Source organism: Anomalospiza imberbis, chromosome 10 (genome assembly GCF_031753505.1).
Source record: "Anomalospiza imberbis isolate Cuckoo-Finch-1a 21T00152 chromosome 10, ASM3175350v1, whole genome shotgun sequence".
In the NCBI taxonomy this organism is placed as follows: domain Eukaryota; kingdom Metazoa; phylum Chordata; class Aves; order Passeriformes; family Viduidae; genus Anomalospiza; species Anomalospiza imberbis.
In genome coordinates, this window is record NC_089690.1 from 13,792,538 (window position 1) to 13,936,716 (window position 144,179).

At 39.8% G+C, this 144,179-nt stretch overlaps 3 protein-coding genes across 5 annotated transcripts in view; all 3 read left to right on the forward strand.

Moving 5' to 3' along the window:
- LOC137479992 (phospholipid scramblase family member 5-like) overlaps window positions 1-9,170 on the forward strand; it is a 13,137-nt gene extending 3,967 nt beyond the window's left edge. Inside the window, exons 3-9 of one of the 3 annotated variants that reach the window (XR_011002635.1) lie at window positions 2,265-2,310; window positions 3,183-3,403; window positions 4,334-4,495; window positions 5,137-5,298; window positions 6,171-6,253; window positions 7,535-7,635; window positions 8,634-9,170. Coding sequence is in view for 2 of the 3 variants with exons in the window: in XM_068200773.1 (XP_068056874.1) it covers window positions 2,265-2,310; window positions 3,183-3,403; window positions 4,334-4,495; window positions 5,137-5,298; window positions 6,171-6,209 (630 nt within the window). In the remaining variant the exon portion in view is untranslated. Of the gene's footprint in view, window positions 1-2,264; window positions 2,311-3,182; window positions 3,404-4,333; window positions 4,496-5,136; window positions 5,299-6,170; window positions 6,254-7,534 lie in introns of all 3 variants that reach the window. The other 2 variants (XM_068200773.1, XM_068200774.1) reach the window with 2 other exon arrangements.
- Window positions 9,171-21,221: 12,051 nt separating this feature from the next.
- Window positions 21,222-29,663, forward strand: LOC137479994 (phospholipid scramblase 1-like). The gene is given in 10 exon segments (XM_068200776.1): window positions 21,222-21,285; window positions 21,918-21,946; window positions 22,710-22,778; window positions 23,515-23,666; window positions 24,682-24,724; window positions 25,653-25,873; window positions 26,686-26,847; window positions 27,874-28,035; window positions 29,230-29,255; window positions 29,257-29,663. Coding segments are annotated over 9 exon segments (876 nt in total). The 5' UTR covers window positions 21,222-21,285; window positions 21,918-21,933; the 3' UTR covers window positions 29,285-29,663.
- Window positions 29,664-48,889: 19,226 nt separating this feature from the next.
- On the forward strand, window positions 48,890-98,568 carry PLOD2 (procollagen-lysine,2-oxoglutarate 5-dioxygenase 2). The gene is made up of 20 exons (XM_068200777.1): window positions 48,890-49,125; window positions 63,710-63,801; window positions 65,251-65,387; window positions 70,977-71,140; window positions 72,226-72,338; window positions 74,210-74,273; window positions 75,099-75,196; window positions 76,945-77,046; window positions 80,760-80,885; window positions 82,497-82,618; window positions 89,691-89,795; window positions 90,058-90,183; window positions 91,361-91,502; window positions 92,709-92,771; window positions 94,110-94,223; window positions 94,627-94,692; window positions 95,119-95,223; window positions 96,555-96,701; window positions 96,930-97,055; window positions 98,096-98,568. Exons 1-20 carry the CDS (start codon window positions 49,029-49,031, stop codon window positions 98,249-98,251), a joined length of 2,265 nt encoding a protein of 754 aa, XP_068056878.1. The 5' UTR covers window positions 48,890-49,028; the 3' UTR covers window positions 98,252-98,568.
- Window positions 98,569-144,179: the final 45,611 nt, after the last annotated feature.

Here is a 144,179-nt window from a genome sequence, read left to right on the forward strand (position 1 = left end):
ACAACTGGAACTGAAGAGCTCATTCATGTTTATTCTTGGCCTGTGCTGCAGTCCTTGCTAACGATTCTCAGTTTTCTCTGCAGTCTGAAAAGTGGGAAGCATGTGTGCAGTGCTGATGGTTGACATGGTCCCACAGCTCGAGTTTCTGTGCGGTGCAGAATGTTCTAGTGTGTGATGCTGAAGCCATACTGGCCGTGTGGCTAATGAAAGGGGCTCATTCAGGGTAGATGGGAGCATAAAGGAGGTCCCACCAGCAGGGAGATGGCTGCCTGCAGGATGCATGTGGGATTCACAGCTGCTAAGGTAATCCCTTGGGATTTATCCTCATGGACTAAGAGATTTTCACATAATTAAATGCTTGAATGAAGATGTTTCTAGCAGAACTTGGAAATTATTTATGCCACTGGGAAGATTTCTTAAAGATCGTGTTTCATTCTGTGTTTCATTCAAATGAACCTTTTCCCACAGCAGAAAAAGGTGAAATCTTGGAGAAGAATTTTCTGAGTACTTCAACTGCACGTTGTGCCACCACTCAGGTTTAACTACTTTTGTAAAAAGCTTCTTTGTTTAGACTTGATAGTAATAATACATCTTGTTTAGACATAGATGTAAATTTGATGCCCACAGAACTGAATACTGAGAATTAGCTGTGTATAAGGAATTTTAACATATCTGAGCTCAAGGGGACCAGGCCCTCGTTAAGCCAAAGGGCTTTGGGTGCTTTCAAATGCAAGTGCAGGATTCTCTCAATCCAGAAGTACCCCAATAAAAAAGCATCAGAATAACTGCCCTGCAGAAACCAGTGAAAGGCAAAACAAGGATAACAAGTGGTACTGCTGTGTTGTCTCAACATTGTTTATACATTGTGCACAGTAAACCAATAGACCAAAATCACTCAAAGCTTTTAACAATTCAGGGTCATTAATTTTCTTTTCCCTGTGAAAGTATACATGGGAAAAAGAAATCAATTTCAAAATAAATACTAAAATATTAAAATAGCTCTACCATCTTTAACTTTTTTATTCTCTTTCCATCAGCAGAGCCCTTCCCATGGGCTCCAAGAGCTCTCTCATGAGACCCAAACAACAAGCAGCAAAGATTCTTGGGAGAATATTTTTATGTCTCAGTATTTTTTATTATTTCAATTACTGGCATGCACATTTCTGAGATTAATGAAAGGGATGAAGAAGTTCCTCTTTTTACCAGCTTGTCTTTGCAGTCTGAACTAGCTGCAGGAGCTGACTAGAAGTGACAAATGTCTGCAACAGTTTGAACACGTACCAGGCATGATTTATCAATTTTAAAATATCCAGGCTCTGGAGAGCTGTGACACGGTGGTCTCAGAAGGTTGCTGTGTGCTTTGTGCCTGCAGCTGTGAGTAATGGCAAAACCCTGTGCAAAGCGTTTGCTCATCAGGAATTTACAGAAAAATTACAGAAAAGAGATTGGTAAAGCCTAAAACTGTCACATAAAGCAGGCATAAAAAGTCACATAAAACTGAAAGGTAGACGCAAATTAAGTCTTGTTGGTTTTATAATGCTAACAAGTGTTCTCCAAGAAAGAATAATTTGGAGGGACAATAAGCACAGCAAAGCTAGGTATCATGGCAAGCAGTTTTTCTCCTGCATACCAGCTTGTGGGGAAAGACATTTTCAGCAAGCTGAGTGTTTCATTGTTGTTTTGCTCATTCTGGTACCCTGGCATGACCATTTGCCAGATTCAGGGTGAAGGGCTTGTGTTCCTGAGATCAGACCGTTAAAGCTGGTGTGTGCCATCGTTGGCATCCCCTGACTGCCTTGCTGGGCTGCTCCAGCAAGGTCCTTTGGGATGTGGCCACTGCACATTATGAGCTTGAGCCCAGGCTCATTCACTCCTGTACTGCCATAGTGGCCAGCACCAACCTTGGATTTGGGGTAAGGAGCTTCCCTTCTGACAAAGAGAGCAACAGGAGCAAGAGTGGATTCTCCTTTCTGTTGCTGTTGTCTTCCTTATTCCCCCAGTGAAGATTATTTTTCTCCAAGCGTGTGGGTGAATTGCATGGCTAAGCACCTAATGTCACATTTCTCTAGCCATAATTTCAGAGAGAAATTGTAGAGATGGGTATAATTTGAGACATAATGAGATATCCTTCAGGCACCCAACCTGTGCACCTCTGTAAGGAAAGAAATCTTAATTACAGGGAGATGAGCAATAAAAATAGACATGTGACCACTGGCAGCCCCTGACTTATCCAAGACCCACCATCTTGTTTATTTTTTTTTGAGCAGCTGGACCAGATAATTATTCATCAGCAAGTGGAGCTTCTGGAAGGTATGGTGCAATCCTTATCACCTTTTAGCAGTGCTGGTACATGGGTGTCTCCAAAAGGCATCCAAGTCTTGTCCCCAGCTCACTGAAGTCACTGTGAACCCTCCTGCTGCCCTTGTGTCAGTCTGTTATGCTGTGATAGGGTGGGGAAGGCTCACTTTATTGTTTGCCTGTTCTGCAGCAAACCACTGAGGGGTGAGTTGTCTCTACAACAGTCCTAAATTCTCTCCCTCAGACACCTCCCACTCAGTGTTATTAAAGCTTAACCATCTTTCCATGGAAAAATTTATCTAACAATCATTAGCATACTATGAGAAATAAAGCAAATAGAGAAACGAAGGTCAGAAAACTTAAGAAGCAAAATATTTTCTAATTATAAAGTTTCTCAGAATTTCAAAGTAATGAACAAGTATTAAATACTGTAAAATTTCACTACCAGTAAAATACTGTAGAATGTATTTCTCCCATTCAAAATGGTTTTGGCCTGATTCTCAAATAACCTGCTGGGTGAAAGCTTTGTCACTGAGGTGGGGTAGTCTCAGGATGTTACTTTTCACAGATGATAAAGCCAGAAAAAGCCCAAACCAAAAACTCCAGAATCTGAATTCTCTGTTGTGATACATACTTTAGTGTACGGCAAATCAAAGTCTGAATTAATTCCTTCAACATACAGACCTGGCACTATTATTTCCTTACACTTGTATATTTTCTTTGTGTTGCTACTTCAGAACAGTTTTTTAAACAATCGTTGTCATAGTCTTCTAGAAAAAATGCTCATATATATATACACATACATGCACTAACATTATGCTAAAGTAATAACAAAGATTATATTATTATATTAAGTTAGCGTTCTACTTGTTTTGATTTATTAGCCATACTTGGCACAGAGACCTCCAGCAAATACGAGATAAAAAACCCCTTGGGACAAAGAGTTTACTTTGCGGTGGAAGAGAATGGCTGCTTTGACCGCAAGCTGTGCTCGCCCATCAGGGCGTTCACCATCAGGATTGCGGATAACGCGGGCCGCGAGGTGATCCGAGTCATCAGACCCCTGAGGTGCAACAGCTGCTGCTTCCCCTGCTTCCTGCAGCAGGTGAGGGACCCCCAAACCCCCTTTGTCCCAGCATCTCGCTGTGCAGCTCCTCCAGGGTGGCAGGGAGGAATTCAGGAATTCACGGCCCCCCCAACCCAGGACCTGCGGGCGGCCCTTTGGGTAGATACAACTGCTGATAAACGAGTTCTGTTCCCAGTGTGCCTCCTCCTTTCCATGGGACCTGGCTTTGCTGACCTCCCTCACAAAGCTTTGGTGTCTCTCGATGTCTCTCCAATCAAGTGACACCCCAAAACTACTTGCATTGACACAGGCAGAGATCACCCACTGAACTCCTGTAGGGTGAAGGATGGAAACTCTCTGAAGGCCACTGGGGTCTGTGGGTGGGACTTGGAAGCAGATCTCTGAGGAGGCTGAGCCTTCACTCCATGGATCTGCCTCTTCAGGGCCATATATCTCTGGGAAATGGCAGAACATGGAAGTAAGCTGCTTGGAGTGAAAAATGTGGATCCCGTAGAGCATCAGATCTTTCCTCCTTATTTTTTGACTCTCCTTTATTCAGATTTCTTTCTTGTGTTATGAAAACGTTTTAAAGGTTAGCTCATCCACTTACCTTCTTAGCACTTACCCTTGTCAGGATTTTTAAAGAAAAGGTCCTTTGGTAGTACAGCTACTTAAAATAAGCGTGTAGGATACTCCCTGAATACAATACATTTTTTCCCCAGTTCATAGCTTTTATAAAGTCTTTTATTGTATGTAAGGTGTTGGCTTCTGGTGCAGCTTTTGAGTTTGTCCACTATAACAACACCGTTGGACAGTTCTACAATATCTAGTTCCATGTTTGGTAAAGTGATATGTTGCTGTATTCAGTGGATAAATATCTTGTCATTATATAAACAATACACTCTCATGGAAAAATATATTAATATAAAATCAGCTAAAACATTTTTGTTGTTTTCTTTTATTTGCTAGCTAGAAGTACAGTCCCCACCAGGTACAGTAGCTGGGTACGTTGTACAGAACTGGGACCCTTTTCTGCCAAAGTTTACTATACAGAATGAAAGTAGAGAAGATGTGCTAAAAATAATTGGCCCATATGCAACCTGTGGCTGTTTTGAAGATGTTGACTTTGAGGTATGTTTTGTACAAGTGTTAACAATTTAAAAGTTTTACTACTTTGAATAAATTTCTGAGGTGAGAGGGAGAATGGGTGATACTTGAAGAAACCCTGAACAGTTTTCTGATGTGAACAAAGTGCTTTGACTTAGTTAAGAATCATAAAGGAATTTTTGGGCTTATCAACTTATCAACTCACTAGCCAAATTAGAAGACTCCAGTGGGTATTGTCTGAAATTTCAGTATGCTGTAAGAAACATGCAGATAGATGGCTGCTTAGTTGAGAACATGCCTGTCCCCTGAGGGGACAGTGGTCCACAGCAGTGGGGCTAGGGGAATATAAAAAACAAGAGAGGAGAAAAACCCACAACTTTGTGAAAGAAAGGCAAAACTGGAAAAAACTTTCAAGATTGCTTTCTTCCACTTTTTGTCCTCTCTAAAGATGCTGATGTTTCCAAACTTGAGACCCTTTCTTGCGTGCCACTCATAAAGGGAAATTTGACACTAATAGAACATTGCAGCAATAAGAATAAAAGGAGAACCTGACAACTATAGCATACTCAGCATGTCAGGACACAGTCATTAATTCTGTGGAGATGTCATCAGCGTGCACTTGATTTGTTTACATTTATGTCTGTTGCTGTTTTTCCTTTGTGCAGGTAAAAGCTCTCAATGAGATGACAACGATCGGCAAAATTTCCAAGTATTGGTCTGGATTTGTCAACAACGTCTTCACCAACACCGCCAACTTTGGAATCCAGGTCCCTGTAGATCTCGATGTGAGGATCAAGGCAGTCATGATTGGGGCTTGTTTCCTCATTGTAAGTGTGCAAGGTGGAGAGGCAGACCTATAGAGATGTGCAGGCTGGGGCCAAAGGGGCCCTTGCTGTCAGCTGAGAGCTGCAAAAGTGCAAACACAATACCTAAAAGATAAATTAACTAAAACATTTTAGTTTTTATAACTACTTTTTTTTAATGTTCCTAAATTTTTGTTTATTAAACTGTTTAAATAGCATTACACATCCAGTTCAATATTTTGTATGGCAGAATCAAATCTCAACATACATGTCAAACCTGCCAAACTTCTCCAAACCCCTTATTGTGTTTGAAGAAGTGTATGGACCAAAAAAAAAGTTATGTTGTTTCTAATGGTAATTTCAAACCAATTCAACAATTCTGTTGAGTGTTGTATGTAAGACCTTCAGGTCATATGAAAATTCCTACAAAAATTCCCCCGTGGAGATAACCATAACAACTATATGAGAAGGAGAATACTTAGTAGTAGGGGTAAAGAGAAGTGAAGATGCATGTTTTCTAGAATTAGAAATTGATATTTGCTGTGTAGCTCTTTTGCCAACATAATTGTGTTAACATGAAATGGTTTCAAAATCATCTGCGATACTTACATCAGAGACTATAAACCAAAATTATAATACTATTTGAATTATTCGCTGAAAAGTGTTTCCTTTAAAATTCCAACAAGAATTTAGAAATTTTGCTTTTAGTAGGATAGAAATGACAGTTAAGATTTTCGGATTGTCCCCTCCAAACTCCTGTTTCTCAGTGGCAGTGATAAAAAGTGATTGGCTAATATAAATACTTTATGTAACAAAAGCCTACAAGTAAGACTTTTGATAGTAATTTTTGCATATTTGTGCCTTCCATACCTAATTCACAGTTTGTTTATTTGTAGGACTTAATGTTCTTTGAAAATTCTTTGGATGGATTATAACAAGATGACAGAAACAATGAAATATGCAGAATGTGTTTCAGTAGGTAAAAATGAACATAAATTGATCTTCTTGCTTTGAAGGCTTATACATTTCTAATTCTTTTTCATTTTCTTCCCAAAATCGCTTGAGCTTTGGACATGATTTTGAACTGCAAAATTCCTTGTTCCTTATATGAAAAGACAGGGAGCTAATGATGATGTTTATTAAAATATGTCTCATGTAAATAATAGTTTTCCACTTATATTTTATATGTGCTGTAGCTAAACACATACTTTTCACACAGAGCACTGTTGCTTTGGAACACTGCTATTCTCTTCTTTCTCTTTTGATGTTCCTGCATGGGAAATCATGAAAGATTAGATGAAGGCTTACAGCATCACTGATGAAAGTCTATGTTTAGAGAAGCCTTTGAGGTTTTGCAAGTGCTGGTACCAGTCACTAACCACATGAGCGTGTGTTCTGCGGGTTTTGCTTTTTTATAATTTTAGAAGTAATTTTCTGATTTGTTATTTAATTAATAGTAGCAAACTGATTTGAAAGTAACAAATACAAAGACATACCCGATGGGAAGTTCAAGATGTTATCTGTTTCAGTGAGTTGGAAGAATGGAAGTTATGTTTGCTAGTAAGTTAATTTTGTGACAAAGATTGTTTTAATGAGTGACAGCCAGAAATTAGGCTTCCAGCCCTGGACTTGGGAATGTAAGTTCTATTCTGAAAATCTGGTCTTCCACTATTTGCAGTGAAGGCAGGCCATAGATAAAGTTTGAGCAATGGTCCTCTGTGTGCTAGTGGCTCTCAAATCACTTCCCTTTGTACCAGACAGTGTTAAAGATCCTTGCTGCCATCTACTCAAGGCTTTCCTGAAAAGGTTTGTTCCTCTTTGTAATATCTGGTGGCTGATAATTTTTCATTCAGACTTGCCTGAGGCCATCCTAGAACAGAATTATTCTTTTCCTTTGGCAAGCTCAGGTATTTTCCATTATGACTGTGCAGAAGGAGCTTTTTGCAGTTCAGCAGTTTCACATGGTTGTTCATTCCTGCAGCCACACCTCATCATACTGTTCCCAAACATTTCCACCAACTTTTGCTTAATACAAACTTCCTTTGTAGGAATGACATATATGCAAGACATAAACAGATTTTTTGCTGTTGTTGCAAATTATTTGCTGAATGAACTTGCTTATGCCTCTGAAAAACTCCCTTCAAGAAGCAAACCAGTACCATAAAATATTGGTGGCGAACCCGGTTGCTCTCATAGTCACAGTCAAGTTTCTAAGGGGAACATTTTACAAATCACTAGAAATGCTGGAATTTTTTTTTAGTGTCAACCAGTAATTCAATTCTTGAAAACAACCAACACATCAACGGAAAGAGAGGAGATAATGAATAATTCATAAAAATGAAAAAGAGCTAAATTTATCAGGTGATTACTTCTCAACAAATATTTAGACTAATTTTAAATTAATGTTCATGGATATGAATTCAAACACAGTGAAGTCAGGAAGTTGTAACTAACGTTCCCATAGTGAAATTAACTCAGGAATGCTTATAGATTTAAACAGTATGTTTTAGATTATATACCACACTTAGGTATTTATACAGATTTACATATGTCTTGAAAATAATTGTGGTTAACAAGCTCTGACAATCATCATTATCTGTTAACCATTTCACTTCTGCCTCTCGCTGTGACTCGTAGCAGTGCAATCAGGCTGCACGAGTTGGGAGCTCACAGGGAAAACCACTGCTGCCACCTTTCCCAGGAGGAAGCGCCCTGTCAGCTTCGTGGGCAAGAAGCTCCCTCGTGTGGAAATTCCGGAATTTGCAGAGGAATACAGAATTTGCACAGGAATACAGGATGCTTTTTGCTGTTCTTGCTAATCTTACACTGGTGTCGTTCTGTCAAATGCAGCTCCCGCATGCCTCACTGTAGACTGAGAAAAAGAACCAGCTTATTTTTTTCTCTTTAAATCCCTTTGGCATCTTAGACAGAAGTCACTGCTCTTGTAGCCCATAATCTTGGCTCTCGTTCACTGTTACTGAGCTGTGTGTGTCTGAACACTCGACTGTATTCAGTGCCTTAAGATCAGCAGGATCCCCACCTATATTCCACTTTTCCCTTGCAATTTCCAGTCTTCTTGTGGCCCTCAGCATTTCTCTAAGCAAATGTGTCCAACCTCATTGAAGTCAACACAAAATAAGGTTTTATTTACCCGCAGGGCTGAGTTTGGCTGTGTCTATGTATATACCTTGTAGATAAGCAATATGTGCATATAATTTTCAGTTAATTTCAACCAGATGATAACACTGGATTTCTTGCACTTAGTGACTTTGCTGCTGTTTTTTGTATTAATAGAAAGGTTTTTTTGCTGTTAATGTGTATGTATATGAGTATGTTTGAATGCCTCTGTTTACACTCAGAGGCAGCTTCTGGGACATACAAGGGCCGGCTCATCCCCTGGATAAAACAAGCAGTGGGGCTGGGATAGCTCTTGGTGCTTACAGCCCCCTCAGCAGCCTGCTTGACCTCTGTGCCACCCTTCCACCAGCATCCTGGTGGAAATTCAGTGCCAATGCCAGTTCTTTTCCAGCTGGGAGGTCACTCAGCTAAACCACAGCTGCCACACAGGGCAGATATCCATCCTCAGCAGAGTTTATGGATTCTGCATGATATTGCTAAAGAAGAGCTGATGTGTTCTAAGATATTAATAACCTACAGCTCTAACTAATTACTCTTTCTTATTAATGGCAATGTGTTTCATGTTATGGGAGCTACATATGCTCACTTTTCACAGTTCCTCCATGGGCTAGGAGTGGCTCCCAAAGGAGAATTCAGACTCTCCCAAAGGGTCACAATGTTTTTCTAAAGTAAATTCATGTCCTGGATATCATCTAGAAAGAAACGAGATAGCTCTAAAGAAACAGAAATTTTTGTTAATCCAGCCAAGCAAATATTTCTGATCAGTAGCCAAACTGTAAATCTGTGTAGCTCACACTCCTTGTGTTCAGTAGATGGCAGCAGCAGTTCATTATGACAGTATTTAGCTTTTCACACATCATAAGCTGTACCCAGGATGCTGATGGAAGTTCAACATACCTTTAACCTCTAATTAAATTCTACTCTTAACTGAAGGATTTTATTTTCTCTGTCTGATATTAAACCTTTGCCACACAATACTGGATTATCTTTATTGCCTGCAATTTACAGCTGAACTATTGGTTATTTTGTGAGATCTGGTCAGGGCATGGGGAGAATACAGTCTACCACAAAGTGAGCTCCTCTGGTCAGTACCTAACCTAGTTTTTGCACCTGGAGCATCTCTCCAGCTTCTGCAGGTGGACAGAGGACACTCCCCACCTTCTGTAGAAACAGAAGGTGCCATGTGTAAAGGAGAATGCTGTGTGGTGCTGTACCTAGATAGGTAGAAGGTTTCCATGGTAAAAGGTCATGTCATGATGGTCTGTCGCTGTGTGCTGGGGCAGAGGGGGGAAATCCCCTGTAGTGCCACAAACCCAGGTGGCACCAACACGTGGGGAGGAGCTGGTTTGCCTGTGGGAAGATCAGACACTTCCTGTAAGAGAGTGAAGACACAGAGTCGCTGTAAGTTATGAGATTCTTTGGTTGTCTGATAATTTTGTGGATGCAAAAGCGGCACAAAAGTACTTCTCTTCATAGACTTTGCTGTCTGTATTTAAAAAAAAAAACAACAACTTTTTGTGTCAATTTGGTTATTTGTTGGATTAGATAAACCTTGAAATGATCCAAAATGCACCTTTTTTAATAGAGTTGTCTAAGTGAAGCTGTTTGGAAAAACAAACAAACAAAAACCCCAAAAGAAATGTCCTTCTTCTGACCCTCAGTTGTATTGGTTCTTTTTTAGAATGGTATGTTCTATGTTAGAATCAAAAATCCTAGTTTAATTCAATTCAAGGTGAGTATTGAACAAAAAATTACCTGCAAGTCATTTCATCAGGACTCATTAACTTGATGTGCTTTTCCACTTTAAGATACTCACTTGTTTTTCTCTGTTCCAGTAACATTAGGTAAGTGCTCTATTTACACTTCTGATGTTTTGTATTAGAAAAACCCATACACAGCAACAACCAAACCATGAAACATCCTGCAGACTTTTGTTACAGACATTGCTCTGTGAGAAATACCTGTTTCTGTCTAGAAATAACCATGGGCATTTTCTCTTTCTGCTCCCTCCCTTATCCCCCCAGATCATAGAATCACAGAATGGTTTGGATTGGAAGAAACCTTAAAGACCATTTAGTTCCACCTCCCTGCCATGGGAGGTTTCACTACACCACGTTGCCCAAGGCCCTAAAGGAAATATCATAGTGCATGTGTTAAGGTCCAGTCTTGCTTCAAAAGTCTTTTCTTAGTCATATATGGATTGCTTAGAGAATCTTGGGTGAATTTTGGAGAAGGCTAATGATTGTATTAGTTTTCTATCTGTGTGTCTTTTCTGGACCCTTGAAAAACTATTTTTGGCCATCAGGAATCATTTTAAGCAGCTGTCACAATAATGCCCATTTATAGCAACAAGAACTGAGAAAAAAAATGCAGCCTGGGATCAGAACAAGGATTACTACTACAAATACCTTGTGTGTTTCAAACTTTCCTAGAATTCAAGAGAAAGTTTTGAACATTTTTTTTTTTAATATTTCTTCTGGGCTTCCTGAAGAACCTGAAGTGTCAAAATAAAACTATTTAAAAAAGAAAAAATCCTATTTACTTTGCAAATCTGGGGGAGATATTTTGGCTATTATGTATAGGATACTGTGCTGAGTGTATAGGATAAGAGTAAGAAAAGGTTTTAAAAAATAATTTGTTAATAATTAATAATCCACAGGACTTTCTGTTATAAGTTGAGAGAGTTGGGGTTGTTCAATCTGCAGAAGAGAAGGGCCCAGTGAGATCTTATAGCACCTTTTGGTACCTAAAGTTGCTGCATGAAAGTTGAAGAGGGACTTTTGACAAGGGCATGTAGTGACAAGACAAGGAGGGAGGGTTTTAAATGGAAAAAGAGTAGGTTTACATTAGATACAAGGAAGAAATTCTTTATTGTGAGGGTGGTAAAGCCCTGTGACAAGTGGCCCAGAGAAGCTGTGGCTGCCCCATCTGTGGAAGTGTTGAAGGCCAAGCTGGACAGGGTTCTGATCAGCCTCATGTAGTGGAAGGTGTCCCTGCCCATGGCAGGGGATTGGAACAAGATGAGTTTTAAGTCCATTCCAAACCAAATAATTGTAGAATTTGTTTATTTAATCTTCTCTTCTATCTCTACTTCCACATAATTGTAGATTAAGGCTCAGAACACCTGGGTGAAGACCCACAAGTGGTTCGTTCTTTAGCCAGGACTGGGTCAGAAACACTGCACTTGGAACCCTTGAAAAGACTAATTTACAAATGTTATGGTTTGAAATTCAAAGTATTTTAAAAAATGTTAGTATTTAAACCAAGAACTGTGTGCACTTGAAACTCCTTAGAGTTTGGAACAGTTTTAAATATTTCATTCTGGAATGTTTTAACTTAAGTAAGCCTACCCTATGACAGCAGCATCACTTCAATGCTCTGAAAATGCAACATCTGAGATAAAAACAAGTTTAGCAGAAGCCAGGACAAGTGGGTCATTACTTAAATGAACAATTTGGTAAATAAATTAAATGGTTCCCTGTCAGGAAGAGTTTTATCTCTGGTTTTATTGCTTTCAGACTCTTGAGGGCCTGGTATAAAATGAAATAAAAACTTGCAGAAGAGTGAAATACCACCAAGAATTAGGGTGTACAGTGTATTTTATCCTCTTCGACATGGTGGATATTGCCCTTGCAAAGTCAGTGCAGTCACACAGTTTGATCACTTCCCTTTCCTAATTAAGTCTAATAGAAGATCAAAGAGATTTTTTCCCTTTTGCTGATCTGCAAGATGGGTCATTAAATGTCTTTTGTCTACTGTGGATGCCCATACAGTATTCACCATTGTGATACCAAACCAGTACTTGCACTGTTACAAACACAAGGTGTGTGGTGGTTCTGTCCTTGCTGCTGAGGAAAAATGTTAACGGATGCATTTTCTGTGCTTTGCTCAATAATGGCAAACAGTGAAGAAGGAGATGACATGAATGTTTCGGGGCAATAAAATAAAGTCAAGAGACACTAAACCTAGGCAGGGCTGTAGAGAGAAGCCCTTGTGCAAACAGGCAGGTGTGTCTTTGGCAAGTACTTTGTTCAATAAGGGCACAGAAACAGCAACTGATATGCCAAGATCATCTGTGTCAGCAGGCGTGGCACCTATAAAGCACATGCATGTGATCCACAAAAACTTCTGTAAGGTGAAACTGTTTGCTTTTATCTGCAGTGATTGGAACCAGTGCGACTAGGTGTTCTGTTCAAGATCTGTGTTTTATCAACAATTGTACTCACTTCCTCCAATAAGTTTATGCTTTGGACTTCCATACAACCTGTTGTATGGAAGACGTGTGGTTTTATGGCTGGGGCATAAAAAAGATATATGCATGACCCAACTAATTTGAAAAAGATATATGCATGACCCCCTCATTTGGAACAGCCCCACAAAATGGTTTATCTCAACTCTTGTGGTCTTTTGCAGTTCTCTCCTGCCAGTACTGTGTTTGAGAGGTTTTAGCTGAACTATCACCACCCTGGGTAAGACCCTTGGCCCTGTCAAATGGGAAGGGTAAATGATTTTGGAGCTTGGGTAAAGGAGAAGTCTGATGGAAACACGGTAACATTAGCTAAGGAAAGAGTATGGGAACAAAAATTAGCAGGACATGGAGGAGGACACAAGGACAATAAGATATTTCTAAGAGTAAATTAATGTTTTCAATCAGAAATGAAGTCTAATATGGTCTTCACAAATACATTCTCAGTGGAAAAGAATTATGGATCTTTGTTAAAAATAAGCTTGGTGAAGTCACAATTCTTTACTGCATTGCTGATATGTTCAAGCTAAAATGTTCTTTTATCTTGTACTTCAGGAATATAACTGATAAGAGATGATTAAGAGAGAAAAAATGTTTAAGAAAATCTGCAGAGATGCAAAATGCCTCATGCAGCATTTATGTGCTCAGCACCATATTTATTTATTACTACAAATATGTGTTAGCTTTCTTGGTGAACTTTTTAATGAAAAAACATTATAATAAACTAAAATAAAAGCCATTCCTGAAGCAGATATATCATTGCAGAGGTAGTAAAAAACCCCAAAACCAAAAACAAACAAACAAAAAAACAACAAAAACAAACAACAAGAAAACGCTCAGATTCTCTTTTTTCCCATGATGTCCCAGAAAGTAAAATTTTTAAATACCTTTGTTCAGTGTCTAATTTATAAAGCAAAATGTCATCTTAACTGCAGTCATGGTTGATGTAGTAGAGTTTAGGGTTCCAGCATCTCAGTGGAGCATTAAAACCACAGGGTTTTGATGAAAGCCTGATAAAACAAATGTTAGAGTTTGGATCAGATCATAAGGCCTTCTGTCAGATGAGTCCAGTGCAACTGTAGGCAGCTCCAACAGGAAGTATTTTATATTATTAGTTCAGAGAGAATAACTAAAAATGGTGTAAAACATTTGTTGTAAAGCCATAGAGAATGCTGATTAATGCTAATATAGATCTAATTGGACAGAAATCAATGCTCTGAAATTCTGGGAAAGATCACTGAAAGAGAACCATATAGAATAATTGTAAATACCACTGTGAAAAAGACTTCAATTTTGAAAACCTGCTTCAGGAGCATACTGGTTCCAGAAACTCGCAGAGCCTGCCTGCATAGACTTTGTAGGCCACCTTATCCCATCCAGCTGGCAGGAGCTGCACGTGCAGGGTGTTGGACCTCTCAGAATCAGGGGGACAGTGGGTCACAAGACCTGGTCCTGCAGCAGTGCAGGAGCATCTGGGCAGGGCTGGCTGGTGCTGTGTCCGTGGCACGGTGTCCTCTGGCAGCACACAGCACACCTGTCACAGCTGGAAGGGGGGTGCCAGCCTGGCCAGGAGTTCCCTCCCATCAGCACAGGCAGCGTGGATGCCTCCTGCATCCACGTCCTTGCCATGCATGCGTCCTTGCCAGCAGAGACATGGTTAAAGGGAGAGGAGAGGAGAGGGCATCTGTAACAACCTGATCAGTAACAACCAGAGGCTCAATTACACTAAAAAATTGAATCAGAGATTGGATGGCAAATACAATTTATAATACCGCATGATACAGCAACCAGGGAGAAAAACCTTCTGGGCTGGGAGTAACAAATCTGGCAAACTTGATTTGGGAAATAATAGGACTAAATGTGAACCTCCTGAAAGTTGTGCTCAGGATTTCTGGGAAATGGCTCTGGCCTGAGCATGGGGCCCACTGCTTTGATGAGCAATTTCTTCATGTGTGATTATTCCTCAGACCAGGTAATCAGTGTGAGGAAAGAGTTTATAGTACTTTACATGGGTGACTAAGTCTTAATAGTGAACAGGATTTATATCTGATGTAAATATTTTCCCTTTTCCTATGTTTTCTCCTCTCCAGCTTCCAAACCTCCCGAAATCCCCCAGCTCTCTGTGTAAGAAGCAGTGCCTGGTGTTGGGCTTCCTCAATTTTCATTCTTAATTGAGCTGTAAATTCACCTCATAAACTCTTGCAGATCTAGTGGTCCTACATTTACAACTTTTTAATTATCTTCTTAATTAACAGAAGCCTCAAGGTCCCAGTACATTTTTGTCAGATGAGTCTGTTATGAAACACATTAACTTGGACTTCACTGGTTTTAATAACATCCTCCCCTCAGCCTGGTTCTGTGTATCAGCATTGCTCTATTTGTCTTCATGTTGATAAAAGTGCCAGTGTATATCACAGCACAACAAACCCACATTCTCCTTTATCAGCAGCTCCTGAACAAGCCAAGGGTGCCTAATCAAGAGCATAAGGTTAAAAGGCATTATTTTTTTCATAATGCTGAATTCAAATGCAGTGCTAGTGTCCAGAAGATTAAGATACTATAAATGAAAGCAGACGTGGGCCTGGGTGCTGCATTACATTCTTTGCAGAGAGGTGTGACTGGTGAGCAGGGGCTCCAGAGGATGGGCAAAGGGAGCAGAGGGACTCCTGCCCTCGAGCCAGAGGTACCCTGTGCACCATGGCAAAGGGCTGCTCCTTACAGGCTTCCTTGTTTAATGTTCATTTTCAAAGGGGAGTGTCCTGACATAACTGTTTTATATGATTCCAGTTCCACAGTGGTGCAGCAGTGCTGGGTCTAGAGCAGTTTGGCCAGTGAATCCCACCCACACATGGTGTGTGCTTGTGAGAAAAGGCATTGGAGGGAGGCAGGGAGGGAGAGTTCAAGGACCATTAACACATCACTGCTGCTGTATGACTCAACATACAGCAACAGTGTTAAATGAAAGAACTTGGCTTGCCTTCTCCCCCCAAAAACACAAAGATAACTGAACAGCCTGGGAGTTCAGTGCCAGCTTTGACATACAGAGCTGGATGTCTGTCCAGGATGGGGTTGTCCTGACTTGAATTTTTGGTGTATTTCATTAATTAGGCTGGTATTATTTTTAGTTTTTAGGAACAAAACCATGCCTAGGAAAATGTTCCCTGTAAGTACTTATTTGCAGTAGCAATATCCCTTTAGCAGAAAATAGGATTTACACAAGCTGCATTTTAAACTGTTGGTACCACAGTTAATCCTAAATGCTGTAAACTGTAATGGCCTATTTCTTTATGTCGAGTTGCTCTTTTCCTCCCAATATCCCATTTTCTGACTGCAAAGCAGCTTATGCTGCTTCATCTACAGCGCTGACATTCAAAACCTTGCATGACTGGCAGCAGTGAAACTTTATTTAGCTCCCTTCTCAGTCTGAGAAACAAATTGCTGTGGCACAAAAACATTGAGTAGCAAAACCAAATGTGTGGTATTGCTTCCATTGTTGTTCAATTGTTGTTTTCTCCTTGTGTTCGAGTATCTTGAGGAAGGACTGATGGCGATGGATGACAGCTCTCTGCGGGAATTGCTTTTCCTCTGTGAGTGATTATTTCGATTGTTAGTGACAGCACAGGGGGACATGTTGCTCCTCAGGATACATAAAAATATAAGGGATGCTACTTTATGTGGTTTGGAACTCATAACTGTCCTCTGATGTTATCTGGATGCTGAATTAACTAAGACATTACAACACTAAACCCATTTTCACCCAGTTTCCCTCTCAAAGGAAAACATAGCCCTCATTTGTTAGACTGCAGGCTTGATGACTGACTTGACATTGTTAAATGAAATCAAATAAGTGAACAGGCCTGTTTACAATTTCACATTTACAAATCTTTAATACAGAGATGATGTGTTAGCTGCTTCTTCTGGCTTCATGAATGCATATTCTATTAAAGGCCTAACTACCAAGACAAAAGGAGAGCTACACTGAGATTCAGGGGGTGTCAGATGCCTATCAAATGTTAGCAGGATGGAATCCATTTCCCCAGTTCCATGTCAAAGAAATAGTAATAGTAATACCAATACCAAGAATAGCAATTTGTGTACTTTTTTAAATGCTTGGATTTAAACTGCCTTTTACTGCATGTACATCATGTCTGTCACACTGGTGGTGTGCTCATGCTAGACTCATCATGCTGTATTAAAATGTAGATTTCAACTATTGGAATTGTTTGCCTACCTGATTTCAAAACTACTACTAGTTTGGATGTAACATGTACTATAAATGGAAAAAAGGAAAATAACTTACTGATTCTGGAGAAGATTCCTTAAATGTGAATAGCTAGGTTGGAGGCAGTCTTTTAAATCTAAACTTTCCAAGCAAGTTCTAAATATTGTGAAAATTGTATCAGGTCCTTATCATTTTGTCATCAAAAGTCAGGAATAAAACTAACACTGTAATTTCAGTATTAGAAAGTGGAATCATTTTTATTTTCAGCACAGGGCATGAGGGGGAATCTCTCTTCATAGCCCCTGCACTGTAGCAGGGGAGAACAGATGATTTTAAATCTATGTAACTGATTCAGACTTATTACATCTCCCCAAACTCATACAGACATGCTAAATGTTCCTGCCAATTCTTCTGCATATCTAAATCACCTTCCAGCAGCATTGCTGAGGCCCACAGTTTCTAAGGCTAAGATAACCATTTGCACACAAGAATACAGGCCTAAGCACTGTAAGCTGAAGGAATTATCATTGTTTGTTACAATTAAAGGTTTTCCCAAAATGTGCACAAGTGGGGGATGGCAAACAGCAGGAAAAAAATTGTACCCCATGGCTGGTGCTCCAACCAGTGCATCTCAGGAGCTTTTCCTGGCCTGCCACTGAGAGGAATCTTCTTTTTCTTTGTTCCCTCTTTCTTTCTCCTCTCTTACTTCTTTTTCTTTTGTTCTTTCTTTTAATTTATTTCCTGGTAGCCCCCTCAAGTTTGTGCCTCAAACCTCACATCCTATGTCCTTTACACAAAGACAACAACTAATCTCAACTAATCTCATTTTATCTTTCTCTTAATCTCCCATATCTCTTGCTGTTCCAGGTTTGCTTTCCAGATTATAAACACTGGAGAAGGGAGTCTTCTGTGGGATTGTGTCCACAGGCACAGAAGGCAAACCCCCTGGTAACCACTTTTATTTCCGTTAGCAGTGCAAACAATGCCATGCCTAAGGTTAAATGAGGTTAAACAGAGTTTGAGCTGCACAAAGGCTGTTTGCTCTCATGTACAGCCCTGAGTGAACTTCCTCCTGTGTCCCCTCACACAGGTAGAAAAGAAGAGAGAAGAGAGAAAAGAAGCTGGTTAGGGGATATTAGCAAGAAAGATGAGAGCTGCTTTCATCAACCCATCTCCAGGTTACGGGAGACGTCTGCATGAGAAGCAGGTGGAGGAACTGGTCCCACTTCTGGTGTTGGGCACCCCAGGATCAGATGAGGAGCCAGCATCAGGAACATCAGAACTTAAAGCAGTAGAAAGTAATGTTCTGAATATCCAGACCATAAGCAACATAGAAATCCTAGAAATTGGGATCAAGAACCTACAAAGAATGTTTATTGTTAGGTAAACATGCTTAAACCTAGAAGACTGAATTACTAGGAGCATGGTCATTTTCTTATTTCTCTTGAAACAATTCCTTTCTTAATGTTTTAGGCATTCCCCTGCTGATAAAATCTGCTCACTGGACAAAATAAAAAGGTATTGACCGTTTCAACCCCCTGATTTAACAGAAAAGCACTGACTGTCAGTTACAGCAATGATCCTAGCTAGATAAGAAAAGACATTATTTGATATGGGAAAGACTGATAAATTACTTTGTATTTTGTGAATCGTGGCATCTTTTTTTCTGCCACTGTAGGTGGATAGGTTTTTTCCCTACTTATAGACGTGTGAAAGGAAGAGATATGCTGCTGTCTTTGTTCTTTCTGATAGTCTCGTCTAAGAAATAGTGCTCATCTCTATGTCAAAAAGTCATGTTTGCTCAGCAATACAATTTGAATTTCAGTGTATAAGTCTGAACCAAGCTAAATATAACTATGCTATATTCCTGTAAAGAAGGGTAGTATCAAAAAGTACCATGTATTTCTAATTTCCCAACTATGTCAAAATAATTCTATACCTATTTCTTAAGAGATGTTTAAAACCTATTTCTTGGTGTCTGCTATTAATCCTCTTAGTGGACTCAGTGCAGATGTGTGGGAAAATGCTAGTCAGCTTTAGATTAGATTCTTCTGTACCTGAGGAAAAAAGCAAAATAAAATCCCCAAATCCCTGTCAAATCTGGTGTTTAGGTGAAATCCAGTGCAGGGCTAGAACAATAGTTTTTTTTTTTTTTTTTTTTTTTTTTTTTAATGGAAGGCTCAATATTGAAATGGAGGCCTTATTTTGGGAGGTAGAATACAAAGACTACAGAGGATGTAGAAGGTGACCTGCACTTACTGAATCCCCAGTCTTGGGTTTTATGCATGCACCAGTTACTGTGATCAGATTTATGTGGTTTACATGAATTACAGTTTTCTTTGAAGAAACTTTCCTTTGGCATATGTGGACACCAGCAGCTCCAATCTGGTGTGCATGAATGTACAAAAGAGGATGCAGGAGATCTGTTCATCAGAGCTGGTAATCAGGGCGTGAGGCAACTTTCTCTGAGTCCTTTGTTTCCCAAACAATTCAGTATTGTACATTCTTCTTCCTGTAACTATGAAGTCCACATAAATATATTTTTCCTCCTGAGCTCCTGCCTTGTAAGCAAGGTAAAATTGTTCTAAATACATTTGCTCTCTTTCCAGGGTGGACATAGAATTTGGCGTTATCACCTGTATGCAACCTGTTGTCCTCTGACTAAAAGGCAGAAATTAAGTTAATTAATTAATTTAAAAAGGACTGAATCGGCATTGTTGCTGGTAGAAATGGAAAAAGTAAATGTCACGAATAGCGAAGCTGTTCAAATACCGGAGTTTCTCGTCAGAGCTGGCAGCAATTTCCTGCCCCGAGCCCAGCCCTGCCCTGCCCTCGCTCTCCTCCCCGCAGCGGTGGGAGTTCCCCAGCGGCGCAGGACGGACACGGGGACAGCGGGACACGGGGACAGCGGGACACGGGGACAGCGGGACACGGGCGCACCGGAGCGTCCGTTCCGAGAGGGGTTCCTTGCGGGCGCTCCTGTCAGGTATCCCGGGGTTTTCCTCACAGGGACGCGCAGTGATCCGCAGGGCTGGGGCAGGGGTCTGACGAGGAGAAGCCCCGCGTTCGTCCGGCTGGGCAGGGCGGGTTACGTTGGAATTTATCCCTTTAGAGGAGGATCTCGCTTGCAAGGACTGCGCCAAGGGCCGTGCAGCTGCCCGGGCTGTCCCGGAGCCCCCTCGGGGCGAGGCAGCGGCGGGGGCCGGTCCCGGCAGCCGCGGTCCCTGCCCCGGGCCGTGACCTGCCTGGCGCTCCCAGGTGCTGCCGCTCCCAGCTCTCAGGGGAGAAGTCACTGTAAGGGGAGAGGGCACCCAACGGCATCAGAGGCAAAACAAGAGTAATTCCTTCTCTGAATAATATTTTGTTAACATTGGACAAAACCAACTCGTTTAATTCGATCGCCGAGATGCTTTTAAAGCATACTGTTTCTCCAGCAGTCAAGGTTCAAATCCAGGGGCTGAACAGTCTAATATAATGCAACAACAACCAAAAAAAAAAAAAAAAAGCCTGAAGGGACATGTAGCTGTGTTATGTAGTTCTGAAAATGAGAAAGTGACCGAAAAGAAATATGGACATTCATAAAAAAGGACCCAGGGATGAAATGAGCGCTGAGCTTTGTAAAATCTTTATTGCTTCCTACTACAGAGCATATCAACCTTTTCTAAATCCTAGATTGTACAGTGGCTTGTGTGTGTGGTTGTAGGGACAATGAAAGATTCTGGACGACTACAAAGCCTTTCTTTTAAATACATCATCTGATTGTGTCTCTGTTCTCACTCGACCAAAGGATTTAGTTGTAATTCTCAGTATTTCACTGAAGTTCATGTAGCTGGAATATCTCACAGCATAAATTGATCTTTTGCTAGTTTTATTCTTCTATAATTTGTGATAGTCCTACATTCATACAGTGACTACATTCCAATCTACCCTATGACCAGAACCCAATTAAAGTATGTGTAAGAGGACGGTGGTTTTTTTAGTAAAGAAGAGTAAGTGAAGAAAAAGTATATTAAAAAGGAATGTTTTAAAAGCAACTGGATCTGCATTAGATATCACCCTGTGAGATCTGCATTAAAAGTGGAGTGAAGAACAGGAAGGAATTGCTTTCATTTTCATTTCCCAGCTTTAAACAACCATCTACACTGAAATGAAGTAGTTAGAAGAATCATATCAGACAAATTATATTCATGGTTTCACTTGAACTGGATTATTTTTAGAGAACTAGACTGATTTTTATTTTAAAGCTTTCAATCCTATTAAAAATGAGTGCCTTGTACCATTCTTTTTTACAGTTCCATGTTTGGACCTCCTGACTGTTTTGGATCTGTCTGTAATAGCAGTTGCTGCTGTTGTCTTGCTTCACTCATTACCCCAGAGAAAGAGATAACTCTCAAGGTTTAAGCTGGTATCAATAAGTGGGATTTTTTTGTGTGTGGTTTTATTTTTTATTTTGTTTTGGGTTAGGTTGTTTTGTGTGTGTTTTTTTTCCTGTGGGCTGTGGTTTTTTTTTTTTTTAATTCCTTTTGGCAGCCACACTTTGTTATCCTGTGAAGGCAAATACTGGATATGTGTTATTTAGTAGTACCACTGGAGAAATGGAATAGCTTAAAGAACTGAGTAGGTGGTAGCATGGCTGCTGCAGGGTTTACCTGAGCAAGTTTTGTGGTCAACCTCAATACACTGAGCCAGGTGCCTTAAATTACTGCAGTAAATTGTTAATATGAATTACAGAATATTTCTGAATGGCTGCACAGTGGAGTCTTGCACATCCCAATGCTTTTCTGAGTTGAGGATGATTTCAGGATACTCAAAGCATGACTGACTGTAGGCACAGAAAACTCAGACTTAAGTAGTAGCTGAGACATAGCTTAGAAGGAAGCTGAGATATTGAAGTTTGTTTTTGCTTGTATTTGTAATTTTGCTTTCCCATACAGTTTAGAGAGGCAAATATATTTTATCAATAATAGAGAACTCTGAATAGCTCTTGTGTGAAATTATATATTTAAAAAATCATGAGACAAAAATGTTCTTTTGCAGAACTACAAGCAGATCTATGACAATGCAAGGTGAGTAAAATATAACCAAAATGTCAACTTTTGCTAACATCAAAGACAGCACATTCAATCAATATTTGCTTAGCTATTAGCTTACATTCTAATTATATGAAATATGTATGAATGTTTTAACCTGAAATTATTTACATTTTAAAATGGAATATTTTACAAAATGTAGAGCTTACATTTCAGATCTTGATTTCTGAAGTTAAGTAAAAATAATAAATAATTTAGTAGTCTTGAAATTCAAGTTATTTCTGCTTACAAACTAAAGCTGGTAAATGTTTTTAAATCCATACAACTCTCCATCTGCTGGTGAGGCATTCGTGTAGTCTGAACTTGAAGAAGTTGGGAGAAAAGGTTTTTCCCAGAGGGGAATGGCTCGCTGCCATTCTACTGGAGGGCTTCCTGTCAGTTCCTGGCAATGCTTTGAATTCAAGCCTCTTTCTAAATATCAGTGAGCAAAGGCATCTTTGCTCCAGGCACAGTGAACTGACCCTGCTTGAGCAGGGCTTGGACTAGATGATCTCAGGAAGTCCCTTCCAAGCTGAACGATTCTGTGACATCTTCATGACATTCTGTGCAAAACTCCATTAAATTTTGCTGATGCATACATTGTTCATAAATACGATCTTGATGTATAATTCTGCTATACAGGAAACAGCTGCCTAGATTTTCTTCTATGTTTACTCGGGAAAAGGAGTCAGTGCTGGGGATCTTTCACCCAGGGTAGAAGGAAATGATCCATACTCAGAGCATATTTTCATTCTTCCAGGACCTCAACCTGCCACAGCACCTGGAATGCCCTATGGCTCCCCTCAGCAGGTCCCTGGGACTTATCAAGGTGGGTGGCTTGGTTACAGATCTGTGAGACCATTAGGAAATAAGCATGGGGAATATGGGGTTGCAAAAGGGTGATCGTCTCCAATTTACTTTTCTGTTATTAATTCTACAGAGTTTCTTTTAATTTCTGTTTTGTTGAAAAGACATTTCTTTCCTTTGTGGCTCATGTGCACTGGTCCATGTGTTGTAATGTAATGTGAAATTTGGTGCTGAGCTGGTGTGGGCTGAAGTTCTACAAGTCATCTGGTTTGAAATCTGTAGATGAACTTTGCTAAAAAGGACATTTCCTTTCACAAAAGTAGAAGGTATAGTTCCAGGAAAACTTTGTCTTAAAATTCTTCGTTTGCTCAACTGACAGCATAAAAATGCCAATGCTTTTCATGTAATTTAAAGTATTCTTTCTTCTCTACTTAGAAATAACCTTAATTTATTTATTCCTGTTTTTTTTATTGAATTGACTGTTTCTATGTTAATGAAATTTCTTCTGTATTCAAGAATGATGCATTTTTAAAATTTATTTGGTTTGGTTTCGTGTGAGGCATCAGAACGTCCCACAGCAGTGTAACTCCCTTCATGAGCATCATTGTATTCATAACTGAAATAAATAAGGTATAAGGATCTCCATAGTTCCAAATAGTGAATAAATTACTCTTTTGAAGATGGACAGGGCAATTATTTTCCAACATTTAACTTTCATAACCGTATCTCTCCTACCATGCCAAATGTCACAGGTGCAGGGAACTACGGATTCCAGGCACAGTCCATGGGGCTCCCAGGTGGATTTGTCCCTCCACCTGTGCAGAACCAGCCCACCATGGATGGGACAGTCTGGATGCCTATCCCTCCTTCTATTCCCAACTGCCCTCCTGGACTGGAGTACCTCACACAGGTACCTGCACCCTTCCTCCTTCCCCAGAGATGAGGCATTCTGCTCTGGGAGGCAGCCTGCATCCATGAAATAGCTAAATAAAGCATCTGGCTGTGTTGCAGCTGCAAGGGTTGCTGCTTGTGGGTTGCTAAGTGAAGCCTTTTGTAATGTGTGACTGCAGAGACACCTGTTAGAGAGGTAGCACTTGTTCCTGGAGTACCTTCCTGCCAAGTATGTGCTAAAGGATGAGGGACAGAGGGCTGGCATACATCCTTCCCATTTCTGAAGTTACTCTTTGTGAGATGTAATGTCCTTTGTCCTTTGGAAAGGTGTATAGAATAAATACCTATAATATGGGCAACTCTAGCACATTAGAAGCACTTAATTTTCTATATGATGCTTTCTTCACACCTCTTAATAGTGTTGGTAGAGCTGCCAGTCAGATTTCACAGCATAGAGAATGCTAATAGCAAAATAAGAATTGTTTCCACATCACTGAATATGTCTTTGTACTGTAAAATGCAGTTCATCTCAGCGCTGAAAATATTAATATTGATGCATTGTTTCCAGTTCTGCAAAGTGCTTAAAAAATGGCAAAAAAAAAGCACTGGTGAGGAGAGGCTGATTTCCCCCTGAATTTTCCTTAGAACTGAGCAGTAGCTGAGCTTCTGCTCTAAAATACCCCCATTTCCTGCTTTTGTCTGTATGGAGTCTGTGGGACATGACATCAGAACTCAGGCTCTGAGTCCTGAAAGGATCACAGGTGTGTTAGTCCTGTGTGCTTGTCACCAGACCAGTTTGGGTTCAGCTCCCCCCATCAGCTCCAGTGCCCTGGAACACTCTTCTGCTGAACTGGCAGGCCAAGGAGCGGAGTGAGCTATTCCCATGGTTTAACTGGGAGGTAATCTGCCTCTACAGAGTGTATTGATCCATACACTTTTATTCTAAAATGAAACAGCAGCAGTTCTTAAAATTAGTTTTTCTTAGTTGCAACTTGTTAACTGTTTATTCTGTTTAATTTTTCAACCATGAGCAGATTGACCAGATATTAATTCATCAGCAACTTGAACTTCTTGAGAGTAAGTACAAAGTATTTAAATCTAATAATCCCAAAACAGTGAGGTTTAGGCTTTCTTGATACTCTTGCCATAGTTAATATAGTTGATATACGGCTAGTTATATGTGAAGTCACACATTTCCAATGTTACTTGTTAACAATTATTTCTACTCTTCTCTCTTCCTTACTTATAGATCTTGTTTTCTGTCTTGTCATATCCCACCTACTTCCATGGACTGGCATGTGGCTTTGATCCCTTTTACAGGCAACCTTGATGTTTTAGCAAACTGAATGGCTTTTTTTCTGCTCCCCTCATACTGTGCTTTAAGAATATCCAATTTGTATCTTCAATGTCTTTTAAATAGAAGGAATAAAGTGGACCATAGATCTCAGCTGACCCCTAACATTGCTGCTGCATTTTTCTTTCCGGTACTTTCTAAAACTTTTAAAGAGTGCTCTCATTTGTTATAGAAATTAATTAAAATTTCTGTCCTGGCTCTTGTTTCTTTTGATGTGTGCTGCTGTAAATCTTGACTGAGAGGGTTTTTTGTGGCTTTCTTACTGTATTTGTGTTCTTTTCTGGCTTCACCCCTAAATTCACAACTCTCTTTAACTCTTAGCCATTCAATTCTCCCCTGAGAGCCTTCCCTGCTGTTACTGGTAATGGTGGTGCTTATTCAGGCAGCAGGTGCCTACAGCCAGGGAGGACACATGGGACAGATGGGAATCTCAGTTTCTTTCCACATGTCCTTGCTCATGGTGGCTTCTTCCCTTGAACTTCTCTATTAGGCTTTGCTGTTTGAGGGTCTTTCCTATCATTTCCCTTTGCCAGGGGGTGCCTCTGACAGACTGAGTGTGGCTTTGCCTTCCCAAAGAGCAGCTGCAGAGTGAGCAGGGAGTGTCTGACCAGACTCTCCTAGGAATTTAGCAGGTTTTTTCCCATTTTCCAGTTGTGACTGGCTTTGAAGAAAACAACAAATACGAACTGAAGAACGCGCTGGGACAAAGGGTGTACTTTGCAGCAGAGGACACTGACTGCCTGACCAGGAACTGCTGTGGGCCATCACGGCCCTTCACCATAAAGATTATTGACAACCTGGGCCGTGAGGTGATAACGCTGCACAGACCTCTCCGATGTAGCTCCTGCTGCTGCCCCTGCTGTTTGCAGGAGGTGAGTTCTGCCTCTCACTGCCTTCCTTCTCCTGGGACAGGCACCTCCTGTGCAGCTTTAAGGTGGCGTTGTGTTGAATCAGGAGGTGAGGTGAAATGAGTCAGGGTTTGCCAGTAAGGCGTGGGAAGAGAGATCTGTGGGATTTGTACGTGGGGTTCTTGGTCTGGGAAGAAGCAAATGTGCTGCAACGGACTCACTGGGCAGTTCTGATTGTGGTAATGAAGAACCTGATTGAGCAGCATGCCGGGGAACTTGTGGCTGGTGCTGAAATCTGCACTGGGGATGGACTTGGAATGGAAGAGTAAGGCAACAGCTTTCATAAAATAACAGCTAGAGTTTTCATTTTACAGCTCTGAAAGCTATAGTGGCATTCAACATAGGAGATCATGAGGTTTTTAAAATTTTAACATAATTCTGGAATGATGCAACTTCTGAAACTCTAAATCTAAGCCTACTCAGAGCTCCTGCTGAGGCATTTGTAGCAGCTGTACCCTATAATGCCTTCACTGAATGCCACTGGGATATTCACTGCCTTTCTTTCACTGGACTTTGGTCTTTATATTGTAGATGCATAGTTTGTGTGCTCCAGAGACTGAAGAGTCTCGTACTGTTTTCTTGAAGGCAAAAGCTGAACAAACTTCTTATTCTGCAATCTGAGTGGTCTTCTGGAAACACTCACAGCAAAATGCTTTCTAAGGCCAGACTGTTGTGGAAAAATAGGTTGTTTTTCATTTGTTTGCTGGTGTGGGTTTTGTCTCACTAGCATATGAAAGCATGATCATTCACTTGGACATTTTCTCTTCCCTGTGAAGCTGGAAGTCCAGGCGCCTCCAGGAACAACAGTTGGTTATGTTGTCCAGAACTGGCATGTCTGCCTGCCAAAGTTTACCATTCAAGATGAGAAAAGAAGGGATATTCTGAAAATTACTGGCCCATGTGTTGTGTGTCGGTGTTGTGAGGACATTCATTTTGAGGTATGCAATGTAAAAATTGTTTGCATGGATCTGTTTTCAGATAGTAGTTTGGTATTAATTTGTTGCTTGACTTACTACCTATCAATTGAACTATAGTATATATTAAGTAATTTCTACATCATCTTTTAATGCTGCTATAATCAAATGACTTCTCTAGATACCTAAATTACTCTAGATAAACCAGACAACCTTCCAGAAATGACATCTTAAAGCCACTCATCAGTGATCACTGCGAATTCCCTGTGGCTGCACACAAATCACTTAATTGATATATCTAGCAGCAAAATCTTTTTGAATCTGTTATGTCAGGCTCTAAGAAGAATATAGTCAGCTGTATCAGGTATTTATTAAAATTACTTCCTTCAACCACTTATTTAATCACCTAATAATCATTCAGTGAACCAGTATGTTAATTTAGACTTGAAATATAGAGTTGAATGACTGAAGAGTTATAACTTTCCTTTTAAAATAATATTGATTAATGCAACATTGTTTTTGTGGACATTATGTAAAAGATATACAAGGCTACAATTTAATGTTTGAAATGATACTGCAAATAGTTACTACAGCAAATTTATATAATTTTATTTTGGAAACTAATCTTTCACGTGACCCAGAAGACTGGCTCTAACTTTAGAAAACATAATGTTGCCAGAGGGCTAGTCTCTGCCTTTGAACAGAAGAATGTAATTTGTTTAATTTTCACTTGAGCGGTTCCTGATGCATGGCAGGAGAGACTAATTCACTGTCTTGGCTAAAAGACACCACTTCAGGAGTGTGTGTATCCCAGCACCATCAAGGATTTGAACTTCCCAGTCAGATTCAGAATCTAGTTCATGCCTCTAATGCTTTAGACCAACTTTCTGATAGTCTGATTGCCTTTTGGTACAAACCCTTGCACTGAATAACTGCATTAATTAAAATGACAGTCTGAAGCTTTTCAATGGATCTATTCCAAAATGAATTTGGGAATATTATGAATGACAGGTTTGATGATGCTTTTTTAAATTTTATATTAAACTATAGGTGAAGTCTCTGGATGAGACTTGTCCTGTTGGGAAGATTTCTAAGCAGTGGACTGGTCTTGTGCGGGAATTGTTTACAGATACAGATAACTTTGGAATCTCATTCCCAATGGACCTTGATGTGAAAATGAAAGCTGTCATGATTGGTGCTTGCTTCCTTATCGTAAGTTATTCACTAATACATGACCATAAACTAACTTTTTCATCTCCATGTTTAAATTGTGACTGTAAAGGAGTCAATTTTGAGCTCCTTCAATTGGGCTACAGCTTGCCAACTTCTGTGTGTAAAACTGACCACAAAAGGCAACACAGAATTGGAAAATAAGCTTATTATAGACTACATGCAGTGCAAATTGTATTTAAGAAGTGTTTCATATTTGGTGGGACTGAAAAAAGGAAAAGGGAAGACTTCTTACAGACTCGTTAGAAGAGGAAAGCAAGTTTATGGATGGTGAAACCAGAAAAATACAGATTAGCAATAGCCAAGAGACCCATCCAAAGCCTGAGCAGCCCACTGGGCTGGTGGACAGCTGAATGCTGCAGCCACTGCCTCCCAACTCTCTTTGGAAGCACGTAAAGCACTGAATTGAGCAGGATTAATGCTGTCAGAGCAGTAATTTCCAAATGGAGGGACTACTGTGGAGAATAAGCTCATTGAACTTGTCAGAGCGCTTCTCAGCTGCACTGTCAATAGTGCAGTGCAGCTCACTGTCCTCTTTGAAAACAGTGTGGATCACACTCCTGTTCCCACCCAACAGTACAATTCTGCATCACGGTTCCACTTCAGAACATGCACTGCTTCTGTGCTGGCTGGGCTGCTGAGGGGCAGGAAAGGGGCATGTGAAGCACCTTGAGTTTGGAAAGGTCTCTCCAACATCTGACAGCCCTGTGCATGAACAGGGCTTTGTTTAGCTGTGTGTGTTGTGTGCTACCAAGTGCATCAAGGGCAGCATTATCAAGTAGGAGCAACCTGGGCTTTCAGGCACAGGAATGGGGGTCCCACCAGTAAACTAAAGATAGCCATTATTGGAAGGACTCCAGTCTGAGGTAGAATGAGAGGGAATAAATCAGGTTGAACAAATTCAGGGCAGAAATCTCGAGTAAAGGAAGCATAGCTTTGGCTAGTGATAAATTAAAAGTCCCCATGTTGGTCTTTCACCATCTTTCTGTGTCTGTGGATGTCCCATTCTGAGAGACCCAGGTGGTGAGGGCATGGCAAATGTGCCTCCATCTTCTTCTCACCCTTTCAGGTTTCTTAGAGGAAGGTGTACATCAGGTGCAATGCAGCCAGGAGATTTCGGAACTAAGAACCACATTTAAAAACTGTAATTATTTGTTTTGTTTGCTTTGTCCTTAGGACTTCATGTTTTTTGAGCATACTAATTAAGCATCAACGAGCAGGAGTTTGGTAATGAAATCCAGATATTCTCTATGGAAGGAAGAAGAACATGGATCTTCCAACTTTCCAATGAATTGCAGACCTCCAGTAAGAATATGAGAAATGTAAATATTATAGTTACATTTCTGTAAGCTAAAAGCTTTATGGTTTTTTCTATTATTTGTTTAATCTGGTGAAATAATTTGTAGTATTCAAATAAGTACTCTTTATCTGTACTGATCAATAATACCATTTTGAGAAATTTTTAGCAACCTTTTTTTTTTTCCAAGAACTCTGTAATTTTAAAGTAACTAGTTATAGTAGTTATAAATAACAACTATAATAATACTTTGATTCCTAAGAAAGAGGACTACTTCTGTATTCAATATTAATAATAACCTATGCCTAATAAGGAGACACTGATGTTTTCCTGGGTATTCTTCTTCGGTAGCTTTGCCTTGTTGTTCACAGTCTGTTGTTTCCATCTTCCTATCAAATTCGTCAAATATATACATTCAGAGCAAAGTAATGCATTTGAACAGAACAATCTGAAATGAGTGTAAAATGTTGTTACTGTGGTGTGCTGGGTCTGTGTGAGCTGGAGTTCATTTCCCTCTCACAGAGCTGTGCTTTGCACTGGGAGCAGAAGGTGCTGATAAGCCAGCAGTGTTGGTGCAGCTGAGCAGTGTTGGCCCAGCAGCAGCGCTGTCTCTCCAGCATTCCCACCTGCTTGATTTGGCTGGGGGGGGCAGGGTCCTGGCAGGGGACACAACCAGGCCAGCTGACCCAAAGGGACATCCATACCATGTGACATCAGCTGGGATATCTAGATAAGAAAAGGAGGAGGAAGGTGTTGCATTCAGTTTTTACAGTGTTTACCTTCCCAAACAATGACTTCCATGCTGAAGCCCTGCTTCCCAGGAAGTGGCTGGGCATTGCCTGCCGATGGGAAATGCAGAATGAAATTTCTCTTTTTTTTTTTTACTTTGTGCACACACAGACTTTTGCTTTTTGTTTTAGTAAACTGCTTTATCTTAACCTACAAGTTGTTTTGTGTCTTATTTTATTTCCCCTGTCCCTCTAGGAAGGGGAGGCATAGAGTGGTTTGGTGGGCACCTGGCACCCAGCTAAGGTCAACCCACCACATCTAGTGATGAATATATTCTCAAATGTGACTCCTCCTGAGCATGACCTAATTTTCTTATTTGGGTTGTTCTGAAACTTAAGGCTTGCATGTTTGTCAACAGAAGTGTAGGAGGTGACAGGAAATAAAACTGTCTGTGCCTGCTTCTGTTTAATAATCCTTTAGTACTTTGTGCATGAGTGTGACCTGAGGCAAGGAAAAAACTGTTAGTTACTTCTCAGTTTCTCCAGTCCTCTTTGCTCCTCATTCAGTCCATGGTTTTCACAGATTGTGAGTCTGTCTGTTGTTTGGAGAGCACAGAGTAAACAGAACAAGTGTTCTGCATAAACAGAACAGTTTCACTTCAAAAACAGACACATGAAATGGCAGGTCAACTTCTTAGCATTTATAGCTTTATTTAAATTATTTAAATATTTTATTTAAACGTCCAAGCAATGGATAAGTTGCAATTTCTTACCCCAGCAGACAAGCACATGCACAGAATGGTTCTTGGGATCCAGCTATGGGGAGAAGTCCTTACCAGTATTTTCAGTTGCATTCTTGTCCTGCAGAAGAGTCCTTTTGTTCAGTATTTTCAATTTATTGGTTGCTTCTGGTCAGTCAAAAAGCAAAAGAAAAGAGAAATGTCATTGCTGCTGTGTACCTGGATTCTTTTTGATGTTGGAATAATTGTGCAAATTTAGGACAACAGTCCAGATTGTTCTGAAAGTCTTTAAATTGTGTATTATTCCTTTTAAATTAGCTTCTGCTGCTAAATTTCCTTGTTTATGGACTTGCTGGAGGTGCATTTTTGATTCATCAGCACTATTAGTGCCTTAATATTATAACTTTAAAAATATTTTGTGCTTTATTGACCATATCTTAATGAGATACCAGAAATCCAATCTTGCTAAAAACTGCTAAAAGTTTCTGGTTACTTGAGTTAGGAGTAGAAGTTGCATGTATTAGAAACCAGACCTGTCTTCTAGGGATTCACGTGACTAGGTCCATCATTTTTATTTTTCCTGCAAGGGGTGGCACACAGCTTCATTTCTGTCTATAGCTCTGACGTCCCAGGCTCAAGCATATTTGATCCATGCACTTCAGCAGTTCTTCAAATATTTCATAAACATTCTTTGGGAGGTATTTGAAATTACCTATTTACTTCCTTGGCAGGTGCTGCATAGAATTTAAATTAACAATTTGCATTAGACTGACGTCCATGGCTATTTGAGGAATGGATGGAATCGTATTTTGCAAGTAGACAAAACAGGGATACCTTTGCCTTTGGTGAAAAGGATCTTGTATCATAAATTCATCTGCTGACAATAAACTGGGGAGGGTATGCAAATTTAAGTGAGGTGTTAGGAGGTTGGGCTAATAAGACATGACCAGGAGACTTTGTTTTCATTCTTCCAAGTAATTAAAATTTTTTCATTCAATTTTTTTTCTTAGTTATTCATCCTAAGTCCTGGAAGCGCCATTGTTCCAATAACTTTGCGTACAAAATTGCATAGAAAAATTAATCTCTGTAGGGCAGAAAGGGAAGAATGGGAGAATACAAATCATTAAAAATTCTCAACTTCACATCAAGATGTGTAGGAAAACAATGTTACAATCCTTGTATCATAAGGAGAATTTCAGTTGCAAGCAGTAACAATTGAGTGAAGCCTAATCAAAGCAATCTGTGCTTACACACAGTTTTCTCAAATACAGTGAAATCCAACAGTGAAGTTGCGTAAGTTTTGCTGTTGCCCATTTAGATTTTTTGATTTTGTGCTGCTCAAGTTTAGTGGTCAGATTGCTGCAGTTTATTCCTTCACCATGTATTTAGCAAAATTAGTAAATAAGGTGAAAATTTAGATAACCTGAGAGAATAAGTGAATCCAGCTAAAGAGTAAGAAGTGGCAGCTAAGCATCTTAGATTTGCCAGAATTGTGGTAAGAACTGGAAAGAAGTTCTACAACCTCAGATCATAAAACAACAGAGAGAATTTTGGACTTGGAGGAACTTTCCATCAGCTGGGGAACTGGATAACTCTGACACTGGTTACACACCTCATAAACTTTTTTCTTGTGAAACAGTTCACACTCTCTCATGAAGGTAAAAATATTGCATAGGAAGTCCTAACTAAAGCTGTCCAGGGCTAACTCTCTAGTTACCCAAACAATATCTTATTGCCTTTGTCATCTCACTTTTTTTTTCTGTTGCTATTTAATTGAAAAATGGTTAGTCCTTAAGTTTTTCAAGACCTTCTAGAGACTTGCTCATTTCTGAAACAGTGTTAAGTGAAGAATAAACCATTATTTGAGCTATCTTTTTTTTTCATTTTGAAAGAATCATAACAGCATCCATATTTAATAAATCACCAGTCTAGAACTCTCCACTCTTCATCCTTCAGACAATAAGCAATACAACAATTTAACCCCCTGTCCATAAACCCAGGCTGTGTAAAGCATTAGAAGATTTCCAGCCTGCCTCCTGTTATTTAATAGCATCTCAGTGAGATTGAGCTGTTACATAAAACCCTTTACAGAGTGAGATTTGCAGATGGATTTCTCTACTTCTGTTAATGACCTTTCCATCTGTGCTGTCCTGCTAAGTTTTTCATCTCCAGTTGCACAGGAGATAGAGTCACTTAATAAAACCCTGGCATCCATATAGCACACAAAAATGTAATTTATATGATGGTTCTCAATAGAAAAGCGTAATTAATTCCACTTTCCATAAAACAAAGTTATAAGTGTTAAAAAAAAGTGATTTACTACTTTAGTCATGAGCAAGATGGGGTTTTGCTAATAACCTTGCTAATTGGAAAAGAGAGCATTGTTTTAAAGGATTAAAATATAAGAGTTTGCCTTTTAAAAACATTTCAGATCATATTTACAAAGTTCATAAAAAGGTCTCCTTGGGTCTTTTTGTTGACCCAAGGACATCCTTTGCATCCCTCATGTACCTCGTGCTGGCTTTACTAACAAGAATGACCAAAAGCTGAGTGGGAGCAGGACTGCACAGCAAAAGGTGAGTTAGGGAAGGACAGAGCAGCTGGTTTCCTGAGCTAAATTAACTCCTTCTAATGTAGGTGCAGGGGTAACTCTTGGGAAATGCAAGAGATAATAAAGAAAATCAAATCTTTGTGCAAGGGAATTTATGGTAAAATTGCATGGTTCAAGGGTTTCACTGCTGATAGCCATTTTATGATATGGATGTTAATAATTTGTGAGAGGAAATGGTAAAAACATGATTCAGGGAAGAAGTTGTGAAATCAGAGACCCTTGAAGGTAAGGGAACCTCCCACAATCAGGGCAAGGAAACAGCTATGGCTTGCATCGAGATTGCTTCTTCACCACAGGTAAAGAAGCCATGTTAAGCAAAAAGCAATCATGTGGTTTGATCTTAACATTAGTGAGGCAGGAGATAAAAAAGGTATAAGAACCTCAGAGAAAATGGCAAGAGGTCAGAGGGACATTCTCCCTCTAACAAGGGAAAAGTGCAGCTCTCCCAGGGTGGAGAGAAGAGCCCAGCTGGTGGAATTCTGTTGGATCGGGGCTCTACATGTACTTTCATGATGTATGTGTTTATACATGCCATGTTTTTGTGCTGGGGGCTTAGTCCCTATCACCATTCACAGGGAGACTTCCATATGTTACTGATTTTGTTCTGGAGAGAATTTCTCATCTGGTTTATAGCTATATTTGACCTACCACTTAAGTTTAGTTTATTTACAATTTTTACCTGATAACATTACATTATTAATGACAGCAATGAGGAGAAAATATCCAATAAGGAGGAAACACTGCAGCATACCAAAGGGGGAAACAGGGACATACAATGACTGTGCCTCTTATTTTCCGATGGGTGGCAGTGTTAGCACAGAAATTATCTTTCCACTGCTTAAACCTGGCTCTGAGATCTACAGGCAGTTTCCTCAGATGTCATTCTGCTTTTCTAAGTGGAGGAATTTCACATTACACGATCTCCAAAGTATGTATTCCCTACATGAGTGTGGAAAGCTAGATGTGTCTTTCCCACCAAAGCAGCAAAATCCTATGCTTCAAATGCAATTACACACCACTAGGAAAATTAAAAAATGTGCGTGTGCATGTTAAACCATGATTGATTTAAAATACTTAGACAAAATACTGTGTAATGTCCTTAAAGTTGCATTAGGCTTGGTAAATGGTATAATTTGGAATTGGACTATGATCTCTGACAGAATTTATTACAGAAAGCAAAAAGTTATTAATATATCACAGCAGGGTACATCAAAAAAGCAGGCTGATTTCATTGCTGGTTTAATGTCATTGATCTATGTCTTAGGTGCATTTAGACATGAGATGGCTCAGTGTGAATGGCTGTGACATGGACTGCTGCCACCACCCACTCTCCCGGCTTTGGTTTTGTTTTTCTCTCTCTCTTTTTTTTTTTTTTTTTTTTTTTTTTTTTTTGTTAAATTTAAACTTGCTGCTTGTGCCTCAGCTGGTTTAACCTTTAGTGACCTAGTTATTGAACCAGGGCAGCTGGTAGCATCGGAGGCAGTCGATATTTCTCCTTCGTTGCTTGCCTTTTCCAAGGAGCAGGCAGACAGTGGTGGGAGGCTGAGCAGCAAGCACAGAGCTGTGTGTGTGCCAGGACCTCGCAGCTCCCCCTGCCCCTGATGCACAACCACCGTTACTCCCTGAGGGCAAATGCATGCCAAAAAAACCGTGGGGCAGTGGGCTAGTGCAGCGCAGGTACCACTGGTCAGGAGCCTCCAGTTCCTTGTGCTGCAGAGAGGGAGTGCTGTGGAGATGTTCAGCTACAGGAAAATTCCCATGCAACTGCGCATCACCGCATGGACGAAGGTGCAGCTCAAAGGTAAGTGTGCTGCCATGGCACTGCCTGTGAGGCTGCGAGGCAGGGCTGGCACCGTGGTGCTTCACCCAGGAGCGAGCTGTGGGCAGCAAATGCTGCGGGGAAACTCCCAGGCTAACTGAGGCTTGTGCTGAAGGCTATAATTAAAGCTATTCATAAGAGGAGAAGGATAAACAACAGGTAACTTGCTAATTTAAATGACCCAGTGATATGTTTTGACCCTGAAGACACTCAAGACTTTGGAGCTGCCTTGACCTTGGGGTTTACAGCAGCGTTTTCCTGGTGTTGTGTATGACCAGCACATGGGTACAACAGTGTTCTCTAATTGAGGTCCTGGCTGCATGTTCCTGCTCTGAAGTGTAGTCCTGCTCTTGTGAAAGTGTACTATTTCTCCTGAATGTGGGGATTGTTTTTTGGCACAATTTGAACAGCACAATCTCCCAGGGTACCTGACCTTGCACAAGCATTTCTTTGTGCTGGTCTGCTTTCTGTTTAGTTATACCTTGCTGTACAACTGAGCTGTCATGTACTTCATTGAGGAGCTCCCTCCAGCAGTCTTTACATGCTGCGAGTTGTTCCTTCGGTTCTTTATGATCTTTCCCAAGCTCAGGCAATATTTCAGCTCAAGTTCAGTCTCCTACTCTTACTGTGGCTCTCTCCAGCCACACATAACCACGAGGAGCAGCATTTGCTCTGGGGAATTTGAACAAAATGAATCCTAATACTGCAAGAGTGTGTATGTTTGGCAAAGACCTGCACATTAACACCTAAATCCTGCCTGCCTTTGCTCCTGCAGCCAATCTTGCTTTTTAACTGGTATAAAACATTTTTTTTTTTTTGATCCCCTTGCATATACTTTATGAAGGGACTGAGGCACACTGTTTTTTATCTAGTTTTTCTGAGAGCAGAATTTGTGGCTCGTGGAAAATATAGGTCTTTCAGCAGACTGAGGCTGAGCTTGCTGACACTGTTTATGCCTGTATTCTGCTTGGGGCCAGATTGGGACGGAAAAGAAATACAAGCAAAGTTGTTCAACACAGACAAGGGCTCACTGTGCCTTGTCCTTTCCACTGAGCAAACTTTCGAAGGGCTATTAGAGGTGGTAAGCTAATATTAAATTGCACCAAGAATTAAAGGCAGCCATTGAAATGAACAATAACTTACCTATGTATTGCAGAACATTAAAAAAAGGGGGAAAAAAAAAGGAAAAGAGAATTAGTTGATATGGTAGTGGTAGAGAAGAGAGCAAGAAAGAAGAAAGCAAAATCTGTTGAATAAATCAACTAAATTTTTGTACATTGTTTATGCTCCATTTATGGTGTTCAACTTTTTAAGCAATATGCCTGACTGAAGGAAATATTTGTGCAAAATTGCATATTAATGAAAAGGAATGAAAAATAAATTTCAAGAAATAAATGGTTATGCATGCTCTATGGAGGATATCACGATTTGATGCCAAAGTAAAACACCACCTAATCAGCATCTCTAAGGTGCAAATATGAAATCTCTTCAGCAAATTGTTTTACCTAGGGGTTTGCACTTCAGTAATTATGTGGCGATATTTAGCAAAAGCTCTCACTATCAGAGGATCTCAAACCAAATGTGCAGAGAGAAGTGTGCACAAGTGAAGTTTTTATCTTTTCAGAACGAGGTAATGAGGTGTAAACATCTACAAAACACATTTTACTTCAAAATCCTTAGAGCCAAGATGGGCAAGGTCAAAGGCAAGGAGTTCCCTGGTCCAGAGGGCACCTAACACCACTGATAAATCTGTGCATCCCAGCTCAGATCCAGATAGGGCAGTATTTATATCTAGGTATAGATTGGGGGATTTTTCAGTAATCTACATTTACGATTAGAATTTGACTATTTAAAAATGCAAATATACCTGCTGACAAAGGCAAAAGCAAGAGAATGATGCTAAAAATATCAGAGCTTGAAATCTCAGCTGAATAATCAAGCTGCAGTCTGGAGTGACTGGATAAAAGAGCAGGTGTGCTGCCTGATTACAGGTAAAAATTGGAAAACTATTGCAATTCCTGAAGCTTCATTCCTTCCCTGAGATTGTTAGCTTCCACCCCAGACAGCTCCTGAGCTGTCTCCCTGCAATTCATTTTGATTCAGGTGCTTTTTCTTTGGCTAGGAGGAAGAGTAAGGCATTTTCCACTGCTGCAACAAGTGATGCTGTCTGTCCTTTTGCTGCTGAGGTAAATCTGTATTGATAAAGCATTTGCAAATGCCTTCCTCCAAACTCCCACAGCAATTCTAGTAATAGCTGATGGCTGTTAACAGAGTGTCAGCATGGCATCAACAGTTTACTCTGCTGAGGACCAAAATGTTTTAATCTAACACATGTTCTTTTTTGGCTGTAATATGAGTGTGTGAAAGAGAAATGCAGTGAGTGTGACATTCTGGTCAGAACACCTGATCAAGTGTCTCTTCTTATGTCAAAATATAAGAACTATATTTTTTTTTTCTCCCAAAAGAAAGAAAAAAAGCAGCCAGGTAGAACAATGAGGATGCTCCTGTTAATCTAGCAATTTTGTGTTTAAAGGTTTTGTATATGATGAAATTCTCTAAATAATGATCCTTGAATTAATTATTATATTAGATTTAGTTAGACAGTGCCCTGTTGGAGATTTCTGTGACAATGGAGCAGTAACTGAGTTTCTTCCAAGTCCCATCAGTTCCATGCTAATAATGGAGTAGATCACAAGTGCAAAAGATTACTTTGGTTTAAAAGTTTACATATACAACTCCCAAAGGAGTTTTGGTGCAAAATTAAGAATTTATTCAATAAATTTAAAATCTGTAGAAGCGTTCACATCCTTAAGAGTAGCATTCTTTTCCTCATCACCACTGGAAAGGCACAGGGTCCCCTAGAACACTGCTCTAGGGCAGTGCAAGAGGACCCAGGTGCTGTGCAGGGGGGCTGAGGTCCCATTGCCGGTGACACCTGCTGTCCCCCAGGGACCTGCCATGAACAGGCACCTCAGGCACAGCACACATGGAGAAACAAAGCATATTTGCTAGTACCTGCTTTCTGCATCTTTGCTAACTGCTAAATATTTTCCAGTGGGTTGTGGGGAGACCACGTCACAGACAAGTGTTGCTTCCTTGCTCTCATCCACCCACTGTCTAAATTAGGTGTTTTATAAATATTTAATCACCAAAGTATCCAAGTCTTTGCCCAGTCATGCTCTCTGGTTATGGAGCCCCAAAATGATGGGAATCACAGGCTGAAGTTTGCGTGGAGTTAGAAGTGAATGGACAATTTCAGAATGAAGCCTCCACCATAATGACAGAGTGATAAATCACGTCTGTTTTCCTCTACAATACAAGGAGGCAAAAAGCAAAAGAATGACCTAATTTAGTCATGGAGATGAATGGTGTGACAGGAGAGTGTTCCTAAAAACACACATGAAATGTAAATCCTCCTTTCCTGTGAGTGCCTGGGCAGCAGTTGACTTCTGTGACTCACTGAACAGAAATTCCATGGGAAAAGGTTAGGCTTTCTCTGGGATGAAAAGAACAAGAGTAAATGATATAAACGGTGATTTTAAAGAAAATTCCTGCCTAATATCCCCTGTCTGCACTATATGAAAAGCAAACACAGCCAGTAAAGTTTTGATTGCTGCAGCAAGTTCCTTGTCTTTGGAGAGGTGAAGAGGACAGGCTCCACAAACAGAGCTGCAAGGCTTTGAAGGTTGCCTGGAGAGTGCAGATCCCTTTCAGATGAGAAAAGGAGTGCATCTCACCTGAGATTCTTGGTGTGCTGACTGAGAACTGTGGACATTTAACCAGTAGCTTTTTCCTCACTCCAGCTGGTCATTGGTGTGACGTGGAATAAGCCACAGGGGAGTCACAGCCAAAACATCTTCCCCCACTGGATGCAGGGAGAAAGAGTCAGAGTGGAAAAAGTGTGTGGATGGTCTACGTGCAGCTGAGTTCCAACTCACAGTGTCTGTTTATGGAAGTTTATATTCAGCTACATACATCATCAGCTGTCTCAATTACAGTCCTACAGCATAGAGGGAATAAAAAGCTAGAATTATGTTTGAGAACTGGAGAATTATTTGTAATAACTCAACAGAACAAATGCATATTGATAAACAGCAATCTGGGCTGCTCATGAACAGCAGAAGGAAGAGATGAAGAGCAGGATTAAATGGCCTGGTCTTACTAAAACAACAAGAATCTTCATTCTCTCTGATACTCATTTGGAAAAAGACACATGAGGTATCAGGAACAGAAAGAGGCTGCCACTGAGATTTTGTAGAAGCTTGACTTTAGCAGTGCATAAATTTTCTTGAATATCTGTGATTTAGATGGGATTTTTTTCTGCTTTTATATTGTCTTTGATAGGTGTTGGAAATTGTGTCATAGTGCTCTCTCTGGCTTTGGTAGCTATTTGAGCAGGGTCCAATTTAAAGATTACATTTTTTTTGGAAGCAAGTGATTTCTATTCTTTACACTGGAATGCTGGGGAGGTTATCACTATTACCTCTTGGGGGGTGGACCTTTAAATTGGGTAATATGAATAGCCTGTGGCAATAATAATAGCTCACAATGGCTTTATACAGTGATTTGGGGAGTCCTGATGGCTCAGTAAATATTTAGTAACAGTTTCAACATCATCACTCAAACTGCTAGCCCCCTGCTGGCCCAGGTGGTGCTCAATAGGCTTTTCAGGCTGTCACTACAGTACTGTGCACAATGTGTCTGACCCCTCCCTGGAGTCAAACAATACCATATTTACCAAGCTGATACCCATAGTAAAATCTAATTAATAATAATCTGCTAAGATTAATTAATGTTCCTGCTGAGGAAAGATGTGTACTAAAAAACTTTTTATCTTCGAAAAACTTCTGTCAAGAAGCATCTTGAAAAGGAGGATACATGAAAGGGAAATAATATGACAATAACTGATATAAAGGTAATTTTTTTGGTTTCTAGTTTATATCACATATCTCTGATTAGGAAGAATTTAGTAGGTTAACACAAATGTTTATGTAGCTTCCAAGCAGAGTAACAAAAGTAGTATTACTGACCTCAGTATTATTTCCTGAATCACCTGTACAAATCCCACTCTAGGAACCTGAATGCAAGTAATAACCAGTATTCTCACTACACGTGGGGAGCATTATAGCTGAGCCACAGTGAGTTCTGCAGTCATATTTTCAACTAAATTCTCAATTGTAGCAGGCAGAATGTAAGCACAATGGGACAGCCACATTAACAAGACTTTACTGTATGTAAGGGTTTTGCAGAGGTGATAACTTGCTAGATAGCTGCCTGCCAGAGTTAGATACAGGGGCTAGGGGTTTTTCCTTATTTCATTCTGGCTATATCAAAGAACACTGTTAATGTGTAAATGTCTCAAAGGCAAATATAGCCTTACATTGGTACAGGGATACAAGGAAAATGAACTTGTGTCAACCCCTTTTCTTTGCCATGACAAGAATTTGGCTTTTTCCTGGCCATTTAATAGGAGCCTCCTGGGGATGTGTGCTCTGTGCCTATCAAGTGTCTCTCCTCCTTGAGGTACCCTGGAACAGAGGCTGCCTGCACAGTTTGTCTGAGGGTACTGTTAGGTTGAGTACTGTAATTTTCAATCTTCTAAACGCTACAAAAGTGATTTTGGCTACAGTATTTTATACTACACATATTCTCCTGAGGGAGTGCAAAAAGACTGAGGAAGAGGGAAAAGCAGAAGAAGACAAAGACCCAGGTTCATCAGCACCTGACATTCAGTTTATGTGCCATTTTGACCACTTTCTTAATTCTGCCTTGAACTTTATGAGCAGCCATTCAGAGTGCTGGGGTATTGCAGGCCTACCTGGGACTTCTGCTGTCTATCCATCACAATTTTCTCCCCACTCTGGAGGATATTGCTGCCTTCCAATACACAAAGTTTGTTTAGTTTTCTTTAAATAGAAAGGAATTTCTTTTCATCATATTCCCTAATGCAGAATCAATCTGTATGTTGCCTTGAACACCAGAGGCTTAGGATTGTCTGGATGTGAAGAGCCAAATCACCCCTGAAACTAACCTCCTAAAGCCAGAACCAAATGTTCTCCCAGTGTCAGGTTTTGCCAACCTTGACAAGTCATCAGAATTATTTTAGTTAGAGACTTCATCTTCTTGAGTATCCAAACTAAATAAGCACAAATTGTAGACTCTGAATTCAAAGTAGCCATCCTCCTGGCTTCTGTTGAGTGATGTGCTAACAAATAATTTAATGTCAAAATCTTTTGAAAAGAGTTCTCTTGAGGTTCTGTTGGAAGTTCTCCATTTATTTCAGTCTCTCTATGAACAGTAGACAGGTGAGTTATCTTGAACACAGAGTGGATAACATTCATCAAAACTGTGCTGCTATTCAAAGTTTGCCTCCTCTGTGCCCCTTTCCGTGTAAGCTGAGAACAGTCAAGCTCCCAGCCTTAAAAAAAAAGGATGTGTGCTTTTGCTCACTGGCCTAAAAAATACAATTGAGAAGAACCATTCAGAGTGGATGCATTTCCCTTTCACAGTACACAGCCTGTAACCTAACACTTTTTTTCATCCCTTCAGTAACTCCTGGCCATTTCAGTGTTAAAGCTCTGAATCTGTTTTGCTCTCACACTTGCCCTAGCAGCCACTGAGTGAAGTGATTGAGTACACAAGTGTGAGCTGACAGTTGTGATGCCTGCTCTGCAGAGAGAGTTTTCTAGTAGTGATCTGAACCTAACATCCCTGCATATCCCCTGTTATCAAATAAAGCTGTGTACACACACAGTGCAAGATGGGAGAAGAGGATGAGGAAAAAAACCTCAAGACCTCCTAAATGTGTCTAAGTTTGAAAGCACACTCCCCTACAGATTGAGTCATGAGATTTTCTTGCTTCCTTGCTTGTGCCAGGGACACTGCTCACAACCTCAGCTTTCCTGGTAACTGTATTTAACTGTTGGTTTAAATATGCTATTTTTACTCTCCTTGTTTTTATTGGCTGCCACCTTTTTTTCCCTGTAAAAGGTTTTTTTGTCAAGAGGCAAAATAGTTGGGTATTGAAAAGCCATATAATATTTTGACCAGCCACTAAATTTTAAAAAATCTGTGGTTCTTAGCTTTCCTTCACCTTTCCTGAGGCTGCTCTTTCAGACACTGCCTGCTGAAAAGTGGAAGCTGAAAGGCTCTGTGGAAAGGGACTTTGCAGCAGCAAAATAATGTCCAGTCCATCTCCTTTCTTTTCTCTCTTGAATCTAGTGCTCCAGAAATGCTGCCAGAAGTTGTTTTCAGGCCATCTGGGATTCCTTATTTGCATCATACAGGAAGTAGGAATAAGACTAATTTTGTTATAAATCAAACTAAATTGCTAAAAAATAACAACCTACCTGTCAAAATTAGGACAGCAGTTTCTATTTACCTCAAACAAGTCAGCTGGAGAGAATGAGATCATTGTGGATAGACAGAACAGATATAAAACTCCCAGAGCAGGGGAAGGAGGAAAAGAAATTTTGACCAAAACTATTTCACTAACAGAGGGTATGAAATCTGATGTCTTACCATAGGAGAATACTTGTGGGGCATGGTTCTCTGCTCCAGTGGTTTTCCCAAACTGCCACTCTAGAACTCTCCTCTGGTCTTCTGAAATCACAAAAATAGTCAGCTTTAGGGGAACTATTGTAAAAGACACTGTGAGCTCCCCTCCCCTATTGATCACACACATGTGACACCCTTCAGCCTGCTCAATTCCACAGGCTCACTTCAGTGGAACATTTCTACAGTGATGGGGTTTTGACAGACACAAAACTCCAGTAGATTCCCAGCTCCAGAAAATTTCTTAAAGGCATTTTTTCTACTAGTTTCTATTAATTCCATGCAGCAAATGTTTAAAATTATTTTTCTTTTTGCCAGTTTTCTTGGATGCTGCTTCCTTTTCTATTATATTCTTTTCTGCATCCCCAAACTATAACAAAAACAACACTTTAGTCATGTTGATTAATTGTGCATTTCAACACCTCTCATTTGAGGCTCTGGGAAGCATTTTATGGTTTATTGGGTGATGGGAGCGAAATCTTTACAAGATCAACCATGATCAGCAGGGATTACTCTGCAGGATTTAATTCTAAGTTCCTTTCACATAAAAATGAATGTAATGGAAGTGAAAAATGAGGATCAGACCTTTGTGTCCACCAGAAGCAATACCAGAGGTCTAATGCATCTGGTTTAAGGCCAGATCAGCAGGATTAATACTCTTATGGTGCTCAGTGACTTCTGTATCACAGGATAGGCCCTTGAGGCTGGAGCAACCGTGTCCTAAATGCTAAAGGATGGACCACAGACAAAAACTTAGCAGGGCTTTTCATGGGTATTCATGTCTTGCTGCTCCCATCTCAGTAAAAGAATGCAACTCTCCTTGTAATTTCAAAGCCACTCGTTCAATCTCTTTGAGTAATTATGGGATGACAGCCGATTATACCCTGGAAATGCTTGCTAGCCCTATTAATCTTTTGCTCATATGGGCTGTTTATAGCTAAAATTATAAACGAGTGAATGAAATGAAGCAATTTCTGATTGGGTGGTTTGGGAAAGAAGCCCTGACTCCAGCCCAAAAGGTTCCCCCAGTGCTCCATAGTGAAAGGTGCTGAGCACCCATGGAAATCAGCGGGGGCTTAACATCCCTGAGGAGCACTTGGCAGCTCTTGGCCATGGTTGGATCACAGCCATAATCACACCACTGGGGCAGCAGCTCAGAGAAATATTCTGGTTGAAACTCAGGATAAATTAAAGGGAGGCAACCAAAGAGAAACTATTTTCAGAGAGCGAGACTAGAATTTCAGTGCCATTTAGCCTGATTCTTTGGAAATAATTTGTCTGTGGAAGAGTTCTTATTAGGGTTGAAGTACTGAAGAGGTCTTATTAAAGGCTTGCACACACATACAGACAGTGTGGTGCACAGTTTAATGCCATGTTATTGCCAGATGGACTTTCATGTCCCTATTGATATTTTTTTGAAAAAGAAGAAAAATTAATTATAATTTAATGCTAGTGTTTCATTGGCTTGTGGCAAATTTAAACAACTTCAGGCATCTAAACTAAATATATATGAAGAAGGTTTTTTCCTATGACTGACAAGGGATTTTTATTTTTTAAAATTAATTTGGAATATCAATTCCTATTAGTATTATTCTATAATTGCAAACAGATATTTTGAGCTACCCCCGACTCATGTAAAATACTGATATGTGTTGAATTTATAATTCAAAACTAGTATTTTTTTTTAAGAAATTACACTAGGTAAATAATTTAACTGGAAAAATTTGTATTACTTACTATCTCAAAGGTCTTTTACTAATCTGTTCTCAAAAACAAACTTATGTAACTACTTTGATTAAAAAATTAGATCCATGATATAAGCAAAAAGCCAAAACCTTTTATTTCATTTTGTAGTTTATATCTACTTGACCCAGGCAGTGAAATCGCTGCTATGGAATTACTGCTGTAACACAAAAAGAGGACAAAATTTATACAACAAAAAAGACATTTGAGAGGAAAATCTGGAATAGGAGACGAATCAATTTGTTCTTTATAACAAATAACTAATGACTGCTGCTATTGAAAATACATGGGGAATATCTGATTTTGCCCAGACAAAACTTTATTATCTGTTAGAAAACTATGATCTTCATTGAGGCTAGGGACTTGGGATCCTTGCATGATGATTTTATTTTATTCTTGGAATGCTGCTGATGGGGAACTGCTGAAAATATCTTCTGTCTGTGGCTTTCCACTCATCAATCTTGTTATTTTTCTTTTGTTTTAATTAATGTATGATGAATAATTTCAGTATTACAAGGTTAGGAAAGGAAGTTCAAGTGAGCAATGCTTCTCCACTTTAGCATTTGTGGAAAAGGTAATCTAGTGGGGCTCCAGGATAAAAGAATGGTTTTTGAGGCCTAGATGAAAAGTGAGGTAAATTCAAGGAGAGGAAAAGCACTGCAACTGCACAGACTGGTTTTTGTTTCACGGACAGTAAGATGAAGAGTAATTAGAGGATGTGAAAAAGGTATCATAAGAAGTTCCTGTGGTTTAGAAGTCTTTCTGCAACAGGACCTCTCTCCCTTTGACTGCAGTGGTGGGCTGGAACTGCAGTGAACTGTCTTTGTTTCCATTCCACGTGGCATTGGCTACATGCATTTTGAAATATAGAATTGGTGGTGGTTTGGGTAAGATGGATTTCTAACCTCATGATAATTTCCTACAGGCAATTAGGAGACAGGGAAAAGGAGGTACAGATGGGCAGATACAGACAGGGAGTTACTGAGACTGAAAAAGAACTCTCTAAATATTGAAGAAGAGCTACCAAAGGAATTAGGGTTAGAAACAATTCAGGAAGCTGTTGTCTTCTGCAGAGGTCCTCTAAAATTTTGCCCAAATACTTGCCAGCTTAATTTCTTATTATTCATTCAAATATTATTGCTGAGTTGCTGAAATGCACAGGGTCTGAAAAATAAATAAATTTGGTAACTGGTTGTGAGGTTAGAAAATAACTTTACACATTTACTTTTGGAAGTGAGGACTGCTTGCAGTTGCTCTTATTCTTGTTTTCCCCACTACTGCTGTAGTTTTAGGACAAAAAAACTCCTTGGGCTCCCACGTTCAAGGCCTCACAACTAAAACTCTGCTGTCCTCCATGCCTACTTAACAAAACATATTCATTTCTTATGAAGAAATTGCCTTCTTGCAGAGGAAAGGGAAAAAGGCTCAATAAAGTCAAAAATCAAAGGAACAAATAGTGAGAATAGCAAGAATGTGAGCCTGTTTCTCAGAACATCAATAGGAATTGCTTCAGGAATTAACCTCGTAGCTTAGCAGGCATACTTGGACATTTCACTCAATACTGCCTATGTTATTATTTAAAATTGTTTTGGTTTGAGGGTAAGTCTCAGCTTAGGAGCTCTGATATTGCAGTGTTTTAAGTGTTGCAGCTGCTACACCAGTAATACAGTCCTGAAGCAGCCAGCAAAAGCATCAGGAGAGCTGAAGAGTCTGCCAGCCACCAGCTGTCAATTCAGGCCTTGAAGTTGGTATTTGTGCACAAAAGCAGCATTTCCAACCCAAGTGTCTGTGAGAGCAGGGCAAGACAGAGCCCCTGGGCACTGCACAGCTGGTGCAGCTCTGTTCTGGAGTTTCACAAGCATTTTCCTTTCCATCAGCCAACGTCCGAGTGAAGCCTCTGGGGGTAGGAGAAGTCATGACCACATCTGTCACTTTGAAAGCAGTATTTTGGGTAGCTTTCAGCTCTGTTTTCTCTCTGGGGACAAAGCTTGCATTTTCTAAGAACAGTCTAAAATTGAAACTATCCCTCAAGAGACCATGGAAAATAACTAGAAAATGTATAAATTTCTAGTCCAAGTCTGGGCTTGCACTTACAGGTATGGGCTGTGTAAGCTGTGTTTATATGACAGTTCCCTCAACCCCTTTTCCTCCTACTTTAGAAATCCGTCTTTACCAGCTATTTCCTTTCCTTTCACTGTTGCATATTTACAGAGTTCTCTCACCAATTCTTTTCATTCTTCCCTGCTACTGTTTACTTGTACATTTTGATAACAAAATGCCTCTTAGGATTCCTCTTGGACACTCTCTCCTCTTTATGCCCATTGGTTTCCACCTAACTCTTTCAGGACCTGTGTGTTTTCTCTGGCGAAAGCAGCTGCTTATGGTTGTGCTTTCTCAAAGCACTGGGTATGTACATGACCATCAGCCACTGATTTTACTCTCAATTCTAGGGGCTGAAGCTTTGTCTGATTTCCATTCCATCCCTGGGAGCCATGACATCATCTCCATGGTATTCTGAAATTATACCCAGTGGTCCTGTTTTTTCCTCTCAGACTTTATTGAAGAAATCTGTGATTTCCTTCAGGGTTGATGGTACTAAGTGTGTTCTACATGCCTTTAGTGATTTATTCTGAATGAGTTTTTTTTTTTTTTCCAGCTTTGCAATTACACTTTCTATCTCTCAGTACAAGTGTTACCATGAAGCTGTTCTGGATCTGAGGTGAGATTTGATCTGTTGAGGACCTCTTTTGAAATGCTTGTTTAAACTGTTTTCTACTTTAAAACTACAGCTGTGATATTTTTTCTATCTTCATTTTCCATTAGCCAAATTTCTTGAACTTGTTTATTGAAAAACCAAACCTGAAGATGGATGTACTTGCAGGATCATCCCAGTCATGGTATTTGCTTGCTTTCAGCTCCTGTGCTGAGGTGATCAGCAGCAGTGGTGCTGCTTCTTGGAGGAGTGAGCAGAGGCTGGATGTGAGCAGTGATGTGGTCATATTGTCTGCATTCAAAACATACTTGTTCTCTGGTGAATTTCTGTGTGCCTGGAAGAGGTGGGAGGAAAAAGTACATAATGAATTTCCCAAGAACTGGAGGATCATTTTTGTTTCTCCATCAATTGCATGATTACATTTTTAGTTCCCAGCAGCTGCTGTCATGAGCGCCTATGCTGCAGAAGCTCCTCCAGACCAAAGACCCAGTCTTTTTATTTGGTTTGCTCTCCATCCCTGCTGTTTGTGCAGCCTGATCCAGAAAGAATGAGCTCTTCCAATTAACCATAAAGGTATCTGGGAGAATAATGCAGGCTCTGATTTCTGCCCTGGGTTCCAAATAACAGCACACACTTCTTAGAGCTATAGTAGCCCAGGTCAAGGTCAAGTTTTCCCTTTCTTTCCCCTTTTTTTTTTTTTTTTTCCTTTCTCTATAGGTCCAAAAAGGAACATCTGTTAAGCCCATAGAGACATTTAGGATAAAAAAATGAGGTGTCTATTTGATGGTTATATATGTGGAACTCAAATACATGAATCTTACTTTCACCACTAATTTTTGTTTTGGATTATGCCTTTGGTCTTCAAATAGTATTTCCAAGGTGTAAATCTTCACTGATTCCAATAAGTTGACATCTGCTTTTCTAATTTTTTGTCACTTTTAAACATTTATGGTATTTTTTTGAATATGCTTTGTATCACAATAAGAAAAAGAGTGAAAGTGGGCCAGTACACTTCCTTTATCATCACCGAGCTTGCCTGCAGTGAATTTTTGGCTATTATTTAATGGTAACAATGTGGCAGTCTTGTGTGTTTTGATTAGACAAACGAACCAAGTCAGCTGAATACTGAGGCGATGGAGGTTTTGACAGACATGTTCTTCTCAAGCGGAGCGGAGGGGCAGAGCGCTCCCGATGCCATCAGGGCACACAGGCGGAAGGGTCGCATCGTTTCTATGGGCTCACGGCATAGCGGCCTCAGGTACTCACAAAATCGTGTGTTGGGGAATACGTTTATCGGGACATAATGGCCAATGAAAGCGCTGAGCAAGTGTCTGGCGGGGCGGGCGAGCGTAACTGCTGGCACAGCAAGCGCGGGAGCGCTCGCCGCAGCCGGCTGGCACGGCCGATGCCCGGCGGCTCCCGGCCCACCGGCCCCATCCCCGCGGCCGCGCCTGTGCAGCGCCGCACCCGCGGCGGGGCCGAGGCGGGGCTTGGCCGCTCGCCCCTCCCCGGCGGCGGCGGCGGCGGCACCGTGCGCCCGCGGCGGCTCCTGTTGCGCCGCCGGTGCCCTCGCTGCGCCGGCCCTCCCACCGCCGTATAAAGCCCGGCGCGGGGGGAGCGCCCGTGGCTCCTGCCCGCCGCGGAGGAGGAGCGCTGTCTGCCCGCCGCGGTCCCCAGGCGCCTTCTCCCCTCTCGTTTTCCACGCCCGCCCCTTTCCCCCGCTGTTGGGGGCTGGTGGTGCGGGCAGGCCGGCGGGTGCGGAGGGCGAAGATGGCGAGGAGCGGCGCCCGGTGGCCGCGGCTCCTGCTGCTGGCGCTGCTGGCCCTGGCGCTGCCGGCGGCGGCGGAGCGGCGCCCCGGCCCCGCAGGTGAGCGCGGTGCGGGGGCCGCGGTGCGGTGCGGGGGCCGCGGTGCGGTGCGGGGGCTGCGGTGCGGTGCGGGGGCTGCGGTGCGGTGGCCGTGCCCGCGGGAGGTGTGTGCGGGTGGCGGGGATGCGCTGCTGGCCGGGCGGCATCGGCCGCTTTGTGCCTGGCGGCTCGGCAACATCCGCCAGGAAGGGAACGCTGGGACCCGCCGCTTCGCCGGGTTATTTAATTATTTTTATTTATTTATTTATTTATTTCCCACCGGCCCGTCCCTGCCCCGCACGGTAACGCGGAGCAGCTCGGCGCTGGGGGAAGGGGCCGCCGGGGCAGCGCTCCCCGGGTTGTTGTCGAGACGAACCGCTCGGCTGAAACAGTCTTAACCCGCCCAGGAGTTCATAGATGCCTAATTCCACTTAAGGGCAAAAAAAAAAAAAAAAAAAAAAAAAAAAAAACAAAAAAAAAAACCAAAAAAAGTTTTCCTTAAGGGGAATTGAGACTCCTAAAGTTTCTCGTTGCCTGCTCCCCCGCCCTTTTTCTCCCGTCTCCACGAGACAAGGTGTTGATGAACATATTTTTCCAGTGCTCGGAGGAGCAATAGCATCAGTCACTGCTTCTCTGAGCTTGAGCAACCGCTGATGAGGTTTCCTACTTAAGTGCAAAAGTCGGCTGGAGACTCCAGTGCCCCTTCCCGTCCTGCAGAGCCTTCCCTGCCTTTCACTCGTGTAGTGGTGTTTGCTTCAAGGAGCCGGGATGTAGAAAGAAATTTTATCTTCAGCATGTAAAATAAATAAATGTATACAGTAAAGTCTCTCAGAGAGAGGTGTCCAAGCACATGTATGTCCAACAATATGCCAAAACCTATTTTTTGCTATAATGCTGTTTAGAGTCTGTACTTCTGATTTATTTTCTACGCATACAAAGGTATTTCGTCCCACTACATTATTATCACATGAAATCCAAAATAGTTTCATTTCTTGTCTTGTTTTCTCAAGAGTTATCAAGTTATTCTTAGTATCTAACTTAATTTCTTCTGGGGGGAACAAGGAGGCTTCTTTATTTGAGCAGCAAGTTCTAACTTTGATATTAAGACTACTGATTTAGTTGAAAAGTAGTATAGAAAGTTTAAATGATTTAAAAAAAAAAGCTGTTGAAGAATACCAGACCACTCAATGAAGTTCTATTTTCCAGTTTTCATAATACTTTGCTGCTTTTGGTCATTCAGAGTACTTCTCTGAAGGCTATGGTCTGGTTTCTGTGCGCTGGGGAGGGTGTGGGCATTACCCTTCAGCCTTTGCTGACCCTCGGAATGCACCCTCCAGGGACAGGTTCGAGCAGAAAGTTGACCTCCTATCCCTGTTTTCAGGGCAGTGAGATTGTAAGTTGAACTTCTTTGGAAATTAGTTATGGCAAGCAGTTATTCTCGCAAGTATAACTGTTCAAATAATGTTTTAACTGTGCACTTGAAATGTGGGCTCTCAGGCTGGTGTAAACTAATAGCTGACATGGTAAGGATTCTTCTTTAATCTTTGTGCTTTTCAAATGTGTGCAGAGTCCCTATTCCAGACAGCAATGTATGATTCAGCAACCCAAAAATAGACTACTTTGTCTATATCAATAATAAAAATGACTCTACGCAAGTTACAGTGCAAGAAAGCACTGGTAGGTGCACTGGTAAGGTGTTCATGAAGCAAGACCTTAATTCTTTTTAATTTAGACATGAGTAGCCTGAATTGTAGCAATCTCTGCTGAACTGAATCCACTCTGAGAGTAGTTTCTTGACCTCAGACACTGCCTGCTGTGTTGTTTTTATTCCAGTTTTAACCCTTAAATGTTTTCCCCAAGTCTGTGCTGTATTACTTGAAGAAGTACAGACCTTATGGTGCCTCTATTTCTAGAAATCTGTTTTTCAGTTTCTAGTTTCTTGATACTTCGTACAAATCAATGTAAAAACAGCAGGTGAAGGCACACTTTACATGTCCGTTTTTACTGCAGTCCGTTAGCGTTGCTTGTTTGCTACAAAAGTTCTAACAAGACTATCTGGAACCAGCTGCCAAGCTGCATCTTTATTTTTTAATAAGACCTTACTCAGAAAGTCTTGGAAAAGTGATTTCAGGAGAGCTGCCTGTTGCACAGCACTGCTTTCAGGGAGCAATCAGTGCGGCCCTATGGCAAACTGGGTTTGCAGAAATCCCTCTGCGCTCCTTCCTTGGCCACAGGATTATGTTTCAGGCAGTCACAGAGAAGAGCACTGTTGAGCTCTGAAACACTGGCTCCTGTGTGGTGGAGATGCAAAAGTTTGTGTTAAAACATCAGCGCTGAAATATTTTCATTGCACCACGCTTGCTGCTTGCAGATTGCTTATTGTGACACACAAAGTCAGTGGAAATGACATTTGTGATTGTGTGAGAGGCAGACACTCTCTTGGCAGCAGATGTAGATGTTCTCACCTAGGATGTTTTATCAATCAGCTGTTTGCATGGAAAATGACTTTGCAGCCTTTGAGTCTGTTCCCCAGAGCGGCTGTGGAGGCTTGGCTGGAGCCACGCTGAGGCGTTGGGGCCCAGGTTGTGATGGTGGCCATCAGGCCGCATGGTTTGAAGTGGGCCCCATGGTTTGTTGCTGTCTGTGTGCCCTCCCAAAGCAGGAGGGGTGGCTTGAGGGGCTCCAGCAGCGTGGGTGGCTTCCCAGAGCAGCTGGACTGGGAAGTGTGGTGGCTCAGCTGGCTCTGGAGCGCTCTGAGCCTCTGGGCTCTCCTCCACCCCAGTGTCCCTCAATTGCTGGTCACAAGGGATTCAAGCAGTAATTGCTGGCTGGTCTAACTCTGGGAGGACTCGCTTTGAGTTACAGCATGTACTGCTGCCATTTCGGTTAATTTGGGCTCAGCCTAAGTGGTCTGAGTGACAGCGATCGATAGGCCTTTCCTTCTGGGTTACCTGTGGTGCCCAAACAAGAAAATTTAGCCATTCAACCATCCTGACATACTTATTAGAAGTACTGACAGACTCGGCATGCTTGGGGAAGGAGAGGCCATAAGCACAGCACTCTGCCTGCCTCTGTCTCTGCCCAGTTTTCTGTCTCTTGCCTCTTTACTGGTGTGGAGTCTGTCTCCTCTTGTCACCACTGTACCTAAAGCTGCTACATAAACCTGTGTTGTGGAAAAACCTCCTCCAGATCTCTTGGGAGTTTTGTACTTTTTTTGTGAGGAATGTATGAAAAAGCTGCCCCTTCGAGGAGAAGGGGAAAAGCAGAGGCTGATGAACCCAGAACTGACTGTGCAGTAGGCAGTGCTTGGGTTACCTGTCTGGAGCACATCATGCAGGTACCATCAGTGTGCACCACTTACGTGGGAATTACCTACTCATGGAGATATGTTTAGCCTTCAGCTTTGAAATAAATAGTGAATGGCAAATGAAACAGTGTGTAGTGGGAGGTGTGGGTGTTTGGAGTTAGTTAAAAATAAGCAAACATTTTGGTAGAGGTGCAGAGCAGCAAAGTTGTGCTTTCAGCATGTATTGTTTCCTGGCAAATACTCATCCTTGAAGGCACCCAAGGTTTGCAGTCTGAGTTCTCCGTAGCACTTGGGTTAGAGGCTCCTTAATGCCAGTCTCTTTGGCAAAAAACAAACAAAACAAACAAACAAAAACCCCTGTAGATTTATTTGGTCAGGCTTTTCTTTCTTTTCATAGAGGAAGGTAATAATTAAGCTGTGGAAGTACACCACAGGGTTGGATGTGTCCTTGCTTTGCTCTGATATACACTGGGGTTACTGGAACTTTGATTGTAAAATGCATTTTCAGTTAAAGCAAGGAGACCTTTCTCATCCGCACTGGATGCTGTAAATTGCACTGAAGGGGCACAGTGGAATGACTGCTATATTTATCTGAGCCAGGGGTGGTTTGTGTGAAATGTATTTCTGTCAAGGATCTAAACTAACATTATTTCTCAGGTTTTCTTTAGGTTGGTGGCATATTCTGGGGTTGTCATAATTTATGGGCAAGTTTTTAGCTTTTTCCTTCTCTGCTGCTTACTTAAGTATAAGTGACTTTGTCTTTTCATGGGGAAGTGTTTAGTTTGTCTGCTGAATTAGCACTATTGCACTGTGTAATCAAAAGCAGTATCTTTCCATTTGTCTGAATTACAAATTAATTGACATGCTGTTCAAGTGAATTCCCTTGTCATAGGAGTAAGCATGGTTGCAGTAAGGACATTTTTGTTTTAGTTTATAATGTTATTTTTTTATAGTTTTTGAGAGACCAGTTGCAAACAGGTTGGAAAGGGAAGAATAGTTTTGATCCCTCTTAATTTGAACAGTAGCAGGGTTCTCTCCAGCACAAAATACAGCTTGACCAAACAGATTAGCAGCAGGTTTGTGTCTCTTGTGTGGTAATGTAGCTCTAGAGAACAAATGACACTTAACTCTCAAGGAATACATGCTTGCAAGCACAGCCTGATGCTACAAGTAGCTTTAGGATTAATAGAACTGCTTCTCAATTTTTTCCTTTCACCTTTTTTCCTTCTCACCTTTTCCAAAGGTAAGTTTGATTTTAAAAATCAAACTTATTATACTGATGATAAGGAGACTAAATACATAAGGTTGCCGTTTTATCCCAGATATCTGCTTTTGTAAGGAAAGAGCAAGTATGTTTTTAAAGCTGCAGTATTTGTAATTAATGGAAACATACTGTAAGGAAACAAAGACAAAAAAATGCTAAACAAAAATAGGCTTGTCATTTAAGTGCCACTCCTCTGAGAATGGATTCTGTGCCTGTAGTTCTGTTTTAATGCGCTGAATGAGCCCATTCTTCCTGATATCACCTGTGTAGAAACTAATAAACTTCTGATAGGATTGATCTTTTAATTTTTCTTTTTTTTTTTAAAGTAAAAATAGATTGTCTAATTTTGTCATTCACATAATACTTTGATACAGTGTCTTTGTAAGCATTTTACTTAATTCTGCCTTACTTCACTGTAAAGTCATTGTGTTGGATCAGAACCAGGCCCATAACTTTAATACCAGAAATTGCTGGGTAAAATGTATGATATTAAAAACACCTTTAAATATACATCATATATATGCCATGTCATGGTGTCTTGTGTCACAAGTAGGACAGAATTTTTATTTCGTGATTTGAAAGACTGAGTTGTACAGGACAGGGCAAAGTGTGGAGTTTGAATTTCTTGTGCACACAGAATGGGGAACTTTGAAAAGTATGTGGGTTTTTAAATTTATTTCTGGGGTAGTGTCACGTGTGTGAAGAATTTTATATGTCCAGTGTTCAGACACAGAGCCAGATGTGGAGCTGTAGGGCAGCTTTTTCAAATGAACTGACTGATCTGGGTGGTAGCATCTGCTTACAACATGAACTACGGTGCAGGCACAAAGGTTGGTGAAGGATAGCTGTGGGTCTTCAGAATGGCTCCACTTCTAGCTGAATTCCTCTTTCTTTTTTTTTAAAGACTAGTCGAAGGAGAAACTATTATTGCAAATCTTAACTGCTGAGTTTCACTGGTGGATTGATTAGCTGTCAAAAGATTGACTTCAGCAATGCCTGGTGCTGTGTGCGACCGCTTCTGTTTAAACAGCTGGGTTTGTTAAACAACAGCCCAAGAAGGAACATGCTCTTTTGCAGATACATATTTATGAGAGAGACAAGAGAGGGCAAGGCTGCAAAAAGGCAGAAGCTGAGTAAACTTTCTCACTTAGCCAGCTGATGCTAATTGTGTCCTGCTCTCAGCTGCACAGCCCTGATGACAGTTTATAGCGAGGCTGTCCAAGCTGTGCGTTCAGACAAGACACAGCCTGTGCCATGACTCCATCCACTCCCTCTCAAGATGTTTGTGGTTTCATTTCTATTTGGGCACCCATAAACAGCTGCAACCTGATCTGTTCCCCATTTGTCAGGAAGTTAGGCAGCTAGGAGTTCCTTCATGCGTGGCAAAGATGTCATTTACAAATAGTCGATTTTATTTTTTTTTCTTCGTTTGGGAACTAAGGAACATGTCTTATCTTTGCTTTACTAGAGAATAGCTGACTCAGTACGTAGAGTCTCATCCAAGTCCTCTGAAGCTGATGGAAAAGCACTTTACTGCTGCTTGTATTTGGCTTGTTTAACTATCAAAACAAGGAAATCTTGCATTAGAGTGAGTGCAGGCCTGAGCACTGGCCAGTGCTGCACTAAGGGCTGACGTGCGTGATTGATGAGTGCACATACAGTTCTTAATGAGCTCTTGTTGACTATATATCCAATACTTCTGAATGAAAGAAAGTTAAGAGCTGAGACATAATCAGCTTTCAAATGTTTCCTGAAATCAGTTGTGTATTGGGAGTTCCTGCTAACCTTTGAATGTGTGTGTAGGTATGGATAAACATACACAGAAAGAGCTGTGATTTGTGTGTCACAAATTTTTATTTAATTGGTTTTGAACTGTCTCTGTTCAACATTTGATCGTTTTAATGTAACTGTTTTAGCTGCTGTATCGGTGTGACATCAGAAACAATGTGAGAAAAGACAGCAGTGAGCAGCAGCTCTGTACACTTGCCATTTGAGTCAGTCTGCATGGAAGAGGAGAATGCCTGTTCACACCACTGCGAGCTGTGAATTAAAGCCTGAGGGAATTTCAGTTTGTAGAAAAGGAAAAAAAATGTAGTGTCCTGTCCAGGGGCTGTGTGTTAGCAAGTGCTAATCTAACATAGATTCTCTACTGTGAGTAAATTGAGAGCAGCTCCTGCTTAGTCTAAGGGTGTGTTTTTGCTAACTCAGCTTCTTTGTTCCTGTAAAACGCTTGAAGAGGGAGAGCCCTGTAACAGGCTGCAGGTACTGTGGCTGAGGAAGTTGCAACAGTACCAGCTGTTTGAAAGTGGGCAATGATACTTTGTATATTTCTTTCCCTAGAATGCTCCTGAAAGCTTCTTGCCTTTTTTAGGTCTCTTCCTGGCTTGGGAAAGTTGGCAGCTTCAATGCCAGTAGCTATTGCTCAGTAACCTCGGGAGGGTTTACAGATAACGTGGAAGAGCACAGGAAGGATTATCCACAGACAGCCCATGCTTTGACTGATCCTGATAAATGCCAATAATAACCATAAATGCCAACTGTGGTTATAAACTGTTTGCAATGGCTTAAAGACAGAATTTTTTTTTTTCCTTCAGGTTGAATCAGTATAAAAAATAGGTGGTAGCAGAGGTGATACCTGTATACCTCCATTAGTTCTGCAATAACTTTATACCATCAAAAGAAAAATTTTTACAAATATGTTAGTAGCTGGCCAAGAAGAATCTCATACGTTTTTGGAAATTACAAAAGTAATGTGTGTGTTACTGTCTGTGTTTTGCAGTAAGACATGTATGCGTAGAAGTGCAGTGATTAAAGGGAGGTTTGTCATACAGAGGAAAACAGATCAAACTGAGGTCTGTACAGTAAGGTCAGTTTCTTCAAATTCTGGCCTTTAAAGGCATTGGTTCTTAGAAAACCTTCTCTCTCACAGAAGAATTGTATTGGTATAGAAAATCAGCATGCACTAGATGTTTGGCAATCCATGACTGCTCTTGCTATTTGTTAATTCTAATTTTATAATTTATTTTAACTTGTACCACTTTCTGATCTTTCATGAGCTTTTCAAACATATTTTATCTCCCATTCAAGGACAGTTTTTAGCATCAATCCAACCATACTACGGAACTGCAGAGAATCCAATCTTATTATGGGATCATAGCTGTGGTTAGTGGGACTTTGAAACCAGTCTGCCTCTCGGGGAAGCAGTGAAGTGTGGCATGAGTGGAGGCATGCAGCAGTGTTCTGTGCAGAGCGGAAGATGACTGCATTGTATAAAGATCAGATTAAAAAAAACTTCAGGACTCCCAAGTAGGAAGTAGTATTGTTTTATGCCCCAGTCATCTTTCCCCCTCCTGCAGTGTAATGCACATTTATTTCCTGAGAAAAGAAGATGACCATGTCTGCTATTTCAGCACATTGTTGTGTTTCTAAAGAATCCTAGGGGGAAAATAAACAGCTGTTGGATGGCTCTGTCTTTTCTCTTTATGCCAAAAGTTTTATTTGACCAGAAACTCTTCTGTTGGCTTACTACTTTATTTGAGCATATGTACGTCATAAGCTCTCACTGGATGTGCATATACATAAATATGCACACATATAGTTTGTGTTTTTCTCATTGTGTACTTAACATCTTTGTTTGCTGCTGGATTACAGTAACCAAGCATATGTCTGTAGGTATAACTTATAATCATGGTTACGTTGTATATGATGGGTTTTTCCCATCTCCATCTGTTTGACATCTTTTCAGAGTATGCGGATTTTCAAATATTTTGACACAGAATCCCAAGTTTAGGCAATAACTCCTATTCATAGTGGAAAATCCAGACTCCTTTTTGTGAAGTCTAATATTGCCTTTGTCAGTGATAATTGTAAGATTGTGTTGTGCTAAAAGATCTGGATTTTGAAAGTGTTCTGTGGTATTTTAGATGACTTAATGGTTCTTGGGATTTTGAACATACAGTCCAAATAAATAGGGAAGTTGCTGTTGACACCCCTGGTCATTCTCTAGTTATCTGCAGAGCTTCAGCTTGCCATGAAAGCATGTGGAGGAATTGGGCTTTGTGCTCTTTAAGTTTGACAAGAGGAACCCATGCTGAAAACAGTTTTTTTCAGTTGTGTTGAGCTTTAGTGCATTCCTCCAATGACAGAGAAGAATGCTTCTATGAGGTGTCAAGGCATGCTGAATCAAGTCTGTGCTTTGCTTGGGGTTTGTTTAGGTTTTTTCCTTCCTTTTTTTATTTTTCTTTTTTTGTTTTTGTGGGAAACTGTATCCTCTTGGTTTCCCACATTACCAGAGATTCAGGAGACATAGTAGATAATTACACAGCTTTATCAATGAGCTTGGATGCATCCATATGCTTCTTCCAGGTATCTGTCCAGATTATGCTTTAGTACTACCAGACCTTTCTTTTCCATTTTGTGTGTTTTTTTTTTTCTTAAACCCATAGAAGTATTCCTAGTATCCTTCCAGTTTTCAAGCCTTTTCTGTGATATCTAGCAACTCATTTATTAGCTTGCTGTTGATTTATTTTGCATATTGTAATAACTGACTTTGGGTATCAATCTTTCCATTAAATTAGCAATCATTCTTGTGTTGAGCAGCTCAGAGTGGGATGTAATCTGCAAACAGGAAAGTAAGCTGTTTTATGTGGACACTAGAATATGGGTAAGAACGTATTACAAGTACCAAACATCATTTGTTTACCATTATAAGCCACTAGTTTTAAAGACAGAGATAGATTTTAATGTCATAATGTGGTACTATGAACAGATGTCCTTTGATCTTCCAGCTCACTTCTACTCCAGAGAAGTCTGTAGTGCTTGAATCCAAGGGCTAAGTGTCAGCTTCCGTGTGGCTGTGTGCAATATCCTCAGTTTTGGCTGCTCTGAAGCTACTGTACCAGTGCCCACAACCCCTGGTAGAAATTATGTAGTAATCTCTGAGAGTGTTCATTCAAGATAAATAGGAACCATGTGGGTGTGTGAGGAATGACTGCAGTTCTTTGCATGCTTCTTTGCCAGGATACAAGGAGAAAGGTCACCGCTACTTAAAGTGGTCCTGCCACGGCAATTCCTGGCTTAGACCTTGCCAGGCAATTCACTGAAGGCAAAGCATCTGGTTTATTGATCTTCTTTCTGGAAATAAATATTTATGATGCAGTCAGGTCCCTGAAGATAGCAGCAAAAAAAGACTAGAAAAGTGAGTTGTTTCGATAAACTTTCACTGGATTTCCTAATGTGCTGCATGTGCTGCTTGTGCACTGTTGTTGTCTTTCACAGCTTGTGTGCTAGAGGGTTTCTAATTTGCATGTAAAAATGAATTCTGTTAGTCACTGGATATACTTTTCTTGGCTAAACTTGTGCCCTCTCAGGCTTGTTTTCAAAACAGAGCAGCTGTTTTGTGGGTGTAACTATCGGAAATCTGTCTGACACAATTTCGTCCTAGTAACCGAACACATACCTGGCATGGAGCTCTTGGGAGATTTTTTTCATGCCTTCCTGTTGAACTTCAGCATAGGGTTTACATTTCCTTTTTACACAAACTGACTTGTGGAAATAAATGCCAAGCTCAGCAATCCCCTGGGTGAGTGCCAAGGTGCCTCTGGCAGGCTGTGTGCAGGGGAGCTGCCAGCCCATACCCTCCGTGCCATCTTGGCACCCTGCAAGTGGGAAGCAGGGGGACCACCTGCTGTGTTCCTGGTCTCATGGAAGTTTGCACTTTGAGGATGCTGTTCCTGTTGGAAGACACTCCCAAGGTTGTATTTGTTCCTGTGTGGGGTGGATAGTCTGAGTTGAACTGCAGAGCTCAAGCCTGTGCGTAGGATGACACAGGGGTGGACACCTCGATGGAGGGTGGGGGTTTGTGGAGGGGATGGTGAAGCAGGAATGGTGTCTAGCTGCAGCTGGAATTCCTTGTGGGGATTTTGCAGCACTCACTGGGGAGTACCAGGCAGCTTGGGTTCTGAGTAATTGCAGACATCCTTCCACTGCTGTGCCTGGGTCTTCACTGCACAGCTGGAGACAGGGATGCTGCTGGGGGCACTGGGCACTCACTCAGCCTCTCTGGTGCAGCCCTGAACCTCTGCACCCACAGGGCGTCCTGGGGCCAAACCTGCTCTGTGCCCAGGGACACTGTGGGTGGCAGCAGCTGAAATAGCTGAGCACATCCTGAAATGGAAATGACACTTGGGTAAACATACTGCCTCGGGAGTGTTGTGCTTCACGTTGACACTCCTGTGAGATCATGAAAGTCACTTTATATCGGTGTTGCTAAGCATGACTGGGATAAGTGTTCCAAGAAGTTGTTGTACCTAAATGTAGTAAGCAAGGAGTAGGTTTTTCAAAGTGAATGAAGTTGAAAATAGCAGAAGTATTTAGTGGTCAGAAGCATTCTCTTCACTCACTCCCACTGGAAGAAACAGACATCTCCCATGCCACCTTTAGTGGAAATCTGCCAGTGAAACTGCTCAAGTTGTCACATCTAAATATAGTCACAGCAGCCTACAGGAACTACGGTAATATTTTTATTAGCTGGAGGAGAATGGTTCTGCTTTCCTCATTTGGTTAATAACACCCTCTATAATGTGCCAAGGTAACTATCATTTACTGCAGTTTCCATTGTCTCTCTATTTATACTATATATAGAATAAAAGCATGCTTTTTGGTCAGACACAGCTTAGAAAAAAAACCAAAAGAACAAACCACTGCAAAAACCAAACAAACCAAAACAAAAGAGGCCCCAGTGAAGACTAAGTCATCTAGAAAGAAACTCTAATTCTAAGGAGACTTCAAATGCTGTAATTAAAGTTCTGCTGCACTTAAAAAATTAAGTGCCACCTGCACTTAAAAGTCAGTGGTGCAACAATGACATAAAATAAAGCCTCTTAAACTTCTTCAAGTCTAATAAAAAAAGGACCGTGGGTAAGCATGTTGAAAAGAAAACATTTCCCTTGTAAATAGTGCCTTTAAAATACCTTTTTTTTTTTTTTTTTTGTTCTGTGGCTGTTTGCAAACTCCAATCTGGCAGCCTATTTAGATTGCTTCATTGTCTGTTGGTGCAGTACAGCCTCTTTGACCATTTCATATCAGTATAAACTGTACTATTTGCCTGCTCAGCTTTTTAAATTTTGTATAGTTCAGCTTGAAATCCTTATGATTTGGCACATTATTCTTTCCTCCTGTTCCACAAAAGTCAAGTAACATACCAGACTCAATAGTGAATCTTAAAATACATGAATAATGTGTATTCCATTAAGAGAGAGTAACAATATCCCATAAAGAACAGTAGATTATTTTTTGCTTGCCAAACTGTACTTGTATGTTAGTTTAAACTTTCTTTGACTTAGTAACTGTGGAAGGAATCTGATGCAGCCCACATTCTGTCATTTACATCATGTTGTCAAGTACAGATTTTTGAGATCTTTGCTGCTAGCATTTCTTAGCAATGTGTAGGTGTGAAATATGCCTACTTCAAACCAAATTCCGTGGTTATAGTCAGTGATCTGGTCACCTAGGAAACTTTTCATGATGGATCCAGTTGGCTTGATGATGCAATTCTGGTATGATCAGATTTTTCCAGTTCCCTGTAATTTGAAAATGTGGTGCTTGAACAAAAAGTAGTCTTTCCTTCATAGAGGAAAACCCTCCTCTGCCTTCAATTCTGTTTTAATCACAGTCTAAGATACAATGTTCTTTATTCATTTTGTGGCAAGTTCAGTAGAATTACTTGAAATTGCATGATCTTTGTAATACCTTTGGAAAGTATTGAGCCATTATTGCTCTGTTTCTGTCTTTGTGAATCCATGTGAACTCATTGTACTCTGAGGGCCTCCTGTCCTTTTGAGATGTATTTGGGGAATTTTCTTCTGATTCTTTGCTACAAAAGTCTTCTAGCACTTAAGGGGGGAAAAAGGTGGAGCAAATTATCTTCCAAATCTGGCTTTCCAAAATTTTTGGATGTTCAAGTTGAGTTGATGGAAGAATTTACAATACTTCCAGTTTCTTCTTTGTTGCATATTGTATTGCAGGAGTGTCTGGTTCGGTAGAGCTAGCAGTTAAAATTGTCTCTAGGACCTTTGAGGAAAAGGACTCTGTCTTGCCCTCCTGTTCACAGGCATGCCTCCCAGACCTCCCCACCCAAGGAAAAAAAAAAATAAAGTGATAGCAGGATGTGAGAGAAATCCACAAAATTGTGTGCAGCGGGGAGGGCAGGTAGAGATGTCATCTGTAGCTGAGGAACTTGGGCAGTGTCAGATAAAATTGCAGGAGCCTTGCTCAAGGCACTGGTTGGTTTTGGTGGTGTAGGCACTGGGCACAGGGTGCTGTCACTGCTTAAAGGTTACATGTGTTCAAGGAGTGTCTAGGGAAGAGCAAGGTCACAAAGCAGATCAAGTGTTCTGCAATTTGCAGAAACACCACCTGAGTCAGGAACACCCTTAAACTGAGACCAGTAGCAAAAGCAGAGAAAGTATCACATGTGCTTGTCTTATCCCTGCTCTGCCCCATGTACACCAGTGGGGCTGCTGGTGAGGATGGAGCAGCCAGACCATTGTCAGACCTGGCAGGATGCTCTGGAGGTGACCTGGTGACTAGAGATGAATCTGAGCTGTACTTCAGTGGAAACAGTCCAAGTGCCACCTAAGACTGGTCTGCAGAGTTTGTCTGCTGTGGTACTTCAGGCAGACGTGAATTTCATTAGAACAGAGCTTTTATGCTTCTCTACAAACTATGTCTGTATTCTGACAGGTATTTCTACCTGAGTCAATACACTTGAAGTATTGGCTGCAGAACATCACATGAGTAAGTTGCAATGTGCATTTCTCCTACAACGTGGGAACTGGATCATCATCTTTTGTGTAAACTTTTGCTGTTGTCACAAAACAAAATGGGAAGGGGAGAGTGGTTTGAATACACTCAGGATGATGTCCTGGGTGTCTGAAGGCTGCTAAGCCTGTGGTGGTGGATGAGGCTGAAGAGTTAATAGGAATGTTTTCCATAGCAGACACTTCTTGCACATGTTACTGGATTGAGGAAGGTAAATCCAGAAGATGTTTTTTGTCAAATAATGCAGTAACAGGCACTCTGTCTGGAATACTCATCAAAGGTGATTAATTTTATTGTAAGGATTGATCTCATGGGCTCTGGTTAGAGCACAGCTATTGCTTGAACTTGGCCTGAATTGGGAAAGCTGCAATGTATTCTGACATCCAGGCTGGTTTGATTAAATACTTGATTTCAGATAGGGATAAAACCTTCTCATATCTGCAAATTATTTAGTTTCATTATGCAGCATATTGCATTGGGTTCTAAGTGTTCTTCAGTAGTTTAATTGGGAAGCTATTTAGTGGAAATTCATGACCCTGTTTGAACTGTGTTAAAAGCTGTGGAATGTAAAGAGGAAATTGGTTGCATGGCCACTTGCCTATGTTCAAGAAGAGGGCAAAATTAGTGGTGCTGTAATGTATGTATGCTCTGAATAAAAAAAAACAACCAATCAAACTCCTTGCTCTTTTGTCAAGGACTTACTCAAGGACTTAAAAGCATTAAACTCTGTTTGCTGAGGGACTGGTTTCATTGGTTGGATTTTTTGACTCCTTTTCATGAAAGGTATGCACTATTGGCTTTCAGGGGAGCTACTGGGGTTGGGTGAAGTTCTCTTACCACCCACCACTCAGTCCTGTGGTAAGAGGTAACAGCACTAGCTCAGACTGAAAAGTAGCAAGTTATTTTGTTTTGAAGTTTTCTTCTTGTCTAGTAGTCACACTAGCTTTGTTTTTGTGTCTTGAACTAGTTGTTTACAGAGTAGATAGACTTATTTGCTTTGTCTTCCAGAGGATAATTTAAAATACAGCACCTTGCCCATAGCAGTTGTTGTTTGGTAATGTCTCACACCTATACTGTGGCAGCGTATTTGCCTCCTCTCTTTGAATGAGAGCCCCCTGAGCTCGTGCTGCTGTTCATTGCTTTTTATGTCACAAACTGTGCCCTGAAAGCATATTAATACATGTTCTTTCCTTTTCTTTCCTTTTCTTCCTCAGATAAACTTCTAGTCTTTACTGTAGCAACTAAAGAAACCGATGGCTTTCACCGTTTCATGCGAACTGCAAAGCATTTCAACTACACAGTAAAGGTATTGTGTGTTTTGTACCAAATATCTGTGCTGTCTATGCTGTAAAACAGAACCAGTAAATGGTAGCTGACCTTGCCTTAGCTTCATTGTGTGCTGGGACAGAGGGAAACAACAACAGACTTGGGGGGCAGGAAGGGCACTTGCTGCTCTCCCTGTTGCTTACCTGCTGATGCCCCTGTGAACCACCATGGGAGGGAAATGCTTCCAGTGCCTTAGGAGCTGCTTTAGGGGCTTGTAGCCATCATGGTAAGCATCCTCCTCACTCACAGGTTCTGGCACATTTTATCACAGAGCCTCGTTTTTCAGTGTGGCTGATTTTGTTTGTATGAACACTTCTGGGATCTGTACTGTACTCCAGGGCTTTGGATTGCTTCCCTTAAGTAAGGCTGGAACACTGCTGCAAGGAAGGAGGGAGGCTCACAACTGAAAATTTCTCTGTCTTTCCCAGGAGCCTGTAATTTCTGATAGGACAATGTGTTTCTATCATTCTTTCCAGCCTTTTCTGCCTTGCTCCATGCCTCTGTATGTCACATACTTAGGTTGGCCTCTGCATGACCTTGGGAAAAAGGGAGGGCACTAACCTTCTACACTTTACCCACAAATTGGTTCTGCCAAGAGAAAATCCAGGAATTCATATGCTGTTATGAAATTTTTCTTCTTACTTACCACAGTGCCTGCACTATAAATAGGAAATGATTTGGGTCTTTGACTTCTACCACTGAATTCAGAGGACTGAGAGAACCTTTCTTAATATGATAAAGCTGTACTAGAGCACCTGAGCAGCCTGAGCTCTGGATACATCTTTTAGCTTTGCAGATTTGTGCAAAACATCATGCAATGTAGTTCTTCTAGGCTTTATATGTTCCAAAAACTTTATGTTCAAAATACATTAAGAACTTTTTCCTTTTTTGACATGTAATCTGCTATAGTGCTTGGCTGGGGAGGAGTTTTATGTTTAACTCAGCTTTAGCAATGACTGTGTACTGTGAAACCTGTCCTTTCCTTTTTGTACAAAAAACTTGCAATTTGAATTAGTTATACCCTAATCCACCAAGGTCTTTTGTGCCTCCTGTTCCTAAAGGGATGTTATTGAATTTTAGAGGTCTCATTCAGAATCTTTTTCTAATACAAATTTTTAAACAATCTTTAGCTTTTTTTCTACTTTTTTTTTTGCCTGAAGGAGACACATTTGAGTAAATGGCAGTAGCAGGCAATTGCTTGATTCTTATTTGGTTAAGAAATGTCTCTCTCATGTTTTTGCAGTGATGTCATTGTGCTGAACGTTGCTTCAGACATGGAAAACCTACGATGCTGGAAGTGCTGGCTTGCTATGCTTTAATGTGTTGCTTCTGCCTTAGCATCTGTTTTCAATAAGGGTCTGCTGTAAAAAAGCCTCACAGGTTTGGGTACTAGCAAAAAGTGGGGTTTTTTTTTTACCTCTTATTCCAGGTTCTTGGAAAAGGTGAAGAATGGAAAGGTGGTGAGCTGCCCAACTCTATTGGTGGAGGGCAGAAAGTTCGACTGCTGAAAGAAGGCATTGAAAACTATGCTGATCAAGAGGACTTGGTTGTACTGTTTGTGGAATGGTGAGCAAATCTGGCTTCTTGTCTTTGTTTTATTTTGGGTAGACATGCAAAAGTAGCTGCTGTGACATGCTGGAAGTTGCAAGATGCTTTTGTTCTTTGCTGTTTTATTTGAGAGACTTGGCATCTTTTTTTCTTCATTCATAAAAATAGTAGATTGCTTTTGGAGCAATTGTTACTTTTTAACAGATTTACAGATGTAAGAGTTGTTCATAGTTCTGCTGACTCGAGGGGGTAAAAAAATGTTGCTGGGAGCTGACAGGCTTTTAGGCAAGCATTTGTCCTCTCCCTGTTCAGCTGCAGTGAGAGCAGGATGTGGCGGCAGCCTGGGAGTGTGGATGGGAGGGGGACCAAAAGCAGCTCCAGAAATAAAGTGTCCAGCAGGGACCAGAGGCATAATCTGGTTCCATGAAGTAACAGTGATATGGAGGAAGCTGGAAAACGGCTCCCTGAGGAGAGCATTTAACAGGAGAACGTCTACGTGTTAGAGAGCTGAAACAAGAGTCTTGGTGTCAGATGTAGCCTGGTGCCTGTGCTCTCTGTGTGATGGAAGCATGGAGAGACAGTCCTGCTGCAGGTGCCAGATTATAGCTCATAGCACAGCTATGCTTGAACATCCTCCCTGCAGGCCAGGGAGGCTTCTCCTGTCACAGAAAGCATAGAGCTCAAACGTGTTCAAAACACACTTTCTCTATTGCTTCCCTCTGCTTTTTCTCTTCCTCTTATTTGCCTTCTGTGACAGCAGCATGATGAGAGTAGCTCAGAATCCAGCTTGCAGCAGACACCAGGCTCTTCCACGCTGATGTTAACCAGAGCAGGGTCAGAGCTCTGAAACAATCACTGCAGGGAAGGCATGGGACCAGGTCTGGAATCAGGGACAGGAAGCTCCAGTGGCTGACAGGCAGCCTTGGAGAGGGGTAGCTGAGTGTGAGCTTGGTGAGAGTCATGTTCATGAACTATGAACAACTCTTGCATCTGTAAATCTGTTAAAAAGTAACATGAAGGATTTATGAGGATTTATGCATGAGTTCACCCATGCTGCTGTTACCAGGTCATGTTGGAACGTCTGCTCCAGAAATCTCTTTCAGCTTTTAACCTCCTTTATTTAAAATTTGGCAGTTGAAGAAACTTAGGGGCACTTTTTCAAGGCAGGAGCTCGGCAGGTTTTGCATAGCAGACATCGTCACAAGGCAAAGTGGCTGGACACTGGCAAAGTTAATTTGTTTTGCATAAGTTAACACTTTGGGAAAGTTGGAGTAGCCTATTAAACTTCTAGCAAATTCAAATATGGTACTTAATTTTCTGTTCCAATTTTACCTCTTGTGATGAGTAAAAGAAATACCTAGAAAAGAAAAAAATCTAAACAATTTTCACTAATTTATAAATAAGCATTGTAAGGGATGCTTATTATACTGAATATTTTTTATGTCTGCTTAGGTCTGTAAAAGTTACCTAGTTTGAAGATACATATCCAGTTTTTTAATTTATTTTTTTATTGACTTGTTCAATTTTTCATTTGCTAAAGGGATAAAGAATCTTTCTAAAAGTAAATACATTATATGTTTGTCCATAGTGTTGTCCTACTAATCATACAAGAACTGACACTTCTAAAGGATAATTTCAAAGATTTTGTTCTATGCTAAAGCTCAGATAAAACAAGCATTTCCAAATGTTTTCTACTTACATTAAATTTCTTTGTTTCTGAATTCATTATCCTAGTTCATAACTATTTTCTTCCTATGTGGTAAAATGTGCAAATTTATTATCACATTTGTACAAAGGTCTAGCTCAAATTTTTCTCTATCATAATTTACACTCTAGAGGGCCAGGCTGTCTGCTGGCACGGATGAGAGAGTACAGAGGACCGTGTGTGTTGAAGTGCAAAAACCATAATCTTTCTTCCCATGAAAAATCACAGGATTTAAGGCCTCCCAAGTTCCTGAAGTCCAAAATCCCAAGTACATATTTGTTTAAAGCTGGTGGAACTGATTCCAGACAGGAGAGAAAAAAGCAGTTTAGTGATTATAGCATTACATTTTAATTCTAATGAGCTTTTGCATTTCCAGAAATCCTGGTTTGCAATTTAAACGCTGATCAATGTAGCAGTAAGTTTGGAAAAGACAAATGTCATGAACTTTCTTTCTTCAAGTGTTTTTTATTATATTCTTTGTGAAGCATTTGGAATATTAATTTTGGGGGTGGGGAAAGGAAATGTCTGGTTTGCTTACTGTAACTAGGAAAGTAATTTCTAGGGAGCTGTTTACTTAACAAACTTAGTTTCTTGGTTTAGTGTTTCTTTTTTTTTTTCTTTTTTTTTTCCCCAGCAGTTTTTACATGGCTCAGTATTCTGGAAATAGTTTGAGCTTCTTCTGTGGACAGCTTGTGCCTATGTGTAGATAGCAAAATGCCTGCAGATGGAAAACTATTTAAATTACGCTTTTTTTTTTTTTGCTCAAGCCAACTTCTGGTTTATTTTGGACCATTTCAGATTGAAGTGGCTAATGGCCAATGTAGACTGGATAAATTGGTTGGTGCTGTGACTGCTCATCCAGAACTCTCACAGACACCTCTTTGTATCGTGGAAGAATTTTGAAGCCTCTCAGGTTGTTTGTTTTGTTGTATTTTTTTTAACATTCATCAGAAACTAAGGGATAATTATATTTTCTATGTATCTCAAAGTGGTTAAGGTGTGGTCCTGTTGGGGACACAGTGACAAAATAGTTTTGTGTCTGTTTTGTGACATTGCTAGTCACTAGTAGGCACTATCTTGTATTTTGTGCTCTTACCCTGCAGTTCCAATAGTAGCAAGTTCTCATTGTGGAAGTTGTGGATGCAAATATTGCATGGTCAGTTCTAGAGCACCTGAGTCTCTGCTGCTGTTTCCCTGTGTTGCTGGGAGTGCGGGGTGCATAGCCAGGATGCTTTGCTGCTGCAAAGGAGAGGGAGGGAGGGGTGGATTCCAGTCCCAAGCATCTGCCATCTGGGAGCTTCAGGAAATGGGATTAGGTTGTGGAAACTTTCTGGTTTTGTTTTTTTTTTTTTTCTTCTTGCTTTCTACTTAATTTGGAGGATTTATGAAGAATAAATAAAAGAGTATCTGAGCCCTTCCTGCTTGCCAAGGACGCCTGCTTTTTCCTGGATATGTCCACACTCCTTTTCCCTGTCAAATTTTGAAGTTATGTTTAAAGTAAGTCATTGTGTTACCTCTAATAACAGTATAAACTGCCAAGGATAGTCTTGGGACCTGTTTTGTGATGACTTTAGTGGTGTAGACCTGAAGTGAATCCCCCCTTACAGCAGGAGGTAAGGTCTGAATAGGCCAAATGTAATCTGACAGAGCAGGTACACAAAGCAAATGATGCATTTACAGATGTTTTCCTTTTGCATGGAGAGAAAAGTGGGAGCCTCATAAAGCAGCTGATGAGGATACTGTCAGCAAGGGCTGGAAGGCTGGTGGAGGTCCTGCCCAGGAAGAGTGTGGTGACAGTAAGTCACCTCTTGACAAGGCAGCCTTGACCATTAATGGCAAGTGTAGGTTCCTGCTGGATTAATAGAGCTGCATGATATCCATTGCAGTTTAGCAGCTCAGCTCTGGCTTTAGAGCTTATGTTTTTTTTATAAACTGTGCTGTATTAAGTAGCATATCCCTTTCACAAGCAGAGCCTGTGCCTGGCCCAGCATGTTGCTCAACTTTGGCTTTCTTTCACAGAATGACAGTCCTTGGAAGCAATGTTCCAGGGTGTTTGGTTCCTTCCTGCAGCTGTAAGTCCTAGCAGCAGCAGCACTACCCTGATCACGGAGGAGAAGCACAGCCTGCCATGAGCTATTAAGTTAAAGCCTCAGACAGATCTCTTTTTGTCTGTCTTCAACGTGTCTCGTGTTTCTTGTGTGTTCTACAGGCTTGGTCTGGCATTGAGTCGGGCTACAGAAATTGAATGGAAAAGGGAGTGAATTGTATTCCTGTAAATTTGGGCAGAAACAAGCAATTTTTGTGAAACTGGGGAAGGTCCAAAATGTACAATTTCTTTCATGCGTTCTTCTGCCAAGGTTGCAGAAAAGCATAAGAGAGTTTTCAGAAAACCACTTACTTATATAGACTACATAACACAGTTCCTCTCCAGCGTTTATACTTTGCTTTGTGGTGAAAATACTGTTTTTTTACATTTGTGAGCCAGCTGTTGTTCAGCTCTCTTAGGCCAATTTCATGAAATCCTCTTTGAAGAAATGACATCTTGAATAATTTCAGAACTGTAATAAGGGAGTACCATAAGTCAGTAATGGTTGATCTCTTGGCACTATTGCTGGGTAATCCTTTGCAAGGTAAAATGTTCTGTGTACTGCAGATGGGGGTGCTGCTGTCATAGGTAGCCCAACTAAAAGGCTTTGCAAGAAAAGCCTTGGTCGAGGTTAGACCTTGGTTTTTGGTAGCTCTGCTGTTACTTTGCCTGTTATCAGGGCTAGTGATTCTCAATTTTTAATGTACGTGTGTAGAGCAAGAATATTCCTGTGTTCAGATGAGGAAACTGCAAGGCTGAGATGCTGCCATTAAAATATTCTGCTGCTTCAGCCAGAGACTAATCTGTGATGTGATTGCAATTTCACTGTGACATATTTCATGCTGTATAAAATGAACCTTGAAGTGGAAGGCATTGGCACAGGTCACCCAGAGCAGCTGTGGGTGCCCAATCCCTGGCAAATTCCGAGTTCCAGGCCCGATTGGATGGGGCTTTGAGCAGGCTGGTCTAATGTGTGGCATCCCTGCCCATGGTGGGGGGATTGGTTTGTTTGCGTGGTTGTCTTCCAACCCCCTGTGCCCACCAGGCATTGATTTAGATTTGGTTCAACCACAAGAAACCACCAGGCTTGGGATGCTCCATTCTTACAGGACCTTGGCCAAACCCAGGCAGGTTTCATTCCAGTTTGGCACAGATGTTTGTCTGTGTCTAACAGCCAAAGATAAACCCCACACCTTTAGGTCTTTATCCTCAATAGGAATTGTGACTCAAAGGCAGGTAAATTGCTTCATAAATAGGTATTGTGATACTTTGAACCTTGTTAAGTCTTCAGCACATGAAAGAGGCTGAAGGAGAAATCTATGCCTTGTTAGGATGCAATGCACTTTATGGGCAACTAGACTTCATTGAGATCTAAGATTAAGACTTTTTAGAAAAGTCAGTGCTGTTGTGTTTAGGAACAATATATTCCAGATTTTCCTAGTGAAACTCATCTAAGTCAGCTTTCAGTACTACTTTTCATCTGTTAAAGTTTGATATTTTAAATTGTTGTTCTTAAAAACATAAGCAAAATAGCTGAAATAGGAAAATGAATTTCAGATAAACAAAATGTAAAGAAAAAAGGATGCCCAAAATGTGGAAGACTAAAAAGCAGAAGGAGAAACTACGTTGGATAAGTAGTACTGATTGAAGTTTCTCTCCTACAGAATTTTTCCATAGTGGTTAAATATGATTTGAGTCATTTTTCAGAATGAAAGGGCTGTTCGGTTTTTAAATTTCAATAGTCCAATGACTTGTTTTGAGCACAGAAACATTACAGTGAAACTAACCTAACGGATGTATTTTCTTTCCTTTTAAGCTATGATGTTATCTTTGCTGGGGGCCCCGAAGAACTGCTAAAGAAATTTCAGGAAACTAATCACAAAGTGGTGTTCGCAGCAGATGGACTAATTTGGCCGGATAAAAGGCTGGCTGACAAGTATCCTGTTGTCCAGAGTGGAAAACGATTCCTGAACTCAGGAGGCAAGTGGGATCCTCAAACACTTGAACATGACCCATCTCTGTATCTGTTCTATGTACTTGTTGCATGTGGAGCTGTTCCTGAATTACCCAAGTACAAAACTGATGATTGGATATGCTGTCATCTTCCTCCCCTCCCCACGTGAATAGCTTCTCTTCTGTGCTCAGGCATAGTTTTCATTCAAATTTGCACAGTGTGTGTTTGGCAATAACTTGTAAAAAGCAGATAAATATAGTCAGGGTCTAGCAAGCAGCTGTGCATGGCAGCAAAATGCTGTGCAAGGATGACCCCAGTGCTGCAGAAACAATGCAGTGCACAAGCCTAGCAAAGCAGCACGTGGTGTTTATAGCCTGGTCACAGAATTACAAACTCGGCTGCCTGGTTCCCCATCTCTGCACACAGGGTGGATGTGCTGGCAGCTCTGCCTGGCCTGTCAGCATGGCTTACACAGCTCCTTCTCCAAGGAGTGGGAGCTACTCCCTGTAATCTCAGTGATGGATGAATTCTGGAATCCTCCTTTAAATCCCAGCTTTACTAATAATTTTGCACTTGAATAATACATGCACTGATACAACCACTGTGCTGTGTAGAAGCTATTGAGTGTGTCATTTCTGGGGCAACCTTCTTCAGTGTGCGGATCTGTTTCTTTCCCTCACCTATCCGTCCTATCTTTTTTTATTTTGGTGTATATTGATTTTGACTTGAATTCTCATTGTATTTCTGGCAGTATTAGATTCAGACATCTCTGCCAGTTAGAAGTGATTGATGAAAATGAAACTTTTTCCACAGATGGGCTTCTTGGGAAAGTGATAGTCTGATATCATGTTTTGGCATTCTCAGAATCATCCTGGGCAGGTTTGATTTATTTTTTTCCTTAAAATACCATTAGTATAAAAATAGCCAATAATTATTAACTTTTTGAAACAGACCTGTTACATACATCAAGAAGAAGATTGGATTTTGAGCCAAGTTTCATAAATTTCATACTTTTTACTGGCAGCATTCAGAATGAAGTCCCTGGTTGTTGGACAGTGTTGGCAGGGTATTGCTTTTTATAGAAATAACCTCTGTGTGTGTGATGTTGCAGGATTCATTGGTTATGCTCCATCCATAAATCGTATTGTGCAGCAATGGAATCTGCAGGATAATGATGATGACCAGCTGTTTTACACCAAAATCTATGTTGACCCATTGGCAAGGGTAGGTAGTAACTTGCTTTCTCTTTTCTTTCTGCTTGAAATAACATGCTGTTCCTCATAAAACACCAGGAGATGAAAAGACAAGGAATGCTGTCTATACTGGAGTGCCATGTTGATAGTTATTTGTTTTCCTGAGGTTCCTACTGCTGGAATGATGAACAGGCTCCCAGAGGGTCATGACTTGATGTATTATTTCAGGCTGTCTTCAGACCCAGGCAGGTTGTGCTTCATTGTTAGAAATAACAGCTCTGAGGTATATGATCAGACACATTTATCTCAATGAGGGTCCCATGTACTTGACAGTTTGATGGCCAAAGAATGTGGCATTTTGCCAGGGTGTCACTGAACTACTTGCTGATCTAGTGTTTTATACTTTGGCTTGCTGCCATTTCAGATCCTGCCTTCAGCTTTCTGTGCAAATATGTTCAATAAAGCTGCATTGTGAATTTTTGGTGAAGACCTCTCTGTGTCCTCACTTAATAAAGTTCTCTGCTGAGTTGCAGCATTAAAGTATGATAGGTGTTAGAGGTGTGTCCCTGATGCTGGAAAAAGAGGGATATTGATGCAAAAACTTTAGAAGCTGATACAGAAGAATTTTGAGAAGGATTTTGGTAATTTGTATGCTTAAGGCAGATGCAAAGTTTTTGAAATACATACGTGTTGTTTCTGGCATAACGTAGTGGAAAATCAGGTCTGTTTGGATACAGTTCAGAAATAGAATGGAATATTTCTGTTGGAAGGGACCTACAGTGATCATCCAGTCCAAATGGCTGGCCAATATCAGCCAGTGTTAACTAAGCTTATTGCCCAAATGCTTTTTAAGTACTTGACTGGCTGGAGGTATTGACAACCTCTCTAGGAACTGAACCAGGGTTTGACCACCCTGTTCATAAAGAAATCCTTCCTAATGTCCAAATCTGTCCAAGGGAAGTCTGAACCTTTCCTGGTGCAGCTTTGAACCATTCTCACCAGCTCAGCACCTCCCTCTCCCCTTCCCCTGCTCAGGAAGCTGTAGGGAGCATGGAGTGGCCCCTCAGCCTGCTCCTCTAGACAAACCTCGGCTGCTCCTCACGGGAAATTCCTTCCAGCCTTTTATGTCTGAGTTGCTTACATGCAAGTTTAGTCAGATGCCAGGTATGCAATTGAAGAGACAGGGTGTAGAGATATTAAAGCTGATTCTGCATCCAAGTCAGAAGTAATGTAATTACTTGTCTAAGTGAATTGTCTTCTAGACCAAAACTGTTTATCTGTGCAGAGCACTGCTGCACCACGATTCAAAACACTTCCATGGTGCTTACTATACATCACCACTGATTCTTTGTATAGTAACAATATGCCCAGTGTTGTGGAATGTCAAGATGATCTTGGAAGACCAAAACAAAGGATGTCATCTGTTTTTAAGTGTGTTTTAAATGTTACATACTTGAATCAACATTTTAAAAATGGTAAAACATGGTATTTAAAGTAAGCTAGGATTAGTGATACAACATTAGGAATGTGCTTTAACCACCAGTGTTTTCTATTCTGACATGATACTTAAATTTGACTTTTATATTTTTGTGACTGAAACACAGCATGTTTTGTTTCTTGGCCAAGACTTGTTAATTTTTTTAAAACACATATTTTCTTTGGCTTACACTGCTAAATTGCTGTTCCTGTGGAGACTTATGACCTTTATCCTTCAAGTTTAAAGTTTCTGCATATGCAAAACTGATTGCTCTAGAACTGCACAACTTGGGAACACATAAAAATATAACAATTTGAAGAACACATTTTTCCTGATTCCATGCTGCCACTGTGGTATAATTGCAATGTTAATGTAAAAACATTGGCTTTTAGAATGCCTCAACAGCTTTGGTACTTTGATTTCAGGAGCACATTAACATTACTTTGGACCACAAATGTACAATTTTCCAGACCCTAAATGGAGCTGTTGGTAAGTGTATGATTGGCACATTGTGTGTTTCATTAACTGTTATTAACACTTCTTTTTTTTGCGTAACCATGAATGTAGTTCTTCAAACATGTGCTTATTTTAAGGAGGTGTTTGGATGGGTAAACCCTAATCACCAGATTAGTTATAAGTCTTCTGGGTTGATTATTAATTGAATTCTCTCATTGTAAAATATTTGATTTAAAATGGAAAAAAATAGTTTTAAATAAATGAAGTTGGCAGTAAATACAAAGATAAGAATAATTTTTTTCTATCTGCCTTTCCAAAACTTAATTACAGGAGTAAGATTAGTATTTAAAATGGCATTTTAGATGTTCTCAAGCAAACGGCTATACATAGTGAAGTAGAATGTAGAATAATGTAGAATTTCCTTTATTTAACTGTCATTTAAATGGATTTAATGGAATTTAAATTAAACTGTCATTGAAACTGAATTTAAATGGAAAAATGCATCTCTGCAAACTTCCTTTCTTACATCTGATGTCCAATTTTGGAACATTTTGTAGTCAGATCATATCTGAAATAACTGATTTCTCTATAAATAGCATTTGCACTAAATTAGAATTATTTTTAAAGCAGATTTTATTCCAATAATGAAGCTGCTGATGAGAAACTATGAAGTTTGATATTGCCTTATTTATCATAAGGAGCTTAGAATACAAGATCTAAAAAAAGTGAACAAAAAGCTTCTAAATAAATAATACTGACAGTGGTAGCAACAGCAAGGTATATTGTATCAGCAAGAACTTAAAAACTCTGAAATTTTACCTTTTTATGAACTTACTGTACTGCTTTGTTGATTTGCAGATGAAGTCCTTTTGAAATTTGAAGAAGGAAAAGTAAGAGCAAGGAATTCAGTGTATGACACCCTACCAGTCACCGTTCATGGAAATGGTCCAACTAAAGTGAGTGACAGTTTGGTTTTATTTTCATGTAAAACCAAAATATCCATGATGGCAAAAAATAAAGTGGTAGAAGAGTATGAAACAGTCATAGCACACCACCAGTGCACATTTCCATTTAATGTTTTAGGAATAGAGGGGATAAAAAACCCCCTTCGAATTCATGTTTTTCTGCTGTCACTGTGACTTGATATTGCTGCTGAAACAACTCATTTTGCTCCCAAATTCATCATAGCATGGGGCATTGGAAGCAAGTAAGCTTGTGTTAATTGGCTCACTAACACAGAGCTGTTCTTGAAGCCAGTGAAGAATGTCCATCTGGTTATTAAATGCCAAGCAGAACAATGGGGAGCAGGATAATCTAGCCAAGAGTGATGGGCTGGGATACAAAACAGTAGCACATCTGTTCCTTCCCTAGATCCAGGTGAGTATACACATATATAAAAAACTACATTGCATTTAGGCAAAAGAGCAAGTCTCTGTGTAAGTGTATCTGTGTAGGTACAGGTGTGGCTGGCTTTTGCCATTGCCTTCAGTGTCACTGATCAGTGCTGTCAATGTGCCCATGGCTTGTCAGCTTTGGGCACATGGTAGAGCCCTGTCTGCCCTGTGAAATAGCTGTTTTGACAGATTCTGAAGGATTCAGTGGTTCAGAGGTCCCTGCACAGTTTCTCTGAGAGAAATGCCTGTGTTTTGGGAATATGGCAGCTGCATCTCTTTGTTCTGTGCCAAGAAGTGAAAGGTGTATCGTTTACAGTAGTGTCTGTTGGCTGAAGGATTGAGCATGGCTTCTTTCTCATTTCTTCTGAATAAATGTTCTTTACTGTGGCTCCTTATTTTCACAAAAATGCCTTTCAGGAGAATGAAGTAGTCTGAAAATCACTAATCTCCCAGGGGCTGCTGCTTTATTTTTATACTTGTATTTTGATTTTGGAGTTAGTGAATATAATGATGCCTTTATCTGTTTGCCTTATAACTACTCAGTAGGGGTGAAATGTATGACTAACTCCTTCCATTTTTGCCTCAATTCAATCCTTAAATTCAGTCATCATTGGCTTTGCTGACATGTTGCCAATATAAGAAAGGTTCTATATTTTACAGTTGGGCAAACAGCTTAGGATGGAACTTCTAGTCCAAAAATTATGCTACAGTAAAAAAAAAAAACATCTCCACCTCTGCCTGTACTGATGTTTTAAAAAAAACGAGGAAACTTTTACTGTGCATCACTTTGTCAGTGTGGTTAAATTGTTCTCTTTTAAACCCAGGATAGAATCACCAGGACAATAATATATTGGGCAAAAAGTTTTCTCTAGTTAGTAAATAAATTAGCATAAAAAATTTCCCAGAATTCACTCCCAACAGTTAAAAGTTTTTTATTAATGAGAAACTTCTGCTTTGTACTTAATCTCTCCAATCTGCAGATTAGTAAATTGCCTTGGTTAGATACACTTCTTAAAATGCATACCAAATAATTTTTACATTCTGATCTGTAATACTTTTATTTTTCACCTCAAGTGCATATCATTTTTATGAAATACTTATTTTTTTAGTCTTCATGATACATACGTAATCTCTATTTTGACAAGAAAAAGAATAAGGTAAGGTTTTTACCTGCTCTTTTTTAATGTTTGTTTCCTGTCAGTTGCCTTTAGTTACAAGTGATTAAATGAGTAACCCTGAATTGTTTGAAAGGTACAGGTCATCCTTTGCATGCATCTTTCATTAATTTGAATTGTTCATTTATGTATCAGATTCAGTTGAATTATTTGGGAAACTATATTCCTAATGCTTGGACACGGGAAACTGGCTGCAGTGTTTGTGATTTGGACTTACTAGACCTGTCAGCAGTAAAGGTAAGAGTACTCTGCACTGGAGCAAGGCCCTTTGGCTGCAGCTGATAGGTGCTCAGTGATTTCTGAGGCCAAGTGGCTTCTTCATGCAGTATGTTTTACTACTTTCAGGAATATTTTTATGCGTGTATTTTAATATAGCTTTGCACAGTTATTACTGAAGATGATGCCATCCCCAAAAGCCCTCTAGATTTTCACCTCTGTTCACTGAGGGTGAATGAACAATTTCTGAATTGTGCAAGGTTCTAGAGAATAATTAGAATTTTGTAAGAGGCAGAAAAACCCTAAATATTTCAGATTTTTTGACCTACAGAACAGTCAATATGCATAATTTGAACAACTTCTGTTGCAAATAGAGTTTAATAGTCAACTAATATGGTTACTAACTATTTAATAACTATTTTCTGAGATTAAACAGTCCAAAACTGCTTTGCCTTGTAAAGTACAATACACATATTTGTATTATGTAAGCAAATGTGTTTCTGTAGAAAGAGATCGGGAGTTCAGTACAGTTTTCAGAATTCTTGTGGGACAAATACACACATACACATGGCATGTGTGTATATCCAGTACTTGGCAGCTTTGGCTCTTCCACTCCAAGCGTGATGTCTTTCATGTCTCTGTAAATATTTCAGCTTGTACACAGTAAATTTGAGGCAGAGTAAATACTGAGCTCTACCATGTGGAATTCTAAGACTTGGACAAAATAAATTCTGATTATGTCTAACAGATCTTTGCAGCAGATGTTTCATTTCTGTTCTGTATTGAAGATTTGAATGAGAACAGGTCTTAGGAAATCATGTTGAGGATAGCACGAAAGAATAGTGGCTTGTTGTCTTTGTAATGAAAGGAAAAAAGTGAAAGAATTTCTGGGCAATAAGTAGCTAATGGACTGGTATATAAACTAAAAATGTTATTGCTGGAATTTTAATAACTTTCAGATTCTTTCTCTGTTTTTAAATTTTATTTTTGCTTTTAAGATAAACATTTGAATGGTGTTATAATTAATGTTTGCACTCCCATCATAAAGTTTACCTGGGGAAAAGATATTGTCAAAGATTTTTTCCAGTGGTGTTGGTAATTAAGACATGGTTTTGGAGCAGTTAAAGCCAGTAAGGGGGATGCAATGATTTACTGGATAGCTTCCTATAGTTTATGTACATCTACTTGGAATGTGTCTTCTTCACTGTAATGCATTCTTTGGACTTCATGCCTCACTCACTCTGCCAGAAGAAATAACAAGGCTTTTCCTTGGCCTCAGTGGAAGTGTTTACTTCAGGCATTTCTAAGTACCAGCAGGATTTCGTTTTCTGAACGTGCTCTCTGTTCAGGCCAGTCTGGTTGCTACTTAATGAGAAATTTTCAGTGAAAAGAGCAGTTCCTTTTCTGTGCCTCTAATAATTTTCTCCATATTGTTTTATTTAACTGGCTGCATTTATACATTCATGTCTTCTGAGGATTTTGCTTGTTTTTTGGGATTGCCTACAAAGGAGCTCAGAGGTACCTATGCAAGGTGTTTTGCTCAGTCCTCGTCCTTTTGACAGAAACACGATCTCCTGGGCTGCAGTCATGGCTGAGGTGTGGGAAAGCTCAGTAACTGCTCTCTTCTGGTCATGTCAGCAGCCTGTGCCACCCCCAAATTAGCCACCTGTTCAGGTAGAAGCAGCATAATGGAAAATAAATTGAAGAGAGCACCTGGACTCAAAAAGTGCAAATTTTTGCTAAGGAGTTTTTGTTTTGTTCTTTTTTTCTGAAACCTAAATTAAGTTTGATGCCCTATTTAACCTCCCTAGAAATGCTTTTAAATTCTGAAGCTTCTTACTGGTGTGGAGACTTTCCAATGTGGCTGAAAAGGATGATCTCACTCCTCTTTTTATTTCATTGGCAACTCTTGTGGCAAGAGATGCTGGACTTTGCTCTGTGCAATTGTCCTGAGACATTGTCCTATATTTCTTCCAAAAATTGTCTTATACTCAACTACTGTTTATTAAAAAGTAAACTTTTAAAGTCAAATACATAACCTCACTGAAAATGAGAAAATCTGCCTGAGAAAATGTGACATCTGGGTGCAGACGGGGTATTCCCAAAGTGGCTTTGCTGAGAGGCAACTTCTGATTTCAAAATGCTCATTATGACCTAGATTCAGATTATGCAGTGACAACTCCTTGTGGCAAACCAGGGTCTGAATTGATGAACTCTGTGCTTTGAGGAGATGCAGTTTACAGGAATTTTTACCCCTAATTTTTTAAACACCATTGTGCTTTAGCCACACTGAGATTTCAGTGCAGAGCCAAGTGGTTCACGTTTCAGTGTAATGAAGCAGTGTCAGTAATTCCTCATGGTCCCTATAGCCTTGGCACATCCAGCCTGAACCTCTTTCTCTTTCTCCTGGAGAATAAGGGGAGAATGACTGAGTTAGAAAAGTGTACAGAGTACAATGGCTGCAGCAGCTGTGGCACTGGTCAGTGTGCTCAGCTTGGCCTGGGCAGCTTTCCTTGTCCCTGGCCATCGGTGGGACCAGTGCCTGTGACAGCCTCAGCAGTGCCACCAGAGAGGCACAGGTGCTTCCTTGGAGACACATCGGTGCGTTGCTGGTCAGTTGTTGTGGCGTTGCTGGGGTGTCTGTGTGGCTGTGCTTTCCCAGCAGTCCTTATGAGCTCTGCAGATGCAGCTGTGAGCAGGAGGGGTCAGGGTAAACACTGGCTCTTTCTGGGCTCCCATGTAGACAGAGACACTGTGAAACCTCAGCATGTGTTGATGCTTTATCCAGACACTTCTCAAGTGGGTGTTGGCCTGCTTAAAGAGCTAGCTGGCAGCCTTTTACGCTCATATAAAGTTTCTCTCTGAGCCTTGTAATGGATTGGATTTTTATAGTAATTGTCTGGTTTAGAGGTGGAAATAATTTTTAGTCAGTATATTTCTTTGTGTAGGAGTTGAGGCCTTTGAAGGTTAAATTTTTTTTGTCTTCCATACTGCAGTAGTACACGTCAGGACTACAAAAAAGTGCTGTCTGTTTCTTTTAGTGGTCATGATCTCTATCAAGCACATACAAAGCAGCCAAATACCATCAAAAGTTGTGAACTTACTCCAAAATAAGGTCCATGAAAGTTCAGTATTGGATGTAAGGATAGCAGCTCTGTTAGTTTATTAAAGATCTTTCTAAAATCAGTGAGTAGGGAAGGAATGCAGGGCCCAGTTAAAATGAATGGGGAGAAGTAATGCATATACATTTATGGAAGGGTATTGCAGTCTTTGGCTTAAAGTACAACTGAGTAAAATATTTTGTGGTATTTATTCTTTAAGTATTTTTAAAAAACTGCTCCCCCCTATATTTTCTTGTAAATGTAATCTGTGTCTGTATCTTGTTTAAAAAAAAATTGCCATTCTGTTATAGTTGTATTTCCTTAAATGATTATTTTGCTGTTTTAGTGGTTTTTTTTAAAGTAAGAATTTAAAAACCCTATTATTTTCTACTTTCTGGTGTGTGTTATTAAATTCAAAGAGTTTCATACCAATATTAAATCCATTATCTTTGCTTATTTTATGAAGCCAGTGAAAATAAATGGGGTGCATAGCACTTTTGAGCACACTGGTTTTGATTGTTTGAAAGCTGTGTGGACTATGTTTACTACATTACATTAGTTGCTCTTTACTATAACTTATCTTAGAAAAGAGGCAAGTCTTATTGGTTGTATCAAAATATAATTTTTTTTTAGGAATATCCAAGAGTAAAAATTGGTGTTTTCATTGAACAACCCACTCCTTTCCTAACTAAATTTTTAGACAGACTGTTGACACTGGACTACCCACGGGAGGCACTCAGTATCTTCATTCATAATAATGTAAGTATGAGTTTATCATTGTACAAAGCTTCAATTTTGGAAATTATGCAATGAATCAAAGTGTGGAGTATGTGGATTTGATATAAGAACACAGTTAAAATGCATAGGAGGAGATAATCCTTCTGAGTTTAGTATGCAGAGCTGGAAAAACTAAATGAAATTGTGTCAGGACTTACTGAAGTCTATTTAAAGAAACGGCTTAGATTGTTTTACTAATGAAAAAATGTATTTTGAAGTGTGTGCTTCTGGAGAAATTACTGACTGACATAAAACAATAGAGTAAAATAAGAGCAGAGCAGTTCCAGTTGGAAGGGGCCTGCAATGACCACCTGGGCCAACTGTGACCACTTCAGGACTGAGCAGCAGTGATACCAAATCATTGACAACTGCCACCTGATAGGAGACATGGGACCTGTTCTACATCTTGCTGATATCCCAGTGCATTTTTGTTTCTGCTGGCACTCCTGCTGGGTCCCATGGAAAGATTGGTGTGTTCTGATGTATTTTGACTGGCACTGCAGATAAGTTGAATCATTTTGAATACTCCCTGCTTATTACTTACCGAATGATCTGGCATTGCTGATACTTCCCCAGTGACTTCTGTCAGTATTGCTGTTTTGGGCAGCCTGGTCCAATGGAAGCTCTCCCTGCCCAAGGCAGGGGGGCTGGAAGAAGATGATATTTAAAGTCCCTTCCACCCCAAATAATTCTGTGATTCTGTGATTTTAATGAGTGAGGTGTCAAATGTGTACAATTCTTTTGGAAAAAAATGAGGCTGGAAGAGAAATGGGAGTAAAATTTAGTTGTACCCCTCTTCAGTGTGCATACATTGCTGTTGATAAGACAGCAAAAAGGGGATCAGTAATAGAAGTAGAGCTTATCTCTAAAGTGTTCATTGTGGTTTGTAAGGGGATTTTGAGGGTATAAATGTGATGGGCACATGGGAAATGTAGGCTATGAAGGTTTTGTAGCTTCAGCCAAAAGTTTTATGGTGTTTGAAATGGAATATAAAGACTGAACAGCTTTTTATTATAGAGGGGGAAAACCCCTACCCAATATTTCAATTATTCTAATGTCAGCCATAATAGGCAAAAATTACAATGAGGGCACTGGTTTGGAAGGATTGTGTGCAGCTGAGAGCTCTTAAATACAGGTAAATAGAGAGGTAAGGAGGAGGGTAAATAGAAATTTAAGAAATAATCAGTGGAACTGCATTTTAAAGAAACAATGGCTGTGCCTGTACAATTTGGTACAAGTTCAGCTTCCTCTCTAAAGTGGTTCTGGAGTGGCATAAAGAACTGCATGCCACTGGGGTTGTAGGATGGGTTTTAAAGACTGTAACATAAATATCCTGAAAAATACTGCATAGATACATCTTGAATCTTGCATTGTTGTACAGCTTTGAGTAATATTGCTGACATGTTGGATTATTTTCCTAAAGTTTTGGACAGAGGAGGTTCATTTTAATGATAGATATACTGGAATATCTTCAAACACTGTTTGGCATCTGTTGCTTTAGGACAGAATACAGTGTGTTCTTGGACACTGTGTTTATGATTCATAGTTATTGGTGCCTTACATTTGTGATAAAAAATGTTTACATGATTACAGGAGGTTTACCATGAAAAGCACATCAAGAAATTCTGGGAAAAAGCCAAGAACATTATCAGAAATATTAAAATTGTTGGACCTGAAGAAAACCTGAGTCAAGCAGAAGCCCGGAACATGGGAATGTAGGTTCTAATTTATAAATCTGTTATATTGATGCATACACTCACATTTCTTCATTTTGCATGTGTATTATTTTGTGCCTTTAATGTTTACATATTCACCTGTGAAAATGGGAGCTTTTATGGTAGAAAAGATCTAGACATAAGACATGAATTGTCAAGTGTTTTATGGTTTCTGTCTAAGATAAAAAGCTGTTGATCATTGTGAAAAATCTCTCTGGTTTGGTCTTCAATAGTCTGTCATCTTGTTTTGTGATGAAGTAGACAATGCTTAGTATTTTTTTTTTTATTTTCCAGCGACCATACTGCTGAATTTTTATTTTTGCATTGGATATGCTTTTAACAATTGCTCTTTTGTTGTCCTAATGCTTACTCTTTTTTCTTTTTTCTTAAGTGACATTATATTTAAGTACACATACGGTTAAAAATTGACCTGGATGTACAGGTGACCAAATTCTGTTTCCTCCTGTGGTTCAAAGAGGCAGCAATATCCTTCAGAAGTGCTCTAGCAGAAATTTCTCACAAAGGCAACTGACTTTATCTTATGTTTGATCTTGCTTTTTTCTTTTGTTCATACTGGAGTATCCAAAACCTTAGCTTTAAAACCTGGCACTTTCTGTGTCCAAAGCTGAACCTTGGAGTTTGTATCCCATGTCAGCCCTGCCTGTCACAGGGTCTCTTCAGTGCTGCAGCTGCCTCCTAGAGTGGCTTGTGGCTCTCCCAGTACATCAGCCATATGATGGAGTTTCTCAGCCCGGGATCCCACCAGGATCAGGACCACCTTGCTGTGGCCCTGCAGCAGGATTCATTCAACGATAATACTTTGACTCGCCCTTCCACCAAATCTCCCCTGAGTGTCAGAGCAGAGAAGTTAATTTCAAAAAGCCATTTTCTGTTCAGAGGTTGAGCATAGGCTGCTCATAGCCTCAGCTGAAAGAATGAAGGTCTTGAATCTCTGTGGTGTTCTTGGAAATTTGTTTGAATGGGGCTTTGTTGTGCTGAAGCCACTGGAAAACTGATTTCTGTCTGAGGTCCAAACTTCTCCCCTTGCCTTTCTAGGAAAGCTGCAGATGTCCAGTGGTAGTCTAAGCACCCATTCACATGTTTATAAATCATTCTTTCTCTGTTTCTAATACTCTCTAAAACAGATGTACCATGTTGACAAACTTTTTTTGGTGTATGTTATGTGTAACTGAGGTGGAGTTTCTGGAGTTGCCTTTTGCTCTTTGTTGTTATATAGACAACATAAGGCAGAATCTTCAGTGTAATCAGTATCTATAGTAATACTAAATCTCACCCAAAGACCTGGAAACCTGTCATCTTTGGGGAGAACCTACTGACTTATAATGACAGAGCTTTTGATATATGGCCCCTGCTTGGTCTGTGGATAAAAAGAAATGGTAATTTACATGTATACTTGCACAGAGTAATTTTGAATCCTGTTTGAAAGACAGGTAGAAAGACAGGTAGATAATCACATGTGATATGTTATCCATTGTATGGATGTAATTTGACCCATGTTGTTCCAGTTTTGAAAGGCCCCTTTGATAAAGATTCTGTCCTAAGTGATTCACAGAGAAAAACTGAAGTACAATGAGTGTGGGATGAGACCATGGCAAAACACTGAATTGTCCAAAAAGTGTGAAAGTATTTTCCAAGTAAACAATGTAGATGTAATTCCATAGCTCCTTTCAATTTGTCTGGAGCAGATTTGATTAATCTGCTGCTTGCTTTGCACACCTGGTGTGCTTGGCTGCCCTTGTAAACATCAGTGACTTCACTGGAACAAACACATTTTACATTTCTTTAAAAAGTCTAGCTTGGAAGTCCGGGATGCTCAAGGTGAAGGAAGTTAATATAAAAAAATACTTGCTTTCAGCCCTTCATCTGGCTTTGATCATCATAACCTCATTTATTTCTCACCAATACTGCAATGAGAATAATTTGAAAAGAGTGATTCTTCAAACTTGCTTATTATTCTGATTTAGAGATTCAGATTCATCTTCTCCTGCCTCTACCTGCACTACTGACAGATAGAATAAAACTATCTGCCTCAAATACTTGCTTTTTCTTCTTTTCTAAATCTGCTCTTAGTGTCTCTCTGTTAGTTTCCAGTAGATTTAGAATTTGATCTTCTCACTTGCACATTTCACACTGAGTCTGTTTGGTTGGGGAAGCCTAGCAGGGTTTAGTTAATACAAAGAGGGGCACTTAAGCATTGAAGGTCTAGTTTGTTTCCAGCAGAATACTTTGGAGTAAATAATGCAGTTTGATCAGTTTTCTCCTCACCTCTCTTCTTCTTGGCTTTTGGCTTCATAAAAAATAGTGATAAATCATAATGAGATTCTCATTAAATGACACTCTCATGTCAGTATGAATGTGAGAAAATAACCTTTATTCAGTTTCACCCATAGCCTTGCAGCAAACTTTGGTCAACTTTTCTCATTCCCATAATAAGGAATACTTGAAGCATTTAATTTATTGCTTCTTCCTCTCATGTGCTTGTGAAAGTTGGATAGGTGTTGGAAAGGATCCAAAATTGTTCAGTCTACAAAACTTTTCAGAATTGAGCAATACTGGGAAACAGGAGTGCACAGCTTTCCTCCTTGTGGGCTGAATTGAGGTAAAAAAGAAGGAAAACTAAGAAGAATAAAGAGAAGGAAGGTTTAGCTGCTTGTTGTCGGAATATTTTCTCTGTATTTTTGTCTCTTGAAACGCTTGAGTGACACTTCCATGTCTTTCTTTTTTAGCCTTTGTCTGTAAGGTATGAGTTCTTACAGTTAGTTCTTTTTTTCTTTAAGGAAAAATCATCTTTGTTTCTGCCTTGCTTGCAGATGAGATTTCAGCCAGCTGTTACAGAATTTGTTATGACAGAAAACATAAAAAGCAATTAAATATGTTCAAGCAATAACAGAAAGTTGGGAAATATTCACTTCAGAGATTTTATTTATAAAAAGTATGTTTCCATAATATTTTTTCTCCTGGTACATACAGCCTTCAGGGTTTCTCTTTTGGGGGAGTTGGCTCTCTTTTGTTCCTCCCTCAAAAATATTAGTAACAGAACAGGGTAGGAATTTTCCAAAACTTTATAAAAAATGTCATTTATCTCAGCTTTTAAGTGGGAATGTGCATATTTTAATGGAAGTTCAAATTGAAAGCTTTCAAAAATTTCAGGCAAAATAGTAGAGAGATCAGAGTCAGAGTTCATTGACAGCACTGTTGAATTTTGAGGTGTGTTTGAGGTCTCCCATGTGTTTCTTGAAGGAGGGTATTAAGTCATTGTCTCTGAGTTCCCATTTGATATTGATAAACGATGGCATGGACACTGGAGGGAGAAGGACACAGCCTTTGAGCAGGGTGGGGGAAGGAAGATCAGGGATGAAATCTTTGTCTCCCAGATGTCAAGTGTTTTCTGTTAGAGACTGGATTTTCTGGAGCTGGTTCTCCAGAACACTTCAGCAGTTTTGGGATTCAGTCTCAGATGGAGGAGGAACACTGAACTTTGAGTGTTGCTGAAAAACACATTTTCCACTCATAACTGATTTCAGTGATTTCTAGATGTGATGACTCTGGTAAAAATGCTTTAACCTGAGATGCAAAACTAAACATCAGTGCTTTATCTGTTTCCTGGATTTATTTTCTCTTCGTGATGGTTGATGTAAATGTGTTTATGCTGTTGTTGCTGTCTGGAGAGATGCAAATTGTAACCCTAAATGGCAGGAGATGTCATCCAGGCTTTTAGTTGCAGACTTGTATTTGGAGCACCTTTTCTTTCAGAGGTCTGTCAGATGGTTTAAGTGCTCTCCCTCTGGGAATGCAGTCCATATTTGGAATTGTATTTCCAAACTGAGAGGTCTGAAAATGATAAATTGATTAGACAAGTTCAAACTATGTCTAAAAAAAGAAAGATGGCTTAATGGCAGAGAAATTGGGTAGATAATATGTCTCTGTTGCAACCAAGTAGACCCTTAGAATATCTCAGTGGAAAGTGTGATGAAGGGAAGAGCTGTGACATTCTCCCATTTTCAGATGAGGTCACTGTTCCAGATGGACTTGTGGTTTGTAAACTAACTCAGTCAGACATCACTCTGATTGCAAAATACTTTAAACTCTTCTGCTGAGCTTCACTTCACACTGCCAACCAAAAATCTTGGCTTTCTTCTAGATTGTTCTTAATTGCTGGACTGAAATTGGTCTAAGTGATGTACAAGGACACAACTTTCTTTTTAACATTTGGTTTTACTTCAGAGCAGATGGAGTGGAAAGCGAGGAGATTGAAGGTTTTAGCCACTGAATGTAGATAAGGAAGCATTTTATACATGAGCTTTGCCAGAAAGCACTTTCCACATGTTCCTTGGAGTGACCTGGATATGCATACAAATAATTTCACATATAATCTGGGATTTCTGCATCTGGAGAGGTTAGCATGCAGTGTAAGAATATACTGCTCTAAAGCATGAGAATATAAGGGGTTACATTCATTTCCTTGGGCAAAGCTACTGGGCAACACTGAAAGCCTAAAGAGAAGATGCATTAATTTCTGGAGAGTGTCCTTGCTTTATTAATTTTGACTGAAACTTTTATCACTTTCTTTCTCTCCATCTGAAACCTGTAGTGTTTTGGGGAGATTTTTGTCCGTGACTGTAAAGTGCAAAGGATCACCAAATGGCAAAACCTCATGCTTGCAGCATAATTCTTCCAGCATTTTCAGATACAAGCCATCATGTCAAATGTGAAGGATAAGTTCTGCCATGTGCTGACCCAGTCTTCAACACTGTAGAGAAAGAAATCGGAGGAAAAAATAAGCCAAAATAGTAACCTTGAAATTTCCTGGCTGTTTAGGACAGGAATGCTTTCGGGAGTTCTCAAGAGAGTACCGAATGACTGAGTGTGACTTAGACCAAAACTTTTAATTTAGTATTTTGTGGTTTTGATTATTATGTGAATGAGGCACAGGAGGGTTTCTAACATGAAGCACATGGGACCAGTTGGAATAGAATTTTTGGGTTCTGGATTTAAAAGGGGTGGGGGACAGAAAAGAAGGCAAAATTTAATGGACGATGCATTTTGCTATTATGTAATTAATTTTCCAGGTATATTTGCCTATAACTAAATATAAATTTGTTCCACTTTATCGCATTTTTTAAATTAAAAACATTAATTATCTTTGTGGTTTTGTTAGCAGCAGAGGGTTTACCTGCTTTCAGGGCAGTGCTGGCAAGTGTTTTGGCTGAAACCCTGGACTGAGATCAAGTCTGGTCTCAGGTCTATTTTCCTCACTAGAATAAGGATAAAGGAAGAAATTTAACATCTAATGCCAAGTGCAGTATAAAAGTTAGGTTACTATTAATAATTGTAATTAAGCCAGTGATAAGTCTACATATGACTTGTGTTCAGTGGTTGTAAAGCTTTGAACAGAATGGATGAGTAAAGGAAAATACCATAAAGACTGAATTGCAGGACCATGTTATGGCCAAAATCAAACCTGCTGGTTTCAGTTGGGGCAATTATGTGAGAAAGTGCTGATTAAGGAATTTCTGTCACAAAAATGTCTGTATAAGATGTCAGTTAAGGCAAGCCCAGAGACTGCCCAGAGATGTAAACTGGGTTTATGTTCAAACGCAGTGGTTTTAGCAGTAGTGGGAAGATAATTTCTGACATATGGGTATTTAAAAAAAAAAATTCTGAAATTATTGCTAGGTCTTTAGTGATCAAGCTTGAAGAGGAAGCCGTGCTTAAAGTTATGGAATAAAAAAAGCTCTGCCTTCTACTGTGATTCTAACAAATTCATACCTCTTGAGTCCTTTGAGCAGAAGAAAGTTTGAACAGAAAGACCCAAAAGTTGTTGATAAGTAGTAATTTTGATGGAAGATTTAGTGCTAGATTTGGAGGGGGATGGAAGAAGAGCAGGCAGGAAGCTGTGGCAGCCCTTACCTTGACTTGTATGTAACCTGTCACATCCACCCTTTGTGAGATCTTTTGAAGTGACAGAGATTTTGCCTTTGCAGAAAACAGTCACAATCAATCAAATCAAGTAGAACTTGAACTAAAGCACTGATTATAGATATTTTAAAACAAGAAAGTAAGGTAATGTTTCAAGCTGTTACAGTGGAATTAAAATAGGGAAAATAGACAAAGTCAATAATGCCACCTGCATGATAGGAAGCTATTGCTGTAGTATTGACCTGAGGAAATTGTTCCACCTTGACTAAATGTATATTTGATTTCCTCTAATCTCCTATTATTCTCATGGCATAGGAAAGCTGAATTCACTATACCAAGCTTTGGCCTAGCATGTCCACCCTACCAGAAACATACAAACATAGTCTGTATATCTTTTATATTTACAGTAGAATGTATTTGTCTTTCTCTTGAAGGTATGGGAATTTGTGCAGTTTATTAATCTGAGATCAAAATCACAACTGATTAGAGTGTATGGACACATTCAGTTACTTTCTCCAGTATAAATTCACTGCCTTTGCAATTGGTTTATATTTTTCTTTACCAATTTTTTTGTTTTTGTAGGTCAAAAAGACGAAGTCCTTAAATATGTATTTCCTTATATGAGTTTATAAATTTTTGTCTTACACCCTCCATAAGGTTTCAATTATCATTCAGATTGCATCTGTGGAATCTTTTTCCAAAGACAGCATTACAGCCACTTGCTAGAGGAGCTTACTAAATAAGGTCACACTTCACTATTAAGTGATTGTACTGATACTCAGCTATATAAATTAATGGCATGTTCCCCTGGCCCCATTTTCTATTAGGACACTCAATAGAAGGTATTACTGAACTTGGTAAAGGCTAAAAGCCACTTAGTTAATTAAAAGAAAAATAGAAGGCATCTAATCTAAGTATTTTGATCTTCTAGTTAATCACACTGTAATCTAAAGACACCTCTATTTACAATATGTGCTGCAGAGGACTTTTAATGCAATGAATCAGTTTGGTACTTACTTGTAGTTTGGGGTTTTTTAAAATCTTTTTGTTTGGTTTGTGATTTTTTTCTGGACATGTGTCTATGTGGACACTATTATTAACATGAGTTAATAATTATTTTTTGTCTTTTTAGGGACCTTTGTCGCCAGGATAAAACATGTGAATATTACTTAAGCATAGATGCAGATGTCGTGCTGACAAACCCAAAAACTTTAAGAATACTGATAGAACAGAACAGGTATAGTAAATTTCTTATTTTGTAGAATTTCCTCTAAATTGAAAGGATTTTCTGGGGTCTGTCCAGGGAAAATATGATCCCATTTGTTTTTGGAGAGTTAAATCCTCTTTGTTTATTTGTGTTATTTCATTGCTGTAGTTCATAATGGGCTTGGGGGCCAGCAATTCACAAAGCATTTTTTTCCTGTCAAACAGCAATTCCTGATGGGAATTTCAAGTGCTTCAGATTTTCATATTTTCTTATTGAATATGTCACTTCACAGGAAGATAATTGCTCCACTCGTAACTCGCCATGGGAAGCTTTGGTCCAATTTCTGGGGTGCTTTGAGCCCAGATGGTTATTATGCTCGATCAGAAGATTATGTGGACATTGTCCAAGGGAACAGAGTGTAAGTAACTGTAAACTAATTATTAAAGTCAGGGCACCCACTATGGTTACTAGCAACATATTGCATGAAGATATATGAATATGGTATTACTCCTGGAGAGATGAGGTTAGATATATTGTTTTGTGTTTTCTATTTCATAGAAATACACTTTTAAATTCCCACTCACAGCTTAAAAAAAAAAGCCAAGTGTTTAACATGATGAGCTGGTCTTAGGACTTGACACAGTCATTACTGGCACCTGTCTGATGGTGTCTGGTTGCTCTACCAGTGCACAGTATAGAAAAAGACAAGATAAACAAATAGCAAACCCAAAACTCTACATCCCTGGAACCTCAGGCAGAAGGAATGGTTGTTGTATTCATGAAATGACTTTGTCGTCTCCCTGGGGCAAATGCTTAGTCCATGGAACAGCTATAACTTATTTGTGTATTTCAAGCTGTATATGATGCCATGTATATCGTGAGGAGCTCTTCAGCAATACTTTTGTCAAGGATAAACTTTTGGGTTTATCCCTCCCCTAAATTTACTGTTCCATATGGTGATGCCTTTTCTTTGCTCTGGAAGAACAAAAGGCTCTGAAACAGACTGTTTGAATAGGACTGGCTTGTTTTTAGTCCTACTGTACTAAAAGATGTGCTTGTGGCACTGAGAGTGGGGGGAAATCTGCAGAGGGAGCATTTTGAAAGCAATGCTTTTGTGTTGATATTGGCCCAACTCACATAAATACATGGCCTGCTGTGGTCTGTGGGTATTTGTGTGAGGAGGTCAGACCAGCTGTGTGGAGTCTCAGTGAAGTCTTTAAACTCATTTAAAAATCTGTTTTGGAGTTACTTTCTCCATCTGGTATTGTAGAATAATATTATAAGACAGTTTGACTGATTGCCTTAACTATGGAAACATGAAGTACGTGTGTAGTTAAAACTCCGTAGAGAATTTGACCTTGCTATATTTTTATAACGGTATTTCATAAAAATTGAATTACTGCCTACGCCTACTTTTGAGATGTCCAGATGTAGTTTTCCAAGAGTCTTGGGAACCTTTCAGCTTCTTCTCCTTGCAATTTGCATAGTCTTGTCAGCAAATACAGAGATGCTGATTTAATAGAATAGGGAACAAATTAATTTTCATAGCTTTAAACTATTTTTGTGTCGGTTTTTCTTTTTCTTATTTTCAACAGAGGAGTATGGAATATCCCTTACATGGCTAATATATACTTAATTAAGGGACAAACTCTCAGATCTGAGATGAAAGAAAAGAACTACTTCATGCGTGATAAGTTGGATCCTGATATGGCACTCTGCAGGAATGCCAGGGAAATGGTAAGGTGTATCTGGAACAGCTTGTTTTCAAATACACACATTTCTTTGTGTCCTGCTGTACTCATAGACTGCTTCATTTGATTGATCTTGGATATTATATTTTACTTCTAATTCAAAGTACTGGCCAATTTTTGTGTGATAAAACCCTTCAGGTGTATTTTTTTAAATTGTTGAGAACAGAGGTTTTTTCAAGGCCAATGCACTGATGCAATGACTTCATGGTGTTTTCTAGTTAAATTCCCTGAAAATTTCTCTTGAGGTTAAAATACCTTTCTCCTTGGCACAACCTCAGTACATGAAAGAGGGCTCAACTGCTCTGCTGTGTATGATTAAAATTTACCAATGCATTTGGATCATCTCTATCATGCATATTTTTATATAGTGTGAAACTTCCAGCAGACTAAGTTGGAATATTTTGCCATTTTTTATTAAGTAGATATATATTGAAACTAATGATGGGCAGTGTTAAATAAAAAGCCTAGGTGAATTAAGTAATGGTAGGAATCTTCTTAGGGAGCATGAATTACTCATTAATTTTTCTAGATAGATTAAAACTGTATCAGATAAATGTTACGTGCGTTAATCTGCAAGTAATGAGAGAACTTATTTGTACTGTAAAGTTATGAATCTGTAAATCCATATTTCTACTGATATTTACACTAGTTTCAGCACAGAGACAAATAAGACCTAAACCAGACCTATTTCCAGACACTATAGCATTGAAAAATATTTTTGCTGAATTGAACAAGAAAAGTTGGCAAGTATTAATTTTTTTATTCACTCATAACAAGGCATGATCTCCTCTGTTTGTACTGATTCTTCAGAACATCCCCGTCCAGTCCTGTTGTATTCAAACCTCCTCAGCATCAGTTCTTGCAAAACCTGCGCTTTCCATGTGCTCATTAAACTAATCTGACTGGCTCATGAGAAAATTGCTTTCTCTTTTCCTCTCTGTCAGTCTGGGCTGTAGGAGGGTTTGGTACGTGCTTGTTTTTGTATTGGAGCAGATAAGAAGGGGCTGGTGGAAACAGCTTTGACATGTGTATGAAGAGCTTTGCTTGGAGATGCATGTTGTCTGTAAAGGCATATCAGCTTTTGGTCAAAGGCTGCTATTTCCCTAATGTACCTGTGGAAACCTAAAAGTAGTCGGAAAAAGAGAAAGAGATTGTGTCAGAAAACTGATGTGATGATTCTCCTTCATTTTAGACTTTACAAAGGGAAAAAGACTCCCCTTCTTCGGAAACATTCCATATGCTCAGAGCCCCAAAGGTGTTGCTTTATTTTTTTTTATTAATTAGTTACTATTACATGCAGTATCATTCTACCACAGGAAGATACTTCTCCTCTGTCCACTTCCTCTGATGAAATACTGCTCTGGCTTTCTCTTCAGTCTTTTAAGGTTCAGGTTTTAGCCAGGGACAGGTTTTTCAAGCCCAGCTGAAAGTATCTCAGAGAGGCTCTTTGTCTCCTCAGGGGGGTTTCTCAGTGCTTCTAAGGTGAAGGTCTGCTGACACTGCTTCTGTAGCTAAAATGGATGGAGCAGTCCTAGGAAGGAGTGAAGCTCAGATCACTTGTAGGTCTGCCAGGCCTTCTCGGTGACCACATTGTCACTTTAAGCTGTTTTTCTTGACCCAGGCCCTCCTTATTCTCCCTGCTGCAGCTATTTTATGATTTGGTAAGTGCCCAGAGCTGGGCATGTTTAACATAATCATGATCTTTCTAACAGTTTAACTCTTTTTCAGACAAAAACATAGACAGAAGTACCAAAGTACCCAAATGGTAATGTCTTCATCTGCTGCAAATCTAAAAGTCACAAACATTTCAGAAAAAAAAGTTTTAGTCTGAAAAACCTTAAACTAAAAAAATCCCATAGAACCTAAGTTTCTTTTAAAAATACTTTCTGCTACTACTTCTAATCAAGAGAGTTGTGTTAATACCTTCTGTTAATAGCTTGATAATAAAGCTGTATCTTACCACACTTGATATCTTGCATATAATTACATGAACAGACTTCAGAGTGCTCAGCTGTTTTGGATGCTGATCTGAATATTCTTGTGTGCTATATTTGCCAGTACCTTTTTATTTCAGGCCAACTCACCAGATGGATCATGTAGGAATACTCTACATGTTCTTGTAGAGTATTGTTTCTTGTTCTGACTTTGATGAACTCATTGATGGTTAGCTTATTCTTGCAGTTTTTCATTTGAAACTAAAGCCTAAATGTTGGTTTTCTTGTGTGTGAGCATTTTCAGTTTGAGATCAGATGCTTTCAGTGTGTCTGCTTAAGTTTTCTGGAAAGCAAATCAACCAATCACTCCTCTGCTTTTTCCTTTCTATAACTCTACGTATGTTCTCAACAGTATATGTTTTACTGTGTTTAGAAAATAAATGCAGGTAAATGCTTGTAAACAAGAAGTTATGAAGAGTAGTTGCTGATTAGAGTCAATCCTTTGAAAACTAAGGTGCTAAATTAACGGCACCTTTACAATATATGTGTACAAATGTGTGAGCAGTTATGTTTTATGAAAGCACAATCATGAACAGACCTTTTTAAAACTTTGCTAAGATGGACAGTTTTACTAATGATGCTTTCTCTAATTGGTATAGGGTGTTTTCATGTACATTACCAACAGACATGAATTTGGAAGACTTCTTTCTACAGCCAATTACAATACTTCCCACTACAACAATGACCTCTGGCAGATATTTGAGAATCCTGTGGTATGCATCTAATTATTCCTAAAAAGTTATAATGTATAAATTTATACTTTTTTTTAAATGAAATAAAGGACTTCAAATTTAAAGGCTTTATGTGGAGAACTTTTGTTTACTGTGTGCTAAATATTGATTATGTGCTAAAAGGTGTTCTTACCCATCTAAGCAAATGACAATATATCATATCAGTAAGCCAGATGGTGACCAGAGCATGAAATTGGAGATATGACCCTGAGGTAACAGGTTTCATGATTTTTGACATGATAGGAACCAATTTGTTTATGAGAATAAGAAATTTTTGAATTGTTTTCAGTGCTTTCAGTAGAGCAATGAATAAAGTATAAATTCTTTATGTCACTTATAAATGTCGTTGTTCAGTTGTAATGTTTTTAAATCATGTTTTTTTTAGGATTGGAAGGAAACTTACATAAATCCGAACTACTCAAAGATCTTCACTGATAACATAGTAGAACAGGCGAGTATAAGTAGTTTTTTAAAAAATTGTGTGACTGACTGATAATAAATTGGCATGCAGTAAATATTTCCATGCAAATGCTGTGTTGGTCTGTGACTAAACAGTTTTTTGATGTTTTGGATCAGAACTGAATTTTTGCCATTCATTAGGCTGCTTGCTTTTATGCAACTGATCTGGACAAGAGCACTTGCATTGGATGATCAGTTGTGACAATTAGGGACAAATTGTTTGTGTGTAAAGCAATATTAAGTTTTAAGCTGTCATCCCATATTAACCTGAAATGTTGAAGACCAGGGTTGTTATTTAGGCACAGAAGGTATGGGTGCACTGACATGTTCTTAGCGCTTAGAATGTAGCTCATAGTTTTTGCTTCTGTGAGAATGTGCTTAAGAATCAAGTTTTTAATTGTTTGGGGTTTTCTTGTAGCCATGTCCAGATGTGTTTTGGTTTCCCATATTTTCTGACACTGCCTGTGATGAATTAGTAGAAGAAATGGAACATTTTGGTCAATGGTCTGGTGGAAAACACCAAGTAAGTGTCAGCCTATATAAACATAATCTTAATGAGCAATCTTAACTACTTTTACAATATTAACTCACAGTGTACTGCAACAAACAAACATCCCAACAATTGCCAGTGGTCTGAAACATCTGCTTTGTGATATGAAGTGCTTAGTTTAGTCTACCATGTAGCTGCTTCTTCGGTAGATTTAGAGGCATTCTTCAATTAATGTTGTGGTGTGCTGACCCTGGCTGGATGCCAGGAACCCACCAAAGTCACTCTGTCACTGCCCTCAGCTGGACAGGAGAGAGAAAGTTAAAAAAGAGTTTGACTTGAGAGATAAGGACAGGGAGAGATCATTCAATAGCCAACACAGGCAAAACAGACTCGGTTTGAGGAAATTAGTTTACTTTCTACTCTAGTTCAGTTGGTAATATAATGAACAATGAAACATCTTAAAAACACCTTCTCTCCACTTATCCCCCTTTCTTAAAGGCACTGCTGTCACAGTGTGTGCTGTCTCTGTCACTGCTGGGCTCAGCCTTGGCCAGTGGCAGTTGTCTTGCAGTGGCTGGCATTGGCTCCACAGGGGAAGTTTCCAGCAGCTTCTCGCAAAGGCCACCCCTGCAGCCCCCTGCTGCCCATGCTGTGCCACATAAACCCAGTGCAGACTTTGAATCAGCAAATTAGACACTAACAGTGGTGCAGCTCTGTAGCAGGTACCTGACAGTTACCCAAGGCTGATTTTGGATAACTGTTGATAACTGATCAGACAAGTTTTACTCATTTACCTCTTAAGTACTAATTTGTCAGACTTGTCCCCCTAAGGAGTTACCTGAAAATGTTATGAGCTATTGTGTCAATGTTCTCAGAGAATTCAATGTATTTATTAGCTACCACTAAAATCAGAGGAATGTTTCTCTTTTTCACAAATGTGGAACCATGAGAAACTATAGTCAAAATTGTTATGTAGGTAGGAGCCTCTGGAAATAATTTTAACATACCTTTATCTTAAAATTATTTCAACATATATTAACCTGTCAAGTTGAGGCCTGTAGTCTCTTGATCAGATAGAATTTCAGTTGCATCTGCAGCTCGGTAAATAAAACTTACTTTCCCAAGAAGCTCTTGTATTTACAGGTGACACATCCCAATATTGGCTCATCCTATAAAAACTTCCAATTTTTGCTCTCAGCACACTTTTTTCCGTGACAGTTAGCTGTGGAATTGCTGTACAGACAGCCACTGAAACATTGATTTGTTCCAGTTCCGTGATTCTGCTGATTTCAAATAAATACTTGTTGAAATGTCGGAAACATTCCATGTTCCTGTTTCCAAACTATTTGTGGTGTTTTCATTAGGACAGCCGCATTTCTGGAGGTTATGAAAATGTCCCAACTGATGACATTCATATGAAGCAAATAGGACTGGATAATGAATGGCTGCATTTCATACGAGAGTTCATTGCCCCAGTTACACTTAAAGTCTTTGCTGGCTATTATACCAAGGTATGGGTTAAAAGCTTTTGCAGAAATTACTCCATGGTGTGACTAAATGTAAGTATTTCAATGAATACACCTCTTTGGTTTGGCTGGGGAAATCATAGGTGACATAGCAGTAGTTAAAGGTGAATGTTGTTGATTTTTTTATTTTAACTAAGCTTTAAACAAAATCCCAAGAATCCTGTGTGTGACTTGGCAGTTCACAGTTTGAAGTCTGACTGTATTTTGTTGCAGGGCTATGCTCTACTGAACTTTGTTGTAAAATACAGCCCTGACAGACAACGGTCACTCAGACCCCACCACGACTCCTCTACGTTCACGATCAACATTGCCCTCAACAAAGTAGGAGAGGACTTTCAGGTAAATTACTGACTTAAAAAATGCTGTCCTTAGGTATCTAATACTAGAGCCCAAACACGTATAGAGACCCAGCTGAGAAGGAAAAGATGCACATCACAAACTGAGATATGTTATGCCTTGTGGGTTTTTGACGAGCACTAAATCGCTCAATTCCAGGATCTGGAACTGTTGATGCAGTTAGGCTAAATTGATCAAACTGGTTTCAGGTGGTGGGAGAGAAGGGGTTTGAAAAAAAACTTAGAAGATGTTAGTAATTTCATTTTTAACATTTCTGAAATGCTTCATTTCTGTACAGTGAAAACCAATTTTTCAAAAGAGTTTAAATAGTGCCAAGTTGACTGAAGCGGCATCTTTTCTGTAGAACTTTTCTGATGGTTCTTTTTTAGGTCAGCCACAGAATGAAAATTTTTATCTCTTGTATCTGTATAGGGTTTTTTTGAGCTAAATTATTTTCTAGTCTGATATTGATTCAAATAAAACAGTCCCCAAAATGTGGAGCTAGGCAGGGCAGTGGCAATAACATCCAATTTTTACTTTCAGAGAAATTTAACCTGTTGTGTTTATAAGCCTGTATCATTCATAGTACTTAATGCCAATAAATGTGCTTGCAACACGTACTATTTTAGAAAGCATACCTTCAGTTTGAAATCAGTAGCCAGATTAATTAATTTAAGATTTTTTTAAATGCTGTCCTGGGTAGGGGTGCAGTCCTGAAACAAGGCCTGTGAACCTGATTTCCTTCTCTCTGGTAGAATCTACAGTGACGTTATTGAAGATCTGTTTCAGATTTTTTTCTTGAGCGAGTTGTGATCCAGTGAATGCTAAAGCAAGACAAGGGGAAATCTGATTGCAAATACTTGTCTGTTAATTAATGCTCTAAAGATGGTGTCATGTAAACAACCTTGGTAAGGGACTGTAAAAGAAAAAAACCCAGCCTGTTAATAATAGCAAATTATTTGAAGTGATGGATATATGAAAAGGAATTTATTAAAGCACAAGATAAATGTTTGGGGTTTATTGTGTTTGTGTTTTCACTACAGGGAGGTGGATGTAAATTCCTTAGGTACAACTGCTCCATTGAGTCTCCCAGGAAAGGATGGAGCTTCATGCACCCAGGAAGACTCACACATTTACATGAAGGACTTCCTATTTTGAATGGCACAAGATACATTGCAGTATCATTTATTGATCCTTAATTTTATTTTTCTTTGTCTTCTTCAACAGCAGTGTTCTTTACATAAACATTTATTTATAGATTTTTTCTGGAAGATGGTGATAAAAGAAACTTTAAGTTACTGTTATTACACAGCAGAGGTACTTTGGGCTAAAAGGAGGAAAAAAGAAAATGTTTTCTAATATTGTCGAAGATTTCTTGATATCTGCTCTGAGCCTTGAGTCCCAAAGTAAACATGTCCTACTTGTTTTTCCATTCTGCTGTCCTAAAGAGTGGGTAAGGAGAGAAAATGGAAAAGCACAGTGAACCCATTTCTTCGTTGAAAAAAACCCCAAACCCCAAGGAATGCTAAATACAAAATCATCGGAAAAATTTATCCTGATTTTCATTCAGTTAAGTGACACAGCTAAAGTTTGGTGGTCTGTATATTTGGTACCAACCAAAGAAAGGAAAATCACAGCATAAAAACAAAATCAAATGAATCTTGTTTACAGTTGTTTCTCGTAAGCAATAATTCCATATGCTGGTTTATACTGAAGGGAAAATGTCTCTGTAGCCTGGTCTCTTAATTCATTGTCAATACTGAAATGTATACCCTTAGAAGAAAAAAAATAAATTAATTGCAGAGATGAAACAAGGATTAAATCCTTTATCTAAGGAGAAAATATTTTATCATGTGTTCTGAGAACTTATCCTGTTGAAAGCTTACTTTTCTTCAGCAAGTGACCTTTGTTTAAAGTGAATTATTTTTCTAAATGTGTAGTTGCACCCAATGGATACTGGAAATTTGATGCTTATTTTCAGAACGCTGGTAAATTTTAATAGGATGTTTTATAGGGACAGTTTTCTACTCTTAAAATTACTTGAATTTTGTATCAGGAAAATGAAATGGTGGCAGTCTCTTTTAAAGCTAAGGGTCTTAACTTGACATTTATTTTAAAGAAATTGGTTTAAAGTATTCCTACTGTATCTACTGTTTGTAATTTAAAGAAACTTGAAGCTAACTGTCTCAAAGTCTACCGTGCCAAAATGCACGACATGTTGGAAAACCTTGTGAAAAATAAAGGGTAATTTTAAATTAATGGAGCAGCTGTTACTTGACTCTGTCAGGTAGTTTCTTTGCATTTGCGACTGTTCTTAAACTGCACTGACAAAGATTTTCCAATGATCTCTAGTTGGGAGATGGGCATGTCAGGTTTTGGCTTGCTTGCTATTGGAGTTATTTCAGTGAGTGCCTGTGTACCAAGCCTTGCATTACACTTTCAGAATGACCCCAGCAGGAGTGATGGTTCCCGGGTTTGTTTTTAGAGGGAGGCTGTTTGATGATCTAAACAGTACTTCACTTTTTAACTGTGTATCTTTGAAGTAGCTTTATATCACATTTCTAAACAGAATCTTTATTTGCAGCTGACAGGATTAGGTGAGAGTTTCAAAGATTTTTCTTTTACTGAAAATAACCACATCTGCTTTGTTCCCTGTTTTGCAGTTTTGAGGAATGTGTTTTAGCCGTATTTAAAGTTATGCTGAAGCAAATACATCAAAGTGAGTTAACCTCAGTCATGTATTAAAATGGGCTGGCTTGAAAAGGAATGGCTTTTGATGGGAATTTTTTTGCTTTCTTTCAGTTTCTCTTTACACTGTCAACTTTTCTCCTTTTCTGGCTAATATTTGGGGGTTGCCATCCCTCAGCTTTGTTTTCTGGTGTGGAGCAGCTATCTCAGTGTCTCTCTCTGTACTGCCTGTGCTTGGACAAACCTTACAGATATGAAGATCTTCAGGCCTTCAAAATGAAAACAGCCTTTGTTAGTCATAATTTTCTGAGCATTTGTCTGTGGTCCCTTAGGCTAACTTAGAACAGAATAATATTTTTTACCATTGGATCAGTTAACAGACAGTTTATTGTTTTGAGGAGATTTCTTGGAAAAAAACCCACAAAAATACAATCCTGTAACACAGGGGAGTTTCTGCATTTCTGCAGAACTTCCCCCCCATAACTTGTATTTCAATTATGTATTCTGTAATCCTCAGCAAAACTTCTTTTTTAGTGTGTATTTTGCCTCAAGAACACCCAGAGGGCTTTAATTACTGCTAAATTTTTGTGTTTGCAACTCTTAGTTCACTCTGTCGCTTAGTGACAGGTTTACTGTGTTGCACATTTGTTGGAAGGGAAAATGTGTTTGCCATGCTTGAGTTACTAATGTTCTCTTATTTCTTCATTCAATAAAGTATTTGCAAAGGGTGGCAGATGCCTTTCAAGTGCACAGCAACAGGTATGGAACTTCTTGGGAGCTCACACATGCCAGAAAAAGAAATTTTTTTCTGAACAGTTCACCTGAATTAGTTCTGAAAGCTTTGCTGTGCTGTTGGAATGTGAGGATATGAAATCACATAGACTAAACAGTAGTGCCACTATTAGAAGATTCTCTCTATATTTCATTACTTTTAAAAGCATTTAGACTCTTGTGTCTCTTCAGCAAAGTTTGTTTTGGGACGTAGAAGATACAGCAGCAACCTAAATTGCAGCAGTGTATGAGAAACCTCGGGAGTGCAGGGACATAAGGGTGCTCTGCAACAGCTGAGGCATTTGTAAAGTATTTTGTTTGTTCTGCTTTCATCAAGCTTTACTTTTCACTGTGAAGTGCTTGGAGAGACTGTGGTGTGGGTAAGAGAACAGTATATAGGCAATAGATTTCTGAAGTCTCCTTTTGCTTAAAAATACTGAATATAGCTTGGTTTTATTTCATATTTGTGAACTATTCCAGCTGTACTTCTAAGAAATGTTCAGTGGTTTTGGTCATGTTTTACACATTTAATCTTTAACATCTCTGTTCAACAAGTAATTCCAATATCTATTTGTCAGTTCATTTTTTTTGTTCCCAAAGGATTACTGTTTCATGCTTACTGTGAGCGGGTAGGAGTAAGACTGACAAGGCCCAAAATAACACATTTTTTTCAGTGAGGCAATAATAATGAAATCTATTTGATTGTGCCTGTTTCTTTATGATGACTTTTCCCCCACATCTGCTGTATTCATGGACTAAATGCTAATTCAATGCAGGGCTTCCACAGCAGCTTCTCTTTTGCAGCAGATAAAGATATTTAAGAGAGAGAAAATCTTGTAAGGACCCTTGTACTTCTTTCCTCCCATGTGTGTGTAACCAGTTTTGCTTTTGTTTTTCTGCTTCAAAGAACTGCTTTAGATTTTTCTGTTCAGCTACTTCAGTGAGCTTTTCAAAGAACTTCAGTTTTATTTGATTTATTTCTGATATGGTCTTCAGTAGATTCAATTCTGGAATGAGTATTTTTTTGAATCTTTGCCTCCCTGAATTCTCACTTTCTTGCATGGCAGAGTAAGCTGCTCTGCTATTTTTGAGAGTGGAAGGAAAGACAATACCTGGGTCAACAGCCCCTATTACTGAGGTGTCAAATAAATTACTTGACTATTACATTTTTGGGGGACTTTTTTGGATTCCACAGCAGACTATGAATTGGAGGGCAGAGCTTTTAGAAAATACATTTGTAGAATTGATATTGGTGGTTCTTAGAGATGAGATTTGCACTAGTAGAGTTAACTGTAGAGTTGGAAGAATAAGTAATTATTTTATGACTGCCAGGATTTTGTTGTACCTAGATGGTGGAAGTGCCACTTAAATGGCTTTCCAACACAAATACTTTCTGTATCTTAATGAAAGAAGTTGGAATCTAATAAAACAGATAGTCTTGCTCAACAGTGCTGAAGAACCTAGGTCAAAACCTTAAATACAAATGCAAAGAGAAGCTTTTTTTTTTTCTTCACTTGGCACTTTGTCTCTTTTTTTTTTTTTTTCCTCTTCTGTGTGTAATTCTCTTCCTATTTGACATATGGGTCAAATCTCTATAAGTTCATCCCACTTACAGGGTGGTGGCTGTCCTTTATTGTATTTCAGGGCTAGGGGGAGGGCAGAATGAGGACAAGATGGGTTCAGAATTCACCCCACACAATTGCTTCCTTCTGCATCTGTTTGCACAGTGCTGTGTTCCTAGAGCATCTCAATCCTAAACTCACAGGAGGTCTGAGAAGCACTTGATATCCTGGCATGATGCAAAGGCTGTTAAATGCAGGATCATCTTTTTTCTCTTGGCATTTTATTGCTTCTGGAAACTGAGTTTTCTGGATTGAGCTTCACTTCACAAGAGCTGTTTTGGCTGTGTTAAAGCAATGCCCCTCAGGATTATTTTGCACAAGGATCAAATGTAAGATCAGCTCTCTGATAAAATCATATTAGTCTTAAGTTATTTAATAGAGTGTGGCAACAGTTCAAAAGTAGGATTTCAGTCAGCGTGATTACAGCCTGTATTGGCATCAGTGCAGCTGCAGAAGTAGCAAAGCTGAGAGCCTGGCCAGCGAGGAGGGTCTTGGCCTGGGGTGATGCTGTGCTGCTTGGGCAGTGGAGAACTGTGCTTTCTTGAAAAATCCTGCTTGTGTTGTGGGTCCTGAATATTGATCCTTTTGCACTTGCCTGCTCCACTTACTTCTGCTTTATGGTTGTTGAGTGTCTGAGTGCCTGAGGCTGGCAAGGGAGATGTATAGTCATATAGTAACAGACTCAGGAACTGGTCTGCTGGCCTCAAACCAGAGTTCTCCTATTTCCCAGAATTGTGCTTAGTTGTGAGAGCAGTTGCTCAACTACCAGTGACTCTGTACCATTTTGTTTCTGCAGTCTGAGAAAGGAGCAGAAAAAGAAGGAAGGGAGCAGAATAAATTTATTATAAGCTACTTCCTTGCTACAATGTCTGTAGTGTAAACAGGGCATGAAAGCATTGCGTTTTCAGAGCCTGAGTTGGAATATCAGTGTGAGCAGTAATGTAAACCCATGAGATGGTTTACCATATTTAATACTTTTAAACATCAGGACCTACCCTTCAGAGTGGGCTTTGCTGACACTTGAGGCTTTAAGCTTTCTCAGATGTGGGTCACTGGTCTCACAGTGTACAGTCATGCATTGCCAGTGTGTGAAGAGGAGGTTTGCAGCCTTGCTGCTTTCCACTTCTCCATGTCCCTAGCAGCAGGACTAGCAAAATAACTGCTCCGGTCTTTGTTCCTTAAAGCAAATTGCTGATTGGTAACAATTATCACTCTTCTGTAAGGGGAAGGTTCAACTTCAAAGTGTTCCACTTGTGATGTTAATATTTGAACGATAGGTCTTTCTCCACCTCTTGTGGTAGCAGTCAGGATGGAATTGGTGAGGGTACCAGAGAGAGTAAGCTGCATCCTGCTCTGATCCCACAGTAAGCACACTGATTAAAGAGAAATCTAGGGTTTACTGCTAGAGTTTGCTCCAACTTAGTTGCCCCAGAATGTGTATAAAGAGCTCAGAGAAAATTGAGTGTACTTTTTAAGGATTAGCTCCTCTGATGTTTTAGATCCTAAACTATATCAAGTCTCTGAGCTTATGAGAGATGAAGATATCGGGGGGTTAACTTGCTTTTTCCTCAGACTTCTAACATAGATATGTTGCAATTAAGGCATTTCTGTAAGAAGTGCCTTCTAAAGGAAGGTACTCCAGCATGAAGTAAATGGAATGCATGAGAAGCTGGGGCACACAGTGTTAAGCGTAAGTTACTAGAAGCTAGTTTTATCTTTGGCAGGGCTGGGAGGATGTACGAGGTGGGCGGGTTCAGAGTGCAACAATGAACTTCTGGCACAGGCAGATTTAGAGACTCATCATCTCTGAATCACTTTTGTACACTGTGATTCACCCAGGGAGCTATTTCAAGCATTTGGTCATTGATTAAAACATGTACCACGAAAAGTAGGCTAGGTCCTGGTATATAAGGGTGATTTGCTGTAGAATTCCCAGATCCAGCCATCACAGACTTGTCTTTGCTGTGCCTTCAGGAATTGTAAACTGGAAATTTTGATAGAGTTACTTGAAAACAGAGGAAATTTTCAGTTCTTATCACATGTGTTAATTTGCATGAGAGCATTTTGGCCACATGTGCTATGAACTTTTAGTTCTCTTAGCCTCCTTGCCTGTGTTCCCATCACTCAGGCATACAGAGCACGTCCCTCCATGCAAACCGTGTCCCCCTCACATCTCGTGTGTTTGCCAGATGTCAGCTTTCCAGGGACAAAAAATAAACATGGGTGGCCGATGGCTTTTGCATGAATTGAAGCAGGAGCAAGGGAGACAGAGACAAGGGATCTTTATTCTCAAGTGTTCTTGAAGTGTAAATTTTTAAACTGCTTCTACAGAGCTCTACAAAGCTGTGCTCTGTAAAAAAGCACAGATGAGGTTTCCTGATTTTCTTCAAGTAGTCTGTGCAGCCAGTGGGATGAGATGGACATAGAGGGTCCAGGCAAGAGCAGTTTCTCAGCTCCCACAGGTGAGCCCTTCATCCTGAGCTTGTGGCTCTTGGAGCAGGTGACCCATGCCATGTTTCACTGCTGTGGTCTGTCTTTGGTGAGGACTTTTTAGTCTTCATCTCCTTATCTATCAGTGTATGTGTATGAACACAGACCTATGCTTCATTTTTTCCTGTAGCCTGGTTGTAGCTTTGCCTTGTTTTGCAAATAGGGTTTTTTCATTTTTTGTGCAGCTCATACTGAAAAAAACTATCCCCTTTTTCTGAAAATTAGGGCACATAGAAGAGTACACAGGCATGGCTTCATTTTTCTCTATTACTGACTAAAAGAGCATATGCATATGAATTTCACATGAATTAATTGATACAAGTTAGTTGTTCAAATAGCAAAAGTAGGAAAAATGAGAAGTTCTTTAGGTTGAACACAATGGTATGGGAAATGTTCTGTTTTTCAGGTAGACATAATCTACCTGAAGTTACACAGACAGGAAAGACTGAATGGACATCCCATTATGTTTCCAAAATAGCTGTGCAGGTGTTATTGAAATGTTTTTTGAGCAAATAAATGGATCTGTTCTTGGCAAGCTGTTTCCATTTTTATTTACTTGTAGTATCAAAGGAACAAAAGTACATTAATGTACATCTATAGCAGCATTCAAATGCTGAGAATCAGAAGCTCAAAATAAATAAAAAGATTATATTGCAGAGAAGAGAAAAACTTTACAGTCATTGAGGCAACAAAAATATTCCCTGCATGGAGTATTTTATGACCAGAACCCTGAGATGGCACTTGAGGAATGTCATCAAAATACCACAGCCTGAAGACTATTTTTTTTTTTAGCATAATTTTAACTCTCTTTAGAAAGAGCTTCTAGTTGCAAACTTTACTCCTGAAGGGTCTTTTCTTCATATACAACCAAAATGAGAGATTTCATTAAAAACATATATTCAGAAATAAAGCCAAACTACCAACCTAGTCAAAGTTCCTTAGCTGAGATGCCCCCACATACAATGCTCTAATACCTTCCCAGTCTCATGCTTGGCATGAATATTCCAGGGTAAGTTCTGCTAAGCTAGCAGGCAAAAAGTAGTCAAGTAAAGGGAATGTGTATTTTTTACAGGTTTCATGCAGTACTGACACTGATTGCATCTGTAGGTGCAGGTTGCCAGTGCAAGGATTCATTTCAGCTAGAACAAGCTTTTGCACGTGGCTTCAACATGTCCTCAGCTTGTGGGTATGCAAGAACTTGTGGGTAAGAAGTTTGCAAAATACTTGGGCCTAAAGTGCTAATTTATCTATTTCCTGCAAAGCAGGAGGTGTAAGACGATTGTTGAATGAAAGGATACTCATCTCAAAGGATGCTGAAATCTCGCCTGGCTTTCACAGTTGGGAATTAAAGACACTCTTTCCTTGAGGATGGGAGCAAATGAACCTTTTCTGTCTTGCTAAGAAATCCAACCAGAGCTCCTTGTTTTTTCTTGTGGATCTGTGGGAGCAGGATGGCAACTGCAGAGTAGGACCAGGGATGGATGGATGTCCAAGCAGAGCACTGAGACAGAGCAAAGCCTCTGGAAGAGGGAAGACTGAAACCACACTCTGTTTTTTCCATGGCACTGATCAGGGCTGGTTTCTTACACCCTTTTTATTTGCTTGGGTTTTTTTTCTGTTTTTTTCTTTTTAATTGGGAAATGAAGGAAGCTAGTACAGTTCTTGAACAATGTAAATAATTAGAACTAGAGAAATGAGAATTGAACATACCTTTCTTTCACAGAAATAGTAGAAATACATAATCTGAGTGATTAAATGTAAAGAAACTCTGGTTGACAAAGTGTAGGAGATCTGCAGTAAGAAAATCTTGTTCTTTTTTCTGGAAATGCCCTTACAGAGTTGTTTGATTTCTGCAGATAATGGAGTAAGATATGCATGACATAAAACTGCAGCTCCTTGCTAATGCGAAAGGAATTGGTCTCATAAGGCTGAAAAGTGTTTTTTTTTTTTGCTTCACACAGAAACTTTAGAGAAGGGTACTTATGTATTTATTGTAAGTAACTCAAATATAAATTTTGCTTCTGTAAAATTCTTTTACAAATATTCCCATCTGCTTTTGCCCTTTTGTTTTTGATGTGCTTATCTTTGAGCTGAAGATTTTATGTGCAGCATGCTGTATTGTAGTGCTGCTTCTTTACTTCAAAGGCAAGCCAAGGAAGCTCTTTTGGACTGAATATCTTCCACAGAAAATCTGCTCATGGTAGAAACTTACAGCAAACTTTACTAGATTTTTATCTTTTCCCTTTTAAATGTCTAAGAAGTGATGAGTGTTTGTTGCTAATGATAAGAATGTTTGCCTCTCACTACTGAAGCTTGCAGATTTTAAATTAAAAAAAAAACCTATTAAAGATAACTGATTTGGGATTCAGTTTCATTTTTAGAAAGAAAGAAATGAGTTTGTGGGTTTGATTTTTTTTGGGTTTTTGTTTCTTGGGATTTTTTTTCTTTAATAATGGAACCAAGTAGATGTATACAAAGCAAAATTATAAATCTTAATCCATAGGAAATGGGTTTAGAAAAAGTGCAAGGCAGTGGAACTGAGTGAGCAAGTGCATTGCATATCACGGTCTATCCATGATATTAAATGTCTTATTTCAATCCACTTGCCAAGCTGTAATGGAGAGTGAAATACATTGATCATGTCAGAAGATAACAGATCCTCTGTTGTCTTCCATTTTCTATTCTAAGGGGCTGAATTCCCAGTAGGAATCTCTGCTTTCTCACATTTGGCCAGTTGAAACAATAAGAATTATTTATAAGGGCACTAATTGGAACCCCTGCATTCTCCCACTTCAACTTTAGTTTACTCTTTGTTTCCTTGCCAACAGTTGTTAGATAAATTTAATTCATTAATTTTTGCCTTTACTGTGCTGCCTTCCTTGTGTGTTGCTTGGTGCAATGTCTCGTGGTCCAAGCAGAGCATTGCTAAGCCATGGCACTTCTCCATCCCTTGTGCCAACTTCTTTCTTGAACCCAGTATTTTCCTAAACGCCTGTGGTCTGCTGGTAAAGTGATTACAGAGATGCCTGCAGTCCTTCCTCACTGTTGATGGAGCATTTCACTGCTTCTCTTGGATTCCTGGAAGTTGGTTGAAGATACAGAGCTTCTTTCTGTGTTCCCACCTGGCTTGAGTTCAGCATGTTGATAGCCCTCTGTATAAAGTGAACCTTGATAAAGGGAATATTCTTCCTTTTCATCCAGCTTTCCAACTGCCTAAGTTTTGAATTATGAATGTTTTCCTGTGTAGTAGAGTGGTGTGGGAAAGGAGAAAACAGTCCAACAACACAGCCAATACCACTGGCAATAAAGATGCTACTTAAATGTGAAGCATGGTTTCTACATGGTATGCTTCTCCAGGCTCCAGTTCCTCTCTCTTCATTCCTCCTTCAGTTCAGAAATGAATAGATTCAAACCAAATGCCAAAATAGAACTTTCCTTTTTATTCTATCTGTAAGTTCAGGACTGTCTAAAGACTTGAAGAGATAGTGGACAAGCAGCTTTGCACAGTGTCAACTTTGTATTCAGTTGTCATTCAGGAAATTATTTGAAGGTGTGTTAAAACTCTTTGAACTGAACTGCTGCCCTCTGCAAGCTGGAGTGCATTATATTTTGGTTAAATGATAACACATGAAGCTCAAAGAAGACCCTCTGAATATGTAATGTTGCTTTTTGTCCTCATTTTCATGAGAATTTGGGGTAGAAGGCTACTAGAATTCTCATATTCACTAAACTTAAACCAAGAATAATAACAGCATGAAAAAATGCTTATAATTTAGGAGTGAGTTTTGGACAGTCCTACAATAGTCTCCTGTCTGCTAAGCTTCTGGTAATTTATTCTGCTATCTTGGGTATGTATTGCATAAATATACCACAAGAACATTATTTGATTTATTTGGTGGTTACTTAAGGCTGCTCACAGGAATAATCTTAAACTCTGATAAATAGAGACTAAATATCCATAATTTTGAAACAATTAAAGTGTATGAACTATGAAATAGTGAGTTATATTTTGGGGCCATGCCTGCAAAATGCCTAATTTCTGCACATTTGACTTAAACTTCTGGGAAATGACCTTTCTCAATTTCATTTCATGATCTTTGTGTTCTATAAACTCTCTTCTGTAATATGCTGGGGAGGTCAAAATATTTAATCTAGTTATAAAATTATGAGCAAACAGAGACAGTGTAAGGAAAAAAAGACGTCTTATCTTAAGTACTCTTTCTCTGGTGAGTAGAAGTTGTAGATAATGTAGTGCCTTTACCCTCTGTCAGCCATCCTGTGGCCAAATTTGAATCGTACAGATGCTTGTTAAAACCAGGATGGGATCTGGATAACAGAAATTAGGACAGAAATAAAAGCTGCAGTAATACTTTCAACATAAAACTTAAGGTACAGTTATAGGACTCAAGTCAGGCAATATGGTCATATTTGTACAGTGTGAATTTGTCCACATGCACCTAAAAATGTCATGAATAATACTTGCATACCCACATTTTTAGGTGGAAGTTGCGATTTACAACCTGGGAGAGGATGAAATAGTGCCTGGTAATAGAGCAGCGCTCGCACAGCCTTTCATCTAAGTGCGTCAAAGCATTTGATGGGAAAATTGTGTCTCAGAACTGATTTGTTCATTCCATTTGGCAGCAAATCTGGGAAGAGGCTGCCGAGTCTCGATTTCCAGCCTTGGCCATGGCCCCTGGCTGAGTGACTCAGTTGCCAGGCGAGCGGCCGCGGTTGCTGCGAGCGCTTCCCGGCAGCGCGGCTGGGGCTGGGCTGGGGCGAGAGGGGGCTCCGAGCAGGGACAGCTTGGAACAGCAGACACAGCCTCTGCCAGCTCCGTCTGCAGAGCAAGGAAACAAAGACCAAACTTTCCCTACAAGCTGATGTTTGGTGCAGGATCTCTTTCCTGGTGCTATTCTGTTACTTTCTAAAAATGCCTTCTGGTATGAGCCCAAAATCAGCCGGACTGTGGGAGCCAAGAGCGGCAGCAGCCAAAGCGATGCCGTGGGAGCATCTCTTCCCTTCCCTGGTCAGCAGAGAGCCTCCACCTCCCTGCTCTGTGCTCAGCCTCTCCTGTACCTGTTCTACCTTCTAGTGAAATGCTGCCTCTGACTCTCATGCTCTTGTAAATTCGAATGTTAATATGAAGAGGTTGTTTTAATACATGATGGGGCTGATTATTTGGTTAATGTTTTCCTAGATGGTGGTTGAATGTGCCATGTCCATATAGTGTACGGTGATGAGTATGACGTTACCTGGAGAGGTGTGACCCCTTTTCTAAGCCTTTCTGCTAATTATTTGGATAAGAGAAAATAACTGTTACCTCCCATAAGTAAAATGTCATCATGTTTCTTGGAAATTATTTACTGTTTCAAATACTGAAACCCTATTTTTTTTAATATCTTAATTCCTTACCAAAGCACTCAAATATTTCAGGTGACTATTGGCATATATGTTTAGTTGTACATTTTCAAAGCCAGGTCGAAAAAATAATACAGAACTTAAAACTATATTTAAAAAAAATTTTGCACAGACCCATGTCTTGAAGTTTCTTAACAATAGGCAAGTGAATAGAGCAATTTTCATCAGCTCTAATTTGGTGGATTTGTCTACTCAGTCAAGTCAGAAAAATTTAAATGGAAACTTTGTATACTTCAGTGGTGCATTAACCAATTATGTGGTTTGTAGGCTTCAGAGAAAAATGCAAAAAGGAAAAATTATGCACATTTTACACCTTAAACCTGTAAAATGCTTGGGCTATTATGTTTTATAAATATTCATTGTTGGTTTATTTTCTTTACCTGCTCTGGAAGTAAAGATTTTAAGCTGCTGACTAATAGAATGTGATATCTTTGTGTTACCTCATAAGTTCTCTGTTGGCAAAGTTCAATTGTTTCAATGTAACTTTATTGTCAAAGGAAGTCATTATCAGAAGAGGCAATTTCTTTGTGAGTTAAGCCGTTTTGAATTTTTTGGATTGGCTTTTGATTTTATGGGTGTGGCAGATCAGAGAACACAACTGCAATTTTTTTCTTACTTGAGATTGTTGATGTCATCTTCTATGGGAGCTGAAAAGTTACAGTTTTGAGCCTTTTCATGCTGTGGGATTTCCTTTCTAGTTATGGTAAATGGGAAGAGCATTTTCAAAAAATAGCTGAAAAATAAGGGAATTCCTAAACTGGCTTTAAAGACTAATCCAGGAAAAAAAAAAAAACTTTATCTTGTTGGGTGGTTACTTAATGTTTTGCTCCTTCTAAATGTACTAAAGGAGCACATGAAGGGTTAAGAACCTTTTTTCCTATAAGAATGGAAAACGTAGCAAGTATCTTTATTTTCATGGGATGTCTGTGGTTGGTAGTAATGAGTCAGGTTAAAGCAGACTGATGGGGCAAGGGGGAAAGGCTTTCCTTCCAGAGAAAGCAGGGTGTTGGAAATAGGAAGGTGCATGGAATGGCTCTTGTGCCACGTGTCAGCGCTGCTTCACCAGCACTACCCTGGTTATCCTACAGCACTTTGCAACCACAGCTGGGCTGTCAGCTGGGTAGTCACGCAGTGTTTACCCTGAGAGGTCATTCTTGGCCAGGGATCAGTACAGATCTGGAAGTCCCAGATAGTTTTGAAAGAACGAAGCAGTGCTGGAGAGCTGAGCTTTTGTCCCATCAGTGGGCATTTGGAGATGCGGAGCGGGTTCAGTCTGTGCTTTGGGCTGTGGGTGGGTGCAGGGAGACCTCTTTGTTTTATGGTTCTGCTTTCCCTTGACAGCCATCCTCGCTGCAGGAGCACAGGAGGAGGTGTGGATGCAAGAGCTGGGGCTGCTGTGCCCCTGCCAGGGCATCTGCTTCCTCTGTCACCCATTCAGCTTCACTGGGCTCGGGTGACAAGCCTGGGAAACAACAACAGAAATGTTCTGTTGCCATTTTTAGTCCTGACTGACATTTATAGCATCAGGCACAGAAGATGTTCCTTTGCTCTGAGTGAATGAAGCCTCTAAATCAAGAGCTGTGTGGCTGCTAATAAAGCAGCTGCTCACTCATCAGATCTTGCATCCTCAGGAATTCTTCACATCTCTGGTCAGGTTTCATTTCATACATGTATGGCAAGTATATATCCATCAAGGAAGATGCTATGAAGGACAAATAAATGTGTGTAGTATATTTTATTTGAATTGTCAGTTGGATGGAGGTGCTTTCAGAAATGGATTTTTAACTGGAAGACCATTGCAGAGCTGAAGTGATTCAGAGGAAGAATAAAGCCTGTGAAACTCACTTCAAGCAGAGGTGGAAAAAGGCAGTAATTTGTCTCTTGCTCCATTGTATAATTCAACAGTAGGTTAGAAGTGCTTTCAGCTGCAGATCCAGGTCCTCAAAAAGCAGTTTGTACACACAACAGATTTTTCCATGTCCTGACTCTAAGGGGTGTTGTCTCCTGTGTTTGCAGCCATGAGGAGGGAGCTCAGCTTGAAGGCTTGTGCCAAAGCTTGCTCCTGAGGACAGAGACCATGAGCCCTGGCTGCTGCCAGGCTCTCCCCACACCACTGGGAGCCTCAGCCTCCTGCAGAGAGGCATTGGGAGCTGGGAAATGGAAACCAGGCCATGGATGTTTTTGGCAACATCCATCTCTCTCTCTTTTTATAAAACATCATACCTGGGTTTTGCTGTCCCTCACTTCCTCCCTCCCAGAACAGAATCAATATTTGTCCTGAATCCCTCTCTATCTCCTAGTATTTGGAAATCTGCTCTGAAGGTGTGAGGGTATAAGAACTGGACAGGGAATAAAGAGGAATGTTTCTGTTAAAGCTGCAGCAGAAGAGAAGAGAAAAGTAGCTTTTAATTTTTTTTTCTCCCTCCTCCTCCTCAGAAACCAAATCCAGTAAAATTACCATTTCAGGAAATGCACAGATTTGCTTTAAAAATTTCCTTCTGCTTCAACGTATTTTCTTTGCTGGCTTGTCTCTGGAATTCATCTGCATTCATTGTGTCAGCAGTCACTATAGCCTAAGCACTACTGTAAACGTTTCCAGGGGATTTTATTAATTTTACCCCTTGTGTTATGCTGATGCCTAATCAATGGACTGATTGTGGCAAGAAAGATTTCAGAAATTTGACTTTGTTTGCCAGTGCATGGTAATTTCTGATTTAAACTTGGAGATTGTTAAGGGAAACTGGTGGCTCCTACAGGCTTTATTGGACAGCTGTGTATGAATGCTGATTATGCTATTTATTGTGTTGATCTCAACTGACTGCATGCTAATCAGCTTCTTTTTCCTTAGCTAGCCTGGAGTTGCTTTTCTAGCAGTTTCTACTTTCCCCATTGCCTCGCCACGTATGTACTTTCTCTCCTAGTCTTTTATTCTGCACAGATGCTCTGTTGATGTTCTTTGAACACAGGCAGGGAAAAGCCCCTTGTCATAAATATTTTCTTTTTTTTTTTTCACCCCTCTTTGGCAGTGAAACATTTGGCCACGTCTTCATGTTCTCTTCCTACCAGTATTGCTTCCAGATGTTGTCTTGGTGCTTTTTTCTTGTTTTCCTTTGGATTGTCACTTGATCGTTAGCACTCTGTTTTTGAGAGGGAAGCCTTTGACTTGGTAGCAAGCAGACATGAACCCAGGCCACAACTGTCTGACCTCAGCTTCTTCCGTTTGAGGTTGTGTTTGGATTTAAGATGTTGGTTTGGCCTATGGCAACAGTCAGACCCAGCCACAAAGTGCATTTCTGGATTCAGAGGTGGATTTTACCAATGATCCAAGGCTACCCAGCTTGTTGCTTTATGTTGACTACGTGTAGAGTCAAATCCTGTTGCTAAAGATTTAACCCCTTTCCTTTTGTTTGGAACACTGCTATGGGCAGCTTGTATCTTCAGAGGAATTAAATAACCTAAAACTCTGTGCTTGATGTGATTTTGTTCTTGAGGGCCATAAATATCTGTATCATATATTAGTGAGACCATCTCTCCACAATGACCCTGGCACAGACCTGAGCTGTGCTGCTCTGGTAAGAGGAATTGGAGCTCAGATTCTTCTTGCAGCTGCCTCAAACACCTTTCCCTTCCCATTGCTCCTAGAGGAGTCTTGGGGGAGTCAACGTTGTTGGAGTGACAGATGTGACAGTGCTGGGTCTTTGCAGAGAGAATTAATTCCCAATGTAAGTAACAAAACAAGCTATATTTAATCTATGTTCCTCATAGCTCTCACTACTCATGAATCAAGCACAAGAAAAGGAGAATACTCTTTTCTCACATAGCCCAGGTAATCCCATCCTGTCTCCTAGCTATTGCTTCTGGCATGAAGAAATTAAATATTTGCTTCCCAGTGTTTAAGTAGTGTCTTTGTTTTGTGAATCACTGATTTTGGAGTGTTTCCTACCTCCTGCTGGTGGGGAATTTGCTCCTTTACCCCATCCTTAGGAAGTGGAAGATTAGCTGGAGACCAACTTAACTGTATGCCATCCTCAAATCAATGTAGCCACAGTTCAGAATGCAGATTGGCCCCAAATTCAGTCTGGTACAGAAATGGGGATCTGCAGTCCCCAAGTGACAAAACATGGGAAGATTCACACAAGTGACAAAGACTAAACCTTATATAACAAGGCTGATTCAGACAAATTCACCCCAGCCTAGGCAAGGGAGAGGTCTTCATCAAATTTCAAGCAAAAATGATTTGTGTCTGGAGTTCCTCAAGACTGAAGCTCCTCACTGTCTGGCAAAGGAGGGAAAAAAAGAATCACTCTACCATTAAAAACTGCTGAAGAAATTGAAGAGTTTCTTTTGTTCCAGAAAACTTCATGTATCTCTTCCCCTCCCTCGGCTGGAAGAAAGTCAGCATAAATACCATCTTGTAAACTGTGGTTGATCTGGCAAGATGCAGATGTTTATTCCTATGGAATAATTTCCTATGCAGCGGACTTGTTCCAAAAGTAGTTCAGAAGTGATTAAATCTGGAGAACAGTGTTACATTTACGTGATCCACAGGAATTCAGCTCATCAGTGTTTACTCCTTCTCAGCTGGGAAGAAGCAAATAATGCCAAGATTTCTCTTGCTGTGGTGAAAGTGTGATGGAGCTCAAGGGCTCTCCCTTTTTTCAGCCCACAGGAGGGCAACATCGAGCTGCAGCTGAAACAGGCATTGCCAGAACAGGTGTACAGTTTGCTAATATAAGAATCAATGAATTGAAACGAATGAGCTCATTTAGAGGTATTATAGACCATGGCAATTTAGTGGTATGTCATTCTGCATCCTCTCTGGCTTTGGTTGTATTTGTGGTTAATCTGAAATTGCTCTAAATTCCTTTTGTCATCTGTAGCTGACAACATATGATGTGAGGAATAAGACAAAGTTGTTTACTTGGGTGTAGTCCTGTTTTTTTTTTTCTTACTTCTCTTTTCAAACTGTATTGTATAGTTAAGTGTTGTGTTGAGGGAAATGGGTTACAATTTTGAGTTGTGGCATTCTCTAAGAGCACATATATGTTAAAGGCTGTGCTACACAGATTGCAGGCTGAGAATTGCACAACACTGATGGCATTAAGTTCAGTTATTTCAGCAACGTACCAGCTTTGGTGTTTAATGCAGCTGGCTTGCAGTAGCAGTGTAGCAAAGGCAGCAGCACAAAGGGTTTGTTTTGCAATAACCTGCAGTCTCCATAAATGCTGATCACACTCTGGAGTGAGGTGCTTTGGGAGGCTGAGGAAGCCTGACTCTAGAGGAGCTGAAATATGGATCAGATCAGAGAGAGCTTGTCACTAAGGGTTTCTAAGTCTCTGGATTACATGTTTTCAGGTTCACAGAACTATAGAATATGCTGTGTTGGAAGAGATCTGTCAGGATCATTGATTAACAGGTGAGTAAAGGGAGAGAGGACTTGTGATTGCAACCAAGACTTCACAAACCTTTCTTCTGCTGTATCCCTTTGGCTGGCAAAGCTGGTTTTGCCAGGGGAATTTCCTGAACTCTCAGGGTCTTTTCTCCAGCGGGGGATGGAGACGCAGATGGAGGCTCTCATATACCAGGCATTAGTAACATTTTTGTTTCTAACCAAAATCACCAAAATTATCTGGAGGGATAAGCAAGGTGAAGTGACTTAGTAAAGGTGGTGTCTTCTATTAGACTGACTAATCCACAGACAGGGTGAGGGAGTTTTCAGGTTTTATATGGATATTAGTGGTATGGTTAAGAGGTCTTCATTCAGGTGCTTTGGGATTTCATATAGGCAGTATATTGCCAATTGAAACAAAATTTATAGTTTGGAAACACCCCCTTCCCCAGAAATATAAGCTAAAACATTATTGAAATGGAAAACCAGGAGTCTCTAACAAGGGATGGATTTTTGTGCCAAGTTCCATGGTTCTGCAAAGGGATAATACTTGAATTTCCTTTTTAATGTTCAAATCAGGAAAGAATGATATCGTCTTCTCCCCAGCCCTCTTTTTTTACCCTAGGAGCTCCTGAAGTATATTGGCATATACTAAAACAACATTGGTAGGACATTAAAGATGATGGATTGGTGTGTAAAGGATACCTTCTAGTATTTTATTACAAAAGCAATTGTTTGGATGTGTATCACTTCTAGTTTAGCCAGAGGCAGTTATGTAGTTTCATATAGCCAGTAAGATTAACTCTCTGTGAATTGACATTTTGGGAATCTATCAATCTTGCAAGGAATCAAAAAAAATTCAAGTAGAAGAACAGCCTTTTGTCCATTTTTCTCTTTATCAGCAAATGCCATTTTTGTGTCCTTGGGAGCTAGAATTGCTCCAAATCATTATTCTTTAATGAAGGAAAAAATAAGTCAGTCTGGAAATTATTTGGCCTTCAAACCTACTCTGTTATCCTTCTGTTATTCTCAAACAATTGCTTTGTTTGTCTGTGCAGTCGTGGCCTTGCCAGTAAGAAGTGTAGGTCTTTGGATGCATTAGTTCAACTGATTATCAGCAAAGGGTGTAAGTACTAAGGGATACTAAGGGATCAATCAGCATGATCTCTTAAGGGTGGGTAATAAAAAAGCTTAGTGTTTTTATGTAAATTCAGTTATGCTAATGAGAACTTAAAGAAACCCGGATGAGTTTTAAGTCTCTTAAGACTTACTTCTTAAAAGTAATTGTAGTTTCTGCAAGTGCATTTGATTTATTTTTGATAGCTTATGTGGAATCTAGGGGGTTTGTCCCACTTACATTTTACCTCCTCCTACTGGTTTGTCAAAAATGTATTGGGGGCAAGATGCTCCATGCATGGTTACAGTGAGAAGGCTGCCCTATAACGAGCAGTCAGGCAGATGAAATCCAGGGCAAAAAAGAGGCCAAAAAAAGCACCTAATGGTGGGCAGATGTAAATATACAGGTGTGGCCATGCTGTGGATGGGCAGGAGGAGGGCTCAGGCCTGTGCCAGCACAGCGTCTTCTCTGCCCATGGGAGTCCCTGCAGCAGAGGCAGCCCCAGGGCTCAGTCAGACACGGCTACCATGGCAGAGAATTGCTCCCACAATGGGCACAGCAATCCCAGGCTCCCTTCCAGACCCTGGTGCACAGGTAGAAAGGCAAGGGTAGCATAGCAAGAGTACGTTAAGACACTATTTTCAATGAGCTCAATCTGCCCTGACTTGCCTCAAACAGAGGTGCCACAATTTGCTCAATTTTTCTATCCATCTACAAATTCCCTTCTCATGCCACCTCTAATCCCTGTTCTCCAACCCCCTTTTTCTCCTCCTGGAGCACTCTAAAAACCCCTTCTGATGAGTAATTTCACAAGCTCTCTGGTGCCTGTGCCTCCCCCAACCCTGCACTGCTGCATTGCTGTGGCAGCCCCAGGTGAGCCTTTGCTGCTGAGGAACTCCGCAAGTTGTGCATGGGATTGGATGGAAAACATCTCAAAGACGTCCCTGCTGCTGTGTGAAAGGCCTATGGAGCTGGAATGTTAGATTCTTATTGACAGTTGATTTACAGCAAGTGGGATGATAGGGTGTGGAAATATGATATTCATAAAAGCCCCCCTTTTTTTCCCTTCCACCTCCAGAAAGCATAAAGTATTTGGACTGGATCCACTTATTGCACAGGTTTCTACATTAAACAGTGTCAAATGACAAAATTTAGAGAAAAATCTGAAACTAGGGAAAGAGAGAGGATATAGGGTGGTTACAGGGGTCAATATTGTTTCAACATAAATGTAAAAGACTGCTATTCTTTACTCTATAGCCTTGCTAAATCAAGCTTCAGATAACATAAAGCATTGAACAATGATAGCAGTCTCTTGGACAGGCTGCACACATCCCACCACTTAGGATGGTGTGCAATAGTTTTCTGCTACCAAGTACTGGTCAGTGCTTTCTGGCTTGGTTTGATTTTTTTCAATTGAAAAATATGATTTCAAAGTGAAGCATGTGTTTTTGCATGCATGTAGCTGTGTTTGTGTATAAACTCACTGATTTCAATTAGTTCCTTGGCCCCTGGGCCCTGGGTGTGAGTGCCAGGACTAGGCTATGATTGGCTGCTGCCGGGACCTGCCGGAGCAGCTATGGATGTGGCAGAAATCCACACAGCTGCAGTGACTGCCTTAGCCAGGGCCTGCAGAGCCTGTGCCTAGGGCACTGCAGTAAATAAAAGGAGTAAGGATGAACTGATGTTTCCAAATCCATAACTGAAAAATTTGCTGGACACACCTACACTCGTGTGCACGCACACAAATTCTTCTAAAAAGGAAGTGCTCTGCATGCACTGTATCCTCTGTATGTAATCCCTTAGACACTCAGCTGTTGAACACTCATAAATTATTTGAAATTTATTCCCTAGCAGTGACTTCCTACTGTGGAGGAGGAGTCAGGGACTTAACAAAGTGTTCTTGGATTTGTACTGACTGTAGGCAGAACCTGGGAAGGGCTGAGGGAATTGGGAACCCTTAAAGCAGGGCTGTGGGAGGCTCAGGAGGGTAGGTGGGTCAGCACAGAACCTTGTGGCAGCCAGTGGGGATGAGAAGTAGAGTTTTTGCAGCTAAAAAAAGCATATCCCCAACTAGAGGCACAGGCAGTTGCCATAATTTCTGACAAGCAGAGACCGGCGTTGTTCCACTGTGTCCTATAAACCTTTCCTAAGCGGTGAGCGTCTCTCTGAGGGGAGTGGGGACATGGACAGGAACAGGCCCCCCTGGTGATGCTCTGAGCTTGCTGCCAGCTCTGTCACTGTACTAGCATGACACTTCTGAGTGAGTCAGTCCTGCAGAGAAACAAGTACATTGTTTGGGCCCTGTGCTGCACTCATGGAGTCAGATGGCTTTTGGATCAGGTCAGGTGGTTTGTGTCCTCCAGGGCTTGGGCATGGTGAACACAAGTTGGTTCCAAGTGTCATGGGTGAGTGAAAGACAATTTGTTTATTGAACTGTAAAAAAGAATGGGAAGCTCTCAGGTGGGTACAAACACCTTAATTCTCCTGAAGTGCATGGTGATATGTCTCTTCAAAACCTCTTACGGTAGAGTTTAGGACTTAGCATATCGTGATGAATGTAATTCTAAATTCCAGGAATTCTAAACTCCTTAACAGCACTAAGGAATTAAAATCTAAAGCTCTGGATCATCAGCATGAGAGAAAGACTGTACCTCTTGACTTCGTAGAGTTCAGGGCCAGTTTCCATCTCTGCACTAGTGAAAATTTCTTTAAGCAGAGGTTTTAGGTGGTTTAAATAACGTGTCAGAAGAGCAGAGTTGTATGCATGGATATGGGCATGATTGATGAGTGGGTGGAGAATAACTATTACTTTGATGTTTAATATTACAGGCTAGCAGGAACCAGAGACGGATGTTTTCATTACATTTTCTGTCTTCAAAAGATGGCAAATTAAGGGTGGTCCTGGATAGCAAGGTGCTTTTCAAAAAGTGCAGGGGAATAGCACTGAAATTGATGTATTAGTCATTCCTCTCTTTGTCCTCTGAAAAATGAAAATGCTGCATGCTGGATTATGGAACTCTGCTGATGGTGCCATTTGTCATGAAAAACTGTGCTTGCTTTCTGCATCACCTTTTTAAATAATTGATACCTACTCTAAGATCTAAACTCACTGTATTTGTGTAGTGACAGAAAATAAAACCTCCAATAGAGAGCCACAGATAATAAATTGACCTTTTTATGCTTTTCCTACTGATATTTTAAGCAGAATTGTCATATCTGGAGAAATTGCTTATGAAAACTTTTAAGAGTGAGCAGTCAAGGAGCTGATATATCTGGAAACAGATATAATTACAGATATAACAGTAATTACAAGGAGATACCATCTGGGGGGGTTTACATAGTCCTATGTATTCACTGTCTTATTAGTTCAAAACATCTGCATTGCTAAGGGAGAAATAGTGATTTTTTTAAAAAATAGATACAATAAAGGTAAGGAAAGAAGGCAGCTACTACTTAAAGTATCAGATTATCTAAGTTTTTTGAATATTTGTCAACCTAATTGCCAAGAGCAATTCTCTGCCTCAGCAAATATAGATACATCAGTGCTGTCTGTGCTCCCAGTTGTGAAACTGGAGTCGGGAACTATTAGGTCCATTAATACACCAATGCTGTTGGTGTAAAGCCTCAGAGCTGGTGTTTGGGTCCCCCTGGGAATTCCTCTAACCAATGGGAGCAGTGACCAGGAGTCAGATCTTGACTGTAGGATCACTTACTTGGTGCCAAGCTCTTTTATCCAACAAAGGATCCATAAGCCTCTAAGCTGCATTATTGTTTTTTGCTAGACAGAATCAATACCACAATCACAAACCCAGTGTCCTTCAAGACCTGGAAAGGTCAAAGGCTGTTGATTTGAGCTGATGGGACCCTTTTCCCTTAGGAATTCTACAAGAGAAATACCTGACTTTAGAAAGCTATCCTAGATTTTTTTTTTTGTTGTTGTTTCAAAGTTGTTTCATAGTCTATAAAACTAAGTATTTCTCTTTCATTTCTTCCTAAAAAGAACTTCTGCCAAATTTCAGCAGAGGTGGAAACCTTGAGTTCAGTTTATGGACAAACTGAGCAACACCAATGCTGGCACTGAGCTCTGGCAAAGGTGTTCAGCTCTGTTTTGAAAGGGCCACCTCCAGGAGCAAAAGGCAAGTTCAACAACATAATATTTTCCAGTTTTCTCTGAGTGTTGATGATTTTCATACTTTCAAGATTTATTTCATAAGGCCAGAGAAGGAAATACCACCACCAAATGTCAGAACATTCTGTTTGCAGCCAGGTCTCCTTGGGTATGGCTGGCTTGCATTTTCCACATTGCAGCTATCTCGGCTAAAGAGAGCTATTCTGACTGTCCTAACAGTGGAATGGTTTTCAGCAAACACTTTAAAAATACTTAGAAAAGAACAAGCAGAGTGCATGGATTGCTAGCAGTTCTAAATGCATATTAGAGGAATTTATATTACAATTCTGTAGGCACATATTTGGATGAAGGCTAAAATCCTCATTGTACTAAGCAGCAGAAAGTGCTGCATATTAGTTTTAGTTTAGTGGTAGGAATCTGGTAACCTTCTTCCTCAAAGAAAAAGTAATTTAAGTGTACATACAGGAAGAAACTGCTAATTCTAGTTCTTTTATTAAAGGACTAAACATCCATTTCTCAAATGTTAAGAATTAACGAATGTTTGTCCTGTTAATTTCCTTAGAAATCATACCTTCACTATGTTTTATCTCTGCTTGCTGCCTTCTACATAGATTTATATGGCAGACATTCACCAGTGAATAGATTTTGGATAGTCTCACTGATAGTAAAGTCCTATAACCACTCCCCTTTTTCATAAGGAATTCTACACCTATTTCATCAGCCTGTAAAAATTAACTGCACAAACTTTACTCATTAAAAGTAATGGAATATCTTAATCTATTATTTCCCAGAGATACTGGGTTTTTACTCTCATTTTAAATATTAAAATGTTACATTTATTTTTGTGGGGAACATACATGATTTCTGCATTGGGCACATTAAAATCAATCTCTTCTCACTCATTAAAATCATGTGTTGGCTGGTCTGCAATGCCTGCTGTTAAATATCTTTGTCTTTCTTTGCACAGACTTTGTGTCTTGAAAGTAAGAGAGGTTTGACTTGTGATCCTTGAACATCACTGAATTTCCATACAACTGGTGGAGCAGTTTCCTTCTGATAGGAAAACTATTCCAGAGAACTTTACAAACCTTGGATGAGGACATTACTAATGGATATGATTTCATATTTCTCCCTATTTCAGGTCTAGACAAGGTGTGCATATGTATGTAATGACAGTAAAAGCAAAAAAAGCAAAGCCTGGGAGTGCAGAAGCACTTACACCGGGGTATTGTTGGAGAATGGCCCTTTTAACAGAGATGAATCAAAATCTTGCTGTAGCCTTAATTAACTACAAACCTTAATAAACTGTTAGGTCACATTGGCAGTTAAATGCCTTAGTATTGATTAGAAAACAAAGTAAATTAAGTATTAACCCCCCCCACCACCGTTTCACAAAACCAAAATAGCAGTATATTTTTCTTGCCTTTTCTTTTTGTTGTTGTTCCTAGGATGTACTTAACCATTTTCACATCTAGCAATCTTGCCATAACACAGGAGGGTGGAGTTTCCTACCTTCCAAAATTTCTTTGCATGTGTTGCTATTGCCTGTTGTGCTTTTTGCTGAAGAGAACATAAAGTCTCTGATGCTAAAGAGAATATTCAGAAACCTTTCTCAGAGTGTGCTTGCCAAAAGGCATTCAGCATTCCTGAGTCTGCTTGAAAAAAAGGCTAGTAGAGAGTTTAATTTCAGTAAATAGCTTAATATTTACGTTTAAGACACAAAATTTAAAATGATTAACTGAACCATGATTTTTTTTCCACATGGTTTGGAGGTCTTTGGACACTTTTCTAATCTTAGTTTCTTAAATGTCCAAGTATAGAACCACATTAGTATTCAGAAAGAATTTTTGAATCTTCATGCCTTATTTGCTCAGGCTAAGTGTGCATCCCACTTTGATTAAGACTTTGCTGGTCCTGGAGTAAATCATTAAAGATTCATAAACCACCATTGCTTTTTCTCCTCCTTGAGAATGTACTGACACATTTTATGCAATTATTTGTCTCCAGTATGTTTCTGAACTTTTAACCCCCTTTACATTATCTTATGCCTACTTATATTAAGTAAAAAAATCTTAATTTCAAAGCATTTTAAAAAGCTAATATACAATTCATTTGAGTTCAGTGAAAGTGAAATTATGAAAAAAAGCCTTTCCCTGTCATGGAAAGGCTCATTGCTAATTAACTACATGGGTGGTTTCCTTTGAGAAATAATTTCTCTCAATTCTTTAATTTCTAGGTTAGACCTTTGAGCCTAGGCTCATCTTTTGGAAAGATATCTCTAAAAGTGACAGCTGGATAACGTTGTCCTCCAAGGTGAAGTCTGCTATCACATCTCCTGCTCACACATCTCAGCTCCATGGCATGCGGATACACAGGCACTTTAATCTACCAGGAGTTTCATTTTTTCCCCTTCTTTTCACTTGGCTTCTAAGCACACAAGACTTATGCTTCCTTTAGCACTCATCTAACCCAGTCCCTCCATTCTTTCTCATGATTTGTGCCAGGTCTGAAGTGAGGAGGAGTTGGACATTTCCAGGACTCCAAGGTGTGCCCCAGGTCACCAAGGCCACTCCCAGCCCCAGCAGGCAGGCACCACCTCCTGCCAGGGCATGGCCCAAAGCACCAGGCACCAAAGTGGCCCTTGGGTGCTCGTGGACCTGCCTGAGCACACCTGTGTGCCCGCCCCACCCTGTGGGGCTTTCCTGGCACTCGATGGAGGAGAGCTGCTCACCATCCTGTCAGACCCATGGGCAGTGCCTTCTCCTTCCTCCTGGGCTTGTGCTCTAACTCAGCTGCAGGTGTAAAAGCCCAGAAAAACAGGTGAGAGCCATTATGTTCAGAGTCTGGAACATTTTAATGCTGAAATACTTAGAAAAAAATTCAAATTGGTAGGCATAAAAAACTGGGAGAGTAACCAGCTTTCTTTCATCAGTTATCCTATGAGTAAGGAAATTCATTTTAGAAGTCTGTATAAAATGCTCTTGAATAACCAGTCTTGTTATTAAAACTTTCTTAAATGTGTTTATAGATTCCAAGTGTGTATTTAATACAATTAAAACTGATGATAAAACCCTCACTGGCTCCAAAAGTAGGGATTAATCAGAATACTCAATTATTCATTACTGGGAAAACACCTGCACAGGATTTTAGGTTATCAAACTCACCTGCTTTTGATGCTTGGTTTAAGCTCAAGGTACACTGGAGCCTAAGTAGGATTTTGGCATAAAATAGGAAGGCAATGTCTACATTGGAGAAGAAAGACATTCAATTTATATTCTCAGTAAAAGCTAAATTGTCTTTGTTTAAGGTGGACTAAAAATCCCCCTGTCTAAATCTTAAGCAAGATGGGTTTTTAGGTCTTAGAAATTCTTTTCAGCCACCTTCTTTTCTGCTGCTTGCTTTAATTAAAGAGCTAATGCATTACTGACATCAGAGATACTAGTAAACAAACTTTTAGTCAAAAAGAACAAATGAGAATTTTAACCAAATTATTAAAAACATTTCAGGATGACTTGTTATGAAATGCCTTTTTCTATCAGAAACCAAGAACGGAATAATTTACCATCTGTACATGCATTCAGAGCACAGGATTTGGAGTTGTAGCAGTCATCCTTAATGCTGAAAATTGGTATTTCTCTATATAACTCTTTAAAGAGAAAAAAACTCCTACATAATCTTTTTTTTTTTTTTTTTAATCCTCCTTCATGGTCTTTAAGGTATAAAGCAATTTTAAGTGGCTAGCTTGCTTTTGTCTATCTAAGACTTTTAATTTAGCTAAGGGAATAAGAAAATTTCCTCCTACTCCTTTGATTATGTTGCTTACAGTCATGTGTAGTCTGAGTGTAGCCAGTCTTAGCTGAGAATGTGAGTAAAAGGGTTCTAATTTTTTTCAGAATGAAATGTTAAATACATCCTTTAACAAGTTACCACTGAGAGTGGTTTTCAAACATTTTGCAAATTTTTTGTCATCCATTGTGTTGCTACCTCTCATCTTTGATAAAGTTAATATTTTCCCGAGTAGTTATACAGTTATTTTCTCAAACAAAGTTTCTAGAAGTTATTTCTATTATTTGACACACACATATATATATATTTAATGTGCAACTTTCAGCAATTTTACCAATGAACTTTTCCCCTAGATGAACTCTTTACTACTACAAATGAAGGAATTTAAAGTATTAAGAAATTACCATTCTTGATACAATTTCAAAATATAGCTGTTATCAAAAAATTCCCATCAGATATTTTGACTTCTTTCAAGGTTATCTAAGTAAACACACAAGAAACCCCTCCTGAAAAGTTCCGATAATCTTGGCTTTGGTAAAAGAAAAGGCTGTAGAAGATTTCAACATCTCTTTTAGATAAGAAAATAAAGCCTGAATGCTAATTTTCAGATTCACTCCATTTGAGCTACAGGATTTTCTGACATTGTTATTTATAACTACAATATTGTCAGCTGGATATTTATGTATGTAATTATCCATGCTTTTATTTTTTAGACTAACCATTTGCAAATACAATGTTAAAAAATATACTAAAACACCATTAACCTGCTAATATTTTACCCATCACATACACTTTTTTTTTTTTTTTTTTTTTTTTTTTTTTTTTTTTTTACAAATATGATATCTGTAATTTATTCCATGATGGAAAAAAAAATCCCTGAAGTAAAATCATTAACCTTCAGGGTTTATACAGCAAGAGCAGAATAGAGAACTTCTAGAGATGATGCCTGTAAAACCCTCTTAGCTGTTGACATACACAAATCTATTATGACTGTGAAATTGAATCTCACATGTTGCCTACCACTGAAGCTGATGAGACTGCAAGAAGAGACTTATTTTGGGTAGTTTAATCTTCAAAAATTGCTCCATGATCTTTGACAATGATATCATTGCTTTGCTGGGACTTGTATCTGACCTGTGTGGATGATTTGCTGCTTAGTGCCTTGTCAGAGGGATCTGTGCCAAAACAGAGATCTAAGATTGGAAGGGCTCAAGTGCCAAGGTCTGCATGTCTTATATTGCTCCATTTCTCTTAGAGGGTTGTTTTGTTTCACTCTTTTAAGAGCAGTAAGTCCATTTAGAGAAAAATTCTGCTTTGCTGATGTGACTGTGCTGGTGAGTGCAAAGCATTTGTAACGAGCCTTGCAGTGGGCAGGACTCCCTGCTATCACTGCATAACCTGGCTGCCATCCCATAATAGTCCACTTTCCTCAATCTCCCACCTTCTTACTATATCAGAACTCTCTTCGTAAATATAGAACAAAACTGTTGCTAGCCAAGAATCTCTCTATTGCCATTGAGCAGCAAACACTTCTCTAACACAATCTCTTGTGTGCTGAGATTGTGATCTTCTCTCTCTCCTGAAGCTTTCCAGGAAGCTTTGGGCTGCATGGAAACTTGTGGCAGTATCAGAGATATATTTGTTCCCAGCACTCCTGCCTAATCCATTCTTTCTGTTGCTCATGTCAACACACAGGTTCAGTGATGCTGGGGCTGTACAAATAACTCCACCTCAGTTTCCATGACAGTAAAAGGATCAGGAAAATATCTGCTTGTTAATTTTTGCTGATTTTCATTTAACAGCTTCTATAGCAATGAATCCCATGATGTTTAGGTGGCCTATGTGGCAGAATTACTGAATATTTAATAACGATGGTAAAATGGACTCAAGGCACAGATTCTTTACTGTGGTGAAAAAAATAGCACTTAGGTAGCAAATACACACCACCATGCCCTCAAACTGCCTGATTTAGGAAATTCAGGATCTGATTAATGTGTCAAGTATGTGGGACATATTTGATCAAAGTTGGAGTATAAAAAGTTCACTGAAATGTTTTGAAAGGGTTGCAGTAAGAAGGCTTTTAAACATGAGCCTTTTATTTTGGGATCAATATTCTAAACGAACACCTTGAAAGCAATGTTTCTGTCACTGCAGCAGTGTGTTAAACAGGCAAGCTATATTCTGTGTTAGGTAACATTGCAGACTCTGATTTTAGAAAGCTCAGGAAAATGTATTACAGTAACCTACTTTTCCTTTTAGGTGCTGCCACTTGGGCACTGTAAAGGATCCACAGTGGGGAGGAGGAATCTGGTGCTTACTTTGAAAATTCTCAGACAGAAGACACTCTGGTTTGTGTACATCTATAAAACCACATAATTCCCTGAAGTGTTTTCTGTCTCAAACAGAAACATTATTTCTTCCTGAGGAGTGGCCTGGTTTTCAGCATGGAAAAGGAAAAATAACCCAACAGGTTGGAAAGTACTCTGAGACAAAAATAATGACACATAAAAGTTGTTGATCAGCATTTCCCTCTTTTGGAGGATGGTCCTTCCTCCTTGAAAAGCAGGAGGACCTGCCTAAGCAGTTTCATTTTGCTACTAGAGCCAAATTGTCCCCTCCCACTGTGCCTTGAAAGAGTTAGGTGCAGATGTAATATATTTAACTCCATTGTCCGTGTGTAATGTTAATTTGGAACATCAGTCCAGTAGGTGAGGGTGGCAGTTTGCATTCAGGGATGGCCACGGCAGCTTACTCCATCCGTGCCCTCCTGGAAGAAGAGGAGCTGGCAGCAGAGGGCACAAAGGTCATTGCTGATGACTCCACCAGCTTCATTCCTTTTATTTTTCCATAGCTTTCTAGACATTCTATGCCATTGACAGGATAATGTAATTATTTTTTGCAAATGTGGTAGGAACCTGAAAGGAAGTTGTAGCCAGGTGGGGGCTGATCTCTTCTCCAAGGTAGCAAGGGACAGGACAAGAGGAAATGCCCTCACATTGTGCCAAAGGAGGTTTCGATTGGATACTAGGGAGAAATTTCTTCACTGAAAGGGTGGTCAGGCATTACTTCCCAGGGGAATGGTGGAATCACTGTTGTTAGAAGTGCTCAAAAACAATGGAGATGTGATGCTATAGACCTGTTTTAGTGCTGGACCTGGCAGTGTTAGGTTAAAGGTTGGACTCAATGATCTTAGAGGCTTTTTCCAATCTAAATGATTCTAGGAAATGCCTGGCTGCAAATTGTCCTTTAACAACTCAACAACAAAAAAAAGTATTTCACAAAGTATTTTTTCTTTTTTTTTTTTTTTTTTTGAAGACCTTTAGAAATATGCAAGAAAACCTGAGGTTTGGCCCTTAATATCTTACAGATGTTGTCATTATACTTACTAAACCACATCGTTATTATTGGAGCTCATGCTAGTATTGCAGGAGCTGCTAGACCACTTCAGTAAAGCAGGTGGAGAGAAGCTGGAATTAAACCCTCTGTTTCTGTCCACTGGCCTGCAGGCATAACTGCATACCTTCAGTGCACGTAGGGGACTAAGAATAATAGCTCTGCCAAATACACTTTTAATTCCTGGTGACTGAGCAGATAACCTAGAGGCCTTGCACTGATGTTTTCCTGCCATTCCTCTTTATATTTTAAGTGATCTGTTTTTCTGTGCAAGCTTTGTGTTCTTTGCATTAGTATTTTTTAACACTCTGGTTATAGAATAGTGGTGAGAAGCAACTCAGTCCTCAAACAGTTCACAGCTGGAATTTTTTGTTATGATAAAAGGCAGAGTAGGGAGAGAGCAGAAGACAGGGGAACCTGAAGAGTTCCCTGCTTAGCACTGACTTGCAAAGATCGGGTCTGGAGTCAAAATTAAATTCAAATAGTCTCTTTTGCTTGCTTGCACATCAATAGTCTATTATTAACACCCAATATCTGTTGCTCAAAATTAGTTTAATTAGCCTAATCTTCATAGGATAGCTCTAAGTATTCATCTGCATTGTCCAGGCATCACCTAAATTAGGTTGATTGGTAACTGCTTTTAAATTGCAAATATGCATCGATCCTTTCTGCCCATCCTTGCTTTCAAGTGGAGTTCATGTTCAGGAAACTTCTTTACCATAAAGCCAATCCATATCTTGGGACTGCTGCAGTCAATACATAGCACATGTTATGTGCAAACAGATACAAACAAGTCAGATTTGTCTTCAGGAAAAAATAACAACTCTCCTGGTTGATAGACCACCTGTGCTACTCACTGCTCAGGGCCCAGCACATTTTCTTGCAGGTTCAGCTCCCTGTTACCATTAGAATTGATAAGAACTTTACTCTGAGATAAACATAATATGTAAATGCATTCCTGCTTCCAAATCCATCAATGACAGTGTTTAGACTTCTCTGGGCAGGAGTGCAAGGCACTAGAATAAGCCCTATCCCATAAAAATGGATCTTTAATAAACCAGCTCAACATCCACTCTGAATACCCCTGTTGGAAACACTCACCGCTGAGATGAGGCTCGTTGTTGTTATGACAGAGCTTGCTAAGATGTGACAGCAGAGGAGGGAACATTATTAGGGAGAAAACTCATCAGGCCACCAGAGAAACAGGATGTCTTGAGTCCTGCTGGGCTCTTTGTAAGAGTCAGGGTTCACCAAATGGCAATATCCTGGGTTCCTGAGGCTAGAGAGATGAGCTCTGGGCTAGCTCCCACAAGGAAAGGAAACTCCAGCTGGCTAGGAAATTGTTGGCATGAAGACAGGGGTCTGGAAGGGAGGCTGTGAGTTTCTTCCCTAGGACATAGCTCCCCTTTTCTGTTAGACTGTGGTACAGCTCCAAGCACTTTGAGCACTATTAACTCCTTGGTGCTGCCAGAAACAATAGCAGGAGTAGTTCATCACCAGTGTGAAAGGGGAAATCCTGCATATAATAATAATGCAGCACCAAGACATATAAACAATATTTTCAATACTGAAATAATTAAAATATTTCCATTTCTTATTTATTTTTTCTATGTAACTCTTCCTGCTTTGCCATTCTTGCTGCATATGGAAGATTAGGTGAATATAGAAATTAGGTGAAAATCCCATAAACCATCAGAATTGCACATCTAGAGGCACATGGAGCTCAGAGTCAATATTTCTGCTGGAACAAAGATGTAGAGCACATTGCTGTTTTCATTTGGTCCCACTGACTTTCCAAATTGCTGCCATGCAGTGGTATGAAAAACATTCCTACTACTCTTTGTGTGAAATCAAAAGGTCTTTTTTCCTTCAGTTTATTTCTTAAATATTTTCCCCAAATTCATACTTCCAAAAAGTAATGAAATCAATTTTGTACACTCCAGATGTGGTTTTGATGCTTTATTGTAAGGGATCAAACAGTATTTAGTCTCCAACTGTAGAATGTCCACATCTTGGATTCTTAGAGTTATCATGCAGTTTGAACTTATTTGTACTTATGCTCCAGAGGACTTAAAGAAGCAGATAGACTATAAAGAGATTTACACATTAAAAAAAAAAAAAAAAAAAAAAAAAAAGGAGAAATACACAACTTTCCTGTCTTTTTTTTTTTTTTTTTTTTTTTTTCATTTAGCTCTAAACATGACCTATGAAATGACCATTTCACAGTGAAGGTGGTACCAAATGTTGTGGTGGTATCCACACCCTTTCCTACCCCAGGCCAACAAATCCTGTTTTTATCAAGAGCAGGGTGAGGTATGGACCCACCTGGTCCACCTTCACTCGATCAGAGCTGCTGGGACTTTGCTGGGGCTTCAGTGCCACCTGAGCCTTGCTGTCACTGCCTGCCCACTCCTGGTGTGGGCAAACCTGAGCTGATCTGCCGCGGACAATGCTCAGGGGACTTCTTCCTTTCAGTAATGTTGTTCCTTCTGCAGAGCTCATCTGCCTCCTCTTTGTAATCCCTCCTTCACTGGTGCATGACCGACAGGAACAGAGTCATGTGGTCAGTTTTTCATTAATTTCTATTCATTTCTCAAAGTCCTTAGAAATCTGTGACCTGTTTGTGCCCTGAAAGCAAGCAGGGGACACACAGCTGTCCTTCCACGGAAAATTCAGGTAGGTTTTAGAGAGCTGAATGCAACAGGAAATATTAGTGAGACTGACTGAAGCATTAAAAGTGTTTTGGCACAATATCCAGGATATTTATATTGACCTGTGTGAAACACTGCTGCAAAAAACTTCTGCAGCTCCCACCATCCTCAGAAATACCTGGTGACTCTATTTTTCCCTCCCTAAATGCTTTAAGATATGTTCATTTAGAAATATTGTATCAGGTATTCCTACCATCAGGGGGGCTGTAAATAGATTTCTGAAAACTGTAGCACTTTTTCTTGTACATTTTCTCAATTCTTGGCAAAAAATAAATTGATTGAAAAGGCACTCAGTAAAGCATTCCAGACTTCCATATTCAGAATTCAACAAAATACTTAAAAACAATAAGAAAATACACCAGATAATAGTAGGCTAGTAAAAATGTAAATGAGGGTGGGACTTCAGTAATGGAGTACTGCTTTTTTTTTTTTTTTCTTCTAATTAATCAAAAGTTGCCATGTAAAAAAGGTTTTATATTAGATTTTTATGCCAATAGGGATTTTATCCTTGCTAGGATAACACTGACTGCTATTCACTGAAGTAGTAATATGCTGCAGGAATACCCATGCACCCTACTGTTTATGTATTTATTTCTCATGAATATTCCTGTTTAGAGACTGAGAAAAACCTGTAAGAATCAAAGTATAAATCCTATCAGGAAAGAAGTTTTGTGAGAGATGCAGAAAACTTAATAAAAACAAAAATGTCTGCTTACTAGTTTTAAAACCAGATGTGATAGGCCCCTATGAAATCATTTCCTACTGCTATCATGCTGATTAGCTGCACAGACTGTGTTACTGGTCTCTTGAACAGATGGTCTCTACTTCTCTTGCAAACTCCAGTTACTGGATGACAGAAGCATTTAATTTTGAAGTCCTTTAGAAAAATTGTCCTGTTTTAGATTGACTTCTTGATGAAGATTCACATTTTTTTACTACAGGGTAATATTTCCCCAAAGCTTGAATCCCTACCACTTTATTTCTGGAATGATTCACAGGTTTAGCCTCCAGCTTTTGCTGTGTTATGTTGGTCTGGCTCCCAGCTCCAAAGGCTTTATTTTCTCTCCAGTGCCTGCTACACTCCACCCATATGCCTGTGTGATTGAAGGAAGGCAGCATTAAGCAATCTTTGCTTACAACAGCACCTTCCAGATACTGTTTCAAACGCTGTGTTTTCTTGGGTAAGAAAACAACTACTCTTCCAATGGCTGTTTTGAGGACTTGTAGGTAAACGTGAATAGTTGCATGAACCAGCTTTATGACTATGGCCAGTCTTAGTCTGACACAATGCAGCAATCAAGCACAGAATACACAACTCTTTCCCATCTGTCGTTATGTAGCATACAGCTTTGTCTGGCAGGGTAGATCGTGCATATAGATCTATCTATATCTATAGACACACATAATTATGTTTAAAAGCTTCCAGTCAATATAAGACAGAACTGTGACTACTATAATGCTGCAAATTGCACTGAACATTTTATAAACTCGGAATTTATGTTACTGTTTAGTTTTGTTTTGCTTTTCTGTCCTGAGTTTTCTTAGAAAGACCTCGAGCTGACAATACATCAACCAAATTCTAAGTTAGCAACTTTACTGCCTTATTTTATATTTCTAAAAATTATGTTGGAGAATTTAGTACCTGTGAAACTCTCAAAGCTTTAGGGCTAAATTCAATACAAGGATCTATAGAGGCACAACTAGCACACACCATGACAGATGGATAAAGAAGCTGCAACTCCATTTGTTTGGAAGGAGTTGCGTAAGTCAAACCTGAGTACAAAAACTGAGTTTCTGGTAAACAAACAGACAGGCACAGCCCCATGTGGCCTTCAGGGCTTGTATGAGCACTCCTGCAGCTGTTCCACATGGGGAGGGATGCTTGCTCTCTTCCTTACTGACAAAATTGAGAGAAGCAGCTTTCTAGACGCAGGGACCTCAGCTGTCACAAGAAGGTATAACTAATGTCGCTCTCCAAATGGCTGCATAACCACTGCAGCCTAACCCCAGAGTTCCCTCACCCACCACCTTCACGTCAGCTGGCAGCAACTCTGCCTCTTGTGTCCATGTCTTGGATGACAAAAATAAGTGGCAGATTGGACAGGCATATTATCTGCATGCCTGAGATCATCCAGCCTTCATAGATCTGACATAATGAAACATTAATTCATACGCTACCAATTTTTTCTGCAGTTGACATTAGATTGATCCCGAGTGTCTGTTCACATCTGCTTGAAGGATTTGTATTTTACACTTCTTGCTGAGCACATAATGAAATGTAAATTCCCTGACTCACCATGTACAAAAATGGCTTACAAAAAGGATTTTCTCTTTCTCTGTCATATAATTCAACAAAGCCAGGTCTCTGCTTGCTCTTTCGGCTGATTTAGCACCCTCTCACTCAGGAGAGAAGACCAGGGAATATACCTTTCTTACCTAATTTTTATTACATTCTAAACCAGCCTCTCAGCATCCTCCCTGGGTTTAATTTTTGACTGAGATAAGCCATTTGAGACAGATCTGAAGATAAATTCCTATTGACCCAGAGCCCAGGGAGCCCTTAAGGAACATCTTGATCTTCATGATCTTCACTCTGCTGTCCTGCAAGTGCTTCCCTCAGAAAGGGTGCTTAGACAGTGATTGCAGGAGTTGTAAGTTGTTTCACATATTCTTTCAGTGAAAGAAATGGCATGGCTCTATCGCATTTTTTCTCCACTTTGTTACCAATTTAAAACTTTTTCCTGTAAATCTGTGAAATTTTTATTAGGCAAATGGGCATGCCTGTTCTGCAGCAGAGGATCTGTCTGGCTTGTAATCTGTGAGAAATTATATTAACTATTTGGAGGCTAAATTTTTTAAAAAATTTATTTAGAGAAGCTCAGGGAGTGGATGTGCGTGTTTGTTTTATCTGCAATGGCTCTCGTGTGCTCTTTGGCATCAGTGCTGCTCTCTCTTCCTCTCCACAGAGAAAGAATTTCAGTTGTAGAGAGGTGACCTTATGAATTGCCATTAATTAACACTTCCACATGTAAATTAGGACCTCTATCATAGGCATGCAGAGAAGCTGCTGCTCCATGAGAAATGCAGGCACACAAGTTACCAACAGCTCTGTCCAAATGTGAGCAGCTCCTTCCTACATCTCCTGCCAGGCCGAGCACATGGACATGCACATATCCACCTCTGAAATAAAGGAAAATATTCCTGAGAATGGTAATGGCAAAGTAAGTTACATTGCCAGAACATGTCATCTTCAACAAAAATCACATTTTCTAGTCCTCTCAAAGTACAAAGAGCTTTCCAACTGTGTGAAGCTTATGATCTGAAAACTCTCCTAGAATGTCTAAATACAGAGAAATTAATTTTTTTATATAACTCTGGGGCAGAGAAGTTTTTATTTTCTTTCAAATATTTCGTTATTTTTCCAGTCAATGTGGTTATCTCTTAATATTACAAAATTTAGAAAATATATGGTGTTGCCCTACAACATTGTTTATGATTATTGTGGCACATAAATCAGATGCTAGAGGGACCAGCTATTTTTGAAATTATCTCAAGGCTGTAAGAAAATTAATAGTTATTTTTGAATATAGCTGTTCCTTCAGCTTGATCACACGATGTGGATTTATAACCTCCTTGATTCTAAACATTTAAACATAAGCATTTTCAATACTGTCTGGAGGAGGGCCATGGATCTGCCTGCTATGGGATTGATGAAATTATCTTTCCGATAAACAGCAGGCAGTTGGACTGCCAATAGTCACAAATAGTACTCAGGGAACAAAATTATCTGTCTGTAGAAGAAAAATCCTTTATTTTGTAATAATAAACGAGAAAATATTGGTATGGAATATTAACACTTCTGGCAGAAAAGCCTGTTATGTAAAGAAAAAAAAAAGTTCTCTGGCATGTAAATTGCACTACATAAGAAAAATTAAGAAACACATCTTTTCTGCTTCAAATACTTTTTTTTCTTTTCGTGGTGTCACTGTTGCATGGCAAGAGGACTGGCAGAGCCTCTGACAATGGAGAAACCAGCTGGTACCTGATTGCTTCTCTCTCTGTTAGGGAACCATTGGAGTGCCTTCACATGTTTTCTTCTGGGCAGTTAATTCTCCTCTTACTTTTCTTGCTATGGGCTCTTTTCTTTTAGAGCCTTGGCTTTGCTGCTTTGTAGGGTTTGACACCAAGGTTCAGTGACTGAGACTTGACTGCCTGAACCTAAGGGCTGAGAATGGAGCAGTGCTGGTGCAGCCTTTACTCCTGTGAGTCTGTTGCACCTGGGTGGTTGTGGGGACAGCCTTAAGGAGATGCGGGAGCCCTGTGCTACAAAGCATCCTTCACCCTGTAAGGGAGAGACACTCCTGGGACAGGAGGTTATGTCTGTTCCTTTGTGGAGCCTCCCAGGGCTCTGCGTGTTCCAGGCTCAGGGGCTGAATGTTTGCTCAGTCAATTCTTGTGAAATTTAAACTCTGGCTGCAAGAAGGCTTTTTACTTAATGTATATTTACACCAGGGAATAATGCCTCTTTTCTTATGGAAACAATCTTGCTGTGTGAGAGGAAATGACACCTATAAATTTAACCTTCCATACCTGTAAATCTTATTACAAATGGGCAAAAAGTCTCCATCATCCTCCTTTTTAAATCCGTCAAAGCAGAAACAAACTTGTAGTTAACATATATACAATCGTGAACCCTGTGAGTTTGGCATTTCCTGGTGTTGTGCCAGGGGCAGAACCACAAATGTACATGTAGCAACTCCTCTTACGGAAATCTCCTTCACCCTCTGAGAGCCAGAAATGTTTCCATTTAGCAAAAACAGACCATCAAGTGGTGTGGTGGCACTTACCACCACAAATGGAGATCTTTGATGAAATCACATGGATGGGTCTGTTTGACTGTGCAGGATATAATTTGCCTGCTCCACAAATGGCAACAAAAGAAATCAGTGTCTCATGTCCTTGCGGTCTGGTGTGTATCACATTGTTTATTTAAATATATCACATTGTTTATTTAAACAGATCAATGGATCTGGGGGTCTATTGCACAGCTTAATTCATGCTGGAAATTGAAAATGGAAGTGAAATAACTCAGCAGTTGAATAGTAAAAATGCAAATTTTTGCTTTTTTTTTGCCTGCTTGAGGGATGTGGTTATGCATAAACATTTCCATGGGGACCTATGACTGTAGCTGGATGCTGTTTGCACTGGCAGCACTAGACTCCATCTAGAACTAATCTGTTCAACAGCTCAGTCTGAAACCCCTATCAGTACAACTCATCTAAAAAATTTCTCATGCACACTGCTTTTAAAGTAATTATTTAAATTACTATTACTGCTCTGTTTTCCACTGAGCCTGCTAGAAGTCCTGCTTGGCCTCCATTTACAGTCCAGTAATTCAGGATCTCATGGCATGAGAAAAATCTGCAAAATCTTGTAGAGTTCCCTGCATTCAGTGTTGTGAATATTTCTGTGTGGTTTAATCCTACAGGGGTTTTTTGAAACTCATTATGATAACAACTTCAGCTTCCAGGGTGTAGCTGACCCTCAGAGGTACAGCACTCCAAGTGGGAGTGGGTAAGTCTTAAACTAATTTTGCCCATCTTAGAAGAGATGTAAAAGTTATTAGTTAGAGACAAAATTTTAGGGAGAACAGGTTCTAATGAAGCTTGATTAAACCAGAAACAAAATTTAGCAACACAAGCTGGTTTTGGTGAACAAACATATAAAAAAATCAAAGAAATCAAAGAAATATCAGCACTTTTTAAGTAACAATGAAAATGTAGCCTGTTTGTCTGTGAACAATTGATAAATAGTCTTGATGATGTACAGTCACCGTGAGTCAGGAATAGATGACAATGTATAGTGGCTTTCTGTAATTAAGCATGGGAAACACACCACTGGATTTCAATTTTAGTGGAAATTTACACAGCTGAGAAGAATAAGACATCATCACTTTTTAGAGTGCCCTTCCTTCTTATTTCTTTAAGGTGTAGGTTTTTTCAGTATCAGTAACTAGGCAGAATGGACCAAACAAAAAAGATACCTGAATACTTCACTAAATTTTTGATGGGTAATTTCAGAAAGGCTTAGGATGCAATGGCTCCTTACCAGACCTTTGGGGACTGCCTTATGCTAGCAGTGCAGTTGATTAACTTTTCTACTTTTGCTTTTATTTTCTGAAAGTAACAGACACAAAGCATGGTGCACTCAGACAAAAGTGTGTTATTAAAATTAGAGAAAACTACCAAGCAGTTTTCTAAGCTACCCTGAAGTGCTTCCTAAACCTTAATGCAGCTTTGTTAGCAAGTAGTCTCATCGAACAAGCATCAAACATCCAATAAAAATCAAAACCAGTGAAAGCAAGGCACTCACAGCTTATGCCCAGTAATGAACTGAATGAGTAGGGAAAATTGTCTGAGGCTAGGCACACTGGTCCTGAGCTGCTGTTCCAGTCCACAGGGAGAACCTGGGAAATGCTGCTGCAGCCCTTCAGGGCTCCTGCTCACCTGCAGCCTGGCTTCTGGACTGTACTGGAGGAACTCAGTGTGCTCAGCTTTCTCCTTTGCTCATGTGAGTTTGTCCCACAGAGATGCTCAATGGCGAATCTCAAAACAGGAATAAACTGCTTCCCTTCCAAATGGCAATCTGCCATGAGAGGTGTCTGCCGAAAGTGTGTGAGAGCACTTACCAGGGGAGGCACCGTGGAACCACAATACATCAGAAGCACAGGAGACTGAGAGGAAAAAAGAACACCTCTGTGTACACTAAACCAGTTACTTTATTACAATAAACCAGAGCTGCAGCAGAGCTGTGAGCTTTGTCAAATAAGGCACACCACAAAGTTCGAGTTTCACCCTTGCTCTTCAGTGCACTGTTTTAGTTACACTGAAGTGACAGCACAGTCAGAGCCATGATAAGAGCAAGGCAGCATTGAGCCTCGCTGAGCCAGCAGAAGATCAAACTCCCTGAGGGGTCAGAATGGCTGAGGGTGCTGTCCAGAACAAACACCGCCCTGAGACTCTGAGCTTCAGCTCTGATGGATGTCTCCATGAGCTGGCTGCTACCAGCCTTGTCAAACATATTTCTACACCAACACAGAAGAACAAAAATAGCTCTCTCACTTCTTGTTAGATGTCCATGGCCAGAGTATCCCTGTCCAGATTAATAAGTCATCACTAATTTAGAAAAGCACAGCTCATATACTCTTTACACACATCCTGGTGTGCAGTGGTAGCCAGGCCAGCAGGACATTCCCAAGCACCACCTGCAGGCCTGGCTCACAACCTGGCAGAGAAACACGGGTGGTCTCCAGACACCAGCTGCACTCGTGCTGACACTGCACGTCCAGCTGTACTTAGAGGGACTTGGAAATGTATAATGCTATGTTAGTAAGTAAAGCCCCTATTTAGGCTAACTTCAAGCAGCTTTTAATCTTTGCTAATGAAAATCTGCCATTATGATCCTAAGTCTTTTTCCAAATACTTCTGCAGCTTTGGGTGCAATCCAACACCCAGTGACTTAAAAGAAAAAAATCTGACTGTAGAAGGCCACTTCTGCTGAAAATCCTGTAGCAGCTGCAAAGGCTGCCCAACAGGGGAAGAGTCCAAAATCCAGCAGGGGTCAGCTCCCCTGACCAGCCTAATGCCCCCACTGTGCTTGCACAGGTCTCCTGCACCCACCCTGAGCAGGGCAGAGCTGGCGCTGTGCACCAATCTGTGCTGGGGGACGAGGTGACCACAGTTTTTCTTGAAGCACTGCTGTCACAGCTCAAGTGCTCCTCAGGTAGTTCTTCCTCTTTGAAAGGAACTTGAGGTTTTGTACAACCACAGCTCAGATTCCAGTTTCTATAGTAATATAAGTTGCCTACCTGTGAGCAGAGGAAAGATTGCTCAAATCTGTAGTGTTTTTACTCTTCTGCTTAGCCAGGGCAGATGAGCCTCCAAGCAAAATAATCTGCAGCCCAGAGGGACCACTGGACTTGGCACTTGGGCTTCACTTCATAAGCATCTCTTTTGCCAGCCTGTCTGAGCTAGAAAATGCAAACCTGGACATGACAGCTGAGGAGAATGAGAGCAGGTTAGGAAGCACTAATGACTGTTGTTCACTTCCAGACTCCCCCACAGCCGAGAGAACTGAGTAATGAGTTTTGACTAGAGCAACATTACTGCATTTGTGGCTGTCCCCGTTCAGCAGCGCCAAGGGTGCCTCACCTGGAGCAGAGTGTGGCATGGGCTGCTGCTGCTCAGGTAATTTCCCTTACTTTGGGAAGATGTCTGTGCAGTTTGTTAAGTGAGTTCAGAAGTGGCATCTCTGCTGAGTGGGCTGAGAAGGGCCAGCAGTGCTTGGAGGCTGTCAGTGCAGGGACATGGTGACATGTGGGCAAGTGACTCCAGAGTGGCCCCAGGCTGGAGCCTCTTCGATGTGAGCATTGACAAGTTCCTGAGGTAAACCACTAAAGTGCCATTGAAACTTTATGTCACAATAAGAGAGTGACAGGGAGGAAACCTCACTTCAAACTCTTCAGGAAGAGCCCAGGTGTGCAGGGGGACAGAGCCCCTGCTCATGCAGCACTGCTGCTCCAGCCCCTATGCCCAGGCCTGAGGTAAGGCTCCAGCATCCCAAAATAAGCCATTTAATGAGCTCCAGGGGGCATTGTGCCTCTTGCCAGCTCCTCATTAGTGAAGGGCTGCTCTACAAAAGGCAAACCCCAGCAGCCTGTGCAGGCAGTGAGTGCTGTTGGGTCTGTTGCTGATTTAGAAAGCTCAGCTGTTCTGGGTTAAGCAATCACATATGGGAACTTGTTGGGAGCTTCCTTCAAGTAAGCCCTAAAGTAAGTTACATCTTTATGGGAAAATGTTTAAAAATAAAACCATATGAAGAAGCATGCAGGAGTACAGGCTGTAAGGGGAGACAGCTCTGTTTTTATTTTGCTGTAGCTTGCTGTCTGCATCTGGTAAACAATAAGAGGATGAAGCAACTACTAAAAGTGAAGTTACTATGCCAGGGGTGAAGAAAATGGAGATTCTTCCAAGCAACTTTCAAAGATTTTTATTGATCTTAAAATTTTTCTTCCTCCTCCTTATGGGCAACAGAACTATAGTTTATTGCCTTTGTTTCTGTTTCTCCAGCTGTGAGGAATTATTATAGTAGGGACAGACAGTGGAAATAGCATAAGCTGGAGTTATCATCACTCTCCTGTGACCATGAGTGTTTCAGAACTTGGTTTTCACCTCTGCTAGATCAGAGCAGATCCTTTGTGTAGGATGGTGGTCCCAACAAGGTCATGGCTTTGAAGGAAATGTTTCCATGCAAATGTAAATTTTTTTGACTACTAGGAAAATATTGCATAGAAATGTGACTTGAGCACAGTCGGTAGGAGAGAATCTGTGATGCAGGGCCCGTAGTAGAGTCCATCATATGTGAGCTGTATGTGAAAGACATCAATTCATATAGTTTGCTCTTACCCTGGTTCTGAAGGAGCAGTGAATGATTTTTGCTGAGTCTTTAGTTAGGAAATGCAGTTAAAGTTTGTGAGGGAGTTGACAGAGGCTTCTCAGGAATTATGGGCTCTTGATTCATGGAAAATTGTTTAATGGTGGCAGACAAGTTGGAAAAGAAATGGCTTCCACTGGGGAAGCCCAGACCTTCCCTTAGTATAGTCTGATTTCCCATCTTTCAGAGGGAAAAGGTCTGTGACTATCAGCTCACAGTGTGAAGAAATTAATATTACCCACTTATAGCCTCTGTTCTTTTCCACTGTGTTTTGCCCCAGGATTTGGAGTATTTTCACAATCAGCAAGGGGAAAGGGAAACATTTTGAGAAGTTGGCAGAAACAAGCTAACAGTTTAGCAGGAAGCTGAACACTATTTCCATGGAAGTGTATAAACTGAGATCCTTTTATAATTAGGAGGAAATGAAGCTTATGTTTTGTGGGTTTTAAAAATAAGTTACTGTATCTACCATATATTGCATTAAAATAAAAAGTCAAGAAAGCTAAAGTTACTCACATATGCCCAAACTGGCACACTCAATTTCACCTATAAATACCTGGAACTGATACATTCATTGATTGGTAAATGGTATAATGTCCTCTTAGGTTTGTGTGGCTTAGTGGTCCCATTTTTAAATTCTAATTTTAATGAAGGTTCAGCCTTCAGAGGTCTGCAAATCTGCTGAGAGGGGAAGCAGGGGCTGGGAGAATGTGAGAACAGAGGAACACAAGTGCTTCAGCTGCTTGGCTGGGCTGCTCCTGGGTTCCACAGCATTCTCAACAGCCTGAATGAATCCTGAGAAATGCAGATTTCTCCATATCTTTGGAAAATAAAGAACAGCAACAAAAAATCTTTGCATTTTAATTCAAGAATCAGTTCAGTGACTTTGATGCAATGGTTCACTATTAATCACATGCTATTTTTTAGTCTCCTTTTTTAATTTATAAATATTTTTCTTTTGTAATAGTATTAATATATTTTCTGGTTTAACTTATGTTGGTGTTGATAGTCATGACATATCAGTCATTTTTGGGGACTGCAATTTTTCCTTCTTTGTAAACAGTTTTACTTTTATTTTTCCTCAGTCATGAGTCGTTTCAGGTCTGACCCCATGCCAGTTCTTTTAGCATTCTGGCTGGATATTCCTTGTGTGAACACATAAATTTCAGGCTTGAATGAATATTGAATATGATAATTTTAATTTCTATAGTCACAGTTCATTAGCTAACCATAGTTTCATCCCAATATTCTACTTGATCTTCTTTACAAAAAATGTAGGCATATTTTACATTTAATTTTTGGGCTTAAAGTTCTTTAAGTTCTTTAAAACTTTTACCACCCTACTGCTTAACAGTTCTGTTTAGTTTCTTTTTCCTGCTTTTTTTTTTTTTTTTTTTTTTTTTTTTTTTTTTTTTTTTTTTTGCTATTTACTTGACTAATTCTTTTGGAATATGTTTTAAATGGAATTTGAAAATTCAAACTGAATTTGTATTTTGACAAACTTCACTCTATTAATTAGGTCTTTGTCCATTGAAACCTGATTATTTTCCAGCCTTTTTCTGAAATCTAATTTAAACAAGACTCACAAGTGCAGCACAGCTATCATTCTCTATTTGTCAAAAATCTGCACTTATTATATGGAAGTAGCAAAATATAGTCTTTGTTTTGAAAATGAAAATCAATAGAATTTTATCAGAAGCAGGTGTCTCTAGAGAAGACATCTGGGAACTAAAAGCTTTTTATATACAATTGGTAGATACCATTTAATGGAAATTAATTATAAATGGAAGAAATATTACCAGCCTTAGTATTTTAATCTTGTTGATTTAAGACATTTAAAACTTTTACACATTGAAATAAAGACAAATTGTAAACTGCAGAGCTTTCCAAATACAAATTTGAAGCTCTTGAAAACAGTCCTCTCAATACTCTAATGAGTTACATTTCTAGTTATTCTTGCAAGTGTTTTCTAAAGGACTTTGTGAAAAGCAAAAAGAATTGCTGGCACCACACTCGGAAATGGAGAGGTACAAAATAGATTTAGATAAGCTGATTCTGTGTCAAATTTTTTTTGGGTACTCATTAAAAAAATTCATTTTCCTACCAAAAAAAAAAAAAAAAAAAACTCATCTAAATTTATGCATATAAACACCAAAATGTGATAATTTCCCCCCGCCATGTGATAAACACTTGGTATAAGAAATACTTATTATTTTAAAACATAAAATATAAAAAATATTTTATGCTTGAGAAAGGGAATCAGCATTTGGGTGCCAAATGACTCACACCAAAATCCTTTCAGCTGCAAAGGTTTTATTCACTTTTATACCTGCAAGAGCCTGAAGAGAGAGGCAAGGTTTGAGGTTAGTGAATTCACTGAGAAGTGAGACAGCTGTAAACAGAGACAACAAATGTTGTCTCTTTTTGCTGAAGATGTAGCTTCCTCTGGGCAGTGTTTGTGTACATGTCCCAGATGTTTTCTGAGGACACGAGCTGAATCCCTGCATGACCTCTCAGGGTTCTGCTGAGCCTTACCAGTGACCTCCAGACAAAGATGTGCATTCAAGCACTGGACCTTCCCTTTGGCACAGGGAGTTACCACAATAACTCCATGGAAAAGCAGCTCTTTAGCACCATTCAGACTTGGGAAGCCTTGCACTCCTCTCACTGTGCCTGGGAGGACTGCCTGCTCCTCACTGAAACACACAGCAGGCAAAGGAGGGAAGGATTTCACACAGAATTATGTGTGTGCACACACCTGATATTCTCCTCAGCAAGTTTGTGGTTTATAGTTCTGATGAACTGCTGGGGTAGATGTTAAAATACAAGAGGAGAATCTTTAGAAATAAAGTCTCCTAAAACAGGCCCAGTAGAAAAGTCAACAACTCAGATCTAGCTCAAGGCATCTGCCCAAAGTATGGAACAAAAAAGGGTACAGAAGGAAATATTCTTATTGAGACAGATCTGTGAATTACTTCTGTTCTTAGGAAGGCTTTTCCCTTCTCACACCATGGCCCATGTCCTAACTCCATGGCATTTCTCACACCATACCTGAGGCAACAGGACATTCACCTCATCTGAAGCCTCTCAGTATTATTCCTCTTAATTGCTTAATTGGACTTCAGTCTCAATGCTGACATTCACTTTCTGTGTGTCTGCATATGCAATTTCAGTGGAGCTGAATCCAAGTTCAGCAACCTATAAACTGATGGATATTATCTTCAGTGGCATCACAGAGAGGTTTTTGCCTTTTTATTTTCATGAAATATATGACATAGAAATATTGTCATATTTATACTAGAGTTGTAAGCACTCTCCTGCTCTTTTACTTACTATCACATTGGTAAAGAGCATCCAAGACCATCCATTTCACTGACAGCTTTTTCACTAACATATGAGTCAGCTACTATTTTACTTCAGGATTCATATTCAATGTTTGTTATCCAAAGTCTGGTCTGCCAAGTTATTTTCCTTCTTACTTCGATGTTTGCCTCCAGTCTGCTGGCCTGTGTTTCTACATGTGGTTCTTCTACACCATAAAGTGCACTGGACTCAGGAGGCAGTGCATCAGCTTTTACACAAAGATCTTTTTGTCCCTCCCAGCCCTTTTCTGTTTTGGCATTTTCACATAGTGTCGCTGCTCTGACAGTTATGAAAGGTTAATCATTATGACAACACAGGTATCAAGCAGAAATATTAACCAGCCTATTGCCTGCTCATGCATTCACTAATTATACATAACATGGGACTTTTTACGTAACTTTATACTTCACTAGTCCTGTTCAACATTTCAGGGAGAGTGGAGAGAAAACCCTGTACAGAGCAGTGGATTTCTTAAGGTTTAGGTTGGCATGCACTCAGTCATGGCACCTCAAAGGCTTCAGAGTTTGCCCATCTTTTAGAGATACAGGGTCAGAGGTGATGATAAATTTTGAAACTTTATACATTAATTTTGTGCTTCAAAGCAGCCTGGAAAACATGTGGCATGCTGGGGTTATGGAGCACTGCTGGGCTGTGCTGGCAGCCAGTTCGAGTTGATTACTCCTGTCCAGTGGAGATCCAGGCATCTGCATTGGGAAAAAATGGCACAAGGGCTTTATTCAGGTACAGCCAAGGCA

Coding starts and splice junctions, on each gene's coding strand:
- PLOD2 (XM_068200777.1), top strand. CDS start 49,029: ATGGCGAGGAGCGGCGCCCGGTGGCCGCGGCTCCTGCTGCTGGCGCTG. Junction 80,886..82,496: donor GTATCTTCATTCATAATAAT/GTAAGTATGAGT, acceptor ACATGATTACAG/GAGGTTTACCATGAAAAGCA. Junction 94,693..95,118: donor CTGATAACATAGTAGAACAG/GCGAGTATAAGT, acceptor GTTTTCTTGTAG/CCATGTCCAGATGTGTTTTG.